Raw genomic sequence first — 144,179 nt, 5'->3', positions numbered from 1 at the left:
CAGAAACCCTACTGGCAAAACCAGCTGTGTCTCATATTTAAACACAAATTATAAAGTGTCAAAGGAAAGAAAAAGTGACTTAGCCAATGAAAACAGTACATGGAGGGGGGTGGGGCAGAATCTGTTTTCAAGATTTATGAGCTGAAAGCAAGTTACACTTAAATGAATATTAAATGAAACCCATCTTATTTGTGGAAGACGGACTGTATTTTCTTATGGATATGTATGTGGAAGGCCTCTTTTCTGAAACTTGAGTCATCTCCTCAAAATGATATGTCAGTACACTGTAATAAATCTTCTGAAAACTATAAAATATATGATGGTTTGTACTATGGAAATTATTTTTTTCCTCTAAAATACGTCAGATTTTTATCTACAGAGAAATGTTATGAGGGAAGAATAGGAAAAGAAAGCAGGTCTTATGTTTCAATTAACTGACCCTTGATTTGAGGCACTTGTAATGTTGAAAACGGGGCCAGATTTGGTACTGGACTCTGACGTGGGCCAAGTCAGTTCCCCGCATCCTCAGTACTTTCCCCTATGCTCCACACTCTGCTTCAGTCCTGGCTGCCTTGAGGAAATCGGCCCTCTCCCCTAAAACTGCCACCCTCTCATGTCACCAGAAGAAGAAGGCCTTTTAGGTGAATAGGACCTTTTAGAAGAGTGCTTTGGGGACTCCCCTAAAAAGCCTCTTGATGAAAGTGAAAGAGGAGAGTAAAGAAGCTGGCTTAAAGCTCAGCATTCAGAAAACTAAGATCATGGCATCTGGTCCCATCACTTCATGGGAAATAGATGGGGAAACAGTGGGAACAGTGTCAGACTTTATTTTGGGGGTCTCCAAAGTCACTGCAGATGGTGACTGCAGTCATGAAATTTAAAGATGCTTACTCCTTGGAAGGAAAGTTATGACCAACCTAGACAGCATATTAAAAAGCAGAGACATTACTTTGCCAACAAAGGTACATCTAGTCAAAGCTATGGTTTTTCCAGTGGTCATGTATGGATGTGAGAGTTGGACTATGAAGAAAGCTGAGTGCCGAAAAATTTATGCTTTTGAACTGTGGTGTTGGAGAAGACTCTTGAGAGTCCCTTGGACTGCAAGGAGATCCAACCAGTCCATCCTAAAGGAGATCAGTCCTGGGTGTTCATTGGAAGGACTGATGCTGAAGCTGAAACTCCAGTACTTTGGCCACCTGATGCGAAGAGCTGACTTATTTGAAAAGACCCTGATGCTGGGAAAGATTGAGGGCAGGAGGAGAAGGGGACGACAGAGCATGAGATGGCTGGATGGCATCACCGACTTGATGGACCTGAGTTTGAGTAAACTCCGGGAGTTGGTGATGGACAGGGAGGCCTGGCCTGCTGCGGTTCATGGGGTCGCAAAGAGTCGGACACGACTGAGTGACTGAACTGAACTGAAGTGGTGGTCCAGTGGCTGAGAACCCCCTTGCAGTGTAGAGGACCCTGGTTTGATCCCTGGTCTGGGAAAATCCCACGTGCTGAGCCCACACTCAAGAGCCCGAGAGCCGCAGCTCCTGAGCTCGTCTGTAGCTTGTGTTCTAAGGAAAGCCACCGCAGCGAGAAGCCTGAGCGGGCACCTAGGGAGGAGCCCCCGCCTGCCGTATCTAGAGAGAGCCCGTGTACAGACCCAGGGCAGCCAACACATGAATAAATGAAAACTAAAAGAGAAAGAATCTCTCTCTTAAAAAGAGAGTATTTGCCTTTAAAATATTCTTACTGGATGTGGAAGGAAAAGTGAAAGTGAAAGTCACTCAGTCCTGTCCAACTCTTTGCGACCCCAAGGACTGTACAGTCCATGGAATGCTCCAGGCCAGAACACTGGAGTGAGTAGCCTTTCCCTTCTCCAGGGATCTTCCCAACCCAGGCACTGAACCCAGGTCTCCTGCATTGCAGGCGGATTCTTTACCAAGTGAGCTATCAGGGAAGCCCATAAGGCCAGTGCAATTGGGGGCATTAGAGACATATAAGGAATTAATTTTGTTCTGTGGGCGTCTTTCATCCAAGGGCATCTGCTATGTCATATTCTCTGTACTCTGAGCAGTGGGCAGCACAGAGGCTCCAGAGAAAGAGATTGTGGTGTTAGTGTCTCAGTGTTTCTAAATCACGGTAAACACTAACTTGGAGCCTGCCTGTCTGGACTGGCTGTGTACGGAAGAGATAGAGAAGCAATCCCAGAAGTGCGGCTGAGCCGGCCTGACCAGGAAGTGGGCTGAAGCATTTGCTAGAGATGCCTTCCCTCGGGCAGGATGGAATCCAGTGCTGGAGACGGGGGTGAGGGCCCCTGGGTGAGGTCTGGAGTCCAGTTGAGCTAGACTGGAGCTGAGAAATCTCAGCTGTCTAGAGTGGAACTTCCACAGTACAGGCTGGATTTTCCAGAACTAGGTAGAAGTTCTTCCCTTTGCTTGTCCCGGGTGATGATTTGGTGTATCAGGCAGGTAAGTCAGCTTACCAGTCCCTTTCCAAGTTAGGATGTACAGAACCATATTTCATCAGGACAACAGTTTGGTCTCTAATTTGAGAGGCATCCATGTAATGGTTAAAAGGAAAAACAGGGTTTGGTGTCACAGTGAAGGCAGAAGTCGCCCTAGGGCAGGAATGGCACCCATCCTATTTGTCGATGTACAATATCTGTCTCTGTTCCTGGCACAGAGTGTATGCTCAGTAATTCTTCTTTGAATGTTGAGGGAACGAATAGATGGATGTATGAATGAATGCAGGGCTTCCCACGTGGCTAAGTGGTAAAGAATCCAATGGCCAATGCAGGAGACTCAGGAGACTAGGGTTTAATCCCTGGGTCAGGAAGATGCCCTGGAGGAGGAAGTGGCAACCCACTCCAGTAGTCTTGCCTCCATGGGGAGAGGAGCCTGGTGGCCCACAGTCCATGGAGTCGTAAAGAGTCGGCCATGCTGAGCCCCTGAGCACGCATGCACGTGTGAATGAATGAACCAAGCCGTTTGAAATCCCAGAGTTGCTCTGTTTTCGCTCTATGGCCCTGTGCAGGTGACCCCAGCTCTCTGCCATTCAGTGTTCCTTTTACAAAACTGGAAAAAAATAATTACTCTGTAGTTGGAAGAAATAAAACAATCTACTATATCTGTAGTGCTTAGTACAATGCTTTCATAAAGAGATCTTATCATTATAGTGGTAGCAGGGTTTTAACATTAATAGCTCCATGCTCACAGTGTAGGGTTGCTTTTCAGGGAGGAAGTAAATTATGGGGTACATATTCTTGCAGCAGCCATTGAGAGGGTCAACAGGAGAATCATCCTGGAGCGGGGAGTCCCCATGGAGGATGTTTCAAGAGGTTTAGAATAGAGACCTTATATGCTTTGGCCTTGGCAAAGAAGGTATAAATGGCTAAGCTGGGGTCTTAGAAGAGTTGAGCCAGTGTGAGCAGGAGTTTGGCATTTGGGAAGTCACAGATGCATCTGGCCTCAAAGCTCAGGCCGTTTTTGCCATCCTGTGTCACGAACGCCTACTTATATGAAGAAGAGGGGGTAGGTCCAAGGTGAAGACTTGGAGAGGCGTGTGTGTGTTAAAGGCCTGGAGGGCATTGCCTGCTGGCAGTAGAGACGAGGAAAGTCATGGGAGGAGGTAGTGGGGAGCAAAGGGAAGGGTGTGTGTTCATTAAACTCCTGCTCTTTTTTTCTTCTGTCTGGTTGCAGCCTCACCCACGGCGTTACCTATGGGAAGCATGGCTGATGCTGTTGACACATGGGTTTTTTCCCGTGTGATGTACACGGGAATGAGTACACACTCATTCTTCTGGTGAAAAACGATGATGTTTGTTGTAATGTGATCTGGCTCTATGTTTGGAGCCAGTCTTCACGGCCTTTACCAACAAAGCAGTTGCTCAAAGAGAATATATAAAATGCATGAAGAGAGAACCCCTAGGGAAACTGGGTACCACCAAAGTATCTCCTTAGCCATGGTAAACCAGGCATCGGGCTGTGTGTTTTGCATACTTTATGTCTAATTTTTCCAACACCTCTCTCCAATGTATAGATGGGAAAACTGTGGCTTAGAAGGGTTAAGTAGCTTGGTTAGTCCCTTGTGAAGTCAGGGTTAAACTTGGGTCTTCCTGGATTCCAAACCAGCTCTTTCCGGTCCTCTGCAATGCCTGTGAGGATTCAGAGCCCAACAGCCCCTGCTCTCTGCCTTTGTCTTCTTCCCTCTGCAGTGACTGGCCCGCTGGCTCCATGACGGGAAGGAGGGCAGTGAGGGAAAGCAATCACTTGCTGTTTCAGGGACGATGGCTGTATCTCAGCTCACTAAGAGCAGTGAACATGGAGTCCTTAATATGTGCCAGTCACTCTGCTAACAGCCTCACATCTAATGATCTCATTTAATCCTCACAACAAGCTCATGAGGACTTTCCTGGCGATGCAGCGGATAGGAGTTCACCTGCCAATGCAGGGGACATGGGTTCAATCCCTGATCTGGGAAGATGCTACATGCAGCAGGACAACTAAGCCTGTACGCCACAACGGCTAAGCCTGTGCCCCAGAGCTGGAAAGCTGCAACCACCGAGCCCGTATGCTGCAGCTACTGAAGCCTGTGCTCCCAAACGAGAGAAGCCACTGCAACGAGAGGCCCAAGGGCCACAAGGAAGAGCCGCCTCCTCTCGCCGCAACTAGGGAAAGCCCTCACACAGCAAGCAACGAAGACCCAGTGCCACCAAAAAAGTAAATTAATAGAATTATTAAACAAAGAGCAAGGCCGTGGCTGAGCGCATTGTGCAGGGCTGGGATCAGCACAGCACCTTCCCAGCGCGCTGCCTGGCCTCCCTGGGGCCGCTGCACTGGCCTCCAGGCCGGATGTAGCAAGAAAATTAGACTGGGACTCGGGATGCTTACTCAGTTTGCAGCATTCTCCGCCTGACCACAAACAGCTGGCGTTGGCCCTTTCCTCCCCCAGAAACCAGTGAGTTAGGAGAGCAGACACAGCTCATTGCCGGTCAGTGAGACCCGTCAGCTGGGTGGGACCTGCTTTCTGTGGGCGCTGTCCCTTACGACCTCTGCTCCTGCCACAGCGCTGAGACTCTTAGCTGATATTTGCTGAGCGGTTGCTAAGTGTGGGCACCATCCGAGTGACGGGCCCTGCGTTTGCTCGCTGAATCCTCACAGCTACTGTCTAAGGGTGGAACTCAGAAATGTCAGGGCCTTTGCCCAAGGTCTCACAGGAAGCAAATGTAAGGGCTCTGATTCAGACCTAAGGATGTTTGTTTTTAGAGGCCAGATGACCGAAAAGGAGGTCTACAGCTGACAGTCTCCACTAGGCTGTAACGTCTTTGCGCACTCTGTGTTTCCGTCCTCTTCGCAACACCCGTACATATGTGGTAGGGACTCTAATTCTTGGGGCTCAGTGGGACTGCGGAAATCCGCTGGCTTCGGGTGACTGGCAATGGCGTGGAGCATAATGTATGTTCTCAGGGCTGCATAACCCACTGGGGCTGAGACCGGGGTCACCTCCCGTCTGGGTCTGACCACCATGTGCCCCTTTGGCCAGCTGGCTTCAGTGGTTGGGGTGGCTTCCCAATCAGCTTTCCCAGCAGAGTTTATGGCCTTAGCACTCTGCTCACCTTTCACTTTTTGTTTGTTCCTATATTTATTTTTATTTATGTATTATTTATTTGTCTGGAGGAGGGCATGGCACCCCACTCCAGTATTCTTGGTTGGAGAATCCCATGGACAGAGGAGCCTGGCCGTCTCTAGTCCGTGGGGTCACAGAGAGATAGGACTGAGCAACTAAGCCCAGCACACTCTTTGGCTGCGTAGGATCTAAGCTGCGGCAGGACAGGATCTTCAATTTCCTCACAGCGTGCAGCATCTTCAGCTGTGGCATGTGGGATCTAGTTCCCTGACCAGGGATCAAACCTGGGCCCCCGGCATTGGGAGCGCAGAGTCTTAGCCACGGACCCACAGGGAAGTCCTTCACCTTGCACTTTTTTTAAAAATTGATTTTTGTTTATTTCTGGCTGTGCTGGGTCTTCACTGCTTCTCAGGCTTTCTCCCCCTAGTTGCAGTGAGAGGGGGCTTCTCTCTGGTTGTGGTGTGTGGGCTCCTCTAGCTGTGGCTTCTGGGCTCTAGAGCGCAGGCTCAGTACTTGTGTCTCAGAGACTTAGTTCCTCCACAGCACGTAGCATCTTCCGGGACCAGGGCTTGAACCCGCGTCTCCTGCACTGGCGGGCGGATTCTTTACCACTGAGCCACCAGGGAAGACCTTCACCTTTCACTTTTGATTAAACCTCCCAGCTCACTCCTCTCCCCTGTGTGAATCAGGTTGAATTTCCACAAACGGCATTTTCCAGGTAAAATTTCATACTCGCTGCTTTCTGAGCTGGGAGCAACTGACCTGGGCTGAGAAATTATTAGGTTTTCAGAGAAGGCCAGGGCTCAAGCTGTTCATTCATCTCAGGGCAACACCCGCAGCCGCTGCTTTTTCCCTTTGATTATCAGTTGGAGGCATTTCATTAGAGAGACTCTGGGCTGGTTCTCCGAGGCTTCCTGCCGGCCAGCTGCTGTTGGGGGGTTGGCAGGTACCAGGTGTGGCCTGCAAACAAACCTGCCCCAGAGGCCAGTGCCCTTTGAAGTACCGCAAGAATGTCATGCTTCAAAGCCAGCTCCCAGCAGCTGTCACCTGGCTATCTAGTGGAGGTCAGAGAGTTAATATGCAACCACAAAACCTGGTCCTCCCACCTCTGACCCACACCTGGGAAGCCGAAGCCCATTTTTCTCTGGTGCAGAGGATCTGAAAGCATTGTTCCTAATTTATCCCAGCATTGTTCCTGATTTATCTCAGCAAGAGCTCAGTGCCCTGGGTCTTTAGATAAAAATCCATTGTACACATCCATCCAGCAATAAAATAAGTAAATGAGCTGCATTTTTCTTTTCTGAATAGGAATTACTTTGTAATGAAGTAAGTATTTGCAATTACTATTAGCAGGAGTTTAATTATGGGACTAATTTGTGAAAAAAAATTAGGCTTTGTTTAAATGGGACACCTTTTATCTGAGGATCACAATGCATTGTATGCAAATTAACGAGCTCTCCTGCGCTGGGTAGGCCCTCATTTACTGGTTTAAAATTTCCTTGGGCATCCAGCACTCTGGGGCTGGGGTGGGAAGCCAAAGTTTATTTATAAAGTTCAGCAAGATAGATATAGATTAGATCTAAAAATGGACTTCCTGGTTGCAGGGGTGATTAAATGATGGGTTAAATTACTGTGTCAGTTTTTAAAAACTTGCAGGTTGAGGACTTTCCTGTCACTTTGATGGAACACTTTTCACCACCAAACCAAACCATCATCCTCCTGCAGTAGCACAAGCTAAATCTTGGACTTAAACACAAATAGTAAAGTATTAAAGGAGAAAACGAGAGTTGGAATGTATGACCTAAGAAAACCCAAATTCTGGGTGACTCTTCAGGGTGTTGATGCCTCAATAACACTTTTATAAAGAACAATTTTTTTTTCCACCTGATAGCTTTTTTCTTTTTTAATCCTCTCTGCTCTTGGTGTTTTTTTTTTTAATTAAAAAAATGTTTTAAACTTTTCTTTTTAAACTTTTAGTTCCCCCAGCAGGGAGGGAAGCCTTGCCCCCTGCAGTGGACGTGCAGAGTCCTAACCGCCGGACTGCCAGGGAAGTCCTGCGTGTAGCACTTGATGCTGTTTCTATTCACAAGTTCAGACTTCAGCTCCCTTTCCATCGACCCTCATCTGCATGTTCCAATAAAAGGTATAGGCTCCAAATCTTTAAAATTAGGAGAGGCAGCTATCTACACACACGTTTGGATTGGAGATTTCATCTAGGCCGACCCATCAGCCAGCCCCGATGTCCTAACGCTGCTTCTGCAGTTGGTTTCTGTGGGCTTCGTGTTTCATCCACCTACTCCTCCTTGGGCAAGGAGAAAAAAGACTGCGCAACACAACCGGTTCTTTGGAAACTACCCTTGATGACCTGGGTGATGGAACTTGCTTACCTTTTATTCTCTTTTTTCTGATCTTATTTCCTTTCCCAGTGTTTTATAGTTTAATAGAACAAACGAAAGTTTCTGCAGTTTTGGTGCAAAACTTTGCAGTTCGTTTTCTTCCACTCTTAAGAGTCAGCGTTCCTGGACTCAATCCAGCTGCAGCAGAGTGAGTGGAAGGCCAGAAGAGTGAAAATAAGGGTTTCTCAGATCGGTCTGCTTAGTTCAAAATCTGGATCTACTACGTACTAGCCATGGGGGTTTGTGTGGGTTTCTTAATCTCTTTGCCTGAGTTTTCTCTTCTGTCAAATGGAGATAGTAACAATCCCTACCTTATCAAAATGTGTGAGGGTTTACATGTAAAACACTTAATGAGCACATAGTAAGCACTAAAGAATGCCCTGGTAATGTTAATTGTTACTGTTAATTAATTGGACTCCAAAGCAATAAGGATGAGTCTTTGAAGGGAAGGGTTGGCCTTATTAGGTTCCAGAACATTTTCAATTATTTTAGTATTTCTCCAGTTGCAGGTTGGACCTTATTAATGGTTTATGAAATCAATTTAATTAGGTCTTACCGAGGCTAAGAAAAAAGGGAAAATGACAGTACATATGGCAGGTATTAAGATTGTTCTATAAAACTTTTGCTTCTATTATTGATGTATACGTACATGTTATATACTGTGTATATTTGCTTACACGCTTAGATGTGCCAATTAACATATATACTCAGAAATGTTACCCTGCATCACAATGTAAGATATCTTATTTCAACTGCACTCAAGAAACAAAGAAAATTATGAGACTAAAAATGCAAATTGGAAAGAGCTGTGTGTTGCAATTTTGTGACTTCTCTACAGCATGGATTATATATTGAGCTCTTTCAAAATCTCACATAATCTGGAAAATCATAAATGTAGCCAACAAGAAAGATATCATTTAAATGACTTACAGAGCAAAGAGGACAAAAATCAGGCATCTATAATATGTAAATTATAAAAGTTCATTCTTCACTAAGTAGATACATGAAAAAGGTTAATATTCTTACTGTACAAAGGACATTTACAAGGCATGTGAACAGTAAATTTGTAAAACAAGTGATTAACAAACATAGATATAAAAATATCTTTAGCTTCACTCGTAATAGAGGGACATAACGGAGCAGAGTGAAATTATATTTTCACATATCAAGTTAACAATTTTGTTTTATGGTAGTACAGAGTGTAGAGAAAGTTATAGGAAATTAAACACCTCCACACAAGACTAGTGAGAATAAAGATTGCTACAACTTCTCTGAGGGAGCAGTCTGGTAATTTGGTTGCAAAGTCATAAAAATAAATGTACCCTTTGAATTGACAATTCTACTTGAAAGAATTTCTCCTAAAGTTTGTAATAAAGTGAATGAACAATTAACAGCCAGATGTTCATTGCAGGAATGTTAAGGTAGAGAACTGGAAGATTAAAAAAAAATTGTTTTCAAAATAAGCCAGTTGATAAAATAAACTCTGATGTACTGAATTGGTGGAATAGGAGACGTCAGTGGTGCTGTGGGCGGTTCCTGGGATCATTCCCCTCTGTGCGGGTCTGGTGCCCACAAGCAAATCCTACCTCGAAAGGAAGCTTTCTTTCTTTGGCACCAGACTTTTTTTGTTTCTAAGAGCTATCTGTTTGTCTGTGAGGGGTCTTCGTTGCTGCCTGCGGGCCTGCTCCAGCCGGGCAGCGTGGGGCTGCTGATTGCAGCTTCTTCTCTTCCTCTGGAGTGTGACCACCAGGGTGTTGGCTCCGTAGTTGGGGCACACGGGCTTCCCTGTGGCCTGTGGGATCTTCCCAGACCGGGGACTGAACCCCTGTCCCCTGCACTGACAGGCGGATCCCTAACTACTAGACCACTGGGTAATGCAAGACTTCTCTTTGATTATTTAGTGATTTAGACCTTAAGTTTGCTACTTTGCCAACGTACAACAGATTAAATTTAGGCGTAAGTGCTAAACTGAACAGTAAGGACTGATTGGCTTTTAGTAACAGAGAACATGGAAGAAGGGCTTCCCAGGTGGTGTTAGCAATTAAAAAACTGCCTGCCAATGCAGGAGTCGCAAGAGACAAGGGGTCTCGATCTCTGGATTGGGAAGATCCCCTGGAGGAGGGCACGGCAACCCACTCCAGTATTCTGGCTTGGAGAATCCCCATGGACAGAGGAGCCTGGTGGGCTACACCTATAGGGTCACAAAGAGTCGGCCACGACTCAAGTGGCTTAGCGCGTGCACACACACACACACACACACACACACGCACGCACAACGTGGGAGGAATTGCCGGTTACCTACACACGGCCAAGTGGCCCACGCCTGCCCTGCTGTTCTGAGTCCTGACCGCACCCTGGTCAACTTGAGCCGCTCTGCCGGGTAAAACCTGATGCAAGGCCAAACCTTCCAGACTGTGGTGTTGTCACACCCGCTGATGGCACTGCCGTCCCTCCTGGCCGGGGCCGGGCGGATCCGGGGCTGCGACTGGGATCTGCAGGACTGGCCATTAGGAGGTGGCCCGCCCGCCGCCCTGCAGCAAGCTGGGCGGCAGAACGTGCTCTCTTGCCCGCGACCCCGGGGTGGGCAAGGCACAAGGCTCCCTTTACTCTTCCTTCTTCTCCTCCTCATGCCTGGGGAGTCTAGCTCACTGGTTGGAATCTCTTAAAAAATGCTTTTACTCTTGCTTTCGAAATGAGGAAATTAGCCTCTCCTCAAACTGTAGCGTAGGGAAATATGTAACACTAGGACAAATGAGGAGCCTGGCGGGCTACAGTCCATGGGTCACAAAGAGTGGGACACGACTGAGCATGCCCGGACAGGACAGGTGAGAAAGAGCAGCGATTATACAACATTATGGACATTTTAGTATCATTTTGGGAAAAATAGTATATACTTATGGGCTCATACACACTGGAAATAGATTGAATAGAATATATATCCCACAAAGTTAACAGTATTTTTTTTTTTTCTGATTAGGAGAATTCAAGTGGTTTCTCCTTTCAGTTTATCTCCATTTTATGATTTTTCTTTAATAAGACTATATCAGTAATAAGGGAGACAAAGAATCTGTTTGTCATTGCTGTTGTCCTGTTCACTGCTGCCCAGGTCCTAGAAGGATGTCTCCTGTATAGTAGCCTCTCAATGAATATCTGCTGAATGACTGAATGTTGCAGATTATTGCTTCCACTGGGAAGAGGGGGCAGTAAAGAAGGCTTTGAATTCACTGTCCCCATCAGATTCTTCTGACAGCTTTGGCTTGTCTGGCTCACAGGTTAGAGTTCTGTTAGCATGTGTTAAAAACACAGTTTGTGTCTTTTTCAAAGTCACCTATGACTTTGGACTTCACGGGGCGTTCTCGATTCTCTCCAGCACAGGCAGGTTCTGTCTGCTCACCCACGAGGGCTGACGACACCCCGGTCAAGCCAGCCAGCGTTCCCCTGGGGGCGAAGGGCCATGCTTGTGACCAAGAACTTGGTCCCTGCTGTTCAACACCAGTCTGGCCAAGACAGAGAGGAAAAAACAGTTCTCTCCTTGGACCATAGCTATCGCTGGATTCAGTGCCCTTAGATACTGGGGGTGGGAAAGGGGTGGGAAAGGCCATTCACCCTCCAAGAATGCTGAATAACCCTTCATACATTTAGTTCACTTGGGGGTGAATTTCTGTCCTTACTAACGAGCCTGTGATGGGGGTCAAGTGCGAAGGAAGAATTAAATCTGGTTTTATTCAAGTTACCTAATTAATTCTGGCACTGTTGTTTCCAAATTTTAAGCAAGGCCTGGGATTCTCAGTGAAATTAAAAGCGAGTGGAGGGGTTGCTGACGTTGCGGCCGCAGGGTCCTTATTCCCTGTCCTTCTTCATGGACTTGCTCTGAAGAATGAATTAGCTGAAGCCCCAGGTGCAGGGTCAGGACTGTGGTGAGTGATGAGCGAAGGGCAGCTCCCTGCCCACTGTCCTCTGTCCCTTCATAGCCTCCCACACTGGGCGCTTTCCTGTGGAGGCTGGGCAGCTAATTATTTCAAGCTGGGGTGGGAATTCGGCTCCAGGGACTGACTGGTGGATGAGAACGTATATTGCTGTGACCAGAAGCTGCACGGCTCCGCACCTCATTAAGCGTCTCTGTGGCGTTTTTGTCTCTCCCTCCTTCGAGCTACGCTTCTGTTCTACACCCCTCCTGGAGGCTGCCCCTGGTGATTCTAAAGTTTTGTTTTCACACTACCATGCATTCTGTGGGAACTGAATACATTTCTTCAAGATCTAATGTAAAAATAAGTCCTGGCCCCAAGCCCAAAAGAAGTCACTGGGAACCCAGTCAGAGCTGGGCAGCAAGCCCGGAGCCAGGCTAACGAGACTTTTACACTGGAGGCCTTTCCTTTCAGCTGGGTCTGCGTGGGACTCCCGTGTGAGGAAGCCCCAGAGCGTCCCAAGGCTCAGGCCAGCGCTTTTAGCCCGTGCCTGGGCTCCTGAGGCAGGCTCGGAGCAATACGGAAACACCTCGAAATCCAACGCACTCCACAAATGACAAAGCCCCTGGCCAAAGCAAGTGTTAACACTTGTGTACGTGTGTCTCTTTTAAAATGAATAATTACATGGCTTAAAAAGTATTTTATATGGGACTGTAGTTGCTTTATGATGCTGTGTTTCAGTTGTACAGAAAGTGATCCAGTGATATACATATATATATATCTACATATATCATTAATATATATATTTATATCTATACAGATATATCTATATGTCTATATATGCATATATATCTGTATATATAGGCATTTCTATATATCTACATATACAATTAATATATATATCTATACATATATATCTATATGTCTATATATGCATATATGTCTCTCTATATAGATATTTCTATCTACGTATATAATTAATATATATATCTATACAGATATATCTATATGTCTATATATGCATATATATCTCTCTATATATATTTATATATCTACATATATAATTAATGTATATTATATATTCATACATATATGTCTATATATGCATATATATATATACACACACACACACATATTCTTTTTCAAACTCTTTTCCCAGTTAGGTTATTACAGAATATTGAGTAGAAGTCCTTGTGCTATACAACAGGTCCTAGTTGGTTATCTATTTTAAATATGAAAAATGAAAGTGTTAGTCGCTCAGTCAGGCTCTTTGCAACCCCACGATGGTAGCACACCAGGCTCCTCTGTCCATAGCATTCTCCAGGCAAGAATCCTGGACTGGGTAGCTGTCCCTTGTCCAGGGGATCTCCCTGAGGCAGGGATCGAACCCACGTCTCCTGCATCTTCTGTATTGGCAGGCGGGCTCTCTACCAGCTGAGCCACCGGAGAAGCCCATTTGATAGTAGCGTGTGTATGTCGACCCCCAACTCCAGTTTATCCCCTGACTCCTGCACCCTCTGTGAGTCTGTTTCTCAATAAGTTCATTTGTATCATCTTTTTTAGATTCTGCATACAAGCGATATCATAACATGTTTTTCATTTAAATCCTCTTCTGAGTCTTTGCATCTTTTACCTGTATTCAATCTTCACTACTAAAGTCTATTCTTTTATTCTGAGAGGAGGTGGAAATAGGCAAAAGAAATGCAATCTCATTTCTTTCAATATAGGTTTCCCTGGTGGCTCAAACGGTAAAGAGTCTGCCTGCAGTGCAGGAGACCCAGGTTTGATCCCTGGCTCAGGAGGATCCCCTGGAGAAGAAAATGGCAAACCATTCCAGTACTCCTGCCTGGAAAATCCCGTGGACAGAGGAGCCTGGCAGGCTACAGCCCATGGGGTCGCAAAGAGTCAGACACGACTGAGCAACTTCACTTTCACTTTCATTTTTCTTTCAATACTTGTGGGTGTACTTGGTCCTTCATTCAATATCTTTTGGAGTCTTAGGAGAACATTTTAATTTATCAGATTCAGAAAAATTTACAAGGGACCCCTCCAAAGAATTTAGAGTTGGAAAATAAGATCTCAGAGGACATTAAAGTCACCAGGCTCATTCTGTTTGGAGACTAGTGTTGGCTTTCCAATGAAAGGAGGGTGATTGCTAAGAAAGGTAGTCATTAATGCATATAGAGGACAAGAAGAGTTCACTTTTATTAAAAGAAGTATTCTTCTGTTAGGTGAAAGTTGTTGATGTTAGTGTGGCAGAATGTAGTGCTTCTTCTGAAACAGGGAAGTGGTTTCTGTAATTCATGCCAATGTGCAGAGGGGAGAACCAGATGGCTTTGCCAGGAAACTTTCAGGTCTTGGCTAGAATATGGAGAGAAAAAACGAAGGCAAACACAGTGACTCATGAGATTTAGCATCATTGTTTGAAACCTGGAGGGAAGAAATGAAGTTAAATTTCACATTTAGAAATTTTGAGTTTCCAGATTTGGAAATTACTTTTCAATAATGACTCTTTATAATATAGTATTAGAATCTCATTTTTATTTGTTTTAAGTACAACTTCAGAGGTGGCAAGGAAAATAGGCACAAACTTGGAAATAAGGGGAAAATAGAACAGCATGTCCCATCAATGTTACACTGGGGAAATGTTTAAAAAGGCCTCCAAGGATTATATAATTAGCCAAGGATAAGTACCTTTTGTTTGATGCACAGTTTACAACAAGGCCTAGACTCCATGGGGTTATATGTTGATTTATAGATTTATGTCTGGTAGAAAGGTAACTCCAAAAATTATCTAGGAGGATATTAACCAGCTTTGTATTTAACCTGGAAATTTTGTTCAGGCCATCTCTTTTACAAATTTCTACAAATACACAGGTCCTCAAATGCACTGGGAACCGACTTGACCATTCCATTGGCTCCTCCATCAATTAGTTGAACACAAGTTAACGTATTCATTCTATATTTGTATGAATCATGTTTTAACTATTTAAAAGTTCCTCTTTGACAGTGGAATTTGATCTCTATTATTTACTAAGTAGGTTTCTCCTAATAACTTCTCTTTTGCTCTTTGATAATCCTGAATGGAGTCATGACTCTACTAACATTTATTTTGGTGGAGGCATCATATGTAATCCCGCCTATATTCTTCAAAAGCATTTGTAAACCACCAACAAAACGATTTCCTGATGTCAATCAGTGTGCAAAATCTGTCCTTGTTCTTTTTTGTTTTAATTTTTGGTTGTGTTGGGTCTTTGTTGATGTTGCAGGCTTTCTGTATTTGTGGCCAACAGGGGCTATGTTCTAGCTGTGGCTTCTCACTGTGGGGGCCTGTGTTGTTGCAGAGCACTGCCTCTAGGCACACAGGCTTCAGTAGTTAGGACTTGCAGGCTTACTTGCTCCAGGGCCTGTGGGATCCTCCTAGACCCGGGATCGAACCCGTGTCCCCTGCATTGGCAGGTGTCCACTGTGCCACCAGGGAAGTCCTGTCCTCGTTCTTAAAGGAAGTTAGATTGAATGAAACTTCACAGCAATCTGGGAATTTTATCTAAATGGGGAAAAAAAAAAAGCAACCAGTGTTAAATGTCTGATTGTCAATGAGCAGACCTTTTATATATATATATATATATATATGTATGTATGTATGTATGTATGCATCTATCTATCTATATAGACTTTGCTGGTTTTTGTGCTAAAAGTTTTATCTACCCATATAAACGGTTTTCAGAATAACAACTAAATTGGTTTGAGAGGAAAATCAGTTCTGTTACTGAGAAAATAACCTAAACCATAAACAGTTGAATTTAGTTAGAATTGTTTGTTCATTGCCTGAATAAATTTGACCCCTTATCCTTGAATAATGAACCACTTGAATTTAACTATTTTTTGGTGTGATACAGTTGCACATTTGAAATTCAGGGGATGCAGAATGATCTCAAATGCTTTTAACTGCATACACAGGAAAACAAGCATGAGAAACTGTGCCACTTTAAATGCAGCAGAGACACAGATCTAGGGCTGAAGCAATTCTATCTGTCTGCCATTCAGACAGGTAAGATCTCTTTATTGAAATAAGTATCTGATACCTAGAAAGGAAATACATTTGCACTTGTTATATGAACCTGTCCAGAAGGTAGAAATAAAACTCCTGACAAATGAGCTGCGAATGTTTATCTCAGTGTTTCAATATTTAAAATTAGAACAAAAATCTTTATAAACATAGAAATATTTATTCTGCTCATATAATGCTGCTCATTCTGTAGTTACGTCTTTCAGTTCTTACTTAGAGGTTTGCATAAATGGATGGCCAGGAAGTTTTTTCTGATTGAGGGCTGTGGGTAATGATAGATAAGAACAAGTGGCTTGTGTCTGTTTTAGGAAGTGGTATTCATCACTTTTGTTCTCCAGTCTATTCTGTATATATGGTGTGGCCTTTGTTTAACAAAGCTGGGGTAAGCAACATGCCCCTCATTGTGCTAGCTCCTTTAGCAACTGCTTCCAATGGAGTATCAGCCAATATTTGACAGAGAGGGAATGCACATATAAAAAAATCTAAGAGCCAGAGGAAAATTCTATATTTCTGTGAATGACAAATTAGAATTTGTTTAAGATGACAAAATTGTGATATAATTTTTTAAATATGATTTTACTAAACAATAGTGGCAATTTTGATCTTTTTAAGGCTAGCATTCCTGGTATTGTAAGCTTTCAGGCATCTAATTGGAAACAATTTAAAATGGACCAACAGATTTACAAAAGTGTTGTGAATGCTGTTGTCAAAAACTCCCTAAAAATAAAGGTAATGATATTTATTAGTTATTTCCTTTTTGACTAGTAAGGAATTATACATAAGTATAATGAAAAATCTTTTATCTTAATGAAATATCTTGAGGTTATCTTAAGATATATTTTAATATTAAAAAATTGGGGTTTGAAAATTGAAGCCAGTTTCTAGAATCATTCCTACCTCTGGGGCAATTGGTATTTTTGGGTCTTCAGAATTGTTATTTAATTGCCAAGTGGGTCTGACTCTTTTGTGACCCCCATGGCCGGTAGCCTGCCAGGCTTCTCTGTTCATAGGATTTCCCTGGGGCAAGAATACTGGAGGGTGTTTCCATTTCCTTCTCCAGGGGATTGTCCTGACTCAGGGATCCAAGCAGAGTCTCCTGTGAAGCCGGGTTTCCTTCATTGGCAGGCAAATTCTTTTCTGTTTCGCCACCAGGGAAGCCCCAGTCTTCAGAATAGGGGCTACATAAAACCCACTGATAATGATTTCTCTACTTGCCTTCAGGGCTGCTTATCTCTACAATAAAGTTTTACTAGTTCTGCAGGGCTTATTTAATGTTAGCTGAGAGGCTTGGTTGTCTTGAACAAGCAATGCTTACATAGTTATTTACAGAGGCTTCTCATCCAGCTTTGCTCTATTTGGGAAAAATAGAAATGATGATCTGAGAGCTATTGTCTCCTAGGGCTCAAGAAAGTTGTTCAGGTTTTGTTTTTGTTTTGGACAACTACTACTTGAAAAAAAAAGAACAGCAATGTATATGCCTAACTGAACATGCAGAAAATAATAAAGACCCATAAGGGCTCAAAGTTAATCCACAAGGCTAGATTCTACCATCAGCCAAAGATGCTGTTGTTTCTCTTTTGTTCAGAAATTTTCAGGAGGATGTTTACGTTGAAAGTGAAAGTTGTTCAGTCATGTCCAGCTCTTTGTGACCCCATGGACTATATAGTCCATGGAATTCTCCAGGCTAGAATACTGGAGTGGGTAGCCTTTCCCTTCTCCAGGGGATCTTCCTAACCCAGGGATCAAACCTAGGTTTCCCACACTGCAGGCAGATTCTTTACTAGCTGAGCCACAAACTTGCAGCCAAAACCAAACTAATAAGTATTTTGTTTCCCCTCATTTTTCTAATTAATAAAATGACACAAATTGTAAATAGAAAAATAATGGTAGACATAAATTATAGTTCTCTTCCCTTTAGACATTTCAGCATTTGCCTCATGTTATAACATGTGGCCCATAACTGGTATGTTTAAAAAAAAAAATCAACTTGTTCCATTTTCCTGTAGGTAGACAGATAAATCTTCAACTTAGAAAACTCTTTACTAGGGACTTCCCTGGTGGTCCAGTGGCTAAGACTCCATGCCCTCAATGAAGGAGGCCAGAGTTCAATCCCTGGTCAGGGAACTAGACTCCACATGCTGCAACCAAGAAGTTGCATGCCACAACTAAAGAAGCTGCATCCACAATGAAGACCTGTTGTAGTCAAATATATGAATAAATTTAAAAAAAATTTTTTTTTAACTTTTTACTAAAAGGAAAATACCTTTTTAAAAATATCATTTTCTTGAAGTCATTCTTTGGTTCGGTACACAAAGTATTTAAAGATGACTTTCTTACAGTAGAACTAACCAGCTTGATTCCTCAGATAAAGACTTAGGAATGGCTTAAGATTGTTTAGAGTTTTCCTCAGAAAAGGCACCTTTTCCTCAGAAAAAGCACTGAAATGCTCACTGTCAGAAACCTGATGAATGTAATCGTGGTCATCCTGAAGTAACAGTTCCAAATGACCAGAAAATTTTCTCTTCTATGAAAGAGTATGGACTTCCCAGGTGGTTCAGTGGTAAGGAACCCACGCCCCAGTGCAGGAGACAGGGGTTCAATCCTTGGGTGGGGAAGATCCCCTGGAGGAGGGAATGGCAACCCCCTACAGTATTCTTGCCTGGAAAATTCCATGGACGGAGGAGCCTGGTGGCTGTAGACCACGAAGTGGAAAAGAGCTGGACACGAGTGAGCTTGCACGCATGAAAGAATACAGGGAAAGACAGAATACAAGCAGCGTAGCTCAAAGCATTTTGGGGGAGGGGTCTGGACATGGGTTTAGAAAAAGAAGAGGAACTAGAGATCAAATTGCCAACATTCGCTGGATTAGAGAGAAAGCAAGGGAATTTCAGAAAAACATCTATCTCTGTTTCATCGACAGATGAAAGCCTTTGGCTGTTGTGGATCATGACAAACTGTGGAAAGCTCTTAGAGAGATGGGAATACCAGACCTTCTTACCTGTCTCCTGAGAAACCTGTATGGGGGTCAAGAAGCAACAGTTAGAAGCCTGTATGGAACAACTGATTGGCTCAAGATTGAGAAAGGAGTACGGCAGGGCTGCCTGCTGTCACCCTGTTTGTTTAACCTACACGCTGAGCACATCATGAGAAATACTGGGCTGGATGAGTTACAAGCTGGAATCAAGACAGGCGGGAGGAACATCAGCGATCTTAGATATGTGGATGATACCACTCTAACAGCAGAAAATGAAGAGGAAATAAAGAGCCTCTTGATGAGGGCTAGGGAGGAGAGTGAAAGAGCTGCCTTAAGACTAAATATTAAAAAAACTAAGATCATGGCATTGGGCCCCTTTCTTCATGGCAAATAGAAGTGGAAAAGGTGGAAGTAGTGACAGATTTCCTCTTCTTGGGCTCCAAAATCACTGCGGATGGTGACTGCAGCTATGAAATCAGAAGACGACTGCTTCTTGGCAGGAAAGCGATGACAAACCTAGACAGTGTGTTGAAAAACAGAGACATTACTCTGCTGACAAAAGTCCGTATAGTTAAGGCTGTGGTCTTCCCAGTGGTCACATCCAGTTGTGAGAGTTGGACTGTAAAGAAGGCAGAATGCCAAAGAATTGATGCCTTTGAACTGTGGTGCTGGAGAAGATTCCCAAGAGTCCCTTGGACAGCAAGGAGATCAAACCTGTCAATCTTAAGGGAGATAAACCCTGAATATTCACTGGAAGGACTGATGCTGAAGCCGAAGCTCCAGGATTTTGGTCATCTGATATGAACAGACAACTCATTGGAACAGTCCCGATGCTGGGAAAGATTGAGGGCAGAAGGAGAAGGCATCAGAGGATGAGATGGCTGGATGGGATCACTGATGCAATGAACATGAATTTGAGCAAACTCTGGGAGATGGTGAGGGACAGGGAGGCCTGGTGTGCTACTGTCCATGGGGTCACAAAGACTTGGACACGACTGGGTGACTGAACAACAACAGCAACCAGATATTTTGAAAATGTTCAGGATTTAACAGCTGGAATTAAATTTAACAGGATCGTTTGTGTTGCTTGGTGTACCTGGTAGAGAGGTCTGCAGATTAGCTCTGGCCCACACAGAACTGACCAGAAGCATTACAGAACTGTGAAGCAAACTTTATTTTCATCTTCGCCATGATTGGCTAGCATTGCAGGTCAAGTCATGGACCCTGGAGTCAGGCTGCCATAGTTCAAATACTGACCCTACACTCTCTAGCTGCACATCCTTGGGCAGGTTCCTTAAACTTTCTGTGCCTCGCTTAACTCATCTGCAAACTAGAGTTATCGGTAGAATTTACTATTGTATGAATTAATCAACTTAACATGCAGAGAAAACTTTGAGTGCCTGGTGCTCAGTATGCAAGTGGTAAATGTTAGCTGTTATTATTTTCATAATTATTCCTATGTATGTACTTTAAAATTTCTCTTGTGTGTGTAATAATCACCTATGTAGTCTTAACAGTTCAGTTCAGTCACTCAGTCATGTCCGACTGTTTGCAACCCCGTGGACTGCAGCATGCCAGGCCTCCCTGTCCATCACCAACTTCCAGAGTTTATCCAAACTCACATCCATTGAGTCGGTGATACCATCCAAGGTAGAGCTATTAGTCTTAACAGCACTTTCAAAAACATTCAGTAAGTCAGAAAGAATTTTAAAGATGGAGAAACCATCCTAATATTCAAATCTAATTGTGTGTGTATGTGCTCAGTAGTGTCTGACTCTTCACAATTCCATGGACTGTAGCTGGCTAGGCTCCTCTGTTCATGGGATTTTTCCAGGCAAGAATGCTGAAGCGGGTTACCATTCCCTTCTCCAGCAGATCTTCCTGACCCAGGGAATGAATCCAAGTCTCCTGCATTGGTAGGCAAATTCTTTACCTCTGCGCCACCTGGGAAGTCCTTGAAGGTGTTCTGCCTATTCATGAATGGGCTTCAACTGCCTGGCAGGTCCAGGACTTCTTTCCTTATTCAGTCTTCAAATTGAATCTTTAATCCTAAAAAAAAAGTCACTGTTGTTCAGTCGCTAAGTGGTGTCTAACTCTTTGTTAAGAGTTAGACAGGAACAAGCCAGGCTTCTCTGTCCTTCAGTGTCTCCCAGAGTTTGCTCAAATTCACGTCCACCGAGTCCGTGGTGCTACCATCTCATCCTCTGCCGCCCCTTTTCCTTTTACCGTCAATCTTTCCCAGCATTAAGGTCTTTTTCAAGTTGGCTCTTTGTATCAGGTGGCCAAAGCACTGGAGCTTCAGCTTCACCATCAGTCCTTCCAGTGAATATTCAGGGCTGGTTTCCTTTCAAACTGACTGGTTTGACCTCCTCGCAGTCCAAGGGACTCTCAAGAGTCTTCTCTAGCACCACAGTTCGAAAGCATCAATGAGTTCTTTGGTGCTCTGCCTTCTTTCTGGTCCAGTTCTCACATCTGTACATGACTACTTGGAAAACCGTAGTTTTGACTAGACAGATCTTTGTTGGCAAAGCTATGTCTCTGATTTTTAATATGCTGTCTAGGTGTGTCATAGCTTTCCTTCCAAGGATTTACCCCTGATAAATATATTGCAGGGATGGGACAAGACCTACAGTAGGCATTAAGATGAGAAAGAGGCCAGTCCCTTTCCTGTTTACAATTTGTGCCATCGCAGAATACAACTCTATTTGTTTTTCAGTTGAAAGGTCAAGGCAGAGCCCTCGTCTATGAATGAATGGGTGGCTGTTTCCTTTTTCTGGTATTAGGCTACTCTTAGACTTCCTCTAAAGGTTTATGACTATCCTCGCTCGAGTGAGTAACTAGTGGGGTTAAACTTCCTTCTGAAAGAGATAAATCTTCCCTGAGTCATTCAAAGGCTTCTAAATGTTAGTCAGATTCCTTTGTAAGTGTCAGGTTAACCGGCTGGACCTGTGGCCTCCCTCCTGTCACCTCATCTGCCTGTTTATCTTACTTGTTCATTTCTCTCTGCCAGTGAGAATAGGAACAGGTCAAGCTGTGTGTGCAGTGTATGCAAAATGATGTTGCTGTTTTTGTCCAAGGAGGAGTCCTGTACCTTCTGGCTTCTTGAATGAGAAGAAAAGGCCTATTAAGAAGGTTTGTGCTGGGTAATGATTATGTGCCTCTATCTCTTCTAATTCCTGCTTTACAAAGGAAGTGACTCATATAGTAGATAAACTGGACTTGAAAGAATGTCTGGCTTATGCAAAGCCCTTATTTACATACTAGTCTCTTTCATTCACAAGGAAATAGGGACTCAAGGACTTTGGGAGTTCCTCCCTTTTCTGTTTTTTGATAGGCAGTGGTCTAAGTAATCCCTGGAAGGTTTTCTTTTTGTTTTGTTTTTTTGTTTTTTTTGTCCTGCCATTAGTTAACATGCCCCCTACCCCACCTTTCCTTTCTCTGTTGGAAATAGGATTTGCATGAATATAAGAGCAGAGACTGGGCTTCCCAGGTAGCTCAGTGGCTGAAGAATCTGCCTGCAGTGCAGGAGATGCAATGCAGGAGATGCTGATCCCTGGGTCAGAAAGATCCCCTGACATAGCAACCCTCTCCAGTATTCTTGCCTGGAGAATCCCCATGGACAGAGGAGCTTGGCAGACTACCGTTCACAGGGTCGCAAAGAGTTGGACATGACTGAAGTGACTGAGCACACACACAAGAGACGAGACAAGAGAAAAACTATAAAAGTTTCTTTTATCTTACATTCCTGACTCGTCAGAGTTATCACTCAGAGAGTAATCCTTCAGCACTAGTAGCTCAAGTCAGTCTAGATGGGACTTCATTTTCTCCCTTCTTGGTTCTTGTCAGACTTCCCTGGTGTCTCTCTCAGACGGTAAAGCGTCTGCCTACAATGCGGGAGACCTGGGTTCGACTCCTGGGTTGGGAAGACCTCCTGGAGAAGGAAACGGCAACCTGCTCCAGCACTCTTGCCTGGAAAATCCCATGGACGGAGGAGCCTGGTGGGCTACAGTCCATGGGGTCGCAAAGACTCAGACACGACTGAGTGACTTCACTTTGGTTCTTGCCAGGCAGGGTTGAGTAGAGCAGTTTAGAGTATGGGTTAGAAGCAAGTATTTTAGTGTCAGCCAGACCTGGCCTGGTTTTGAAGCTGTGTAACTCAGATTGGGACTTGAACCCTTCATCATTTAACTGAGATCACACACCTGGTTTCTGGACTTGTTGAAGCTTAGGTTCTTGATGTCTCATTGCAGAAAGGATTCAGTGAGAAGCTAAGTAATAGGTAAGAAGTGGATTTATTTAGAAGAAACATACTCAGCTTGCCAAGTGGCACAGCGGTAAAGAATCCACCTGCCAATGCAGGAGACGCAAGAGACACAGTTTCGATCTCTAGGTCAGGAAGATCCCCTGGGGTAGGAAACGGCAACCTGCTCCAGTATTCTTGCCTGGAAAATCCCATGGACAGAAGAAGCCGGTGGGTTCAGTCCACAGGGTTACAAAGACATGACTGAGCAACTGAGCACCCACATACTTCACAGACAGAATGTGGGCCATCTCAGAAGGTGAGGGGGCACCGGCGTCTGGGGCTGTCAGTTTTTATAGGAGTGGGTCATTTCACAGGCTAATGAGTGGGAATATTATTTCAGCTATTTTGGAGAAGGGGCAGGGATTCCCAGAAGCTGGGCCACGGCCCACTTTTTGGCCTTTGATGGCTGGCCTCAGCGCTGGTGGGTGTGTCACTGAGATGCTAATATATTACGGTGAGCCTATAATGAGGCTCCCGAGCCACTGGAGGTTGAATCTTCTGTTGTCTTGGACGTAGCTGGTTCTAATCAGTTTTCATCATATCCATATCACTTCTCCCAAGCTATGTCACTTCTCCCATGTCCCCTTCCTTCCTGTTTCAGATCCATATTAGCTACCATCTTGGAAAAGTCATTCAATCTCTTAGCCCATCCCCTCACCTTTAAATGGGAATCCTAACAATACCTAGATCACAGGACAGCTATGATGGTGAAATGCGACTTTATGTAAAGCACATTGGCCTAGTATGTGGCCAGTGGTAAACTCACTCAGTATTTGAGATTATCATTAATAAGAATTTTATCTGTAAGCAGACTTAGTTTTTAAGATTTCTTTTTGCATTTTAAGTTTCTTTTTTAATGTCTTTTCTAAATCATTTCCTCAATTCAAACCACTATTTCATTTCTCAGTATTTACTGAGTAACTGAATGAATAATGACTGAGTGATACTAGTTTAGGTGCCCAGTTTTAAGAGCCAACTATATTCTCAAAAGTTCTAATTTATTCCTGAGATTCTTAGATGGGCAGATCAGTGACAGAGTGAGAAGTTTATTCTACTTAATTATAGAGTTAGAGGAGTTCCTGGAGGCCTGTTCCTTGCCCTGCCCACTGGCTTCCCAACCGGAGATGACCTCAGGCTGCTGTGATCCAGATCGACTCCCACTGAAGCCTGGTCCCCGCCAAACAGCAACACGGCAGAGCACTAAGAAAATCCTTTCTTGTTTTCTCCTCTTAAAAAAATCTGTCCAAACACTCACAGACAGTTATTAACTCAGTCACAGCTCATATGTTAGTTCAGGTCTAAGTGACAAAAAGGCGTGAACGCATTTGACGTTTTCTCCTAGGTTCCACATTTTATTCCTTTAATATTTCTTTTGGCCTATGAATCCTGCTGTGGTGCATATTCATTCATCTGCTTTCTACATCTCTTTTTCCCACTCCTGGCTCACCCGTGGTGAGTAGAAACTTGAAGGCTTTCAGTTAAAGAGTTAGTGATACCATCCTTCCTTTCATGTGCTCAAAGACTACTTGGAAGCATCTTCCCTGGGACAGGCACTGTCTTCAATGTTTGGAATATGCTGGTTTTTTTTAATAAAAGAGAGGCAGAGCCCTTGTCTTTACAGGACTTATAACTGAGCCTCATCTTTCAGTGTCCATCCCACCTCACCATTTCATAACCGTCTTCACTCTATTTGACTTCCACCTCCATCCCACTTCAGCCGCCCTTTCACGGAGGCACTTCACAGGCATTTACCATTACACTTGACCTTGTCATCACCCACAGTTGAAATCCTAGATTCCATAAACTGGCTTGCTAACCATAGGCTCCCAATTCTTCCAGCTTTCTCACCTCCATTTTCCAGCCATGCATTTTCTTCAAGACCTCCAGTTTCTTTCTGCCTCTATTCTGTCAGTCACTGCCGTGGTTTCATATCCTGCCTATCTAGCCTACACTGGATGATGGTTTAACGCCTCAGTTTTGCCATGGTCAATACCATTATACCCCTGTGTCTTCTTTTGCTGTCATATCTATTGCCCTGTACCAGTGCAGTGTCTTCACTTGCATATCAAGCCTTCTGAAGTCTGCTGGGAAAGCGTCACTCAACTGGGTTACAACAAATTGATTGTGTCAACTTTAGGCAGGCTTTGTTGTTGTTATTCAGTCTGTAAGCTGTGTCTGACTCTTTGTGACCCCCATAGACGGCAGCCACCAGGCTTCCCTGTCCTTCACTATCTTCCAGAGTTTGCTCAAATCGAATCATTGAGTCCGTGATGCCATCCAACCATCTTATCCTCTGTCACCCCTTTCTCCTGCTCCCAATCATTCCCCAGCATTAGGGTTTTTTCCAACAAGTCATCTCTTTGCATCAGGTGGCCAAGTATTAAAGCTTCAACTTCAGCATCAGTCCTTCCAATGAATATTCACTGTTGATTTCCTTTAGGATTGACTGGTTTGATCTTCTTGTGGTCCAAGGGACTCTCAGGGACTTCTCCAGCACCGCAATTCAAAAGCATCAATTCTTCGTCACTCAGCCTCCTTTCTGGTCCAACTCTCACATCTGTAACATGACTACTGGAAAAGCCATGGCTTTGATTATATGGACCTTTGTTGGCAAAGTGATATCTCAGTTTTTTAATACACTGTCTAGTTTTGTCATAGCATTTTTCCAAGGAGCAAGTGTCTTTTAATTAATGGCTGCAGTCACTGCCCACTACATAGTAATCTTTCTATATGTATTAGATTATCCCTTTCTTTCATTCTCTATGATTGTCTTTTTTTTTTTTTCCTGGCTTTGAAAAATATTTTTGGTTTAAAAACCTTTATCCTGTGGGAAATCTCAAACATTTATAAAAGCATAGAGAATATTGTCCTAAACTCCCCTATATCTATTACTTAGCTCATGACCAATCTTGTTGCATTGACGGCCTCTATCCTGCCCTCAGGTTATAGTAAGTCAAATCTCTGATGTCATATTATTTCATCTGTGAATATTGTATGTACCCTAAAAATAAGGACTCTTAAAAAAACTAAGCACAATAGCATTATCTCAGTAAAAAGCTAATAGTCATTCTCTAGTACCACTGAACATACAGGCAGTTTTCACATTTCCTTGTTGCCTTTTGATTTTTTAAAAAAAGGTTTATCCAAGTAAGGTCACTATTTTGTGATTGGTTGACATGTCTGGTAAGTTTCTTTTAAGGTAAAGTTTCTTCCTCCTTTTCTCTTTTTTCCTTGTAACATATAGAGTTTTCGTTTGAAGAAACCAGGTCCTGTGATTACTTTTGAAACCATTGCCATATTACTGTGACTGCCTTTCTTAATCCTGACAGCTGATCGGGATTTACAAAAAGCTTTTTAATCAGCTCCCTTAACTACCCGTCACCCTCCTGGTGTTTGCTCCCAGCCTCCCTCCTCTGCTGGTCGAGGCTGGCTGGCCCTTCTCCCTCCTATCTGAGGCTAACTCTTCCATCACACCCTGCCCCCTCTCCACCCGCCTCTTAGGGGATGGCCTCCAGTTTTCATCTGCCCTCTCCTGGATCTTTAACCTCTCCCTGACTCTTTTGCTCTCAGGATAGAAACATTGAAGGGCTCTCTGAACTATACAAAGAAACTAACCAGCCAAATAATACATACACACTGCACCCCCCCCCCCCCCCCCCCCCCCCACCCCCGCCTCCCAATTTTTTTCTCTCAGTCTTGGGTCTTATTTGGATTTTGGTCCCATCTCTCACATTTCTTTTAAAACCAAGCCTCTAAAAACTTCTCTGCATTCGTTTTCCCACACTTTCAACATCCATTTACTCCCTAAACTGGCGTCAGTTTCTCTCACTCCTCAGAAATAGTGCTTTCCTTTTCAAGGGCACCAAAACCTTCTGCCTAAATGCAACGACCGTGGTCTGTCTTTCCTTCATTTGATATCTCTGCAGCATTTTCCAGCGTTGGCCATGCCGTGATTCTTCAAACATCCTTCAGCTCCCATGGTTGGTTTCCCTCAGTTTTCCTCCTACCTCTCTGATTGCAACTTCCGAATCTCTCCAAAGATTTCCTTTCTTTATCTGCCGTCAAATTCAAGCCTTTCGTGAGTTCTATGTATTTTCCCTAGATGATCTCATTTATTCCCATGAATTCAACTATCACCTTTACAAGGACTCCCAAAGAGAGAGCTCTGGCTTTGAAATCTCTCTCTTGAGATCTGGCTCTGTGTGACCGATCCCTATTGGATTGACACTTCCAAGTCCTGTAGACAATTCAGACTCAGTTAATTCATCCATCACCTTCCCATTTACCTTCCTCTGCTCTCTTCAACATCTGTCTTTGTAAATGTAACTCACATGGTTACTCAGGCCAGACATTTGGCCATTATCCTTGATGCCTTCCTCTCCCTCTCTGCTCTCTTTCCTCCCATCTCTAAGAGACCATCAATGGATATTTTTAATTACCCACATTTCAGGTTCTCGTCTCTGAAGCGCCTCCCATTTTGCATAGATGACCGCAGTAGCCATGGAGGCAGTAGCCATGGATGGCTGCCTCCTGGCTGGGGCCCTCCAGTCCCCTTTGAATACGGCTACTGAACGATATCTGACATCCTTCCCTGGCCCTCCATCCCTCCAGCAGAAAGCAGCTCATCACACTGCTCCGTGTGTATGCTTAGGCACACATACTTGGTATATAAAGCCCTGGATGGCTGGATCTTCTCCGGGCCTGTGTCTGTGCTGCCTCCTCCCATCTGACCAACTCTCCTGCTCTTTGCTCAACGCAACCTTTGTGCCTCAGGTCAGGGGTCATCTCTTCTGGGAAGTCTTCCCTGACCTGTAGCCTAGGTTAGGGCTCTTCTTATCTGTCTGCCTTGAGAAATCCCTCCTGGCAGGCTCACACGCCCACCTGTCCTCCTTTACCTACTGATCTGGCTGCTGCTCACACACACGTAGCTCACGAAGTCACGGACCAGCCTGGCTAGAAGGCGTCTCCTCCTCATTCTGCCTCATGAAGATTTGCCTGTTTGCAGCTTTAAGAAGGGAAGGTTTTAGCAATTCAGAAACTGTTTGCCACGGACCTGCCCCGGGCAGGGCTGCATGTTAGACATCTTCAGGGTGTAAAGATCGAAAGCCTGCTCTCAGGTTCCTTAGCGAGGAGGCGAGGAGATAAAAGATCCACTTAAGTAAACTGGATACAGTCAATAAAGAAGAACAGCTACCATGCTGGGAGACTTCAGAAGAGGGTGTGATAAGGGGCCCCCTCGAGGTTCACCAAGGGGAGGTCAAGGAAAGCCTGGTATCTGGGACTGATGTCTGAGCTGAGCCTTGAAAATGGATGGGTCAGGAATAAGGAACAGTACTTAGGGCAGAGAGGCCTGTGAAGGGAAAGGCAGAGACTAATCTGAATTTTAAACTATGGGCAATTTGCTAAATTTCTGTTGGAGAGTGAGCAGGTCCTTTCACGCTTTCTTAAGAAAATTGCAGAAACCATATAGTACCCAATCATGGATCTCCTACAGTTTGAAAAATATTTATATAGCACAGACAGACACATTGTCCTGTATCGTCATGCTACTTTTTTTGTTTGTTTTAATATTTATTTGGCTTCACTGGGTCTTTGTGGCATGTGGGATCTTTAGATGTGGCATGCAAACTCTTAATTGCCGAGTGTGGGATCCAGTTCCCTGACTAGGGATTAGACCTGGGCCCCCTGAATTGGGAGTACAGAGTCTCAGCCACGGGACCATCAGGGAAGTCCCTCGTTATGCTGTTTTGGCTGTCGGCTTTTTCCTAAAGCCCAGAAAGACAAAAAATTGGTAACATTGATTTATTTATACAATAAACAGTTAATGATCTTTGCTAAAGGCTGGGGATAGTAGCACCTGCGAAGATAAGTAAGACAAAACCACTGCTTCTGAGAAACCACGGTGCTGTGTGTGTGGAAGAGACAGAGAGGTTATCAAGTGGCTCGAAAACAATAGGGTAGCAATTATTGTGACACAAGCATGGGCAAGTTGCTATAGGAACCAAACCCTTAACTCTGGCTTGGGGGAAGGAAAAATCATTAAAGGAGATATGAAATCCATGAGGCAGGCAGGGCTGGAAAAGTGTCCCAGAAAGAGCTACAATATGTGAGAAGGGGATGCGAGGTGAGAAAAGGGGACCAGGGTGGGTGACTGTTTGTACTTTTGTAGGTTTGTGAAGGGTTTCAGCAATATTTCTTTCCTCGTCTGTTTATAAAAGAAGAGGAGAAATAGATTAAGTAGGTGGAAAGATAGCCCAAGGCGGAGAGGGAGGAGAGGGCCTGGTTCCACAGCTCTGATTCCGTAGCTCCAGCGCTGGGCAAATGAGGAAAGTTATTTTGTACCTCTGAGCATCTGTCAGTGGGGGCACTGGCCTGGGGATCTTTTCCAGTTTGAATGATCTTGTTTTCCATAATTATCCTCGATGAAACTGGACATATGTATGTTGATGGGCAGGGTCTTTGACACACTATTTGCTGTGAAACAATGAAAACTGTTTTCAGATCTTTTTTTTCTTCCCATGACTGAACAGTGAAGAGTCTTTAATCCATCAGTAGTGGCTGTTTCTCAGCTGTTTTCCTTGGAGGGAGCATTGATTTTTTTTTTTTTAACATTCTGACACCTTTCCTTGACACAATATTAGTACTGCTCCTGAACTACATAATACAGTGATAAGAGCTGAAATTACTCTTGACATTATCATGGGGCTATTTTAGAAAACATTATCTCATGTTCATTTCCTAGAATATCATCAAGTCTCTACAATGTCCATTCCTTAAAAGAGCATGGTGTTTTTGTTACAACTGTGGTCTGTGAATTGTGTCAATACTGTAACTTCTGATGCTGTGGCCCAAAGTATAGCTTTGAACAAACTCTTTGCGCTAGCAGAATCTGATAGAGTTTGCTAAATTCGAAGTTAGCTATTTCTAATCATTTATCTTTACTCTTTATGTAGATTATCTACATTGTAGATTACTTAAGGCATATTTCAAATAATCAGACACTGCTCTTGTCTGACTTTGAATCCTTATTCATGAGACCAGGTGAAATGAGCATTCATTAGTATTTTTATGAAAGGATGTTTTTAAAAACTTCTAGTGAGCTCTGGTTTTCTTTGCCTTTTTGGGTTTATCGATCAATTCATACATTCACTTATCCAAAACATTTAATTCATTTGCTCATTCTTTAAACCACTTATATACAAAGCTAATTTTAGGCAGCCTCCCTAAATAAGGCTAAAGCAATATTAGTTAAGGGGGAAGAGAGTGAGCAGAGTTTTATGATAGCTAAAGGCAGAAGCACACACGGTAAGATAATTTGGAGCTTCAGGGAAGTCCAGGGGCTTGGTGGCTTAAATTTCATCCTCAGAACTTGATTCTGTAACAGTCCTGACGCGACTGCCTGAGTCATGAGCATTAGAATAGACCACACCATCAGCCAGGTGCCGTGAAAAAGAGTTCTTTAAGATGAAAAAGCAGGATGGCTGTATACATACATACATACAGACATACATACATACAGCCATACATACATTAGCATGACTCCCAGGACAGAATCTTTTAGGCCTGCTAATTACTTTTTGAGTGAATAATGCATGTGAGAAAATACAGGTAAGGATGTTGCTAGACCATTGTTACCCAATGAGTACAATTTCTTTCAAAGTAGATGGAGACTGAGACCAGCTAAATAATGAATTTACATAAAGGGTCACATGAGGCTGCTACACAGAAACTTTAGCAGTAAGCAATCCTGCCAACTCTTGACCTTTTCAGTTATAGCCTTTCTTCCTGTATTTCTGTGGAATGACACCTTGTATATAGTGATCAAGATTTTGCTTAATATAACACATTTTTTTTCCTTTTAAAAGTATCTTTGTATATAAAGCAGTGCTTTTAAAATTTATGCAAGGGTGGTGCCTTGGAAGCTACATTTCTCTGCTACTTTTCAGATCATCCTTTTCGACAGAGGAATAATATGATGAAGGTGTGTGCCTGTGTCCTGCCACTTCAGTCGTGTCCTGCTCTTTTCAGCTCCACGGACGGTAGCCCGCCAGGCTCCTCTGTCCATGGGATTTCCCAGGCAAGAATACTGGCGCGGGTTGCTGTTTCCTCCTCCAGGGGATCGGCCCAACCCAGGGGTCGAAACTGCATCTCTTGCATCTCCTGCATTGGCAGGTGGATTCTTGACTACCGTGCCACCTGGGAAGCCCTAATAAAATGACTGGTAAAATAAGCAAAAGGTAATGATTTTAATTTCAGAAGAACCTGACACCCTCCTGGGCTTTCGCCAGCCCCTCAGAACATCTACTTTTCCCTTGAACAGTGATGCCAGGGCTGGGAGATGAGTGGGCCGTTTACTTACGGGAGGGACCATGGTGGAAAGTCAACTGGAAGCTGGCAGTGCTGGTTACAGAAAAGACGACTTGGAAAAGGAGTGAAAATGAACAGGTAAGGACAGTTGACTCTGGAGACTCAGCTGGCTGGGAGATTGGTGGATGGCAAGCTAAAAAGTGTAGCCACTCTGAGACTGAAGTTCAGGATTAGCAAAGAACAGCGTGTATTCTTTGGCCAAGGACCAGGTTGTTTACACAGTGAGTGAAGCTGTTCCATTTACTGCGTGTGCATTCATGGAGTCACATTCGTGTGTGTGTGTGTGTGTGTGTGTGTGTGTGTGTGTGTGTCAGGGGCTGGAGACTGAAGCAGACCGGAGGAAGCAAAGTTTCCACCTAATCAAGTCAGCTGCTCATCCTTCGCGCCTGCCGACTGTTGCATGTCACCCTAATGTCAGTTTTCCCAAGAAATAGGAAATCTGATATCTCAGAATAATCAAAGGTAGCATTAAAACAATTGTGTGAATCAAACTGAGAATGTCTATGGGCTTACAGGACCCTCTGGTCACCAGTGGGTCACCTTTCTTCTAAGCTGATTTCAGAATTACATGCTGCCTGTGGAAACTTGTGCTAATGTGAACTGGGTAACCTGGATACCCGCACCTGAATAATGATTCCAAGAAGGTTTAGCCCATTGGGTTGTTTAATTCAGAGTTTATGGCCTCCTTTAGTGGGGGACATGTTACCTCATTGGTCCCTGCACCAATGATCTTCACTGTTAATAGTCCCTACTCACGCGAACATCTTGGGGTCATGTCCAAAATTAGGATTATCAGAGGTCTCAGACGAGCCTAAAGGTCTAAAAGGAGGGCTTCCTTGGTGGCTCAGTGGTAAAGAATCTGCCTGCCAAACAGGAGACTGCGGTTTGATCCCTGGGTCAGGAAGATCCCCTGGAGAAGGAAATGGCAGCCCACACCAGTATTTTTGCCTGGAGAATCCCATGGACAGAGGAGCCTATTGGGCTCCAGTCCACGAACATCTCACAGAGGCTTTATGATCTAGAGTGACTGAGAGAGAGAGAGAGTGTGTGTGTGTGTGTGTGTGTGTGTGTGTGTGGTGGGGCAGTTTAAAGGGGGGGGAGCTGGGGGGAAGACCCCCAGAAAGTGACCATGGACTCCTGGGGCCATTCTCACTGTTGATAGTGGCTCCAGGGGCTGACTAGAGTCTCCTCCTCTGATTGTGAACCTCGAGGGTTTCAGAAGGAGCTTGAGCCTTCTTTCCTTCCTGGTACCTTAAGGATTGAGTTAGAAACAAACATTTTAGTCAAACATCCTAAGGATTAAATACTGATTTTATATTTTGATTAGCAGTGTTATATGTGCATTTCATCTGTTGGAAAAAATAAGTGCAATGATGTGTCAATGTAGGTTCATCAGTTGTGACTACCATACCCCTTTGTGTAGGGATGCTAATAACGGGGGAGGCTATATGTCTGGGGAAGGGGGTACACAGGAAAAGCCGTGTACTCTATTGAAATTTACTGAGAACTTAAAACTGCTCTAAAAGACAAAGTCTATTAAAAAAAATAAGCAAACCTTCTTCTAGCTCCCTTTCAACTCCTGGTGTCCTATTTATGGTGAAAAAACTTTGAGACCCCTATTCTGGAAGGAGTATGCTGACTTATTCCTTTCCTCTTTTTTCCCTACTCTTCCCTTTCCCTCCCACCTGTTTATAGAGCTGCTGACTTTGAAACCTGTTACCCTCTCTCTGAGGTTCGCTTATGCTCAGAGGAGTTGCTGGTACGTAACCTATGGATAATACATTTCATTGACTGAGGAAAGGAAAGAATGACCCTGACTTGGAAGACATGAGCTTTGGTGTGACATTAGCCTCCGTTCCAAACTCAAGGGACATTTGTCATGTGTTAGAACTCTGTCAATTTGGAGACTTTTCACCCACACTTATTTGTTAGGAGTTACGATGATTCCTATTTTCAGAACAGGATGTTATAAATGGAAAATAACTTTAGACATCAGCTAATCAACCACTGGAATCTTTTAGAAGACATTGCATGTGGCCGTGCTCCTGTGTGCTTGAAGAAAGAGAGGTTAAGAGAAATTTACTGATGTGTTCAGTTACAAAGGGCTTCCTAGGTGGCTCAGTGGTAAAGAATCCGCCTGCCAATGCAGGAGACAAGGGTTCGATCTCTGGGTTGGGAAGATCCCCTGGAGAAGGAACCCACTCCAGTATTCTTGCCTGGAGAGTCTCATGAAGAGAGGAGCCTGGCAGCTTCAGCCCGTGGGGTCACAAAGGGTGGGACACGACTGAGCACACCTACATTACATTCCCTCAGTTACAAGGCTGGTCGAGGGCAAGGTGGATCATTCAAGGCCCAGTTCTTTGATTCTTAGTAGCACATGTGTGACATGGCTATTTTCAGAGGAGACCTAACCTAGGCAGATGCTCCGGGAGGTAACAGATGCCATATTGGGAACATGGAGGTAACTCGCAACTTTTCCTTATCATCAAGCTAACTTCTACTACAGAGAATTTTTTATTTCCAGGGAGGGCACCATGGCTTCGTTTTGATCTGGAGCTAAAGTTTTTTCCCCTATACTATTGTTTATTTATTTGTTTTTGGCTGTGCTGGGTCTTTGTTGCTGGGCACGCTTTTCTCTAGTCGTGGCGAGCAGGGGTTACTCTGATTGTAGTGCATGGGCTTCTCACTGCAGTGGCTTTTCCTGCTGCAGAGCTAGGGTGCATGGGCTCAGTAGCCATGGCTCCCCGGCTCTAGAGCACAGACTCAATAGTTGTGGCACATGGGCTTACTTGCTCTGCCACATGTGGGATTTCCCAGCTCAGGGCAAAAACCCATGTCTCCTGCATTGGCAGGCAGATTCTTTGCCACTGAGCCCCTCAGCAGGCCCAGAGCTAAAGTTTTTAATGAGCTTCTAACATGTATGTATACACATACGTTTGTTTATGTGTGTGTGTGTATAAATAAATAAATATATGGCTTCCTTGGTGGCTCAGCGCTAAAGAATCCAACTGCAATGCAGGAGACGCAGGAGATGTGGGTTTGATCCCTGGGTGGGGAAGATCCCCTGGAGGAGGGGTATTCTTGTCTGGGAAATCCCGTGGACAGAGGAGCCTGGTGGGCTATAGTCCATGGGGTCGCAAACAGTGGGAGACAACTGGAGTGACTGAACATGCACGCGTATGTATATTTTCCACTTAGCTTGCTGACGTCAAGGAATTATGAATATGATCTGTAAATTCAGATTCTTGCTGGTAGAGGAACCTATCGAACATTACGATTTGTCTGCAATCAGAAGGGGTGTGAGTGCAAACCCTCCTTTGAGACGCATCTCAAGTCGAGCACTTTTCTCACCATTGGCTTGGAAACCCCTCTGGCCTGGTGGTGAGAGTGTGCTGGCATGCAAGCTGACAACAGAAGCAAAGTGGGCAATCGGTTGAAGTGAGATCTTTAAGAGCATCAAGATATCATTAAGAGAAGACTGGAAGGCCTTTAATTCCAGAAGACTGGAATTAAATGGAGAGATTGAGTTCACTTTATGTTTATTTCTCTAGAAAATATTTGTAGTTTTTGCTTGCCGTCCTTGCTAAATTGTCGTTTTCCTGACTGCCTCCTGGCCCTCCCCACCCCTCCCCTGACGATTGTAGAGTGGTTTTGGGAAAGACTAATGTTAGCTGTTGGTGCTTTTGGACATTTGGATTGATTGAAGAACAGAGGCAGAAACCGAGCCAATGAGGTGGGTGATCCATAAAATGATTTAATAAATGGGAAATCCATAGGGTCTATTTTAGACAAAATACTAATAGCTGAGTAGGCCTCACACCTTTTACTGATTACTCTTTACCACTTCTGGAAAAGCACTGAGGATGCACTTTACACTTTAGTCTAAATTACATTGAAAGTGAAAGTGACAGTTGCTTAGTCATGTCCGACTCTGTGACTCCATGGATTATAAAGTCCGTGGAATTCTCCAGGCCAGAATACTGGAGTAGGTAGCCTTTCCCTTCTCCAGGGGATCTTCCCAAACCAGGGATCGAACCCAGGTCTCCCACATTGCAGGCAGATTCTTTACCAGCTAAGCCACAAGTTACATTAGGTTCATTTTATTTTTTGCCTTTTAAGAAAGAAGCCACACTCAAATAAAAATTTTAAAAAGCCTCTGATTTGACCAACCTTCCCCCCCGCCAAAAAAAAAAACCCAGAAAAAAAGAAAAAGAACTAGCTGAGAATCCAGATATATTTGTTTCCATGTGGCTGTGAAGGTTCCACTGAAAAGATATAAAGAAAAATTTTCTGGGTTTAACTGATTGAGATCTGATTAGATCTCAGCATTAGTATTTTCCCTCCCTCCCTCTCAGCCTTCATTTGTTTTTTTGTTCTTTCCTTCCCTCCTTCCTTTTCTTCTCCTTACCCTTCTTCTTGTTCCTTTCCTCCCTTCTTTGCTGACAAGAAAGGAAATGGAAAGAGAAAGATGACACTGGGAAACTGAGGCTTCATAAACCCTTTATTCCTGTCAGGATAAAAAATAAATTACAATTAATCAATTGTAAAATTTAGACTCATAAATGGAAAGAGTTTCCCTCCTCGGCCTTTTGTCAGATGAGTGACTAGGGGTTGGCCAGAGGAATCTTACGGTGCTTCAGACCAGACCTCCCTTCTGGGGCTCCTCCTCGCCCAGCGCCCTGGTGGAAGCAGAGGCGGCTGTAGCCTGGCTGCTCCTGTAGCCCCCAGCGGCATGCAGAGGGTCTGCCTGCGGCGGTGAACGCACAGGCGGCTTAGGGTCCTGTCACCTCCCTCTCCTGCCTCCCTGCCACAAGCCGCCCTGGGAGCACCTGGTCCACGGAAGGCACTCGGAATCTGAGGGTGGAATGAAGCATCATCATGCGATGCCTTCTGAGAGTGTGGAGCCATCTTCTCATATCCCTGAGTTGTCAGCAGGCACTTTCTGGTTTGTACTATTATTGTTCAAATTCTCCTCACCCCTTTCCACTTCTCTTATCCTGAAAACATAACAGTGCATTTCAGAAAATATGCGGACATGTATGCTTTTAGAGAGGAGGCATTAGGCGTTAGAGACATAGAAAGGAGACTTTAAATAGTTTTTCTCTGGATATAATTTAAATCAAGATTTAAAAAAAAATGTAGTCTCAATGCCTTAATGGATCAGCATAGGGAGCAGCTTTTTTTTTTTTAACTTCTTTTTTTTTTTTTCATTTATTTTTATTAGTGGGAGGCTAATTATTTTACAATAATATTTTGTAGTGGTTTTTGCCACACATTGACAAGAATCAGCCATGGATTTACATGTGTTCCCCATTTTGAACCCCCCTCCCACCTCCCTCCCCATCCCATCCCTCTGGGTCATCCCAGTGCACCAGCCCCGAGCACTTATCTCATGCATCCAACCTGGGCTGGCGATCTGTTTCACACTTGATAATATACATGTTTCGATGCTGTTCTCTCAGATCATGCCACCCTTGCCTTCTCCCAAAGAGTCCAAAAGTCTGTTCTATGCATCTGTGTCTCTTTTTCTGTCTTGCATATAGGGTTATCATTACCATCTTTCTAAATTCCATATATATGCGTTAGTATACTGTATTGGTCTTTATCTTTCTGGCTTACTTCACTCTGTATAATGGGCTCCAGTTTCATCCATCTTATTAGAACTGATTCAAATGAATTCTTTTTAACAGCTGAGTAATATTCCATGGTGTATATGTACCATAGCTTCCTTATCCATTTGTCTGCTGATGGGCATCTAGGTTGCTTCCATGTCCTGGCTATTATAAACAGTGCTGCGATGAACATTGGGGTGCACGTGTCTCTTTCAGTTCTGGTTTCCTCGGTGTATATGCCCAGGAGTGGGATTGCTGGGTCATAGGGCAGTTCTATTTCCAGTTTTTCAAGGAATCTCCACACTGTTCAGGGAGCAGCTTTTTTTGAAAAAGGAAAACCTGGATAGGCATGAGCCCAGTGAGCGCTATTTCATAAAACTTGTGCTTCAGTCACACACATGTGAGTGTGTTTCTTACAATGGGTCCCTAGAGTTTGAAGGCATTCATGCTAAGTCCCTCAGTTAACCACCGAGCTTGCATTTCCAGAGAAACACTTCACCTGACCAGAAGTAAAATCTTAACAAATAACACAGATAAGTAAGTAGTTTAAATATCTATTTGTTGTTGTTCAGTCGTTAAGTTGTGTCCGACTCTTTGTGACTCCATGGACTGCAGCATAGAGTCTATGGATCGCAGCACACCAGGTTTCCTGTCCTTCACTATCTCCTGGAATTTGCTCAGACTCATTCATATCCATTGGGCTTCCATGGCGGCTCAGAAAGTAAAGAATCTGTTTGAAACATGGCTCGATCCCTGGGTTGGGAAGATCCCCCAGAGAAGGAAATGACAACCCACTCCAGTATTCTTGCCTGGAGAATCCCACGGACATAGGAGCCTGGCGGGCTACAGTCCATGTGGTCCCAAAGACTCAGACACGACTGAGCGACCAACACTGACTGAAGTGTTAGTCCTGGAACAGACTCCGTTTTGTCTGGATCAGGACATTCAGTTGTGTTGGATACACGTGTCTGGAGGCAGAACAGAATTTAAAAGTGTAAGACTGAAGCTCCCGGTGACATCCTCTGTTCCTGTCACAGCCAATTGAACGACTCGTTTGCAGTCATGATGGGCGACCCCCTGACGTGCTTACCTGGTAAGCAGGTTACCTGAATGGGGTCTTTGCAGACCCCCTTGGATTCTGGAGTGGGGTTGTGTCATAGGACACACACGCCAGGCTGGTGGTCACCAAGGAGGGGAGGAGGCAGAAGCGTGCCTGGTTGAGCTGGGAAGCCTATCTCAGCTTGCTGCTTCGGACATGAAGCTGGTGCTGGAAAGGCTGTGAGTTACCCAGACATGGTCGCCCCATTTTGGATTTGTGGTTCCCAGACCCAAGCTGCTCTTCAGCCTGACGAGGATGGGGGTTCCCCCTGCTCCCTGTAGCCATTCTGCCCTCTCTTGTATGGGGAAGGCCAAAGAAGGCAATTGATTTATAGGCTCCTTTTAGGGAAAAAAGCAAACAAAACAAAACAAAACCCTAGCAAAACTTAAACTGTACTTTTCCATCTGAACCTGGTTTTGCGTTTCCTAGAAACTGCTTTGGAAATTCCTCCTGTGGTCGAAGGGCTCATCTTTAGACAGGTCAGTGGGTAAAGCTCATCGAAGCTGTTTGAATTTGCATTCTGTCTGACAACTAACACACTTTCCCCATCTCTGACAGTACAATGGTTCCCTAGACGCAGGAGTCGGCAGATGGCTCATGGTAATAGATCGATGTTCCATTTAGAAAATGATCTTTTAATTTTGTCCTTGTTCTCCCCACCCCCTACTATTATTTGAGAGGTCAGGGAGGGACCAAAGACACGCAGGAGGAAGGTTGTGACCTGCTAGTGATCTCCCCGAACCCCAATGAGCAAACAGGGCGTCCAGCATGCCAAGTCTGGATCCCTTGAATATGCTGTCTGCCAGTCAGTTCTAAAAAGAAAAAAAAGGTAAGCTGACATCTCATTGTGGGAGGCATTCACTTCAAGGGTGGACAGCAGAGACAAGGCTTTGACAGGACAATGCCTCCTGTCCTCTGTCCTCAGGGTCTCAGCCTTTATTCCAGGACCTTTTGAACTAATAGATAGTGAGAAAATGTGAAAGAGGAGGTGTGCTGAATGGTACTTTTCGCTCAGTGGAAGAGCCTGGAGGCTCGTGAGGGGGGAGGGCTGGCCCACCGATGTCTCATTGCTAACTTGCTGCACCATCTAGACCTTCTGTCCTCTTGTCACCCTGTGATATCTGCTCATTAACCCAGCTGCCCGGGGACTGTGCTGCAAGAATGAGAGGCTGAAACTTCGCGAAATGAGAGCAAAATGGGTGCAGGTGGGCAGAATGTACACACTTCTGGTCATGAGATAGATGAGTCCTGGCGGTGTGATATAGAGCATGGTGACTATTTTAAACGAAGAAACCAAACCCCATGGGTGAGCCTCTTCATGAGAGAGTAGACACATCTGACTCTGTTTAATGAGAGAGGTTAGCCCCTCTTTGTCCCTCACATGGGAAGGAGGGCATCCTTCCTGCTCTCCCCTTTCCAGCGACTGCATTCTAGTAATCTGATTTCACAGGGAGTTTGTCTACTCAAGCAGTTCCCCATCCCGGTTACTGGGAGTGATTGAAACTTGATTGTATGTCTGCTGATTACATTGCTTACTTCCTAGGCTCAAAGTAAGAGCACTTGCTCACATTCCACACTTGGGCCAGGAAGTAACATGCTAGGATTCAAATTGTGTGGGAGGCTTTCTCCCACGACCTTTCCCATTACCCAGGCACAGTGCCTGAGATTAGAGTTACTCATTTGGCCTAAAGCTCAGCTTTATTTTTCTCAACGAGAGGTAATACCATATCTATTTTTAAGAGTTTTTCACTTTTCTTCATTTTTGAAATTAGTATGCATATAGTGTTTTTTTTACCAACCAAATTTTATTAAGTTTATAATGCATTTTCAGTGGATAGGAGCTTAGAATGTTGTAAATGTGGCATATCAGCAGTTATTAGTCATATCTAAGCATTCCCTGGTAGCTCAGCAGGTAAAGAATCTGCCTGCAATGCAGGAGACCCAGAGACACAGTTTGATCCCTGGGTTGGGAGGATTCCCCTGGAGGAGGAAAATGACAACCCACTCCAGTATTCTTCACTGAAAAATCCCATGGACAAGGGAGCCTGGTGGGCCACAGTCCAAAGTGTTGCAAAGAGTTGTACACGACTGAGCGGCTAAGCACATCATGAATTATTTCAGAATTTTTGTTTCTGGAAAGTTAAGCTGAGAAAAGTGCTTTGTGGAATTAGGAATGGTGATATATTTCTTTTTAAAAAATGTATTTATTTTTTAATTGAAGGATAATTGCTTTACAGAATTTTGTTGTTTTCTGTCAAACCTCAACATGAATCAGCCATAGGTAAACATATGTCCCCTCCCTCTATACTTCTTAAATTAATATCTATTAAGCACCTTGCAATGTTCTAGGCTCTGCTTTTACTAACATGATCTCACTTAATCTTTCAAACAATCCTATAAGGCACAGTTTATCTTTTATTATTACTCATTATTATTATAGAATTTGGGCTCAAATAATTTGAATGAATTCCATTTATTTATGTAACAAATATTCATCAAGCATCTATTAGGTGCCAGGCATCCTTTTCAGTACTAAGAATTCAGAGATGAATAAGGCAGGTACTGTCTCCACTCTTGGGAAGCTGATGTGATAAACTAGCAAACCAGTAAATGAAATAATTTCAAATATTAACTGCTATGAGGAAGACAAAACACATTGCATCTGGGAATCAGTTAGTGTGAAGGTAGGCGGAAAGAGCAGCAGGTGTAGAACAATGAAGATTTGCTTATGGTTTTGTGACTTTTCAAGGTCATCCAACTAGTGAGAGGCTCTGGGTTTTAGTCCATTTCTGGGATAGCAAGCGGCAGTGGCTGTGCATGAAAAGTTTTGCTACTTTATGGTGAAGCCATGAGAGTTACTGGAGCGTGTTGAAACAATTTTTGCAAACTGGAATGGTGCCAGGACACCTGGTCTTGGCAGTCCACCCCCTCCCCCTGTTGGAACATTACAGACTTCAGAGGAAGTATTTGTTGTCATCATCTCTGGAAACGGGATTGTTCTTTGATGTTTTCTCATTCTGTTTGCCTGACAACCACACCAGAATGAGACTTTTTCAAGGCCTCCCTTGCCTAATGAACTGGAGGCCTTGGAAAAATCTGCCAAATAATAGAAATATTTCTCTTTCAGCTTAACTGCTGACCCAGACTAGTCAGAGAAATGGCCTTTCAAAGGATAAATCTATGAAATTCCATTTCTGGGGGCAAGTGCCTTGATTTGCATGGAGCATTGTTGTAAATGTCAACTGTCCAGCTCCCACTGTCAGCTTGAATGGCCATCAGTGTTTACCCCCCCAAGAAAACTGCACCGACTTACTCAGCACAGGATCGGAAGATGTGAGGCCGTACTGTTCCTTGTTAATGACAATCCTGCCCCTCTTATCTGTCCTCCTTCCTTTTGCTCCTGTGAGCTGCTTCTAAATGTCCCCAAGTTATGATGAAACGCTGACTTCACTTAGCTGGGCTCTTGGTTTTCCTGGGCCGCTCTGCAGAGCCGGCCTTCCCATGACCCATCCTGTGAAAGCCTGGGCGGGTAGCAAAACGCTAGCTGGTGAGTGCCTATGAGCCAGCTGAAGAGACTGAACAAAGGGACAAACTGCGACGGTTTCCTTCCCTTGCAACGGGAAGCAGATGGAAAGAGCCCAGGGCACAAAATCATTCCGAGTGAATAATACTTGAATGCAATGTGCGGTCCTGCTTACCATTGTAGCCCCAAGACCTAGAACATAGCAGGTGCCGAGTAAACACTTGGTGGGTGCCGATCGTGGCAAGCTGTCTCTACGGGCCTAAACCATCCTCCCCACGGCCTCCCGGTGCCCTTCTCACTGACTGCCGCGGGGCTTTGGCCGGTTGTCTGCTCTTGAGGGAGGAGCTGAGACTTAGAAACGGGGGAAGGCCAGTCCCGTGGCCGGCCTTCATTGACTGCCACGATCCTGACTGTCTTTCCAGGTGCAGAGCACTTGTGTGTGATGAATGATATAGAAACATACCCCTGGCAGCCAGCTGGCCCCTCACCAGATCTCTGTAAACACCAGCCAGAGGCGGCTCTGGTCCTGCGCCAGGCTGGAGACAGCCCGAGCCAACCTCGCGGCTTCCGACCCCCCGCGTGGGGCTCATCACACCTCCCCAGCTGTGTCTCAGCTCCAGACACGGGCGGATGAATTCTCTGTGATTTTCCATCAGAGGATCTCGGAAGGAAATGTCATTCTCTCTCTTCCCTCTGTCTGTCTCTGTTTGCCTTGGCAGAGAATCGTCTTGTGATCCTCTCTTCTCCGCTCTCATCTCTTTGATCTGGAATGCCTTTTCCTGCTGCTTACCTCTTGTCCTCCGAGACCTAAACTGCAAGCATGGCTTTGATAGGAATGACAAGAGGATGTGTTAGGTCGTTTGAGGGGAGTCTAGATGAGCAATTCTGGGTCTTAAAACTTATTTCCCCCATCCTTCCAAGCTGGGTTACAGTGAAGCAGTCTAGGGAAGAGAATTTGTATCAGCGAAATGTTTAGTCCAACGACTGGGGCTCTGTTGCTAAGTTTTGCAGCTTTTGAGACACAGACATTTTCACCCTTTAGCACCTGAGAATTTGGGAGGTATTTTCCTCATCACACATGTCACACCTTAATTGGCAATGGTCTTCTGATTGTTTGGTGGTGGATAAAATAATGGTATCACTCACAATAGGTGAAATCTTAGATTTGATAAATCAGGGAAGTTAATTCTGGCAAGACATGTCTCAGTATGTTTTATAAGACTTTATTTTTTTTAAAGCAGTTTAGGATTACAGCAAATTTGAAAGGGAGGTATAGAGATTTCCTATATACTCTTTTCCTCCCCATATACATAACCTCTCTTATTATCAGCATCACCCACTGAAATGGTACACTTTTTACCAAGGATGAATGTACGCTGACATATCATAATCACTCCAAGTCCACAGTTGACCTGAGGGGTCACTCTTGGTGTTGTATATGCTATGGGTTTGAACAAATATATAATAACATGTATTCATCAACATAATATCATATAGGGTATTGTTACTACCTTATTCATCATCCCCTCCCCCACCCCAGGTTAACCACTGATCTTTTTATCATCTCCATAGTTTTGCCTTTTCCAAAATGTTCTATAGTTGGGATCATACTGTATGTAGCCTTTTTCAGATTGGTTTATTTCACTTATATGCATTTGTTTCCTTCATTTCTTTTCATAGCTTGGTAGATCATTTCCTTTTAGCACTGAACAAATTTTATTGTTGGGATATACCACAGTTTACTTATCCATTCATCTACCGAAGGACATCTGGTTGCCTGCAGATCTGCTTTAGTAATTATGAAGAAAGCTGCTATAAACATCCATGTGCAGGCTTTTCTGTGGACATACATCTTCAGCCCCTTTGAGTAAATACCTGGGAGCGTGCTTGCTGTGTCATCCGATAAGAGCATGTTCAGTGCTGTAAGAAGCCACCACTGTCTTCCCAGGAGGCCGCACCCTTCTGCATGCCCCCAGCGGTGAGTGAGTGTCGCTGTGGTTCCATTCCTCACCAACATTTGGTGATGCCAGTGTTCTGGGTGTGGGCCATTCTAAAGCTGGTTCTTCCCTGGTGGCTCAGTCGTAAAGAATCCACCTGTAATGCAGGAGATGCAGGTTCGACCCCTGGGTCAGGAAGATGCCCTGGAGAAAGAAACGGCAACCCACTCCAGTATTCTTGCCTGGGAAATCCCATGGACAGAGGAGTCTACAGTCCATGGGGTTGCAAAGAGTTGGACATAACTGAGTGATTAAACCATCACCACCAAAGCTGGGTAGTGGTACCTGATCACTGTTTTAATTTGCTTTTCTCTGATGACAAGTGATGTGGAGCATCTTTCCATATGTTTCTTTGCCATCTGTATAATTTGTTGATGTTTATGAGGTCTTTGGCCCATGTTCTAAGCGTGTTGTTTGTTTTCTTACTGATTTTTAGAAGGTCTTTGGACATTTTGAATCATGCTTCTTTATCAGGTATCTCTTTTGCAAATTTTTTCCCCCAGTCTGTGGTTTGTCTTCTAATTCTCTTGATAATGTCTTTCACAGAGCAGGGGTTTTTAGTTTTAATGATGTTCAGCTTATCAATGATTTCTTTCACGGTTTGGGTCTTTGGGCATCACCATGCTCAAGGTCATTTAGGTTTTCTCTTATGCTATCCTCTAAGAATTTTATATCTTTACATTTTACATTTATGAATATGATCCATTTAGAATTAATTTTTGTGATGTGTGTAAGATCTGTGTCTATATTAATTTTTTTCCTACATTTTTTGGTATCCAGTTGTTCTAACCCCATTTGTTGTAGAGACTACCTTGCTTCACTGTATTACCCTCCCTCTTTTGTCCAGGGTCAATTGACTATATTTATAGGTAACTTGTTCGTCCAGGTGGACTAATCCATGAGCCAAAAATTCTATAATCAACCTATTTAAAAATGTGTCCATAATCGTAATTATTATTTTAAATCTATGTAGATAGGTTTATATAAAGGAGGCAAGGAGCCAGGAGTGATAAAGGCTGGGTTCTGGTACAGCTTTTTTTTTAACTTATTGTAAACCTCTGCTCAAGTCATTGCGTTTTAGCCTCTCCTTTCTTGTCTGCAAAATAACGGGTTTGCAACAATGGCAAAGACTGACTTCAGAGCTGCCTCTCTGCCCCATAGGTCGTCACTCAGAGCTGAGGGAATGGGAGCTACTGCAAGTGCAGTTAATGTCTCCTTAGAGTGAAGGTATGTCACAGTGACTCGTGAGAACCTATCACACTAGACATAACATAGTTTACTCGGTAAGATAATGATCCCATAACATGAGTATCTAAGTAGGGTAAATAGTTATTGAGTGCCAACAGAGTGCTGGATGCTCTGCCACCGGCTTTTAAAAAAACATTATTTAGCTTATTTTATTATTTGGGCTGCACGGGTGCTTCGTTGCTGCATGTGGGCTTGCTCTATCTGTGGTGAGCAGGGGCTACTCTCGAGTTGCAGAGCAGGGGCTTCTCTTGTTGCAGAGGATGGGCTCTAGGGTGGGCGGGTTTCAGGAGCTGTCGCTGGTGGTCTCTAGGGCGCGGGCTCAGTAGTTCACGGTGCATGAGCTCATTTGCCCTTTGGCACGAGGGATCTTCCTGGGCCAGGGACAGAACCCCTGTCCCCTGCATTGGCAGGCAGAATTTCAACCACTGGATCACCGGAGGAATCCTGCTCTCCGCTTATTATGGGTTGAATTGTGCCTTCCCCTGAAATGTCAAAGTCCTAATTCAGGGTGCTGATCAATATAATCTTATGTGGAAATAAGAACTTTGCAGATGATTGATTTAAGATGAGGTCATTGGTGTGAGCCCTACTCTGGTGGAAATTTGGATACAGAGACCAACACATACACACAGGGAGAAGGCCACTGAGGGTGAAGGGAGAGACTTGGGTGATGCATCTACATGCCAAGGATGCCCAGGGACGGCAGAAAACCACCAGGAGCTGGGAGAGGGGCCTGCCATAGATTCTCCCTCGAGGTCCCTGGTCCCACCACCGTTTGGACTTCTAGGCTCATGAACCGTGAGACAGTCCATTTCTGTTGTTTAAGCGCCTCGGTTTGTGGTACTGTGTTACGGTCACCTAGGAAACTAACACGTCCTTATAGACCCCTTGAATCATTCAGTCATCACAGTGACCCTGTTCTCCATTCTCAAGGTGCAGTGCTGAGAACAGAGTGCAAATGTCCTGTGCTTGTGAAGGTTACATCCTAGTGAGAGAAGCCAGATGAAAACAGAGATATCACGTATCAGATATGAGACAGGTAACAGAAAGAAGCTGGGCACGAAAGAGACAGGGGGTGTGGAGGAGGGCCTCGGGGGTTTACTGATTTGTACAAGGGAGTCTGAAAATGTTGTGTCGAAGGAGTCCTGAAACCACCTGCAACCAACAGGAAGCCACACTCCCGGTGTCCAGCCCAGGGCCCTTATTAGTCCAAGTTGTGGTGAAGCTTAGACAGGGAAGTGTGTGCCCAGGGCCATGCAGACAGCAAGCGGGGGGGTCGACATGTGAGGCCAGGAACTCTCACTGCCAGAGCTCACCCTCTCAGTTACCGCAGCGGTGTTTTGGTTACTCTTATCTCTGTTGATTTTATGTTCTCTTCAGCCAGGTTCTATTTCCAGAGTTACTACAATTAGGCAGGCAGAGTATTTAGTTGACAGTCCTCCCAGAAGCAGTTTCTAGTGATCTGGCATCAATGTAAGGGTGTATGTCAAGTGACCTCACTCCCCTTAGAGTCATTGATATCTTTCTTTTTGAATGTCCATAAGATATTGTTTTCTTTTGTTAAAAATTTATTTTATTGAAGTATAGTTGATTTACAATGTTGTGTGAATTTCTGCTAGATGGTAATATGATTCTGTTATACATATACATACATTTATTCTTTTTTAGAGTCCTTTCCATTATGGTTTATCTCAGGATATTGAATATAGTTCTCTGTGCTACATAGTAGGAATTTGTTGTTTATCCATCTTATATATATATATAATAATTTGCATCTACTAATCCCAAATTCCTGATCATTGATGTCTTGATAAAAGTCATTAAGGATGTGTTTGTTTAGGAATTATTGAAGGTGAATGAAAAGATTTAATTATAAATGTTTTTTGCAGTATAATTTATAATAGAAAGGTCAGTTAATATGGTAGAATATTATACAACCATCAAAATCTTGTTGTTAAATGAGAACTTTAACTGTTTCTTTAGGTCTTACATCCTTTTGGGAATATGATAAAAGCAGCCAATTCCCTTCTTGGGAAGAAAGCACATTTTTACCTACATAAAAATTTGTAAGTAATTTCACAGAATTCATTGACTGTATGAAGCCTATGCATAGACTTAGGTTGAAGAGTAAGGAGCAATTATCAGTGGCAGGGGAAAACAGTCAGAAAAACATATATGTGCATTGGCATATGAGACTGGAAAGATATATATCAAATTGGCTCTGAGAAAGATCTGAGATGTCAGATCCTAAATTTCTTTGGACATTTCAGAGTTTCTCTAGTTTTCCGCTAGGAAAATATATCATTTCAATATGATTTAAAAAATTATTTTAACATGAGTTAAAATAGGAGTCTTAGAGAAGTCCCCAAGAAATGCAGCAAAAATGGAAAATTATAAAAAGTACAAAGGAATAATAATATGCCTATGGTAATAGGCCCTCCTAGAGCCAGACATCCTGGAATGCAAAGTCAAGTGGGCCTTAGGAAGCATCACTACGAACAAAGCTAGTGGAGGTGATGGAATTCCAGTTGATCTATTTCAAATCCTAAAAGACAATGCTGTGAAAGTGCTGCACTCAGTATGCCAGAAAATTTGGAAAACTCAGCAGTGGCCACAGGACTGGAAAAGGTCAGTTTTCATTCCAATAGCAAAGAAAGGTAATGCCAAAGAATGCTCAAACTACCGCACAATTGCACTCATCTCATATGCTAGAGAAGTGATGCTAAAAATTCTTCAAGCCAGTCTTCATCAGTACATGAACCGTGAACTTCCAGATGTTCAAGCTGGTTTTAGAAAAGGCGGAGGAACCAGAGATCAAATTCTCAACATCCGTGGATCATCAAAAAAGCAAGAGAGTTCCAGAAAAACATTTATTTCTGCTTTCTTGACTATGCCAAAACCTTTGACTGTGTGGATCACCAGAAACTGTGGAAAATTCTACAAGAGATGGGAATACCAGGCCACCTGACCTGCCTCCTGAGAAATCTGTATGCAGGTCATGAAGGAACAGTTAGAACTGGACATGTAACAACAGACTGGTTTCAAATAGGAAAAGGAGTACGTCAAGGCTGTATATTGTTACCCTCCTTATTTAACTTATATGCAGAGTACATCATGAGAAACGCTGGGCTGAATGAAGCACAAGCTGGAATCAAGATTGCTGGGAGAAATATCAATAACCTCAGGTATGCAGATGACACCACCCTTATGTCAGAAAGCAAAGAAGAACTAAAGAACCTCTTGATGAAAGTGAAAGAGGAGAGTGAAAAGCTGGCTTAAAGCTCAACATTCAGAAAACTAAGATCATGGCATCCAGTCCCATCGCTTCATGGCAAATAGATGGGGAAACAGTGGAAACAGTGGCTGACTTTATTTTCTTGGGTTCCAAAATCACTGCAGATGGTGACTGCAGTCATGAAATTGAAAGACACTTACTCCTTGGAAGGAAAGTTATGACCAACCTAGACAGCATATTAAAAAGTAGAGACATTACTTTGCCAACAAAGGTCCTTCTAGTCAAAGCTATTGTTTTTCCAGTGGTCATGTATGGATGTGAGAGTTGGACTGTAAAGAAAGCTGAGCACCGAAGAATTGATGCTTTTGAACTGTGGTGTTGGAGAAGAGTCTTGAGAGTCCCTTGGACTGCCAGGAGATCCAACCAGTCTATCCTAAAGGAAATCAGTCCTGGGTGTTCATTGGAAGGACTGATGTTGAAGCTGAAACTCCAATACTTTGGCCATGTTATGCGAAGAGCTGACTCATTTGAAAAGACCTTGATGCTGGGAAAGATTGAAGGTGGGAGGAGAAGGAGACGACAGAGGATGAGAGAGATGGATGGCATCACCGACTCACCGGACATGAGTCTGAGTAAACTCCGGAGTTTGTGATGGACAGGGAGGCCTGGCATGCTGCAGTCCATGGGGGTCACAAAGATTTGGACACGACTGAGCAACTGAACTGAACTGAACTGAACTGATGAGGAGGGCACAAAACAGTTCTCTGTCCTCATGGGACTATCAAGGGGAGTGGACTTAATTTAAACTAAAGGTTCTACTTGAGTGTAAAATAGAATTTCTTTTCTGTCATGTGTAAAACACTTACATGGGGCACCCAAGGACAAGGAGGAAATGCAAAAGGTGTAGCAAAAAAGTACCAGTCTTATTGGCTTAAACAGCCATCTCCCTAAAGGCATGAAATGCAATCAGGTGATTTATCTAGAGCCCTTCGTTCAATGTTCATGTTTTTGAAGCAGGTTCGCTGGTACACGGAGGAAGAAGCAGCTGGGCACCATCCCCGTGCCCCAGACTGATGCCCCTTTGCTCACACCTGCCAGGAGGTAGGGGTGGGCGCTGCTTCTCTAACAAGGTGATTCAAGTCTCCTACTCATAAATATTGGCTACCAGGGAAATTGATGCTCTAATTTAAGCAAAGCTGCAATTCATTTTTATGCCTTGGTCTGATGCACACCACTAAGTGAAGTATACAGCAGGGAAGGTCTGGTCAAGTAAAATTATTCTCCACGCTCATGATTGTTAATATTCATGACTCCTTTAGAGGCAAGCATTCTTTGTATCAGGCATATTGAATCCTCTAGAGACCTGCTGTATCTCTAGGGGAATTTTTCTAATACATTCTGTAGGCTTGACAATCCTTTGACCTTATTATTTCTTATTTCTTATCAGGCTTACCATTCTTTTTATGACCTTGAAGTACTGCTGTCAAAAGAATATTTCTTAGGACAATTCAGTTTCTATGACAGAATGCCGACAACTGAATATCAGTATAGCACGGACACACACGTGGATGCACAAACATGTACACACACGGGTACTACGTGCATGGATGTAGAACTATGCTGTATGATGTCATGGCGAAGAGCATGTAGCTCTGTGGACAGATGTTCTGAGTTGGGCTCCTGCTACCGCCACAGCTTTGTAAACTTGGGCAACTTATCTAACCTTGATAAAATTTAGTTTATCAAAATGGGGATAATAACAGTTACCTTCCTGATAGGATAGTGGGGAAGATTAGCTGCATCAATGCAAGCTCAATGATTATAGTGTTACCTGCACTACAGTGCATGTTTGCTGGTAGTATCAGTGGTTTCTGAGTGTCAGGAGGTTTGAGAGAGACTGACTGATCGTCCCTAAGGCCATAAGAACCAGAACCTCCTGTGGGCCATTAAGCCCTTTCTAGCAGCACTAGCTTCTCTAGGGCAGATAGGCCTCGTTGCCCCTGTAGGTGCTGGGTCGTTATGTGAACAGGATCACCCGAAGGAGCTTCATGAAATGGATAGAGCTCTCCCAGCCTTGGGTACCCATGGAACTGGAGTCCTGCTGTTTACCCCTAAGCTGACCTAGCCAAAGCTGCCTGTGGAAGAGGATCCAGTCTTAGTCCTTATATTTTCACTGGTCTTCAAGTTTGAGTACTGTAGGCTATCTTGGGAGTACTGAGTGTCTTTTCTGGCTCATAACTTCATAGTCTAGTTGAGTATCTCTTAACAAATTCTCTACCTTTCAATAGGAAACCCGAATAACTCAGGATTATGGACGGGTATGTCTCCCTTCATGCAGAAATAGAATTTCTAAAGTTGTTCAGCTCAGTCGCTCAGTCATGTCTGGCTTTTTGTGAACCCGTGGACTGCAGCACACCAGGCCTCCCTGTCCATCACCAACTCCCAGAGCTTACTCAAACTCATGTCCAGTGAGTCGGTGATGCCATCCAACAATCTCTTCCTCTTTTGTCCCCTTCTCCTCCTGCCCTCAATCTTTCATACCATCAGGGTCTTTTCTAATGAGTTGGCTCTTCGCATCAGGTGGCCAAAGTATCGGAGCTTCAGCTTCAGCATCAGTCCTTCCAAAGAATATTCAGGACTGATTTCCTGATTGACTGGTTGGATCTCCTTGCAGGCCAAGGAACTCTGTATGTAAATAAAATTTTTATAACCCAAATACACTAACCCTGTTGTTCTTCTACACTGATGGTTTGTTCTTTTTTTTTTTTTGGTAAAAATTCTGCCATGATCTCATATAATGCATGAAATAAACACAGGTAATAGTATTCTCTATTGTACAGGTGCCATGTGAAATATTAGGATAAAGTTATTGAAGAAATAGAAGTTACATTTTTCTCCACAGAGTCTGTGGTTTAATGGAGAGCCACAGAAAATCAAATTAGGTTTTTTTTTCCCCCTCTATATATGATCCTGTTTTGATTGTTCTGTGGCTGTGGGGAAGAGAAATAGTCCTCACCGAAATCCGCAGTTAGAACTTCACAGAGGCAAATCTGAAATATCTCTACCATTTCCTAAACATTGCATATCCTGGATTTACTGGGACAGCATCTACCTCTTATCATTTCATTCTATTAAAATGATTTATTAAATCCACAAGCAGTATAACTAAATCATTTAGCCTTTTACAACCTGTAATGCAAATCAAGCAATGACAACAACAGATCCTAGATGGTCTTCAAGTTCTAATATTTGATTCTGAATATATGGTCTTTTGGGCTCAAAAGACCTTTGGTTTCATGGGCTTCTCAAGAGTGTTACTTAGGAAAGGAGGCCAGCATAGCAGGGGAGGCTGACGGTCTCCAGTGAGGCGAGAGCAGTGCTTTGCCATTCCCGCAGGGCACCTTACCTCTGGCGCAGCTCCTCCGGGGGGCACTGGGCCCCCTGTGCCGTGACTGCTGCCCTGGGAGCTCTTCCATCTGTTGTGGAGGCCCAGGAACAAAGCTTGGGTGATGCTGCCATTGTGTATCCTTGGCCCCTGCTTCCTCTCTTCGCTTCCACGGCATCATCCTCTGCCATTTAGCTTCCTCACCTGGGACTCTTGGAGAACTGGAGTCCAGGGATGGAGTGAGGCGTTACTGAGTGTCTAGACAGCCTCTGCTCTTTGTTCTTTTAAAGGAGATTAGAAAGGACATTTGCAGAAGGCAATGGCACCCCACTCCAGTACTCTTGCCTGGAGAACCCCAGGGACGGGGGAGCCTGGTGGGCTGCCGTCTGTGGGGTCGCACAGAGTCGGACACGACTGAAGCGACTTAGCAGCAGCAGCAGGAAGGACACTGCTGGGCCTTGTAAGTCTGGCTGGTGCTGCTCCAGCTGTCTAACCCGAGAAGCAGAGAATTCATCTTTCATCTTCTTTGTGTCTCTGGGCTGACAGTTCTTTAGCTGGTTTTGTCCTTGAGCTAGAAAAGTAAATGTTACCCATGAAGCTAAAAGGAATTTTCCTGCTCAGGATTAAATAGTGCAAATAATAATTTTATTACCATACAGAAAGGACTCTTCAATGGCTGACAGAAAACCTTTAGGGCCAACCTGATTCCTGAAGTTAAAGAAGAGAGGAGATGGGGCAGGTCAAGTGTTTTTAATCTCTCTAGATCCGAGTTCTAGTTTTGCAAACTCTCTTATGGTTTATAAACTTCTCTGAACATTTTAGAAAACTTAGCACAGAACATTCTCTAATAGGCTTAAGAGTCATCTCGAAATAATTTCCTTTAATTAGATGTAATGGATTGTCTGAGGGACTGTACAACTCTGCTTGGCCTGGCGGAGGTAATTAGCCTTGAACAGTTGCACTTGGCCATTTATTATGCCAGTGAGTGTGAGTATTATGCTTGCATTTTTTACAGCTGTCATTTGAAGAAACTAAAGACTTCATTCAGGTGAATACCGAACTGTTTCTTGTTTTTCTTTCAAAACACCTATTTAAAATCAGAACACCTTCATTTGAAGTCTGCTACACAGCTCCCCTTCCCCTCCCACCTCCACCCCCAGCGCTTACTGGCTGTAAGATCCTAACAGATCTCTCATACTGTATGTTTTCTGAGCTATAAACATGGCTTAAGGATACTCACAGGGTTAATTGAAATAACGTCACTGTTGCTTTTAACAAATCATGATTTATCATGTTTACATAGCAACACAAGGGACTTCCCTGGCAGTCCAGTGATTAAGACTCCGTGCTTGGGTTCCATCGCTGATCAAGGAACTAAGATTCCACATGCCACATGGCACCGCCACAAACAAAAACAAATAAGCAAATGAGACTTGCCAGACCCTTGAGTAAGCGGTGTTTTGAAACGAAGAGTGGCTTGCAACCCATTACTGGGTCCTGAAATCAGTTTCTTGGATTGAGATGAATAGTTATAAAAAAAAGTTAAATAGAATGGAATAGAAAACATGAGTATGCTCATGGGTATTAAGGTAATAAGTATTGTTTCACTGAAGGTTGTGAAGTATGTGTAAAGGTAAGGTGTTTACTGCATTTTTTTTTTTTTTTTACTGTGAGTCAAGGACACTGATGTTTGATATCCTCTGGAGAAGGTATGCCTTATACAATGGAAGTGGCTTCAATTTTTGAGCAATTTTATCCACTAGAAAAATTTCTTATAATTTTTCTAGCTGCCTTCCTTGAGTTTTTGTTGAAGACAGAATAGGTTTTTGAAGTCTTAAACCTACAGAATCTTAATCAGATACATTAAATAACAGTTTTGAAAGCACAATACTTTCTCTCTTTGGCAGACTCTGCTGTCCACCAAGCGGCCAAGCCCCGCTGTCCCCTTCCTCCTTGCTGCCGCTTCTGGAGCTCCCATGAAACTTAGGGATGACTGGCCCTATCTTGATTTCCAGGGATAAAACCTGCCAGGTCTAAGCCCACCATAATGGTTCTCTCTCCCTTGATGGTGATTGGCTGAGGAGTGGACATATGATATAATTCTGGCCCACAAGAATTGAAGTCTGCTTCTGAGAATGATTTTCTTGCTGATAAGAATAAGCTACAAGAAAAGATTTCCCTTTTCCCTTCTTCCACTAGATGTGTTGTCTAATAATGCCTGGGTCTGTGAGAGACATTTTTTCACTCTAGAGGAACCAGCTCTAGAGGGCATCTCAGTGGATGTTAAAGCTGAAAGAAGGAGGTAAATTGAGTCTTTGACAATAATGTTGAGTCTTAAACTTTACCCATTCTGAAGCTATTCTACTTCTACACATGGCTTCTATATCTAGCTGAGTTAATGCATATTCTTTGTGGTTTAAAACATCTTATGCTAGGGTTTTCTGTTGTTTGTAACTGAAAATGTAATATGTAATATGAAAGCATGCTCAGTTACGTGGTCCTGTCTGACTCTGCAACCCCGTGGACAGTAACCCACCAGGCTCCTCTGTCCTTGGAATTCTCCAGGCAAGAATACTAGAGTGGGTTGCCATTTCCTTCTTCAGGGGATCTTCCCAACTCAGGGGTGGAACCCGGGTCTCCTGCCTCTCCTGCATTGGGAGGCAGATTCTCACTGAGCCACCTAGGAAGATCCAGCATGTGATATACCCAAAGAATAATGTCCTGATTATGTTCTTAAGAAACGTAAGAAATGTCACTGCATATCCTTGGGATACATTTGAGCTTTACCACATGACTGTTCCCAGCCTGAGATCCAGAGGTGAGTCAGAAGGTTCTATATCATCTCTTCTAAATCATCATATCTCATGGAAGTCATCCCTTTTGAGGTCAGAGGTCATCTCCTTATAGAAGTTGTTGGTGTAGGTGTGTGGAAGAAAGAGACTATTAATAACTTGTGCAGATATCATGCTTTGTGCTTTTTGAAATAATTTTACATATATTTTTATTGAGCATTCATTAATTATTTAATACAAAATTATTGAACACCTACAAATGCCAGAGACTTAGGTATTGGAGATACAGTGATGAGTATAACCAACAGAATTCATCTCCATCGTGAGCCTAAAACTGTTATTCTTGGTAACTTTGTAAAGTATGGCAGCTATTATAGAATCTATTAATTTTCACTAACTTACTATGTTTTGATGAGATTCTGATATGTGCATGGCACTGTGCCAGGGAATGCAGTGGTAAGTAAAACAGACATATCTGGGAGCTTCAAAACTGAGCTCTTCACAATCATCTTTTAAGGTAGTTCAGTTTAGTTCAGTTCAGTCGCTTGGTCGTGTCCGACTCTTTGCGACCCCATGAACTGCAGCATGCCAGGCCTCCCTGTCCATTACCAACTTCTGGAGTTTACCCAAACTCATGTCCATTGAGTTGGTGATGCCATCAAACCATCTCATCCTCTGTCATCGCTTTTTCCTCCTGCCTTCAATCTTCCCCAACATCAGGGTCTTTTCAAATGAGTCAGCTCTTTGCATCAGGTGGCCAAAATATTGGAGCTTCAGCTTAAACATAAGTCCTTTCAAAGAACATCCAGGATTGATTTCCTTTAGGATAGACTGGTTGGGTCTCCTTGCAGTCCAAGGGACTCTCAAGACTCTTCTCCAACACCACAGTTCAAAAGCATCACTTCTTCGGTGCTCAGCTTTCTTTACAGTCCAACTCTCACATCCATACATGACCAGTGGAAAAACCATAGCCTTGACTAGACAGACCTTTGTTGACAAAGTAATGTCTCTGCTTTTTAATATACTGCCTAGGTTGGTCATGACTTTCCTTCCAAGGAGTAAGCGTTTTTTAATTTCATGGCTGCAATTACCATCTGCAGTGATTTTGGAGCCCAGAAAAATAAAGTCAGTCACTGTTTCCACTGTCTCCCCATCTATTTTCCATGAAGTGATGGGACTGGATGCCATGATCTTAGTTTTCTGAATGTTGAGCTTTAAGCCAATTTTTTCACTCTCCTGTCTCACTTTCATCAAGAGGTTCTTTAGTTCTTCTTCGCTTTCTGCCGTAAGTGTGGTGTCATCTGCATACCTGAGGTTATTGATATTTCTCCCGGCAATCTTGATTCCAGCTTGTGCTTCATCCAGCCCAGCGTTTCTCATGGTGTACTCTGCATATAAGCTAAATAAGTTAAATATACAGCCTTGACACACTCCTTTTCCTATTTGGAACCAGTCTGTTGTTCAATGTCCAGTTCTAACTGTTGCTTCCTGACCTGCATACAGATTTCTCAAGAGGCAGGTCAGGTGGTCTGGTATTCCCATCTCTTTCAGAATTTTCCACATTTAAGGTAATAAATAGCATTAATTCATTCTTTTAACAAATATTTATAAAGCTCCTTCTGTATGCTAAGTACAAATGAGAAAACTGAAGCCAGAGAGGTGAAATGACTTAACATGATACTTGTTAGTGGGAAAGTGTGATCTAGAACAGAGGAGTCTTCTATGAATCAAGTGACCTTCTCAACTTGAACACATTGTCTTTTAAACAAAACAAAGGACAATGAGAATTACTTCCTAAGCACACCTTGTCAAGTTTGTTAAAGAATCAGTATCATTGTCTTCTCAAATGAAGCATAGAAAGTGAAGCTGGAAAAATTCTCTCAACTACATGTAACATTTACACGTGTACCCGTGGGTGCAAAAGGAATCCAGATATTTTTAGCTCAAAAGACTGGGGCTCCATAAAAAGTAAGGTTTGCAGAGGAATTAATAGGATGATTAGAGTGCTTAGAGAAAAGCAAAAATTCTAAAATTTCTGGACGAAAGAACACCGATCAGCCCCTTTGTAGCTGTTCACTTCAAGTACACCTGTGTCTGGATGCCGTCTCCCCGAGAGTCCATGTAGCATATGTGTGCTGCCAGTGTGCCTATGATTGTCTTGTTGTTTGTGCTTTTTTCCCCTCTTCAAACCACTCTTTAGATTCCTTACTTCTTCCAAAGTCATTCTTGACCTGGCTCTGTTCAACCTCCTTGACTCAGATTCTGACCCAGAGGGACAGAAAGGATGTTTTAAGGCCATCAAATGTAGAACTTTTAATGCTTAAGGAACTTGCAGTTTTCAAGCACAGTTGTTGTTGTTCAACCTCTCAGTCGTGTCTGACTCTTTGTGACCCCAAGGACTGCAGCACATCAGGCCTCCCTGTCCTTCACCATCTCCCAGAGCTTGCTCACACTCATGTCCATCGAGTCGGTGATGCCATCCAACCATCTCATCCTCTGTCGCCCCTTCTCCTCCTGCCCCCAATCTTTCCCAGTGTCAGGATTTTTTCCGATGAGTCAGCTCCTAGCATCAGGTGGTCAAAATATTGGAGCTTCAGCTTCAACATCAGACCTTCCAATGAATATTCAGGACTGATTTCCTTTAGGATTGACTGGTTTGATTTCCTTGCAGTCCAAGGGACTCTCAAGAGTCTTCTTAGTCCTCCCTTATCTGTGGTTTTGCTTTCTGCTGTTTTGGTTATTGTGCTCAATCATGGTCTGAAGAGGTTAAATGGAAAATTCCAGAAATAAGTAATTCATAAGTTTTAAATTGCAGCTCGGTTCTGAGTAATGTGATGAAATTTCACACCATGTTGCTTTTTCTGCCCAAGTAGCCCAGCCGTTGACATCATCTGCTCCTGACCTGCAACCATGAATGATCCAAGATCACCCAAAGCAGATAAATCTCCTTCTGAGTTTCACCCAAAGTCAATAGTAGCCTCAAGGTATATCAGAGTGCATTTGTCACTCATTTCATTTCATCTTCTCACACAGGCATTTATCAACTCACATCATCGCGAGAAGAAAGACTAAAGTAAAATAAAGTAGTTTGAGAGAGAGTCCATATTCACATAATTTTTTATTACAGTATGTTGTTATAATTGTTTTATTTTATTAGTTATTATTGTTAATCTCTTATGGTGCCTAATTGATAAATCAAACTTTATCACAGGTATGTATTTATAGGAAAAAGCATAATACAAATAGGGTTTGTACCATCCATGGTTTAAGACATCCCCTGGGCATCATGGAACATACTCCCCATTGATAAGGGGAAATTAGAATATCATAAATTCTCATAATTTGGAAACAGAGTTGAAAATACCACTTTGTCGTAGCAAGCGTTAAGATAATATGACATTAGTCACCTTGTGGAAGTGTTCCTAGGAAATAACATACCTTAAGAGAAGGAGAATGATGAAAGAAGATAGCAAAAAAAAAAAAAAAAAAAAGTTGAATAAATCAAAGAAAGAGAGAAGCTGGGGGAAAGAGTTGGAGGATCAGTAAGAATATGGAATAAGAGGTCACCATTGTATCTTGGGAGAAGTTGTTCCCAGGAAATCAAGGAGGCCCCATGAGGTCTTGCCTTGCTGATTTGCATGTGGATTCTAGGTGGCTCTGGGAGTGAGCGAGCCCTCGGGAAAGAATCCACAAGGAGGCTTCCTGTCTAATGACTTGTTCTCTTGGAGTCATCTCTCCCTGCTCAGAACATGTATAGAGTTTTGTCCCCCTGTTCTCCCTGGCAATGTAGTTATAAATTGAGTGAATGGACCACCTAGAATCTTTCAGACTGTTCTTAAAAGGGTTTAGATTATTCTAGTTCTATTCACATATTTATAGCTCTAAACACAATTCCTGGACATGGCAGAGAGTCAGTGAATGTTCTTAAATGTTCAGTGAAATGGAACATAGGTGTGAGTGTGAATGTAACTCAAGTACAGAGGCAAAAATTTGAAATGCATCCTTCTATTTTTACAGAGGGAGAAGGCAATGGCAACCCACTCCAGTGCTCTTGCCTGGAAAATCCCATGGACGGAGGAGCCTGGTGGGCTGCAGTCCATGGGTCGCTAAGAGTCGGACACGACTAAGCGACTTCACTTTCAATTTTCACTTTCATGCATTGGAGAAGGAAATGGCAACCCACTCCAGTGTTCTTGCCTGGAGAATCCCAGGGATGGGGGAGCCTGGTGGGCTGCCATCTATGGGATCTCATAGAGTCGGACATGACTGAAGCGACTTAGCAGCAGCAGCATTTTTATAGAATTTAACTTCCTTAGTAGTTTTTGCTTCTGTTGTTGTAGTTGTTACTACCTTTTAATTTAGCAAACCATCAAACAGTGCAAGTATTGGAAAATTGTTAATAGTTTCCTAACGGAGCAGAAAAAGGTAAAAGCGACAAGATAGTGACAAAATAATCAACAAAGGAAATGCTGTGAATGGAAACTCACTCTGGTCCATGTGACCTCCTTGGGCAGGAGTATATAGGCAGACCAGGCAGCATGTAGGATTTTTATTATTATTATCATTTCAATTTATTGTTTTTTCATAAAGCAGTTACCATAGATTTCTTGGTTGTGTCCCTGGTCAAATATAAGCCAGAGTATGCATATACATTTTGCTCTGTACCCAGATAGAAATATGCTTGTTTGCATAGAATATGAAATCAATGTCAAGTTCACATACAATTTTCTGATCAAAAACAGTGGCACCAGTGTATTATTGCATAGCTGAATTCTCAACTACTTTTGTGGAAACAAAGAGCTTAGGCTCTGGCACCAGAATGCCTGAGCTTTAATCTCAACTCTGCCTCTTATTAGCTCCATGATAAATTACTTAACCTTTCTGTGCCTTAGTTTCCTAATATGTAAACTGGAAATGATATTAGCTCTGCCTCATAGGTTCATTGTGAGAATTTAATGAGTTAATACATGTTAAGTTGTTAGAGGGCTTCCCAGGTGGCGCTAGTGGTAAAGAACCCACCTGCCAATGCAGAAGACATCGGAGACACAGGTTTAATCCCTGGGTTGGGAAGATCCGTTGGGGTAGGAACTGACAACCCACTCCACTATTCTCCTGGAGAATCCCGTGGACAGAGAAGCCTGGCAGGCTACAGTCCATGGGGTCAGACACAGCTGAGCACACTTCTTGAATCTTGAGCCTGAAGTTGTTAGAAAGGTGTCTGACACATAATAAGTGTTGGAATATTATTGTTAATAATCAAACATTACTAATAATATCAATGCCAAGATTTGATAAAATGCTATTATATTAAAAATTTAGAATCACTACATATTAATAAATGATTGAGAAAGTGTACAATGATAAATGCTTTCATAAATTGTCATGCTTTCAAACAAACTTACATTTCATTATCAATAGCATTTATATCTACACTTGAAATAGCAATGCTGGATATTATGAATATACGTGGAGATATCTGTGTACACATACACATATGTAAGTACGTATGTACATACACATATATGTTCATTCAGTCTTCACATGAAGCATGTATGTGCTTCCAAAGTATGTGCAGCCAGTTTGGGAACCACTGACTTTTTAAACTTAAATGCTTATTCTATACGTAAATCATACAAATTAGTGCAGATCCTTTTCTGAAAGAAACTTCATTGAATCTGATAGAAATCAGGCTGCAGTTGGTTAAGAATCAAATACAGTTAAATATAGTTTAAAACAATCAACATAACTTGTGTAGCATCTTCCTTAGGCTAGTGGGTTTCCCTCCAAGTTACAGGGAGCTCACGGATCTGACAGAAGTGAAGGGAGAACCAGGGACAATTTTGTGAATGGAGGTAGTGTAGATAGAGTAGTTAGAAGCCCACGGCAACCAGACCAGAGGCCAGAGCACCGTACTTTTTAGACTATAATTCTTCTAGCATTGACTGTCATTTTAATATAGCCTCAGGGTTGTACAAGCTCTTTTGGTTATATTTTTGTCTTGCTTGATCCCCAGAACACACCAAATCAACTTAATGCAGATGGAGACAACAGAAGAATAAATAAAGCTATTCATCACAGCGGAGAGTCGGACATGACTCAGCAACTGAACAACACTAACAAACATTTCATCATGGCAGCCAGCAGCAAGGAAGCGTCTTGTATCGTCCGTGAGGTTCCCTGCAAGCCAGAGATGAAAATCTAGGTTATTTGAAGGTGTATTCCCGATGTATCTGTGGAGAGAGATGTACTTCACGTCCACCAACTCCTCTGCCGTCTTTGAATTTCTCTAGTATCTGCAAAGTTGTGATCTTCTGGCTGAAGGGGGATGGAGTCGAGGCCAGCGGCAGGACTGCTTCGCCCAGTGCCAGCTCACCTGGCAAATTCCGAAGGTATCTCCTTAGTCTCCGCAGAGTTTCTGAGCATCCCAAGGAAAACGCACGAAGCTGGAGCCCATGCAGCTGGTACCGAATGGTCACTCTGGCGTGGTGATTCCCAGCTTGTCACTCCCAGAGGCTGGGTTGGTCACGACCCTGGGACTGGAGAGTCCATCTGTAAAATAGAGGGCGGGGTACATGCGGAATTCTAGCTAGCGATTTCTTGGCTTGAGACTCTTGGTTCTACTGGATTCCTTTCTATTTCCTGAAAGCCCTGGGGTGAGCCAGTGATCTCCAGTCACGTCTAAGCAGGTGCCGCTCCGGCTTTGCCAAATCTCGGCTATTTGAATCAGTTCCTTGGGCATCCCTGGTCAGTAAAGAGTAGGCTTGTTTCAGTGCTAACGGGCGGGGCATGAAGCAGGCAGAGACCTAAGTCTCCACTGCAAAGATGATAGTGATGGAGTGATGAGGCTGTAAGAAAGAGGCCATTCTGAGTGATAGGTTATCTTTCAAAGGAAAGAAAAGTACTGGTTAAGGAAGCATCCTATCTAGATCAAGGAATGTATGTCTAAAGGGCTGCAGAGAAGGGGAAGAGAAGCAGGCTCTCTGAGCACGGGAAAAGCAAGGAGATTGAGGCTGAGAGCCCGTATCTATTAGCCCCTAGGGAGGCTGGTGATATAGGGGAGTGTGCGGAGGAAGGGTGGCCCTTAATAATGTGTCTGTTCTTTAAAAAAGTCCTTTTAAAACTGAAGCGTAGTTGATGTATAATGCTGTTTTAGTTTCAGGTGCTCAGCAAAGTGATCCATTTACACGTGCATATATATATATATTTTTTCAGATTCTTTTTTCTTATAGGTTATTACAAAATATTGAGTATAGTTCAATAGGGGTCTGTTCTTTGACTGCTCTGTGCTCTAGGAAGGCATTTGCATGTCTGCTCTTGTCTTAGGCCAGTACTCTCTAAGATATTAGGCCAGTACCTCTGATAATTAGCATGTGGCCTGTGGTTTCCCCTCTCTTCAACTATTCCCCCCTCTCCCCAGCCTGTTTCAGGGTTTTCTTCCTCTGAGGATTCCAGAGGACACTCTCCTATTGCCTTATTCTATCAAATGTTATTCCTGTGAGTGAGGTTTGTTCAGTACCTTCTTCCCTTTCTCTCAAGTACCTGGATGGAACTCCTGATGATTCTGTAAAGAAGCAACAATAAATGAAGATGAACAATTATTTATTGAACATTTACTCAATATGTGTAAGGCCCTGGGAAAGCCATGGTCAATGAAACAGTCTTTCCCTTAAGAAGGGGACATCCTCTTAGGGAGGCACCTTTTAAGAGGGGAAAACACAATTACAAGCAAATGTACATAATATAATGTGTGTGTGTGCTAAGTCCCTTCGGTCGTGTCTGACTCTCTGTGACCCTGTGGGCCATAGCCCGCCAGGCTCCTCTGTCCATGGGATTCTCCAGGCAAGGATACTGGAGGGTTTCTGTACCCTTCTCCAGGGGATCTACCTGACCGAGGGATCGAACCTGCGTCTCTTACGTCTACCTGCGTTGGCAGGCGCGCTCGTTACACTAGTGCCACCTAAGAAGCCCGTAATAGAGTGTAAGAAGGTATTATTAGGAATATTGCAGCGCTGACTATGAACGAGTTTTTCTCAAGCGTTCCTCTGTGCCAGTGGAGCCCGTTCTGTCCCAGGAGATTATACCACCCTCAGAGGTCACGTGAGTCATTACCTGGCAGCAGGGCAGGGTCAGAACATAGGACTGTAGACCGAGGGAACAAATCAGGGGCTGTGAACTGATGCCACCTCTTCAAACAGAGGACAGTGTTGGCCCAGTGATGGCCTCTGAGTCTCCCTCACCAGCCACTAGGCTTTAGGAAGTGCTAAAGGAGCAAAAGTTACAACATGTAAGATAAGCATGCTTTCCCCTCGTAAAGAGAGCATTTCTTTTTTTTTTTAAGAGAGCATTTTGATGCTATCTCCTCTTCTTCCTTGTCTTATTTAGATTAAAACAGGGTGGGTTGGTCCATAAAAAGTTTTTGAAGACGACTTAAGAAGAAACTGGAAGGAAACTTGTCTGGAAGCTGATTAGGAGATTATTTTGAAGAGATGATGTTTCCTAGAGCAGGGGTCCTGAATGCTCAGGTAAAACTCTGAGAATAATGAACAGTGGGGACAGAAAAGACACTCATCCCAGGGCACATGGTTGTATCATAGAGGAAGTATTGCTCTGAGCTCCAGGACCCCCCCACCCCAGGAAGAGTGGAGGAAAAGATGACTTTGCAGACAGGAGGAACCAAACCTTGGCATCAACCTTTGGAGAAAATACAGGCTAACTGATGTCAGTAGATACAAATGAGAAGGCTTCAGAAGAGGAACCTGCTGAATAAAGGGAAGAATCAACCCACCTTTGGGAAGCCATCTGTCTAAACATGAATTAAAGCATCTCTGTGTACTTGCAAAGTTGTTTTGTTGCTCAGTCATGTCTGAGTCTCTGTGACCCCGTGGACTGTAGCCTATCAGGCGCCTCCGTTCATGGGATTTTCCAGGCAAGAATACTGGAGTGGGTTGCCATTTCCTTCTCCATTTGCAAAGTTAAAGGAGTGATATTAAAATATTGTGTAAGTAGCCTCCTATTTAGAGAAGGACGCCAATATGAAAAATTACCAAAACATCGACAGAAAAGAAGTAGTTATTAAGAACACATAGGATCTTCTTTTCCTTTAGCTATTTTTCTTCTTCTTCTTCTTCTTTTTTTTCCCCCGGGAGAGATAATTTCAAATAGAAATGGATTTCATGAAAAGGAAACTTGTAGCAGTCTGTGAACTCCCCAAAGAGGAAAGCTGACTCAAGGTCCAGAAATAGCAGAAATGGGAAAGAGGATTCAGAAAACCCTGGCCCACTTGTGTATGGAGGGAGAGTTGCTTCTGGGCTGTCTTAGTAAGAGAAAACCTATAAAATATAAATCAACAAAGATACAACCAGCTAGGCACTATTCCTTTGCTCGTTAGCCCAAAAGGAACTAGAAGAGACCACGATTTAAATGTTTTGGTTGGTGGAGTTCCTCAAGTTGTGAATAGTGACATTTTAAGTCAATAGATGGGTTTTGAATATCTGTGCCCATCACCAGTGTGATGGAGGGACCCCAAAAACTCTAAGACAGGACTCTTGTATTCTTTAGCCACAGCTGGGATGTGATTCGTGCATGGGATGATAATGTGTTAGAATTTTTGAATAAACTAAAAAGTCCCCTGTAAGATAGCATGATCCTAATATTATTCACAGATAATTGGTATCTGATCTGATGTTTTGAGAGTCCAGATTGTGCATGGTGACAAACATATACAAAAACCCCAAACCTGATCTCTGAGATGTTATATGTTTTTGTCCCTGCTGTTTCTCAAATAGTGAGTGACTGGATTTTGGGGGTGGGGTAGAGAAGCGGGTGAGCTGGAAGCCATGTATCACATTAGGGAGAGAAGTCATTTCCTAACGGAAATCTTTGTTTACTGCATATCTGGCTTTTAAACGAGGGAGCATTTAATCCAAAGTGAAATCGGTAGATTTCACAGATGTATTTATGCCTCTATAATTAAAAGATCAGTCTTGTAGAGTTTTTTTCTTTAAAGATTATTCTACAGTGTGAATAAACCCTTCTCAGAAATGACAGCTTCTCTCTTCTGAACCTTTTCATCTCTTCCACAGCTGATTAAAAGGGCTGCTCATGGTCTTTCTCAGCTGCTTATAAGGAATAAAAAGCAAACCAGTGCAGCAGAAAGAGATGAAGAAAGATTCCTTTGTTCCTGATCACGTGCCTGCAGAGAGAACACCACTGCCCTTGAGGCGCTCTCTTGAGTGGGTTCAGGACCGTCCCCCTTCCCGCAGCGGGCCGCCCCGTCCTCTCACAGCCCTGCCTGAAAAGGCAGCAGTGTTCCCGGCGGCGCTCCTGCCATCAGGGCGGCCACCACCGCCTCCAGGCCCCTTCTCCCAGACAGCAGAGAGGAGCTGCTAACCGCTCAGCGTGGTCATCTGGTCCCTCTGTAGTGGACACTGTTTCAGAGAAAATAACAGGGATTACGTGGCCTTAGAAGCTTCAAACAAAGGAAACACATTTAAAAACACAATTTGGCTGCACTATAAGAATGGAAATGGTGTCTGTCTGAGGGGGATTGCAAAGGAATGGTTCAGCATATTTGTCAGAGAGGGAAGGAGGCGGAGGAAAAGAAATCCCTTTATCTTCTCTCTCTGTGAGGTGTCACATGACTTTAGTTTGCCCATCACATCTGAGTTCTCTGCCCAATCAATGTGGTATGTTTGCTTGGATTTCCTGGAATAGTAGAGCATCTGTCTTTGGAATCTTAAAATTCTGCTTTCTGTGATTTTTCACTCTTCTCTTAGAAATCTTTATAATCTAGCTTCCTGGGGTACGCTGTATGGCTTTTTGACATATTGATGATTTATTAGCATCTGTAGCCCTGGCCCCTATGCAGAGCCTTACATATAGTAGTTGTTCAATAAATGTTCCCAGAAGAAGTGAATGAATAGAAAAATGAAGAGGTCAAAATATTAAATGATTTCATGAAATTCTGATGAGGAATCCTCTCTTCTTAGGATTATTCTGGTCCTGATACTAGGCTCAGATAGTAGGCTTCTCTGTTCAGTAGAGTGACCACTGGGGGTAAGATGAGAAGAAAGATGGTCAGAGTTAGTTTGGCCCCATTTTTCCTCAGGAAAATCTTTTACTCTTTAGCTGCCTACCTAGGATTTACTAGGCTGTTAGTGTTTCTTTGAGTTCAAAGAAAATAAAGATAAACCTTGGAGATGTAGTTTAAGCTACTGAAGAAGGTTCTTCTCTTCTTGTGAAGACCTGAGTCTGCCCTGCACCAGTGGATTGGACGTGATGGAGAAGACGGTGAATACCGTGTCAGCTGCTGGTTTTGTTTGGGTGTGCGCAGTTACCAGGTACCAGGGTCACTCTCTCTTCCAAGGTCATAACCAGGAGAGGGGCCTGCACTGGTTTTCTAGGGCTGCTATAACAAAGTATTCAATGGCTTTCAAAGTACTGAAAGCTTGAATGGCTTAAACAAACAAACAAACAAATATTTGCTTTCTCGCAGTCCTAGGAGCTAGAGGTCTGAGTTCAAGGTGCTGGCAGGGTTGGTTTCTTCTGAGACCTCGCTCCTTGGCAGGTAGAGGGCTATTTTCTGCCTGTGTGTCCCTCTGTGTGTGCCTGTGTCCACGTTTCCTCTTCTCATAAGGACACCAGTTGTATTGAGTAGGACGCTCCCTAATGCCCTCATTTAACCTTAATTGTCCCTTTAAAAGCTCTCTCTATATAGTTGCATTCTGTAGTACTGGAGGGGCTAAGGCTTCAACATATGAATTTTGGGGGGAAATAATTCAGTTCATAACAGGGAAATAACAGCCAGATCCTTGTTCTACCATTTGGATATAAGTTATTTTACCTCTGGAGGAAACTGAAGCTATGAAAATAGAGAACAAAAACTACTGATGATAAGTGAAAGTAACCAGAAGTGTTGATGTTGAAGTAAAGCTAAGAAGCAATAATATAGCTGAGTGCGTTTAATTAAAACAAAGCAAAACAAAACAACCACATTTGCTTACATCAGATGAAAAAGAGATTCCTAATATGCAGGACAAACAAGGGACTTTTCCACTTAGCGTAAATCAGGCTTCTGCCTTACCATGCTACTTGAGGCTTTTAAGAAATGAGCAATTTAAAAGGTGAAGGAAATGACAAAGGTGTAGGAAAGCAAACTATGGAGAAAAGACAGAAAGAGTCAGAATTGTTTGGCTTAATGAAAGCTGAGAGGTCAAAGAAGAAGGCGCCATGATTTGAAGAATAGTCGGTGTCTTAGCTGGCTTGTTGTATTAGTCACTCAGTCGTGTCCAACTCTTTGTGACCCCATGGACTGTAGGTCATCAGGCTCCTCTGTCCATGGAATTTTCTAGGCAAGAATAGCGGCATGGGTAGCCATTCTCTTCTTCAGGACTTGGGCTGCTGTTACAAATCACCATAGACTGGATGGCGTGAACAACAGACACTTCTCGATGTTTGGGGGCTGAGAAGACTATGATCTGGTGGGCAGAGTTAGTGTCTGGTGAGGACCCACTTCCTGGTTTGCAGATGCAGAGATAAGAGACATAGAGAGAGGGAGGGGGAGAGAGAGAGAGAAAGAGAAGGAGAGAGAGAAAGAGAAAGGGCAAGCTCTTACGTCTTCTTTTTTAAGGGCATTAAGCCCATTTATGAGGGTTCCACCATCATGACCTACTTACCTCTTAAAGGTCCCACCTCCTAATACCACCACATTAATGGTATGGTCTTTGGGGGCAGAGACACAAACATTCGATCCATAATTGGCTGAATGTTATAGAGCTATAGTATGGTTATTGAGAGAGAGTGTCCATTTTCACTGATGTCAAAAGGTTCCTCTAAGAAATTGTAAAAGAAATAAGCATTCAAATGACTGGGGATTTCTGTTGATATAAAACTTAAGGGGCTTGTCTTTAAGGTACATTGAGAGCAAACTAATGATACTGAATTTTGAGAGTCTTAAACTGAAACACAGTAGAGATATAAAAAGTTAAAGCCTAAAATCAAGAATAGGGAATCACTGACTTTAAGGGCTGGAAGAGATCTGTGATCTTCTGGGCCAACCTTCTCCTTTGACAGGGACCTTACAGAGGTTTAGGCTGCAAGGTCACGCAGCTAGTACGCAGAGCTGATGTTGCAGTTCTCATTTTTGCTCTTTTACGACTAAAATGACCTTAGGCAAGTTAGTTAAACACATCAGATTACCTACAGAAAGGGTAGAGTGTGAACTGCAGGAGGTGTAATGAGAACTTAATGATTTAAAATGCTGAGTCCTACGTGATTGAAAATGTACTTGAGTCCCACGTGGCTGAAAAATTCTAGCATTTTAAAGAGGTAATTAAATTGAAAATGTGAACATGTGGAACTTTATTTAATGTCCTTTCTGTAGAGCCAAAACTCAAGGGAAAAAATCTGTGATTTGACTGCTCAGAGCACCCTGTGTAAATTATGCTTTTATGCAGCTATCTGATTTTCTAGCACAGAAGCAGAAACCATAGGGTTATTATTGCAAAAGAACTTCCTATTGTTTCTTACTTCTTTTTTTCCTAGATAGCTTTATTTTTTCATTTTGAGAACGTTTTATGATTAGGAAAAAAATTCACATGTTTTCATGCATAGGGCTAGAATTTAAGTTCTAGAAGAGAAACTTATATGACACAGAATATTGCCTGTTTTAATAATTCACCCCATCTTTTTTTTTTAATTGGAGGATCATTGTTTTATGATGTTATGTTGGTTTTCTGCCATACAACAATGCAAATCAACTATAAATATATATATATATTTACATACACATATCCCCTCCCTGTTGAGCCGACTTCCCATCCACCTGCCGTCCCATCCCTCTAGGTCGTCACAGGGCGGAGTTGAGCCCCCTATGGTGTACAGCAGCTTCCCACCAGCTGTCTATTTTACACATGATAGTGTATATATGTCAGTGTCTGATAGTGTATATATGTCTCAGTTCCTCCCACTCTCTCCTTCCCCCTCTGTGACCACAAGTACATTTTTTTTGCCTGTGTCTTTATTTCTGCCCTGCAAATAAGTTCATCAGTACCATTTTCCAGATTCCATATAGATGTGTTAATACACAATATTTGTTTTTCTTTTTCGGACCCACTTCACTCTGTCTAACAGGCTTTAGGCTCATCCACCTCAGTTCAACTAACTCACATTCATTCCTTTCCAGGTCTGAGTAATACTCCACTGCGTATATGTACCACAACTTCTTTATCCGTTCATTTGTTGATGGACATCTAGGTTGCATCCATGTCCTTGCTGCTGTAAATAGTGCTGCAGTGAACATTGGGGTACATGTGTCTCTTTGAATTATGGTCTCAGGGTATACGCTCAGTAGTGAGATTGTTGGGTCATACGGTAGTTTTAGTTCTAGTTTTTAAAAGAATCTCTAAACTGTCCTCTATAGTGGCTATGTCAGTTTACATTCCTACCAACTGTGCAAGAGTGTCCCCTTTCCTTCACATCCTCTCCAGCATTTAATGTTTGTTGATTTTTTGATGATGGTCATTCTATCCTATCTTTATCCTCTTCTTCCTCAAATCTTGTTGAATGTCAAGATTGTGCTCTGTGATTTACTAGTTCTATCTTTAAAATGTATCAGACTATTTTATTAGTACAGAATTAGAAAAAATATGGAACATGTTTATCCAATTAAGCTTTTGAATCATAATTGTAAACAGTAAACTTTTAACTTAGATGTAAGAGGATTTTTGAAAGGCATATACTGAATTTATTCAGCATTTGCTGAAGTTTGATAATGGTTGAAACTTTCCCTTAAGTGATAGAATAAATCAAGTTAAGTCTTTAAGAATGGTATCCTGATTTTGGCAAAGCATAGTCTACTTAACACACACATTCCTGCATTAAAAAAAATTCCTTTTAGCATCTGGGAGAGTTTCCTTTTCAATCACACTTTTTAAAAAAGTGGTTGGATTCTGAAGATTTTACTCCTTTTTATTTCTTCCAAGCACTTAGTCACACCTTCCTGGCATCTTCACTTACTTAATGAAGAAGATGGTGCTTCATTTTTCTAGAGAAGAAACCGAATATCTGAACTTCTGAACTCAGTGCTCACTGAGGTGTTGCTTCCTGAATTTGGTGATAGGTTAGTGTGAGAGGTTGACTTTACTTTTTAAAAAATTCTGTCTTCTCATTTGTGTAATGAGGTTTGCAGGAGATCTGGGCTCATTAGGAATCTTAACACATGAAAACCTGATGGTTGGCCTGGGAGGGAAAAAGAAGAGAATGATGACTGAAATTTGAGTACCAGAATGTTGAGGTTAAGACTCAAAGAATGAGCTCTCTCAACTTCTTGGGAAGCTTCCTTTAGAGGCAAGGACATCAACTGGAGGGAAGAGGTCTGAGGAACCCAGACTACATCCTAGGATGCTGGCTTACAGTCTTTGCGAGTAACTTTCTAAGCTGTGGCAATCTGGGAGACATTGTCCCATTTGTTTTTTTGCAGGAGACGGGGAAAACTGAGACAGCAAAGTCACCTTGTGAAAGTCTTATGAGACTCACACTCTTGATGGGGAGAGGAGCCTCTTCTGCCCTAGGGATGTTCATTTGTTCATTCATTCATTCACACATGAAGTGACATGGCAGTACTGGGATGCTAGAAAGCTTAGCAGAACAAAACTTCAGTTCTCATAAAGGGTTACAGTTCTAATATGGAGGTAGAAAGTCAGTGTGCATCATTTAAAAGAAGGATTATAGACAAAAATAGAGCAGGATAAGGGGCTAGGGAGCACGGTAGTGGGCAGTGGGCAGGGATTATATTACCTTGGAACTCAGGGAAGATCTCTTTGTAAGGAGACCTGAAAGAAGTGTGGGAGTGAGCAAGACACATGGGAAGGGCATCTAAGGGAGAACAGGTGTGAACTTGGTGTAGGCAAGGAGTCATAAGGAAGCTGGGTTTGCTGAATCATAATGACTGGGGGAGGGGTGGTGGTGGAGGAGATGGTAAAAGAGGAAGTTGTGGGGCAGATTATGAAGGATCTTGTAGATTCTTGAAAAGCATTCGGCTTTGACTGTGAGGTGTGAAGCTATTTGAGGGTTTTGATCAGAAGAGTGACATAATATGACTTTTAAAAGGGTCATTCTGGGGCTTCTCTAGTGGTCCAGTGGTTGAAAGTCCGTCTTGCCATGCAGGGGATGCCAGTGTGATCTCTGGTCCAGAAAATCCCATGTACAGTGGAGCAGCTAAGCCTGTTTGGCACAACTATTGAGCCTGTACACCTATAACCCATGCCCCACAACAAGATGAGCCTCTGTGATGAGATGCCCGCGCACCGCAGTGCAGAGTATCCCCCGCCCTCTGCAACTAAAGGAAGCCAGCACACAGCAGTGAAGACCCAGCACAGCTAATAACAATAATAATAAGTAAGTAAATAAATAAAATTTTTTAAAAATAAAAGGACAATTCCAATGACAGAGTGAGAGGATAATTTTAGAGGGGTGGATACAGGAAACCCAGTTGGGAGGCAACTGGAATAATCCAAAAGAGGTGATGGCAGCTTGGACCAGGGTGGAAATGATGTGTGAGAAGTGGGGGGAATTTGGATCCCTTTGACGGTAGAGTTAAAAGATTAGCTGATGGGTGGGATGTCTGATGGAGAGAAAGAGCGGAGGAAAGGATGACTGTAAAGTTTGGGACTTCCCGTTATTAAGACAGGGAAATGGTTTGAAGAACAGGATTGTGTTGGTTTTAGGAAATGTAGTATGACATGACTATTAGATTCCTAAGTGGCAATGCTGACAAGGCAGTTAGATACATCAGCATGGGATTCTGGGGGAGAAGTTAGTGCTGAAAATCTCAATTTGGAAGGTGCTAGTATATAGGTGATATTTAAAGGCAAAGGGGCAGGGGTGAGAGGAACAACAGAACCTTTGGCAATAGCAAGGAAGTGGCAGCTTGGCACAGGACCCAAAACTGCTATGGATTAAGGCTTTTGGCAGCAGGTGGTGGCGGGGGAACACAGTCAGTAGCTGGGGAAGAAAAATGTTATGACTATCCAGGAAACCAGGTCACCTTGCAAAGGGGAGGCAAGCTGGTTGATTTCATGGAGTAGGAGGCCAAGGACACAGCTTGGTGAAGGCTCAGACCCAAAGATCCTTTTTGTTGCAATTGTTTCGTCAGACAGGTGTGGCTTGGTAGAATAACAGGTACACCTTTACAGCCTTTGATTTACAAACCTGCTTGCGTTTTGGATAATTAGCTTCAAGCCTTCTATTTCCTAAATGTAAGTTCCTTATGAGAAAAATATACCGCATTTTCATTCTAATATGCATAGACGTAAGCTTAGAACAGAGGTCTTTGTATATGGTACCGTGTTCAGCAAATATTTGTTCAATGAATTAATTAGTAAATTACCAAATGTTTCGGAAATTTAAAGTTGCCGAGAGCACTCACCATGAGGATTAGCTGTGCTGGGCTCTCCTGAACACATGGCCTGCTCTGTTGGGAAATGCCCTGCTCTTGTGCATCTGGAGCTGTGAAACTCACCAAATCAATTACCATGGGGGTGGCTTCCTGGGTTATGACCTTTCTAAGACTAAAATGATTGATTGTTTGGCTGCTGTTTAAAAGTATTTGTCCCAAGTAAAAGTTTTAGTGTTACAGGCAGAATTACTCACTGAAATATATGCTTAAGTTGAAAATTCTAAGTAGGCTCTTGTAAAAACAGGCAATTACTTGCTCAAGGCAGTTAATTGCATGCGCAGATGGGTGCTTGTGTTACCAATTACTCATTTGCACTTGTGATTACTATTTGCATTAATTCATGAAATCTGGGGGAATTCTTAGGTAATAAGAAAGGTTTTAGGCATTTAAAAAACATATTAGTAACAGAAGAGGAGACCCAGAGGGAAGCAGAAGCTAAATATAAAACCCTATTCCAATGGCTGTATTTAAAGAACAGTTTTTGAAGCTCATGGTTGCTCGAGGTAAGAGGTTTACTTGATTGTCTTAAGTTATTTCCGTTTACACTGTCAGCTTAAAAAAAGGAAAAGAAATGAAAACAGTATTTCAGCATTTCTCATTTTGTTTTTCTTGCAGCTTTCTGTTAATGTTCTCTGTGAAACTTTCTACTTTGATGGCTTCTAGTTTGCTGGATGGAGAAGGAAATGGCAACCCACTCCAGTGTTCTTGCCTGGAGAATCCCAGGGGTGGGGGAGCCTGGTGGGCTGCCGTCTATGGGGTCGCACAGAGTCGGACACAACTGAAGTGACTTAGCAGCAGCAGCAGTTTGCTGTAAGAGGTTTTTTTTTTTTTTTTTTTTCTTCTAAAATACACATTCAAAGTTCTTTGAATAACTTGAAATCCTAGATTGGTGGGGGGGGAGTGTGTAAAAATCTCACATCCTCCAAGGTTATGGTGAATTGTCAAGGAGACTTGCTTTTGAGGTGCTTATCATGACAACCCGGGGCTATGATAAATGGACAGGGACTAGAAACAGAAAATGAAGGGAATTCCCCTCCTTATCAAAATATGAGCATCAGCTTTAAGAAATTTTTTTTTTCAAAACAATTCTTGAATAGTCTACTGTAAACAGCCTGAAATAAATGCTTTGTGAGGACAAATATCCTATGCTAAGATGTTCTCATGTGAGGTCAGCCTTGAGTCCTGGAAAGGGAAGTAAGCTGTCAGACTCTCTACTCTGTGAATGCTACAAAGAACTTTTACTGCAGAGTGTCTCTAGGCACTTGGCAGGATTTGTTTCTTATTCTGGTAGTTGAATCTATTGTCCAGAGTGTTTTGGGGAAAGGAGACAGGGAGTAAACGCATCCCAACAAGGCAGTTTAATTAATAGGACAATGGGTTTAAGGCCTAGAGACGCCTGAATGTCTCTTTGCATTAGAGGACTCACAGATGTAGGGAACAACCTAGTGGTGCCCTTGGAAAGAGGGAGGAGCAGAATAGGAATAAGGCATTAAGAGGTACAAACTATGAGATAAAATAAACGACACAGATACATTGCACAATGTGGGGAATATAGCGAATATTTTATAATAGCTATAAATGGAGCACTGTTACTGAACACAAGTTTGTGAGCCAGACACACAGTGAGGCCAAACAAACAGAAATGTCGGAGTTTGGAGCAGAGAAAGGTTTATAGCAGGACCATGCAAGGAGAAATGGGTGAATCAAAATGACAACCCACTCCAGTGTTCTTGCCTGGAGAATCCCATGGACAGAGGAGCCTGGTGGGCTACAGTCCATGGGGTCGCAGAGTTGGACATGACTGAATAACTAACACTACACACACTATCCCCCACCCCTAAACCCCAAACTCCCCACAGGGTCGAAGCAGAGTATTTTTAAAGGCCACGTGAGGGAGTCGCCTCCCTCGGTGTGTGATAAGCTAGTGAGTGCGCAGTTCTCTGGTTGATGGTGAGGTAACAGGCAGTTAACACTACCCATCCTTAGGCATCAGAAAGTTCTGGAGGCTGTGTACTCATGATCATCAAGTAGTTAATTTCTTCCATTTGATGGTAGGTTTTAGCACCTGAAAGGGCTTCCCTGGTGGCTCAGCTGGTAAAGAATCTGCTTGCAATGCAGGAGACCCCGGTTCAATTCCTGGGTCGGGAAAATACGCTGGAGAAGGGACAGGCTACCCACTCCAATATTCTTGGGCTTCCCCGGTGGCTCAGCTGGTAAAGAATCCGCCTGCAATGTGGGAGACCTGGGTTTGATCCCTGGGTGGGGACGATCCCCTGGAGAAGGGAACGGCTACTCACTCCAGTATTCTGGCCTGGAGAATTCCATGGACTGTGTAGTCCCTGGGGTTGCAAAGAGTCGGACGTGACTGAGTGACTTCCACTTCACTTTAGCACCTGAAAAACTCAGGAGATGTGCATAGATACTGTTCTCTGGTACTTCAGAGAGGAGCTGCAGCAGAGGATTGGGCGAGGTGTCTGTCCTGGGAAGGCCCCACAGGGTCCTGCTCGGTTACCGTACAATCTTTGAAAAGTGTGAATCACTGTATTGTACACTTGTAACTTACATACTATTATGCATCAACTATACTTCAACTAAGAAAGAAAAAAGCCACAGGAAAAGAAGAGCTTTATATAGGGATGTGGGATTGAAGAGTGATCCCCCAAACCCTCTGTGAGATCTGATATAATCCTTGGAGGGTTTCTAGCGATGACTGTGTCAGTTCCCGGAGTCTCTTGCAGTCCTTTCCCAGGCAGGCTCCTGCCGAACCAAGGCGCTCCAACTCTGTGGATCATTGTTAGGACAGTCAAAGTGATGCTGCAGTAACAAGCGATCCCCAGATCTCAGCATCCTGAAACAACCATGGTTTGCTCCTCTCCCGTGCTGTGTTCATCGTTGCCACATCTGCAATGGGGCTTCTTCATCAGTCACTCTGGGGCCTGCATAGTTGAAGCCGTCTCCATCACTAATGTTTCTGGCCACTGTGTCAGAGGGACAAGAGAAGTTTTAAAGGTCTTATACTATCAGTTAAATGCTCCTTTTTGGAAGTGACTTCTTTTCCTCTATTTACAAGTTACTCACCATAACTAGTCATGTGGCTCCATACACCATCAGGGAACCAGAAAAGGCAATCTTATCTTGTGTCTGGGTAAAAGGGTGAACCAGAAATTGTTGGCCAGCAGTACTAACGACTATTCCGAGTGACTTTAGATACAAACGGACCCCATGGGATGTTTCTGTGTGGTTCCAGGAGCCACAGAACGGTCACCTGTAGCCAGACGGTAGCCCGTGTCCTCCCTTCTTTCCAGGTGCCTTTCTTTTGCCACATACGCTCCTGGTAGGACGACCGCACTACGGTAGTTAGGGTTACTTGGTGCACATCTTTTTTTTTTTTTCATTCTCATGAGGATGATAAGTTTTAAATAACTCTAGGATCACTTCTTAGGAATTTCTTAGACTTTTGAGAAGAAATTGAATTGTGTTATTTGAGGTTGAATGTGATTAGCAGAGTTCTAAATCATTGCATCAAAGTGTTCAAAATTATCTAAACTTGAGTACTTGAGCTGTTTCTTTTTGGCAGGAAGCATCTTTTCACATTCTATCTTAGTTTTGAGGCATTTTGGGCTTTTTGTTTTGGGATATGTGAACAGATCAAGAATTTTGCTGAATCTGAAAACTCAGAGGAGAATTGAATTCTGAATTTGTTAGCCATACCAGCTCACAAAATAGATAAATTAAGGGGGAAATAGATGAGAGGAAAAGGAAGGATAGATTCACATCCTTTGTAGCTTCTTAAAAACTGCATTCTGGCCTTGGTAACAATGTTTGATAAACAAGGTAGATGAACAATGGCATAAAAAAAGATTTGTGCTGATTCCAATCTTGATCTCTGGCTCCTTCTCAAAGAAGACCTGGTGATAATACCAACTGGTATGTCTAAGGTAACATGGTCCTTTTTACTTCTTTGTGGTCTGGTCTAAGAGAGATTGTTCTTGCTTTGTGATTTTTGCTGCCAAGTCATTGCTGGATATTTCTCAGAGTGCATTTGAACACGGGGTTTCCATCAGTTAACTTCCTTTGCTCTCTTCCCATGTGAATTGAAAATTCTACCAGGGATATGCAGTGCTGTTTTTCCACTCTGAGCTCTATTTCCCTGTTTACCCCAGTTGCTGCTTGCCCTTTGGAATTCCTATTCTAAATGTTCTCAGGGATAAGTGTTCTTTCCCAAGCCTGTGGTAATGGGTGGTAGGTATTCTTCCTGTGAAGAGGCACTTCCCCCTTGGAATGGATGCTAAAGTCTGGTTACTTATTTTCATAAAGTGATGATAATTTCCTGTTTGGTTTTACAGGGAAGGCTTAAATAGCCTCTGAAGACCGTGGTTTCAGATATTGTTTAATTGCTTATTGGTTTGTATTATAATAGTGTTATCAAATTCATTGTCCATTTTCATTTGTGCCTCTGATGCTTCATAGCTATAACACATTGAAAGAATTAATTATAAAGATTTCTCCTTTTCAAAATCTGCAAAATCACTGTCTCTCAAATTGAAAATGGAACTTTTCAATTTGAAAATGCCAACTTTGTGCTAATAAGTAATGCATGTGGCATTGTGCATGATGATGCTTAGTAAATTCAGGTTTTTGATAGTGGAGGTGATTACCCTGATGAAAGCATCTTGCATGAACCAGGTTCCCATTCTGCACCGTGGTCCACTCTCATGAACACGTGTATTGTGGGAGCTTGTGGCTGTGTATCATCAGAGAGAAAAGTCACAGAATTACGGAAGGAGAGAATAGGCAAAGACAGATTTTCCTTTTTTCAAACTTATAAAGCTATAAAACCCTTTCTCTAAGGAAAATCTGATGTGGAAATCCAGTATATAAGCTTAAGAACTGATTTGAAGCTAAAATGTGGTGGTAGGCATGGGGGTCCTAGGGACTAATGTATTTTCCAATCTCTACACCCCGAACTTTCAGGGTGCACAGTTTGATAACCACCGATGCTCAGTTCCCTTTCTGTAGACAGAAAACCTGAGCCCAGCCAGAGAAGGTGTGTGCCTTTCCCCGGACTGTGACACAGCCAGGACCACAGTGAGCTCTTCTCATTTGCCTACTTTTGTCCTTTTCCATTAAAATGTGGTCTCTTAGCAGTCAGAGGGTGTTTTTGTATAAACAAGAAGGAAGCAAACACTTGGTGTTATTACTATTGCTACTGAAAGAAAAACGTGTGAAAAAAACATCTTTTGTGATCATTAAGTAAAGATTTTGTACCCAGAAGTTATCTCCAAAGAAATAAAAGCCGGGTTCAGCCCAGTCTGTGTGAAAGCAGAGAGAGAGGTTTCTGTGCAGCAGTCTGAACCTTCTTGCTCTCCCTGCGGTCACGGGGACGTCTTTCTTCTGATTGTGTGTGACCCAGTGTGAAATTGAATGAGAATTTGTCGGAATAAGTCAGTGGAGCTTTCCAGCTCAGAAAGGGCTTATCGCAGTTCTTGGAGGGAAAAGGAAAAAGGAAAATTAAAAAGCACAAAGGAAAGCAAACTCCACCCCCAGCCTTGCCATAGTTGAAACATGAATCCCTAGTCTCTTAAGTGCATTTTAACAGTTCCTAGACCAGAGAAAATTAGGTGTATTCCAATTTAAAGAGAAATCAATAGTTGCCTGCTGTGATTGAACTATACACTAGAGAACTGTACTGTAATTATATTCATGGCTACATCAAGGACAGATCCCCTGGGTTTTGAGTTGGTGTGAGACAGGAAAAAATTACCAGCCCAGTCACAGAAGGTTAAAAAAGAAAAATTACCCAGAAAGCCTTTCTTTCAGAATGGTGGTTTTAATTACATATTCTTTATCTAACAAATAACAGTCCTCTGATCCTGGCTAAAATCATTGCATTAAAAAAATGTGTCTGGGGGAAACAATGCTGTAAACCAGTTTTTCCACATTTCTGTGGGTTTTCAGCTGTTCTTCCTGCTCCTAGTTGGGACTGGATTTTTTTTTTTTTTTGGCTTCTTAAAATTGATAAAATATGAGCCCTAGTTTTAAAATTGTCATTGTTTCCCCTTCCATTATGATTTAAAGAAGAACAATAAAATCTATGCTTCTGACATTGCAAGTCAGGTTGCTGCCTCAAAGTGTTAAATTTCATCTCACAGTTTCCTGGGGCTGTTTTGCGGCCTCTAATTTATGATTGGACTCAGAACCTTTCCCTTTCTCTGTCATATGAGTTAAAAAAATGATTTCTCTGCCTTTGTCCAACACCCAGTAGAGGTCCTACTACGTGCCAGGCATATGGTAGGTCAATTCTAAGAATACAAAGATGGATCAGATGTAGTCCCAGCTATTTTTTTTTTTTTTTTTTGAGGGACTCAGTCTCCTGAGTGATTTTGGTAATAATTAACCTCTCACTTCTTAGCTCAGACTGTGGTCCTTACACACAAACAGCCCACTCCATTCCCTCCTACTCTGGCAGCTACAGAATTCTCTTTTCCTGCCTTGTTCTTGGTGAGAATTTTGCTACCACTCTTGGTATTCTTCACTCCCCGCTGCAGATGCTGGGGACCCTGCCAAAGGATGGTGAACCTCACCTGGGTGGGGGGCGGCGGCTGGATTCCCCACTTGCTCTGCCCAGCAAGTCAAAAGATAGAAGAAACAATTTCATATAGGTGTTTGAGTTTGAAGATGAGTGTGTTAAGTCGTTAGGGCTGAGTGTTCTGACCTGTGCATGAAGACTGCAAAGACAGTTTCCTGTGGGAAAGGAATTTAATAGAAGATTAACAAAAGCAGAAGCTTGAATTTTCTAGTTTTCTCTTTTCAGAGTTGGGTTTAGTTTTCACCAGCCTTTAAGGCAGCGGTTGACATCCAGTTGAGTGTGGTTAGATGCTGTTTTGTTTGGCTCCCAGTATATGGTGGTGGTGGTTTTTAATTTGAGTTTAGGGACCAGCTTTTTACATTTGAGGGATTCCTCATGAAATCTGAAGTCTGACTTTTCTTGAAAATCAGAAGATCTGGTAATCCAGCATGTTTAAAGTCAGATGGTAGCCGCTGCCTGATGGAAGGACAGTTCGTTTTCATTTTACCACCAGGGCCCTGAGATGAGCATTCCCTTCAAGATAATCGGAAGGCTTTTGGATTCACCCTTTGTGAGTTGGAGGTGGGTTTCCTTCTAGTCAATAATCAATACAGAATCTTAGTTGGTCCTGGAACCATCTCTTCTGGGAAGTTTTCACTGGCATGTATGGCCTGCTTGGGTGTTCTTATTTCTCCATAAAGCTGCTGTGGTTTGTTCTAGCTTAACAGAGACTCGGAGCCATCAGGAGGGACCGTGTAAGCCAGGGTGCCATCTGTATTCCCACACAACTGCCCTTCTGTTTTCAGGTCTGAAATGTCCACTAGAAAAAGAATACTATGCTTGACAAGACAGGAGTGAAGAGCAGAGGAATCATTCCTGCTGTTATAGCAAAGAGAGCTAAAAGTTTCCTTGTATATTTTTAAGACAACTGGTATTTATTGGGCCCCCACTCTGTGTCAGGCACTGAAGATAGTGAATAAAAAGGGATAAAGACATCTGCCCCTCGAGCCTGCTGTGTTTTACATCCTAGAGAGGTAGTTAGATGCTGGATAACATTACGCTAGATTACAAATTATAGCAAGAGGTTGTGTATGGGGTTGAAGAGGGTAAGAGAGGGACTTCCCTGGTGGTTCAGTGGTTAAGGCTCCTGGCTAACAATGCAGGAAGCATGGTTTTAATCCCTGGTCCAGGAAACTACTAGGGATCAGGCGACCCGGGTTTGATCCCTCGGTCAGGAAGATCCCCTGGAGAAGGAAATGGCAACCCACTTCAGTATCCTTGCCCGGAAAATTTCATAGATGGAGGAGCCTGGTGGGCTGTAGTCCATGGGGTCGCGAAGAGTCGGGCATGACTGAGCTTCTAACACTCCTGGGAACTAAGATCCCACATGCCATGTGGTGTAGCCAAAAGAAAAAAATAAAAAAGAGGGTAGGAGAGTAAGGCAGGAAGTGGGAAAGCATGGATAGGAGGTGGGGAGTTGCAATTTTAGATAAAGTTATCAGAAAAGGCCACACTCAGAAAGTAATGTTTGGGTTAAGTCCGGAAGATGGTGAGGGAGGTGCCAGGCGGATATCTGGGGGAGGAGGATGCAGACAGAATTCAGAGGACAAATTCCTGAAGAAGGAGCAGAGCAGGTCTGGTAATTGGAGGACCAGAAAGTTCAGGAAGGTTCTTGTGCTCATTGACTGGTTTGGGCTTCTGCTCTGCGTAGTCGGGCAGGGTGATGGGAAAGGGTGGTGGAGGAAAACCTCTTCTAACTTGGTCAGTGCGGTCACTCTGGCTTGTGCTGGACGGAGACCCAAGGCGCAAAGGTGTGGGAGGAGAAACCAGTTAGGAGGCTGCTGCAGTGATTCCGGGGAAGGATGAGAGCAAGTGGGAGCAGGCTAGGGGCGGATTTGGGGTATATTTTGAGAGTGGTACTGACAAGATTTGATTGGATGTGAAGTGTGAGAAGAAGAAAGAAGCCAAGGATGACCCCAGGGTTTTGATCTATGCAATTAAAAAAACAGAGCCGCCAGTAACTGAATTGAGGAAGACTGCAGGAAGAGCAGCGGTGTGGAGTGACTTAGTCACGCCGGGGGATATGTGAAATGTGAGTTGTATATTAGACATGCAGTGGGTGTTGAGAAGGCAGTAAATCACGACGACTTCCATATGCAACAACATTGTATTTGCCTGTACAAATGTGCTCTAGGAAGCCTAAACAATAATTAATGTAAAGTTCTCATGTAATTAAGGAAAGCTATGATAAAAGGAAAAAAAAAAAGATCTTTTCAACATTCAGTTACCTTGAAAGGAGACCAATTCTAATAACCTTCAGTTTACCATTAGATTCTTCCATTATTAATGTGAATTTAAAACAGCATCATAAAAACTAAATAGTCATTAGAAATCACCTTGGGCTTAGAGCTGGGAGAATAAGTTTTTATTTCAATAGACCTACAATAAATATTTAATGCTGATAATAGAGATACATAGGAAGTCAGGGGAAAATATGAATGACTCACAAGGAGACATCAAAGGTTTTTTAATCAAATTGAAACCTTTTATAATAAAAGTTCTTTGAATTTTCATCTGACTTTTTTGAAGTCAGAGCATTTCCTAGAAATAACCTCATTAAGCTCTAGTGAGACCAACCAGGACACACAATATTATTTCTAATTTATAGATCTAGTTATGGAGGAAAAGAGGCTACATAATCAGGTCACTGTGTTCTGGGTGATTCAGTGGCTGAACAAGGATTGTAGCCTGCATTTTTTTCATTTCGCATAAGTTATTTTCCAACTTTAAGAAATTGCTTTTTCTTTTCTATATAAACAAACAAACAAACAAACCCTTGTTTTACTTTCCTCAATGGCTTCTACCGTTTTAACTCTAAGGTTTCTTGTTCAAAAAGGTTTTTCATTTTAAAGGAAAGATTTGAGCTGTGGCCACGTATAGCCTAGCTTTCTGTCTCTAGGTTTCAAGGTATGGACAGATTCTCCCCTCAAGATGTATGTGAGGACTTCCTTGGTGGTCCAGTGGTTAAGACTCCACTTTCCAATGCAGGGGGAGGGGGTTTGATCCCTGGGCAGAGAACTAACGTCCTACATGTCGTGGGTGCAGCCAAAAATTAAAAAAAAAAAAAAAAGATGTGTGTGAAGGATCATTCTTCCTCCAAAAGTTCAAATAAACAAAGTGAACCCATCTCTGCTGTCAAAGCAAGATGCGTCATAAAACCAAGTAGGGCCAGAGATGGGGTTTGTCTGTAGTCAATTTCCGTATTCCCTTAAGAGGTGAGCCACACCCAAAGTGAGAGTCTTTTAACAAACATTTGTTGACCATCTGCGAAATAGGTAACTCCCATCAGTGAGACAGTAGGCTTAGGTGGAGGGAAGCACAGTGTATTCTAAGAATATATTAGAATTTCTTAGTAAGAATTTCATGGAGAATGTGATCATAAATAACCCTCGTGTCATAGCCTTCTAATTCCATGACCCCAGACACGAGAAACCTTCCCTTCTAGCCTCATTTAGAACAATCCAAGGCAAAGATCCCTACTGGTTAAGCCTGTGCTATATCTGTACTCCTTAGACCAACCACTGTCACTAGGGCTGTGGGTTCTCATAATATTCTGGATCTAGGTCGTGTGGCTAGAGGGCAGCGAGCCGTGATTGCAGACACTGTAGACTCACACAGAATGGGTGGGAGGAGAGGAGTCATTCCCAAAAGAAAGGGGGTGAATTGAAGATACTACTAAGGGAAGGGTGGCTAAAAGGCCACAGCAATAGATGTTTGCTAACAGGTGACCAGAGACAGGACACCCGGGAGGGGGTCAGGTGTCGGGGATGGCTTCCTGCAGAAGGTATTGCTGGACCTGAGTCATTTAAAAAATGTGAGCCAAGCATTGAAGAAAGAGTAGGCATTCTGCAGGTTCTGATGTGAATATTTGTTTGCAGACATAGGAGAGGTTCTGGAGGTCCAGGGACAGGGGTACATAAAGGTGGAGAAAAGAAAGCGACCTGGCAGTAAGTAATGAGGGGACAGGTGGAGATTAAGGAGGCAGGGGATGAGATTGTCCAGGAAAAGTATATAGAGAGAGACTGGAAGGCGGCCTTGCAAGGCAGGTGAGAGAAGAGTTCAGATCAGAGAATGAGAATGAGTGGCTAGGCACAGAGGAGGGCAAACCAAAGACGGGCTTCTTTCGGTGAAACCAACATTTGCAGGGGTGTCAGTAGGTGTGGTTTTCTGGTTTTCTTCAACAATGTTGAGCAGCCTGGCTCTCAGTGTGGGAAAGGTAGGCAAGGCAGGGGTGGAGCCAATGCGTGGGTTTTGCCAGGTGAATGTGGCTGGCTAGAGCAAGGAAGCGGAAGCTAGTGCAAGAGAGGCTGCAGGATGGACCTGGAGGCTCAGCAGTTAGGGCCGGAAGAGAGCTGGTCAAGGATGAGGTCTTGCTGAGTCAGAGAGAGGGAGTGGTGGGTGTAAAGAGCTTGGGGAGCTGAAAGGATAGGAAGCTGTGGTCAGAATGGGGTGCTGAATTTCAGGTCAAGGTATAAGGTCTAGAGGAATGGTCATGGGTGTGAGAGGCAGAGCTGCAAAGGAAGCATGCTAGTTAGGGTTCTTCTGACCGACAGAACCAGTAGAACACATGCATCTTAGGGTGCTGGGTATTGCATTTCTTCCACACTCCATGTCTCTATGTCTGTGTCTGTCTGTCTGTCTATGCATCTATGTAAAGAGGTTTATTCTAAGGAACTGGCTCATGTGATTATGGAAGTGAGGAAGTCCCAAGGTCTGCAAAATGAGTCAGCAGACTGGAGACTCAGAAACATTGATGGCTTAGTTCCATCCCAGTCCACAGGCCTGAGAACTGGGACAGCCCATGGAATCGTTCCAGTCCTAAGGCTGGCAAGCTTGAGACCCAGGAAGAGCTAATACTTCTGTTCAAGTCTTCAGGCGGAGGATTCTCTTATGTGAATTCCCCCTCTTAAGTGGGGGAGGGTCAGTATTTTTGCTCTATTTCGTCCTTCAATTGTTGGATGAGGCCCATCCACATTAGGGAAGGCAATCTGCTTTATTCAGTCTTCTGATTTAAGTGTTACTCTCACCCCCAAACACTCAGAATCATGCTTGACTAGCTATCTGGGCACTCTGTGGTTCAGCTGACACATGAAATTAACCATCATAGAATTGTTTAGTTGCTAAGTCGAGTTTGACTCTTTCACGACCCCATGGACTGTAGCCCACCAGGCTCCTCTAGAAACTGACCCATTTACTCCAGAGTCTCTGTGCTGGCTCAGGTCGTTCTCCTGGCCTTGACCTTCTGGCTCCAAGTTCCCACTTTAGTCCCCCTTTGTCGGCGCTTCCCTGGTGGTTCAGATGGTAAAGAATCTGCCTACGATGCAGGAGACCTGGGTTCAATTCCTGGGTTGGGAAGATCCCCTGAGGAAGGGAATGGCTACCCACCCTAGCATTCTTGCCTAGAGAATTCCATGGAAAAAGGAGCCTGGGGGCTACAGTCCATGTGATTGCAAAGAGTTGGATATGACGGAGTGCCTAACTCTCTCACTTAGGCCATGGACACACCGTGACCCACCCCCGCCCAGAGCAAAGCTGAGTCTGCTAGTTAGAACTGTGATGGGAGGCTTTGTGCAGACTGGAGTTGACGCCTGGGAGCTGAGACTGGGTTCTGACTTGGCTGTGCATGAAGATTGTGTGCTGGGAGTGACCTACTATGAAGAAAGCTGTCCAAGATGTATCTAATCTGTGCCCAGTGCCCAATTCCCAGAGGGAAAGTCAAGGCTAATTGGGTCCTCAGAGCATTTGAGGAGCAAAGAAAAGGTTGCGGGTATGTTATTGTGTGACGCTGCTTAGGTGAGTTCATGGAACAGTGACAGATGCTGCCTTCATCCAGCTACACACAGAATTGCCTTTAGTACAGGGTGAGGGCTGTTGGAACACAATTTTACCTGCCGGGGACAGCCAGAGAAGAGATCATGATTAGGTGCCTTGTTTCCTGAGCAGGGCAGTGTTAATGGAAATCAAGGCTGTCATAATAAGTTGGTGGCTCTGGGCAGTAGATACATAAAGAAAAAACCTGCCTTTGCTGAGTGATTTTTGTTACCCACCAAAGGTAACAAGATTAGTAAACAAGTCATCTCTTTTAAGATGCTCCTGTGTGCTGCGTATGTGCTAAGTCACTTCAGCCATGTCCGACTCTTTTTGACCCTACGGACTGTAGCACGCCAGGCTTTTTTGTCCATGGAATTCTCTAGCAAGAATACTGGTGTAGGTTGCCACGTCCTCCTCCAGGGGATCTTCCTGACTGAGGGACTGAACCCATGTTTCTTATATCTCCTGCATTGGCAAGTGAGTTCTTTACCACTAGCACCACCTGGGAAGTAAGTGCTCATAGGATATTAAATATCTACTCTTCTGAACCTCCAAGGACCAGTGTTTTAAAGTAACCCTTGACCAAAAGTCTGAAAAATTGGGCAATTTCTCTGGAATAGGCCTTGGGAGAGACAGATAATATCATTAATCTGTACTCTCATTTCTTTCCTCTTTGGGATTGGTTGTATTCCCATCCATCCCTCTTCACATGGATAGTTTCCTGTTCTGTTTGAACTTCATGGAACTGAAAGTCTTACATGATTTCCATACTCAATTAATTCCAAAAGAACCTAACTCAAAAATAACTTTCAAAGGTGTTCACTTTTTCTTTCCTTTCATTGTTGCTTCCTTCCTTCCGTGCTTCCTTTCTTAAGAAGTATTTCTCCAGCAGGGAGAGCTTATACTTTTTTTATTTTTAAATTATGTGGCTGTGCTGAGTCTTAGTTGCAGCATGTAGGATCTTTGATCATGGTTGTGGCAGGCAGGGTCGTTAGTTGTGGCATGTGGGATCTAGTTCCCTGACCAGGGATCGAGTGCATTGTTTTAGCCACAGGACCACCAGGGAAGTCCTTTATTTCTCTGTTTCTTAGCTCAACTGTTAAATGATTGGCTTGGATTTTTACCTTTTCCTGTATTTGTAATTGCATCTAGGCCCCATCTTTCATATAACGTGCAATCTCGGGAAAGTTATTTAACTTCTATGGGTGTCAGTTTCCTTATCTATAAAATCGTGATAATAATAGAACCTACTTCCTGGATTCCCTTGTGGCTCAGATGGTAAAGAATCTGCCTGCAATGCAGGAGACCTGGATTTGATCCCTGGGTCAGGAAGATCCCCTGGAGAAGGGAATGGCTACCCATTCTAGTATTCTTGTCTGGAGAGCCCCATGGACAGAGGAGCCTGATGGGCTACAGTCCATGGGGTCACAAAGAGTCGGACACAACTGAGTGACTAATACTATCACTTTCACTTTCACTTCCTGGGTTATCATGGAGAGTCAATAAGATATTCTATATACGGTTGACCCTTGAACAGTGTTGGAGTTAGGGGAACTGACTACCACAGTTGAAATCTGCCTCTGCCTCAAAAACAAAAAAATTGATAAATGATTTACCCAAGGGCAGGAACCTGAAACAGTTTGGATAGAATAAGGGTAATTTCTAACTAAACACAAACTTTTCGCCACACTTTGTTCAAGGGTTAATTGTAGTTGCCACAGTGTTTCGCAAACAGCAAATGCTCAATAGACAGTAGCTCCAATTTTTATTTGTTATTCTGCACTTCAGATTCCTTCCAGTAGTCTTTATAGGTATATAGTTGATCTGTGTTTATTGATTCACTAACAATAGGATGTTTACCTAACTGTGACTCAGTCTTTATTTACTGTAGGTGGCTATTTTATATTTGAAAGTGGAAACAAGAAAATCTTGCTTTTCATAGTCTGTCCAAATAACCAGATTTTGCTTGGTTGGGTGTACTTGAGGGAAGTGAGGTGAAGGAAGGAATATTTGGGAGGTAAATCTCGATTCTTAGTTTCCCAGGTGGCACAGTGGTAAAGAATCCACCTGACAATGCAGGAGAGAAAGAGACTGGGGTTCAATCCCGGGGTCGAGAAGATCATCTGGAGTGGGTTGCCATTTCCCACTCCAGTATTCTTGCCTGGAAAATTCCACGGACAGAGGAGACTGGCGGGCCACAGTCCACAGGGTTGCAAAGAGTCGGACACGACTGAGAGACTGAACATACACACTAAGTCTCATTTCTAGCTTTCAGCTGTGCAGGAAGCCAGCAATTACATTTCTGACCCTGATGACCTTTTGCTCCTGACTTATCTCAGATGATGCCGTAAGGAAACCGTGGTTTCGGTAAATGAACATATAATTTGTTTCTCAGATTTAATAGTGTATGGATTGGGATTCTCTGAGCACTAATCTCCCTAATAAGGACAATTCCTGATTGCAAATTATTTAGTCTGTATATAATTTAGAAACTTGGGAATGTTTAGATAGTCAGTATTTCACAAACCAGACTATTCATGTGCAGAGAATGCCTACCAAATCCTCTGATTTGATTCAGATAACGTACAAGCTTATGCAACTCTTTTAAAGGTATCGAACAACAAAATGGTGACTCACACAGCTTGGTCACTTCTGCCTTAGGCTATTCAGTCATCCTTCAAACGTGTGCACTTCAGACACACAGTGAGTGGGACACCATCTCTGTTCTCTGGGGGATCAGTGGCAGAGAGTACTTTTGTCAGAAAAACATGGTGGCTACAAGCAGGAAACAACCATTTACTCTGCAATTTAGTAAGTTTTATTGAAGCATTTACAGAGGCCAGGCACTAAGCGAGATACAGATGATTCAACAATGGTAATGCAGATGCTTTCTGCCCTCCTGGACTTGTTAAAATTCATAGTAGAGCTAAAAAATTAAACACATTTATAGTACATTGTGATAAAGGCACAATAAAGGAACAATTTATAGTCCCTTGTGACATGAAATCGAATTAAGGAAAGGAGCTAGAGTAATGAAATTGAAATAAGAAAAGTTAAGATACTCAGTTCAGAGCTGGTATTTCTTCTATTTTCCCTCTTTTTTGTTTGTTCTTTCTTTTCCTTTCTTTTGAGACTGGAAAGATCAGAAATCATGAACACAATACAGTTCCATTCAAAAGAAGTTATATGGGAGAATTGTACCTTTAGAAGTTTCTTTGGTAGATAAGCAATTAAGAGTACAGATACAGCGGTAGTAATATAGTTGATGTCTTAAGTAGAAGGTGGCATGTATATTAGGCAGTGAACTTTGGGTAATTGCAGACAGAAAAAGCTGAGAGTTCTTTCTGATGAGCATATTAGCACTGACAGCAAGGAACAACCGGAAAGGACCTACCTGGATGTAAAGACCACAACAGAAGAAGATGCAGATCTGGACTTGGGTGAGAACAGGATTTTTCTTCCAAGTGGCCCTGGCTAAACGCTTCACCAGTGTTCTAGGGAGGAGGGCATTTATACTTGCAATTATTTATATTTTACTGTACATATTTCTACTTAAGATAACTATAAGTAAATTATATATATTTAGTTCCTTCCCTCATAGGGGGTTGTATTTTCTTAAACATTGTTTCATTTTGCTCATCAGGTTCTGAGTTATAAAAAGATTTTTTTTTTCTTGTTGGAAAGTACCCAAATCCAGCGGAAATGACCAACACTGATGGTCTAGCACCCCAAGCATGTAGCTGAGTAAGAAGTCTTCACTTGTTTTTGGTACAAGGCCCTAAATGCTAAGAGGGTCTGCAAACTCAGAAGTTCACAAGTCTCCTTGGGGGTCAGAAATACCTGAGGAGCTTTGAAAAATGGAGAGACTCTGTCTCATCGCAGCAGATTCTGAGTTAATAGGTTTGGGGGTGACAATTGGGGATATATTTTTAAAAAGGTTTCTCAGGTGATCCTAATGTACCTAGTCTGCCAGTGGGTTGCTGTTTCTAAACCATTGTACCAAGTTAAATGTAGACTTCTCATTTATTTCCAATTTCAGATGGATCACTCATATTAAACCTTAAACACAGGTATACATTAATGGCAATTTAAAATTCTTCTCCCCTCCCTTTGTCCCATCTGCTTTTCTTTCATCTCGTCCACATTTTTCATTGAATCCTAAAATTTGTAGACATAGTGTGATCCCCTTGTTTAAGCCCTGCTTTGAGATATGAAAAGATAAATAAACTATTAGGGAAACCTTTTGCTTACTTAGCCCAATACATTTTCCTGGCAGAGTCTGAGAGTCGGGTAGCAACTCACAAGTGGAGCTACTTTACAATAAACACAACGTGGTTGAAAAAGATGTGAGACAGAGCAGTGGAGAATCTGCTGAAATCGACTTTTTCAGACCTGCCTTCTTGCCTCTGGCAAGCTCTTTCTGTGGGTTCCGCTACGTCTCATGACTCAGGACTCAGCTCCAATGACCTGGCAGGCTTCTCACTGTGGCCCCTGGGGTGGGAGCTGGGTGATGGCTTTCCTTCAGGGTTGGCGCTCCTGCCAACCTAGATTCAGTCTGTCAGTCCCTTTGGCCTTCTCCTGGCTCCTGTGTATCTAGGCTCCTTCCCTAGGCAAGTGGCCTGTTGCAGACTCAGTCGCCCCAAAACTTTTCCAATGCTTGCTCAGTTTCATAACCAAATGATTTTTCCCTTATGTTCAACTGAGGTCTCTTTTGTCATAATGAAATCCTTATCTCCTTATCTGGTCTTCTGAGGACCAATATCCTCATAGAATCCCATTTCCATTCCTTTAATATTCTCTTATTCATCTCAAAGCTCTCACACTTTTTTCTTACATGAGTTGATAAGTATAAGGCCCTTTGAACAGTGCCTCACATAAACATATGTAGGTGTTATTTCTATTGTTATTTTCTCTACATCCTTCTAATAGTATTGTGAACGGATGTAGACTTATTTCTCTAGTTAGTGATTTTTCAAAAAAGGAGCAGAGTAAGGAGGACAGGGGTACGACTATCGTCACGTTCCTTTTACCTCTTCATGCACTGACTTCTGCTCTCCTCCTTCGTGTCTGCCAACCCTCAACCTCATACACTTCTGCTAAATCGCTAACTTTGAATTTGTTTTCAAGGAAAATGACCTCCAAGTTTTATTTTTCTCTTTTATTTGTCACTGCTGAGTACTTTCTCTTCTTGTTAAATTATGTATGTTTTGGCAGTAATTTGTGGTAAGAGGCATACAGATGAGGTTCCCATTTTCATTTTCCATAAAAATTGCTTATTGTGCCATAATTTGTTTACGATAGGAAGTTATGGTCGTATAAACTCTCATATACATTTACATTGCCCGGGAGCATTGTTTGTAGAGCAGCAGACGTTTTTAGTTTCATTACCCCTAGGTCTTTTTCCAGCTTGAGGTAAATCTTCCTCCCTGAGAGTCATCATGTAAATAAAATATGATCAATGAGTTTTCCTTGAAATAATTAAAAAAGTTGGTTTTATTTATTTGTGTGACTGTGCGCAGTCTTAGTTGCAGCATCAGGGATCTTTGATCCGTGTTATGGCATGTGCGATCTTGGCTGCATCTGTGGGATCCCCGTCCAGGGCTCGAACCTGGGCCTCCTGCATTGGGAGTGCCGAGTCTTAGCCACTGGACCGCCAGGGAAGTTCCTTCCCTTCAAATACTTCCTGAGGTGTGATATGCAACACCTTACCTTGATAAAAGAGCTCTTACTGTGAAGACTTGGTCTACATAAGAAGACAGAGAACCTGCTGTGATTTTGGCAAGAATCAAGGTAGGGACCAGAGATTGTTTGGTCAGTTGAAAAAGTTGCTCCAGCTGAGGATTAAAGATAGATAAATATATAGATATAGGTATCTAAGTGTCTTAAGCATTTTAGTTTAAATTTTAAAGGTTCAGATTATGTTTTACTGTAAGGTCCAGCTTTTCCTTGCTATGAGTTCATTGTTTGGAGTTCCATGTTCTCATTCTTATGTAAACCACTTTGGTCATGCATCATTAACCACATCCAGTTTCAATTTCTTTAAAGTGGGGCAAGATCTTAAAAACACTTGTAAAATAAACTGACTGTTGTCTCTGTCTAGACGTGAGTTTTCATGTATTTTTCTTCCTACATTTTACAGTTGCCTTACCCATACCTAAATAGGCAGCAGGTTTTAAAGCAACTCATTTTTGAGTTTTTTGAGACGTTCAACTAAATTTTTACAGAAACCTTTTCTTTTTACATTTCTATTTTATTGGTTTACATAGTATTTAATTACATAATTCTGATAACAAATGCAGTGGGCATAGACGTGTCTGCGATTGCTGACAGGTGATTCTTAGGAGCTCAGCTGATGGGCCCCCAAGTGCAGGGGCTGCTGGGAAGCAGTGTGTGGTTGCCTACTAGTCGGTGGGTTAAAGAACAGAGCTGGCTCGGTGTAAACATGTCTCCCAGTTTGTGTGTTTGTCCCGGCTTAACTGTTGATGTTTAGTTGCCAAGTCGTGTCCAGTTCTTCTCAACCCCGTGTACTAACAGCCCAGCAGGCCTCACTGTCCATGGGATCTCCTAGGCAAGATGATTGGAGTGGGTTTCCAGTGTTCAGGGGTTCTTCCTGATCCAGGGATCAAACCCACATTTTCTGCATTGGTAGGTGGATTCTTTACCACTGAGCCACCAGGAAATCATGCTTTATTGACTACACCAAAGCCTTTGGATCACAACAAACTGTGGAAAATTCTTTAAGAGATGGGAATACCAGACCACATTACCAGCCTCCTGAGAAATTTGTATGCAGGTCAAGAAGCAACAGAACCGGACATGGAACTGCAGACTGGTTCCAAACTGGGAAAGGAGTACATCAAGGCTATATATTGTCACCGTGCTTATTTAACTTATATGCAGAGTACATCATGAGAAACGCTGGGCTGGATGAAGCACAAGCTGGAATCAAGATTTCCGGGAGAAATATCAATAACCTCAGAAATGCAGATGACACCACCCTTGTGGCAGAAAGCAAAGAACTGAAGAGCCTCTTGGTGAAAGTGAAAGAGGAGAGTGAAAAAGCTGACTTAAAGCTCAACATTCAGAAAACTAAGATCATGGCATCCAGTCCCATCACTTCATGGCAATTAGATGGGGAAACAATGGAAACAGTGAGAGACTTTTATTTTTTTAGGCTCCAAAATCACTGCAGATGGTGATTGCAGCCATGAAATTAAAAGACACTTGCTCCTTGGAAGAAAAGCTATGACCAACCTAGACAGCATATAAAAAGCAGAGACATTACTTTGCCAACAAAGGTCTGTCTAGTCAAGGCTATGGTTTTTCCAGTAGTCATGTATGGACATGAGAGTTGGACTATAAAGAAAGTTGAGCACCGAAGAATTGATGCTTTTGAACTGTGGTGCTGGAGAAGACTCTTGAGAGTCCCTTGGACTGCAAGGAGATCAAACCAGTCCATCCTAAAGGAATTCAGTCCTGAATGTTCATTGGAAGGACTGATGCTGAAGCTGAAGCTCCAATACTTTGCCCACCTGATGTGAAGAACTGACTCCTCGGAAAAGACCCTGATGCTGGGAAAGATTGAAGACGGGAGGAAAAGGAGATGACAGAGGATGAGATGGTTGGATGGCAATCACAGTCTTGAGGGACAGGAGTTTGAGCAAGCTCTGGGAGTTGGTGATGGACAGGGAGTCCTGGTGTGCTGCAGTCCATGGGGTTGCAAATAGTTGGATACCACTGAGCAACTGAAAACTGAACTGTTAAAAGCACTGTTTCACTCTTCTAGAGTCCTGGGTAATGAACTACATGGTCTCTGGGGATGTTGGTTAAATCCAGTTAGTCTGGTTAAATGCAGGAAAAAATTGATTAAGAGAGCTTCTACTGACTTTGGTTAAAGTTTCATTGTAGCTGACATGACAATGCCTATAAATCCTTGCCAGCTGGTTGGTAGAATTTTTGAGGAGGTAGAGCTCTTTTTTTTAAATTGAAGTGTAGTTGATTTACAATGTTGTGTTAGTTCCAGGCATACAGCAAAATGATTGAGTTATATATATAAAGATTCTCTTTCCTGATAAGTTATAACATATTGAGCATAGTTTCCTGTGTTAATCAGTGATCCTTACTGGTTATCTATTTTATGTATAGCAGTATGTTTATGTTATGCAAGTAGTGTGGCAGAGTAGTCTAAGGTGCTGGATTTAGGCTCCAGTCTCTTTGGAGGTGTGGGTTTGAATCCCACAGCTGCGGGCTTCCCTCATAGCTTAGTTGGTAAAGAATCTGCCTGCATTGCAGGAGACCCAGGTTCAATTCCCGGATCGGGAAGATCCCCTGGAGAAGGAAGTGGCAACCCACTCTAATATTCTTGCCTGGAGAATCCCATGGACAGAGGCGCCTGGCAGGCTACAGTCCATGGGGTCGCAAGAGTCAGGTTCAACTTAACGACTAGACCGCCACGAAGTTTATGTTAAGCCTAAACTCCTAATGTATTCCACACCTCCCTTCCCTCTTTGTAACCATAAATTTATTTTCTTTGTTTGTGGATCTGTTTTTGTTTTAAATGTAAGTTCATTTGTATAATTTTTTTTTTAGATCCTGCAGTATCATTTTTTTATATAAGCAATATCATAAGATATTTCATTTTCTCTATCTGACTTCACTCAGTATGACAATCTCTTGGTACATCCATATTGCTGCAAATGGCATTATTTCATTGTTTTTTATGGCTGAGTAATATTCCATCATGTATATGTATACCACATAGTTTTTTAAATTTTAATTGAAGGATAATTGCTTTACAGAATTTTGTTGTTTTCTGCCAAATATCAACATGTATTAGCCAAAGCATATATTATTCAATATGCTATATATATTATAGTATGTATTTATTCATTCCTCTGTCAGTGGACAGAGGTTGCTTCCATGTCTCGGCTGCTGGAAATAGTGCTGCAATGAACACTGGGTGCACGTGTCTTTTGGAATTACGGTTTTCTCTGAGTGGGATTGCAGGATCGTATGGTAGAGACGACAGAGGCTGGGAACGGGGTCGGAAGCGCGGAGTAGCTCAGATGGCTGCTGAGAAGCGGTGTCGAGGGCTCGCCAGGTGAATGCCGCCGCGGTGGGTCTCCCTGGCTGCTGTTGGTGGAGCCCCTCATTCAGATAGGTAGGGATCAGAAACGAGCGATGCTCGTGAGCACCAAAGATGACTTTCATTGACGTGGGAATCGAAAGTGTACCAACTTTCTGTGTGTGTGTGTGTGGTAAGCCTTGGTAAATCTGATTAACTGGAAATACTATTAAATGAAATCTTTTTACTTTCTGGCCGTGTTTCTAGCACTGGGTCTCGCCAACCATATCCTTTTTCTCCACTTCCGCGGTCCCCTTCTGGCGATCTTCCTTCCTCCGTCCCTTCTTCTTTGGGTTTGCTCCCAGCACCTCCTCCTCCTCAGGCTCAGGATCCTGGAGAGGGTGCTTGTCACCAGTATGTTCTGTCCTATACGGAGCCAGCCCGCTGCACCCAGCACTCCGATTCAGGGAAATCCAGCCCACCACCCCCGCCTCTGCTTTCTTCCCTCCTTTCACACGCTCTTACCTTTTTGCCTCCTGGTCCTCTACGCTGGTGTCTGTGCCTAGAGGACAGCTCATTCCTTAGAATGGATTAAGCCTAGAGTTGGCTGCAGACTCTGGCATCTGGAAGATCTGACCTTCAGCTACATACTCTTCTGTGTGGTCCAGTAACTGAGCCCTGAGCTTGGGTGGAGGGAGGGAGGTCATTGTTGAAACATCCCTGAGGTCTAAACTGTGTTATTGCATTAATGCTTTATAGCACTTTGCTTCAGTTTCAGATTAGCCAGTAATTGAATGTTTGCTGCATACTGCTTCAGTGCTACTTTTAAAAATACCACAATATTTAATCCTTACAACAGTCCTGTGAGCTAATATTATACACACACATATACACACATCATTTTTAAACAGATAAAGACATAAAGATCAGAAGGTATAAAGAAATGTCCTCCTGGTTACAGAGACAAGTGCGGACCATGGATTTGAACCTGATGCCTTTAACTCGGCATCCCCTTGCCATCAGACCTCAGTGTTCCTCTTCTGTAAAGGACTGTTGGTATCCACACACTGTAAGTAAAAAGATCAATACATCAATGCTATGATCTTTAGGCTTTCAAATAAAATCATAAAGTCTATTAGTTAAGTGAAGTCTTACGGAGGAGCTCAATGGCTAAAGTACGAAGCTGGTCTAAGCAGGTGGAGGGGTCATCTCCGTCATTCCCCTGCCTTCCACCCCTGCAGCCCCACAAAGCCAGCTGAGGAGCACAGCCCAGCAATGCTGGATGGGTGTAGTCATATATCTGCATCCATTTAACTCAGATGACTCTGAAAGGGCAGGCAGTGGGGGACAGCTGTTCTTTCCCCATCAGCCAGCGCCTTCTCTGGAAGCGATGAGACTACGCTTCCCTGTTCACCTCTGGTCCTTCCTTGTCTGTGTATTAGCAAATGCATATCTGTTCTTTTTTGCTCTTCTTGGTGAACAGATTGAAACAATTTGCCTTTCTGATCTTACTCACTTTCCTGGTCATCCTTGGAATTCCATGTTGTTAAGGTGCTATGACAGGTGGTGCTGGGCAGTACGATGCCCAGCAATCCGGTTTGTCTGGGACGGGGCGGTTCCTGGGACCCTAGACTTTCAGTGCTAAAACTGCAGTGGTCCAGGGAAACTGGGACAGTCGGTCACACAGGTGTGAAGTCACAGGAGCTGGTCCTGGGGACCACTCTGCAGGGTACCCCAGACCACGGCTCCCACGACTGGCCAGCTGGTCCCTGGTCCCCGGGATCAGGTGCACTTCAGGGAGTTTAGGGAATCTAGTTAACACCTCTCCTTTATTCCTGACCCTGAACCTGACCTGAAAATCAATGACAAAGGTGGCTATTTCAAGGAGATTGAAAAGCAATATTGTTTGCTTTTAAAGTATGGTTAGAATGGGCACTATCTTTTTCTTCTATTCTGAAGCTATTTTTTAAAAACTTTCCTTATTTGTATATTTTAGTTTTGGCTGCCCTGGGTCTTTGCTGTTGCGCTCGGGTTTTCTCTGGTTGCGGCGAGCGGGGTTGGCTCTTCCTCGCCGGGCACAGGTCTTTCTTGTTGAGGAGCAGGGCTCTGGGGCACAGGCTCAGTGGTGAGGCCCACGGGCTCAGGTGCACTGTGGCATGTGGAATCTCCCCAGAGCAGAGATCAAACCTGTGTCCCCGGCATCGGCAGGCAGATTCTTAACCACTGGGCTACCAGGGAATCCCTGAAACTATTTTTAAGGCTACCTAATAGAGAAGTGTTTTTAACGTTTTTCTTTTCTTTGGATTTCAGTTATCCTTTACACGTTTCATTATTGGGCATGAAAGTTGGCAAAAACAAGCCAACCGACAAACCACACCCCGGCTACTTTTTAATAGTTGCAAAGTGTAGTAGAGCTGTATTATCTGGCAGTGTGATTAGATGGAAAAAGGCTTCCGAGTTGCTTATGGACGTAAGATATTGGAAAGGTCCTTAAAGCTCTGAGTCCAAGCGGCGGCTCTGCCTCAGCGGAGGTAATTATACCTGCTTGACAGGATTAGCGTGATATGTCAAAGTACCTGGCAAACTGCATTTGCTTGATAAATATTCATTTCTTTTCCCCTTGCCACATTCAGGTTTCACTTAATCAAATATTCTCATTACTAATTGATAACTTTCTACTGAAGAATAAAGTATGTTTTCCATTAGAAATGTATCAAACAAAAAGAAAGAAAAATAAAATAAAATTTAAAAACAAAAAAAAAAAAAGAAAAAAAAATACAATACCTACTCAAAAAAAAAAAAAAAAAGAAATGTATCAAACAGCATACAGGCAGAGGAAACATTTTGGGATGGAAATATTCTATATTTTGGTCTGGATAATGTTTGTTAGTTGCTCAGTCGTGTCTGATTCTTTGAGACCCTGTGGACTATAGCCTGCCAGGCTCCTCTGTCCTTGGAATTCTCCAGGCAAGAATGCTGGAGTGGGTTGCCATTTCCTTCTCCAGAGGAACTTCCCGACCCAGGGATTGAACCTGCATCTCCTGCGTTGCAGGCGGCTACTTTACCATCTGAGCCACCAGGAAGTCAAACCCACGACCCTGACCTGATTCGAACATGTGACCTTCTGGAGTCAGACATGTTACCCTATGCCATGAGGGCCTGATGGCAACATAGGGGATCTCCAAGCTGTATACTTAAGACACGTATTTTACTGCATGTAAGTTAATCTTCAACTTTACAGAGTATTCCAAACATAAAAGTTATTTGTATTGATTTATATGATTCTTTTAAAGCAGGAGAGGAGTCATAATCATAGAATCTATTGCTACTTTACTCTTAGGGAAGAAATACCTTTTAAAAAATTATATATTTATTTGGCTGGACTGGGTCTTAGCTGTGGCATGTGGAATCTTTAGCTGTGGCATGCAGTGTTTCGTTTCCTGACCAAGGATGAAACCTGGGCCCCTTGCTACGGGAAAGTTGAGTCTTAGCCACTGGACCACCAGGGAAGTCCCAAGCAATACCATTTATTGGAGTGTTTAGTAATTAAAATACTCAGCCTATTACAATTCATACTAATACTATATGTGTGTCTGTATCCATATATAGACACACACTGACTCAGTGGACATGAGTTTGAGCAAACTCCCGGAGATGGTGAAGGACAGGGAAGCCGGATGTGCAGTGTCCATGAGGTCACATAGAGTCAGACATGACTTAGTAACTGAACAACAACAACAAATATATATTTAATATTTACTGAGTAGTGGACTCTGCTGTATTCTATGTGCAGTGGGGAAAAATGTATATTCAAGGTGTACATCAGTTACACTTTGTATTTTCTGTGGAATGTGTGGTAAAATATTGGTTTTTTGCATCTTGTTTTTTGGCTTCCATGGGAGCCTCAGAAAACCAAAGTTTTGTGGTAGTTTAGTTATTATCTAATATTTGGATTTGAGGAAGGTGGCTAAATTCTGTAGTCTATGGAGCATTGCCTGATAAATGATTTTGGAAAAAGCCTTTAGACACTGGCCCTTGCAGAGTTCAGTCATAGACCCCCCAATGACAACATTTAGCACAAAACAATTGGCTTAAAAATGAGACAAACACTGGTGTTTTGCAACTCATTTTTACATTGCACCATTTATTAGAATCTCTTTGCTCTCTTTGTGGCATCCTGTGTTTAGGGAAATAATGTTATCATCTATTTCCAGAAATGGCTTGGATAACTTCTTCTTGGAAACCCTTCCCACGCATTTGTATTTTGGTATCTCTCCATTATTTCCCACTCCGGCAGACTGACCGCTGGGAGACTCTCTGGCTCTGGAATGCGCCAGCCTCCCACTTTCACATGCCGGGGACACACATGGGATCATCTGGAAGGGGGAGGAGGGAGTCATGATATGGAGGGGAAGCTAAATACAGCGTTTGGCTCAATGGAGGGAAACTGTAACCATCACCGCCAGCGCTTCCATCCCTACCACCACCTGGTGTCATGGGGAGAGGGGGAGAGGCAATAAGATACAGGGTCCAGGTCACCCTGGCTGGCGGTGACAGGCAGTCTCAGCACGGTGGCGGGCAGCAAGCCCAGGGAGGAGGCATTCTGTATTGGAGCAGAAGAGTGGAAACCCTAGGCCAGGATGTCTCTGAGAAAATATAAAAAGGAGAGATGTGTTCAGTCTATGAAAAGGAGAGGATTTTCTTTTCTTTTGGTAGAGAGTTTGTGGATGAATTAGAGATTACTTAAAAGTAAGCAAGGGGATAAAATGATGACTAATTCTACAAAAAGCAAAAAGTTTACAAGAAAAAAAATACAGAGAATTACATGATGCTGCTGTGAATAAATATTACATCATCATGATAATATAATACTGAATACTGATCTAACCCAAAAAATTATAGTGGGAAGATGAGGGGAAAAGCATGCCTGTGTGTGTTTGTGTGTGTGTGTGCGTGCACATGAGTGTATGCATGTACCTGAGTGTTGAATTATATGAATGCTAATTTCTCATTTTCAATAATAGGGTATCAATAGATAATATCTAAATTGAAAAATCAAGAACTAGCAGTATAAACATTTAGAGATATGGAGTGAGAAAGAGCTGCAAGAATCGAAAGTAATTGCTCTCAGGAAATAGGGATGAGAGTATAAGTTTGATCATTTAAATAAAGTTAAAAATTACCCCAAATTTGTCTTTAGTCATTTCATCTAATTCGGCGTTTAAAACTAAAGCCTTTCCTGAAGAAATCAAGGTAAGCAGAGAAAGAGGGCAGCTACCAAGTAAGAATTTTCCTTGAGGGTAGAGAACAGAGTCCAGAGTTATTCATTAAAGCCGTTAAAGCACAGTCACCTAAAAATGGATTCTGGTGGAATAAGGACTGGGAAGTGACTTCTGCAGCATGTTATTTCCTCTGGAGGCTGTTCAAGCTTTAAATCTGCAAAAAAACATCTCTCCAGATCCCAGGAGCTGGAGAATATAGTCAGAGGACAAAATAGTGGTCAAATATTTACTCTGTGGATTTCATCCCACCATTAAACTGTGGCCACTTATACCCTTGCCACCTGCACCACGGAGTTATCTGTAGTGGGTTATAACTACTCCACGTGTTTTCCCGAATTCCAGATTATTGCAGGGCCCCCCCATGACTGTGCCAGAGTTTCCTCTGGGCAGTGCAGAATCATTCCTGCCCCCTCTTACGACGACTGCCTTCTATCACGGGGCTAGGAACCTGGGAACGACATCTCCAGAATCCCTTGCCATGGGTCCCAGTTAGATTCTGTCACTGGGCGGCACTTGTGAGAGATCTGGAGGTAGAAATGACACGCTTTGTTCCTCCAGCTGTGGGGGCTTTCCTGGATATGAGATTTTGCAGCAGCCTCCAGGTGACACCCTGGGCATCATTGTTGTGATGTTGCTGGTAGCTGTCATCACTGGTTATAGGTACCTCGGGATTCAGGCAACTTCTTCTTTCTCTGAAAGCAAAGGCAAACCCGAGAACTAGTGATGTTTCCCCTTAAACCTTAGATTCACCAAGACCTAGATGCGAATCCTGACTCTTCATTTTTAAAAACTATGGAACCTTGGGTTAGGATTTTTTTTTTATTCTTGACTTAATGTTTTTCAACTGTAGAATAAGGGTAACACTATTTATTTTATAAATGATGAGGAATAAATATAATAGGTGTAAAAATGCTCAGCAGAAGACCTGTCACCAGAGTAGGTATTCAATAGATGGTATCTGTTGCTCTTGTTATCTTTATCCTCTATGTGCCACCTGCCACGTTGTAACCTCCTCCATAGCTGCTGTGCAGTCCCCAGGCGAGAAGCCCATGTGCAGGGTGCTGGGTTGGGCAGCTGGGGTAGTTCTCCCACTTCTCCTTCCATAAACTTCTTTTATACAAAGCTGGAATGGTCACATTTCCTCTTCTCTTTGCTTCAGAGCATAAACCTCAAAGCCTACCAGATCCCCAGACGTGTCTGTGTGCAGGAAACCAGGACTGATCAAGTCGGCTGTGACCTTGGCACATGTTTTGCTTTTTTTTTTGTCTTTCTTAGTTTGCATCTTTCTATAACCCAGAGAGTTCAGCGGCCCCACCCTTTTTCTTCATGTGAAGAGCTGACATTTGATTGACATCCTTGGCTCTGCTGCTCTTGGGGGATCAGTCACTTCCTCCTGCTATCCTGAGGTCTCCATGCTTGACTTAGACTCATTCTTACACATTCGGGGCTTTCACAACAAATCTTGTTGCCGGGTGGAACCCTTTCTAGGTGAAGTTGTAGAATTCCTGATTTGTAGAATTGCTTTCCTATCCTCCCTTTAATATGTGAAACACCAGATGTTCCACTGATGAGCCCTAGAAGTAATTTTTCTCCCCTCAGCGATTTAAAAAATCGTACCCTTTCACTACATGGCACATGAAGCACTTTAAGATATATAATTAATTAAAGTGTTTACTGAAACTGACAAGCAGACAAAATAAATGCAAACCAAGTAGGAAATCTGTAGAAATAGCCTGAGAACAGCCATCTCTGCATGAGCTGACTTAAGCCGGAAGTCTAAGAAACAGGAGTCCTGAGGATAGGGGAGGTAGCCGGTGAAGACATGGAGGTCACCTCATTAAACATACAGTTTCTACTTCCCTCTTGCTTACAACTACAGATTCCTAGAAGAAGTTTCTAGCCTCTCTCTGTCTTCTGGAAATATGGACAAACAGGGAGAGAGGGGAAAAAATGAATTTATAGAGTTAAAATTGTCATACCATGATGTAGCCCATTTCTGATTGCTTTTCTTTCTGTTCTACATTTCCAAAAGGCTCACAATGAAAGAGGTCCTAGGGGAAGGCAAGATGCCATGGGGGAAAGGGCCTGGCACATGTCTCTTCCCTGTCCTTCATCAGAGACCCTAGCTCTAGGGTGATGGCCTGTGATGCTGTGATAAATAGGGTCTGCTTTCTTGCCTAGCAACCTATGACTAAAAATGAATATAAACAAAGCATCTTCACTAAGAATTGTGTTTTTTTTTTTAATGAAAAATATAAAATGACTGTGATTTTAAAAATCCTTTAAAAAAAAAAAGGATTTTAAAATCCTTTTAAAAGACAGGATTTATGCAGGAAGCTTAAATTAAAACCCCAAATAATCAAACACATGCTTCTTTTCCCTATTTTGATAAGAAGGGACAGAAGAAAGCAGGAAGGTTTTCTGTAGGGTTTTCTATTTGTGGTCACTGTGTTGGTCAAATTTGTCTCTTTGACAGCTTTCTTTAGTTGTTAATTTTGGGTGTGGTCTGCAGCTCATAATTTGCCACTGTTCACAGATTTTCAATGACTTTTAAAAGCCTTCATGATGCTCAGGTGGGGCGTCAGAACAGAGACTGGGATGAGGGAGGGCATGATTGTTTTGTCGGGGACAGGAGTTGGGAGGGGGGCAAACTACAGTCTGTGGGCCAAATCCAGCCTGCCACCTGTTATGGATAAAGTTTTATGGGAACCCAGCCATGTCCATTTGCTTCCATATTGTCTATGGCTTTTTTTGCATTGTTAACAATGGCAAAACTGTGTAGTTGTGACAGAGATCATCTGACCCAAAAAGCCAAAAGCATTTACTATCTGACCCTTCATAGAAAAAGTTTTCCCAGGTCTGGTCCAGGATGAAGTGTGGGTGTAGCTGGAGCCCCATTAGCTGGTGGACAAGTGTGCCAGACTGGGTGAAATTAAGCCAAGAGCTGAATTTGATTCTTGAAGTGTTCTGTGAATTTTGTATTACTAAAAACTGTGAATTGCTTGTAAACTGTCATATTGTTTGTTTCCCATAGATACAGTTATTCAGCTATTCAGTCACTCATGGTTCAAGCAAATGTTTACATTCACATCACCCTACGTGAGTTTGATGAAGAGTTTCAGTATTTGTTGAAGTGATTGAATTGCCTTTGCTAGCACCTAGATGTCAAGCAAATGATTCTGAAAATGAAACTCCTTTTTCCTTCTGATGAGATGGAAGTATTTTAAGAAGATTTGATGGATGAAGAGCCTCTATGATTTTGTGAGAAACAGGGACATTAGAATATAAGATTACTTATAATTAGGCAAATTGACATTATGAAATAAAAATATTGGGTTGGCCAAAAAATTCCCTTGGGTTTTCCATAAAGCCTTATGGGAAAACCCAAATGAACTTTTTGGCCAACCTAATACTATGTTTATAAAAAGCATCTTCATGCCCATGTCCTCCCAGTTACTCCCCTAAAGACAGATATTATAAAGTAGTGAATAAGATATGTGAAAGATTAGGTGCCAGATACACTTGGGCTTGAATTCTGGTTCTGCCATTATTACCTGTGTGGTCCTGGACAAGTTACTTAACCTCTGTGTGTGTGTTCCTCATTTTTAAGGTGAGAATGGTACCTCATGGGGTTGCTATGAGGGTTAATTGAGATGAGGCAGGCAAAGACTTAGTACTGTGATGGGGCTAAGTTAGCTGTTATATTTCTAGTCCCCTCTCAGAAAATTCAACCAGCTCTATCAGAATCTTAATTTCCTCAACTTGCTTCTCAAAATCTCCCCCTTCATTTGCCTGAGATGTCAAAGACAGGGCTGTTTGGCTGTGGCATGTGAAGGCCCTCCTTGGATTAGGGGCAGATGTGATCTCTACAGAAACAAGAGCCCGGTGGCAGACAGCACCCTGCAATTATCTGAGCTAGCTGCTCATATCCTGGCTGTCAGTCTTCCCGGGAGAGAATTGTGTGAGTCACAGAGAGGACAGGACCATCTCTGTGTGACTGAACCATCACCAATGGCTTGCCCATCCCAGGAATGGGTCTCTGTCTTTGTTCAATACAAGTTTTTACCTGTCTCATTGTTCTTCTGACTCGGGCCTGTCTTTAGTTCTTGCATCTGGAAAAAAATCTCTGACCAGAGGAGTTATTAAGCTGCTCCCTTGGCTGGTGGGAGGTCCATTCTGCCAGACTTGGACTGCTTTGGTCTAATTGTTCACGTGCGAAGCTGTGCCTATGGTGCTTTTGGGTCTGTGCGTCTGTCATCTTCAGGTCTTTCTTGTCTTATCTTTTTAGCACCTCCTTTTCCTAAAAGCACAGATGGTAGGATTCAAAAGAGCTTATCCGGGCGTTGGAGAAGCTGAATCATTCCTTTTGGTGGAGAAAACTCCCCTGGTAGGTAGTGAATTCCCCATCCGTCCTTCAGTCCATCCATCTGCTGTGATGCTGTGAAATGTTAAATCTGACTTCTGTTTTTACCTAAAATTCTCCTCTTAGCTATCCTCACCTCCTCCTTCACCCTCCTTTTTTCTTATGTGTTAAATGGGAATAATAACCATTCGTCGGATCATCTTTGTCTGGACCCATTTCTTACTACCACCGCCCTCTCCCGTCTCCTGCACACCACACAGACATTTTTGGATAAATGGAAACGCTGTGATCAGGTTTGCGGTGACGCTTATGTCAGGTTGCATACGTGGAAACCATGTCTAGCAGAGCGCAGGTGATCCTCGGTTCCTCGTGTCTGTATTCTGGCCTCACTGTGCGTCATAGACTAGAATCGTGTCTCAGAAACCTTGTGGTGGGGTCTGAGCTCTGTCCCTTAGTAGCTGTGACACCTCAAGCCGGTTATGTCATTGACTTCCCCAAACTGCAGTTTTCCATCAATCACGTGAGGAAAACTATGCTACATCGTTAGGGAGATCGAATTAAAATATATGAAAAACGCACTGTAAACTGTAAAGAGTGATACAAGTGTATAATACTGCATAGATGGTGGTGACGATTTGACAGTTGCAGCCGCTTCCAGTTGAAAATGATAATACAAATTGTTGAATGATTTTTGTTTTTGCTTTAATTCAGCTTTGCTCGGGACACTCCCCTAGATGTTAATAAAACAGGAGAGCTCTTGACCTTGCTTTATAATCTGAGCAAACGCACACTGCATTCTATCACATCCAGCAAATGCACTGCATGCTTTCAGACTTCCGCTGGGGTGAGGTGGGTGTGGCAGGCACAGCCGGTGATCGTAGGAGCCAGTTCCCTCCATTAGTGCCCTGGGGCCATGTGCTGAGGGTGAAAAGCCCAAGGGGACACAGGGCACCAGTGTAACCAGAGGAGAGAAGCTGGTTAAGTGCTCGCCCGGCCAGTGTCTCCCTGTGGCCTCAGTCTAAAAGGGACCAATCGCTCAAATTACCCAGCTGTTTGCCCTTGGTCTCCGATCGGCTTTGCAGTGGGAGGAGGGGTGAGCAGGTGGGAGGTCTGCTGCTGCTCCCCTTCCTCTTCATCCTCCTCCAGTTCAGGAAAACTGCAGGGAGAGAGTGGAGGGTGGCGTGAGTCACCAGTCAGAGACACTTGCTCTCCCCGAGGCTTTCTTTCCCTGGGCATAGAGGAGACACTTCCAATGTCCTGAACTCTGGAGAAAACCACTGGATCAACGTCATCCTCATCTCGCGCATCATGTTTATTTGACCTCATTTTCCAGCTGATGGTTTGGAGGCTGAAGGTCAGCATAGGACTCGACAGAGGAGAAAAGACAGAGAATGTGTATGGGAGAATGTAGTATGCTAAGAAGGGTACCTGTCCGGGCAGGCTAAGTGTCTTAGAAGTAGGAAAACTCTCTGGAAGGTAGGTACCTGGTGTTTTTGGCAAAGCCAAGCCTTGTTTGGGGCCAGGTGAAACGGTTGAGTGTCATGGATTCATACTAGAAGTTGGGTAAAAATAAAAAGTCACTCTGGATATCAAGGATGCAGAGGATACAGGGAAAAGCATCTAGAACATTTTAAGACACCATTGAGGGTACTTTACAAATGCAATTTTATTTAATCTGCATAGAAATATTATGAGAAAACTTGCAGATGAATAAACATAGGTTTGATTCTGAAGTCTGTGTTTCTTCTTTAGCTTCATGTATAGAAAATCAAGCAAAGGTATGTCCTTTAAATTCACCACCTCTGCTGCTTCGGTTGTGAGAATTTGTTATCCTTACCCAAAGGCACTGTGGCAGCATGACCCTGCTCATTGATATTCTGTTTCTCTGGCCACGTAAGTTTGTATTGCCCCCCTCCTTGAAGAGAGCCATGGCCAGGTGACTGACTTTGAGCAGCATAGCGTGAGTGAGTGGCTGGTGTCACTTTTAGGTAGACGTATAGAAGAGCCCAAGAGAGACTCACCATGGTTTCTTCTAATGGCCACTGTGAGCCCTGCAGCTGGTAAAGTGTCCGAAACTAGGAAGGAAATGTAGAGTGGAACCTCGATTCATTTAGTGTAAGAAGTAATACAATTTAATTATTAAAGCCCCCTAGAGTTTAGATTGTTACTGCAGCAGAGCCTCACCTGTCCTGACTGATACAAGCAGGAAATAATTGTCCTATCATTCATGATTTCAAAAGGCGTGTTCTTAGGGAAGAGAAAGACTGGAGAAAGGACTGACTGGGGTAAGAAGGAATGTAGGAACTAGACAACTCACCTGTTTTGTTTGTATTTTTAACCGGTGAACATGTTTTCACTTGTGTGCACATTTTAGGTGGTGGATAATTTCTGAAGACTTGAAGATAATAGCTTAGTCTGCTTGGGCTGCTATCGCAGAGTACCATACAGGGTAGCTTAACCAACAGAGACTTGTTTTCTTTGAGTCCTGGAGGCTAGAAGTCCAAGACCAAGCTGTTGGTTGGGCTGGTTTCTTCTGAGGCCTCTCTCCTTGGTTTATAGATGACTATCTTCACATTGTCTTCTGTCTGTACGTGTCTGTGTTCTAATGTCCTTTTTATTTTTTCATAAGGATACCAGTTATATCAGATTTGGGTCCATCCTAATGATCTCATTTAATCTTAAGTACTTCTTTGAAGACCCATCTCCAGGTACATTCTGAGGTACTAGGGGTTAGGACTTCAATGTGTGAATTTTCAGGGGCACAATTCAGCCCATAACAACTATGGAATAATACCTGCTGCATAATATATACTCAGAAAGCAGTTCAAACAATAACCTGACTGTTTTGCCTCAGCCAAACATTTCCTATATATTTCACTCTGGCCAGGCGCCCTCAGCAGCCTCTACCTCAGAGCAACTACAGTGCTTCGTCAGTCTTTTCACCCCACTCCAGAATGATCCTGGGTGGCACAGAACTTTAAAGGAATTGTGAGGAGGGTGCTCCTAGTCCCATTAAACAAATCATTTATCTGCTGGACCAGGTCTTAGTTGTTATATGTGGTATCTTTGATCTTTGTTTCAGCATGTGGGATTTAGACCCCTAACCGGGGCTAGAACCTGGGCCCCCTGCATTGGGAGGGGGCCATTGGGCCACAGGGGAGGTCCCTACTGGCTCAGTTTTCTCTTTGCGGTTGCACGGGGTCTTTGCTGCTGCTTGTGGGCTTTCTCGTTGCAGGGCGCAGGCTGTAGGCCCATGGGCTCAGGAGTTGCAGGGCACAGGCTTAGTTGCCCAGCAGCATGTGGAATCTTCCAGTATCAGGGATGGCACCCATGTCCCTTGCATTGGCAGGCAGGTTCCTATCCACTGTACCACCAGAGAAGTCCTCTCCTAGTTCCAGTTTAGTAGCTAAGGACTGGAACTTAGAGATGTTAAGTGACTTATCCTAGGTTATATCGCCGATTTTCGTCTATGAATTCTGAGAACCTGGAATTTTCTTTCCATTGCTGCTGCTGCTGCTGCTAAGTCACTTCAGTCATGTCCGACTCTGCGACCCCAAGGATGGCAGCCCACCAGGCTCCTCCGTCCATGGGATTCTCCAGGCAAGAACACTGGAATGGGGTGCCATTGCCTTCTCCGTGTCTTTCCATTAGGTCGGAGCTAATCTGCACTAATAGAATTTGGGCTTTAAATGGAAGAGAGGGTATGAAACGTTCTCAGAGATTAGCGGAATGGGTGAGAAGAGTGAAGAGATCATTCCAAGTACGTGGAGCGGCATGAGCGAAGATACTCAGGAAGGGTGAAGGGGCTCCTTACTGTTACCCACGGTTCGCCCACTCTCTAATCTGTAGGACGCTGCATATGATGGTCCATGTGAGGGTTCACCACGAGTCCTCATGCTGAGGCTGGGCTGAAGGTGCCTTTCTAGATAATCCAGGAAAAAAATAAGGTGCCTTGGATGTGTCATCAATTTATTTACTGGCTCACTGGGAAAGCCATAATGGTTATTCACCAGCTGGTTTATATTTGCAAAATGGTTTGCCCTAATTTTGATTTGATTTGTCTCTAGCAAACTAGTTCAGGGCGGTCACCGCAAGTTACTCAGCTTACCAAGGAACCATTTAAAGCTATAAAAATATTAAATAAACGTGCCCAGGGTGGCTAAGAGCTAGGATTAAGAATTGGAAACTTCAGAGGCCTCCTCTGTTTTTGCCTCTGGGGCTGGCTTTTTCCACAATCAGGCTTCTGGGAAACTGAATGATGAGGGGATTCCATGAAGAGGATGGCATTTTCTATAAGCCTTTATTAAAAATGCAAGTCATCAAGTTAGAAGAAAGGCATGCCAGGGAAGCGGGGAGGCCCACACTGCGGACCCAGAGCAAGGGTCCTAGGCTGGGCTCCCTGTAACACATTCTTATTGACGGCCATGAAAAGGTTCAGCGTCTTGAATGAGACAGCTGCTTGTACAGAGGCGTTTTTTATGAGCTGACAAGTTAGCCAAGAACAAAGCACATTTGTAGGAAGCAAATCGTTGCCAGTTTTAATCTGAGCTTTTCATTCAGCTGTGGCCGGAGACAATTGAGTTTTTAATGTTCCGCGTGAAGTTCCTCATTTCGGATTTTGGTCAGAACAAGGCCTGGGATTTGGTTTGGCTTAGGTGATCCATTTTCAAAATGTCACTGAAATCAGTGTGAACAAAAGCGATGCCGGTTGTTTTCATTTCCTGCCGATCATAACTTCTCCAGGGGACAGGGTCTGGGCAAACAGAGCTGCCTCCATGATGGATGTTTATGCTTCTCACTCCAAGACTGAGCTGGAAGAGGGGAGATCACGATTGACATGTTACGATGTGAAAATGATTTAAAGTCCACACAGAGATGAGAGTTAAGTGGAGGCCCTGGGTGGGAATCCACTGGGTCTTGAGGAGTTGGAGGAAATAGCTCTGAGTCACACTGATGAGTATGAAGAACTGCCTCTGATCTAGCTTCTTTGGGAGAGATGTTTTTCCCAGGAAAATTTTCCAGATAAGGAATTTCCACAGAAATGCTTTTAAGATTGCTTTAAAAGAAATTCAGTTGACAATGTGTTGTACACTTCTTGCCTTATCAACAAAGAGTGTAGACCGTAACAGGCCATCCTCTTGGTGACTGAGAGTGCTCACTGCCTCCTCTGGCTTTACTGTAATGACCTCTCAGGGCTCCTGAGTTGCCCGTCACTAAACAAGTTCACTGAGGGGAAGCTGCAGGTTGGCTGTGTGATGGTTGGGTGTACCTGGAGATTCATAGTTTTATTCTAGACCATGAGTGGAATTTTCATTAGAATCTTAAAGGCAGTATCTGAGAATACCCAAATCCTGCTATGGGGGAATGATAACCATTTACCAAGTCAACTAAGTTAGCATTTCAACAGGCCAATGAGATTGGTTTGACCAGTATTACCTTCTCATTGGCTTCCTAGGTGGCACTAGTGGTAAAGAACCTTCCTGCCAATGCAGGAGATGTAAGAGACGTGAGTTTGATCCTTGGGTCGGGAAGATCCCCTGGAGAAGAAAATGGCAGTCCACTTCACTATCCTTGCCTGGAGAACCCCACGGGCAGAGGAGTCTGGAGGGCTGTGGTCCATGGGGTCACAAGAGTCAGACAGGCCTGAAGAGCCAGCGCGCATGCAGCGTCTCACTAGAGAGTTGATTCAGGACCTCAGAGATTCCTGTCACCTGGCACTTTTCACTATTTGTCTCTTCATATACATGCAGCAAGGGCCTTAAACACCACTGCTGTGTTTGCATAATGTCTAGTTATTACAATACAAGTCAGTCCAGGACAACACAGACCCTAAAAACTGTAACAGAAATTTGCTGCTTTTCACCATACTCACTGAAGAATCATTTGTCTCTTTAAAACTGTCTTCAAATTATTGCCGTCTCCTTCAGGGTTCTGCCTTATGAAGGATGAACCTTCCACCTCCCTAGCTTCCCAAACACGCAATCAGTAACCCCAGGAGTTGAATTACTCCTGGGGTCCAGTCCACCCTGAAAACATTCAGCCTGTGGTCCACCTGACCTTACTTGTCTTAACACTTTAATAATAAACAGAATGGATATTTATTTCTATCTGCAGTTTAGGGTGGGAAAAGATTGGTTTTGTGGCTGAATGCCACTACAAAAACTCTTCCCCAGGAAAAAAAAAATTAACCTGAATTTGTCATCTTTCTAGCAATTCTACTTTGAAATAATCTGCTTTTGATCCTATGGGATATAATCAATACTTTTGACTTATTTCAAACTATTGCTTTTTCAGTAGTTAATACTTCTGACAATTTTTATTGTACAGTATTTTTTCTATTGGTAGGCTGTGATATCTATTTTTCATTGTTTTCTGATTCTTGTCTATTTGTTGAAAGCCCTAGATGAGAGAGAGAATATTCTTCATGATTTTAATTGATTTTGTTTGTTACAACTTTATTAAATCAAAGGACCTTAATCTAAGAGTGTGGTAGGCTGAATAATGGCCCCAAAATATATTGAGCCCCAAACCTTGGAACCTATAATTGTTACCTTATGTGGAAAAAGGGCCTTATTAGATGTGAATAAGTTAAGGGTCTTGAAATGGGGAGGTTACCTTGGATTATCTGGGTGGACTTTAAATGCAATGATGTGTATCTTTACAAGAGAGAGGCAGAGGGAGATTTGACACAGAAGAGGAGAAGGTAAGGTGACCATAGCAACTGAGATTGGATGATGTGGCCATAAGTCAAGGATTGTTAGCAGCCCCCAGAAGCTGGAAGAGGCAAGGAACACATCCTGCCTTGGAGTCTCCAGAGGGAGCTTGGCCCTGTTGACCGACCCCTTGCATTTATCTCAGTGATATTGATTTCAGACTTCTGGCCTTCACAACTGAGAAGGAAGACATTCCAGTTAATCACCAAATTTGTGGTAATTTGTTACTGAGGCCAGAGGAAACTACTATGAAGGGTAAGTGAGCTGCTCTTCAATTTGGTTTGGAAAGATGCGGTCATCTGCAACACATTCTCAAAATGTACTGAGTTTTGTGTTCGACCACATGGAAGGCAGAGGAGGAATAGAAAAAAATGTAGTTCTTCCCTTCAAGAGCTTTGTGTCGTAGCTGGGGAGACAAGATGGCATTCATGAGAGAAGAGCAGGGGTGCAGGGTATGAGTGAGTGCTGGGTGCTAAGTTGTTCAGCTGTGTCTGACTCTTTGCATCCCCACTGACTGTAGCCCACCAGGCTCCTCTGTCCATGGGATTCTCTAGGCAAGAGCACTGGAGTGGGTTGCCATGCTCACCTCCAAGGGATCTTCCCAACTCAGAGACCGAACCCGAGTGTCTTATGTCTCCTGCACTGGCAGATGGGTTCTTTACCACTAGTGTCCCCTGGGAATCATTAAATGCTGTGTTACTTTTATAGGCTCAAAAGAACTGATGCAGTTCAAAGGAGAGGTTGATGAACCAATCAGTAATATAGAGAAGTTTTTCAGAAAGCGGGGTGATGGGGAGAGTTTGCAGGCAGGGAGCAGGAAGGCAGGCATTCCTGTAGAGGAGAGGATGAGTGAGGTAGAAGTGGAGCTGCATCTGGGGCCATGACCAGGGGCCAGGCTCACGCCGGTCACCACAGATCCCCACCGCCTGTTACCGTGCCTGCACATAAAAGGGACTCTCTAAATGTTTGCTAAATAAACAGGTGATGTTTTGCGGGATGTCACCATTCTGGGGCAGCTGGCCTGTAAGGACATACTTTGGGAAATGGGGAATTAGTTTGAGTTTGTAGGGTGGGGTCATTCCCGAAGGGGATCAGAAGCCAGGGAGAACAAAGTATCAGAGTTACCGTCATGCTAAAGGTATTAAATTATTCTTTTCAAAGGTTTGAAGAGGTGTTTAAGAAGCACTTGTTCCTAGCAGTTTTCTTTCATCTTTTTTTTTTTTTTTTCTGAAAAATAAACAGAAAAGTCTCCCCAGATCTCCAGTCTTCCTGTGACACTGACATGAAAAATACATAAAATTATTAATAATTTGACAATCTCATTGCTCTGTTTGAATTGCATTAGTTTCATCTGGAAAGGGGAGATATTGATGGACTTTTCAGAACCCGGTACCAGCCCTCTGCTCGAGGATCCTGTCCCACGTTGTGGTTTCTCAAATCTACCGGCTGTCTGTGGCTCTGCTGCTTCCCACTCCTTCCCTGAGCTGGACAACAAACGCTGGCACTCTGACCAGGAGAGCTGGCCAAACGCTGGCTTTTTTTTTTTTTTTTTGGTAATGCACTGAAGGCATTAACCAGCTTCCAAATGATAAGAAACTTAGGAACTTTGAATGCCAAGCCCAGGTTCCTCTTCCCAGAAGGGGGTTTCCATTCTTTGCAAGGCAGAGTGCTAGCCATTCAGTGACACCTGTTTCCATGGTGACAGGCCCCATTGCCGTATCACAGCCTCGGGAACTCTTGTTTGCATGATGAAATTATCCTGGCTGCTAGTGGGGCCTCTTCTACCTGTAGGGCTGTCCATCTCTTATAGACACTCTCTCTTTACAAAAGAAGATGATAGCAACGTGTATCATACAGTTGTCACTTCTGGTTAATCAATTAATTCTAAATTGTACTTAAAGATCTTTCTTTCCCTGATGATGATTTATCAAAATAAAGTATATTAAAATCCAACAAAATAAAATTCTTGTTTTAGCTTGTACTCCCTTACATGCAGCTTCATATCTCTTGCTGTTGATTGCTAGGCTATCTTCCTGTCAGCCAGTAAAAATGCTTAGTTCTTCAGAATCCTGAAACAAACAAGCAAATAAGCAAACTCTTCCCTTAGTGCTGCTGACCTGTCATATTACCATTGTACTTTTCTCATTCTTTCATTGTCAGGGTTAATAAAGCCTAGTGGATTCAGGCGGTCTTAGACTATTAGTGAGCTGGCTTCTGCCTGCAAACCTTTTTGTTGGCCCATACCACGTTCCTCCCTGCCCAAATATTTAAAAATTGGGAGATTTGCATAAAAATGTGTACTTCTCTTTCTCTTAACACTGGGGAACTGGCAACACTGGGCCCACATTTGCACATGACGGCAGTCTCTTAGAATTGAATTTCTTTTTCCGTCTTTGGACAGGGTGTGGGCTCTCTGCAGACCCAGTAATTCCCTCCCACCACTCCCTCTTCATCTCTTAGATGAAGTGTCAGTTACCGTTTATCACTGCCTTGTGATCTTGGTTTCCTTATGTACAGAAATCTCTCTCTGTACCAGTGCTTCTGTCTAGTATGGGAAGTAGAATATAGATCCAGAGGGCTGCAGATCTCATACTCAGCTGTTCTACCTTTGTGTGTTATCTGCTTGGCTTCTTTGCCATCTGGGTTTGCAACCCCTGAATTGTATCACACTTTGTCAGCCTCTATTATGCTTCTACTCTTTGTTAAATCGTTCCTTTTCATCCACTGTCACTCGTCCGACGGTCACTTCTCACTTGATAGATCAGATAGCCTTTTGCTGGTTGTCTTTCTCAAAGCCTGTCTACCTGCCCTTCCCCTCACTTTTGCTCCATCCTAAGCTGCCTTTCTCAATGACTTAATTAACATCACCTGGAATCCCCTGAGTCCTCTTCTTACCTCCAACACTCTCTTTTTCTCTCCATTTATTTATTTAACTGAAGCATAGTTGATTTACATGGTTGTGTTAGTTTCAGGTGTATAGCAAAGTGATTCGGGCATGCAGTCATATATCTTTTCTCTTTCAGACTCTCTTCTTATAGGTTACCATAAAACATTGAGCACAGTTCTCGGCGCTGCACAGCAGGCCCTTGTTGGTTACCTATTTCATATATGCTAATGTGTATATGCTCATTGCAAACTCCTAATTTATCCCCACCCGCCTTTTTCCCCTTTGGTAACCATCAGCTTTTCCCTGTGTTTATGGGTCTATTTCTGTTCTGTATATAAGTTCATTTGTATCATTTACTTTTTAGATTCTACATATAAATTGCATCACATGGTATTTGTCTGTCTTTGTCTGGCTTACTTCACTTAGTATGATAATCTCTAGGCCCATCCATGTTGTGGCAAATGGCACTATTTCATTCTTTGGTTATGGCTGAGTGTGTGTGTGTATGTATATATATATATATATATATATATATATATATATATAAAAATATGTATTCACTTCTTTATCCATGCATCTGTTGATGAGCATTTAGGCTGCTTCCATGTCTTGGCTATTGTAAATAGTGCTGCAGTGAACACTGGTGAGTATGTTCACTCTTCAAATTACAGTTTTCTCTGGATATGTGCCTGAGAGTGGGATTGCAAGATCGTATGGTAGCTCTGTTTTTAGTTTCTTAAGGAATCCCCATATTGTTCTCCATAGTGGTTGCACCAATTTACATTCCCACCAACAGGGTAGGAGGGTTCCCTTTTCTCCACACCCTCTCCAGCATTTATTATTTGTAGACTTTTTGATGATGACCATTCTGACTGGTGTGAGATGATACCTCATTATAGCTTTGAGTTACCTTTCTCTAATAATTAGCGGTGTTGAGCATTTTTTCATGTGCCTTCTGACCATTTAACACTGTGTTTTATAATGTTACATCTAAGATCCTTTCACTTTCATATACTTGGTCTGAGCAGTTTTCTTTGTGTCTAGGTTCTGATGATTATTTCTACGTGGATGACTTCCAATTCCATCCTTTTCTCTGACTTCCCTTCTGAGTCTTCATCCTGCAGACAGCTCCCCTGGGGTGTGGGTCCCTACCAGCCCCTGAATCTCCTGCCCACACACCTACCGTATTACTTCACTGGTTCTTTCTCTGAATGACATGATTGTCCTTCCAGTTTCTTAGGTACCAGGCGTTATTCCGTGTCTGATCGTCTGCCTGTTTGTTCTTCCTTTTCTCTCCCATGATCTGTCTATTCAAGTCTCTGATACCTCTTTTTAAAATTTATTTGTTTCATTATTTTAGTCTCTCTCTCCTTCAATCTATTATATATACTTCTGCTTGACTAATTTAACCTAAAAAATTCATTCATTGTTTCATTTATTAATTCATACAATACATAAATCTTGTAAAATGTATCCCTTTTTCCCTCTTAAAATGTCATCTGTTTCTCTGCACTGCTAACAGAATCAAGATCATGTTACTTATTGTGGTTTGGGAGCCCTTTTCTCTCTGCCCCCAGCCTCTCTTTCTAGTCATTCCCCGCTACTCCCAGGTATAAATCTTTACTCCTTGAGTTAGTGTCTGGGAGTTTATAAGCATAAAACCCTTGAGCCTGCCCTGATTGAATTTCAGTTCTGCTACTTGCTGACTGTGTGACCTTAATTAAGTCACTTAATTTTTAAACCTCAGTTTCTTTATTTGCTTAACCCATGGATTTATTTGAAGATTAAAAAAAAAAATAAGCCTTGTAATACAATACCTAGTGTGCAGTGAGAGCATAAGAAGTGTTTGATGCTATTATTCAGCCAAATCATGGTTTGTGGTACATTCTCATGTTATTTTTTCATCCTGGATTGCTTGCCTCTGTCTAACTCTCTCCCTGTGTCTAAATCCTGATCATCCTTAAGCCCAGGTCAGAGCTGGTAGAGCCTCCCACAAAACTGTTTCTGATCCTACAGGTAGAAATATCCTCTTCCTTAGAGGAGACAGTAACACTTTTCACTTTGCAGCATTGTGTTTATATACCAGGGCTTCCCAGGTAGCCAGTGGTAAAGAACCTGCCTGCCGGTGCAGGAGACCTAAGAGATGCGAGTTCAATCCCTGCGTCGGGAAGATCCCCTGGAGAAGGGATGCCAACCCACTCCAGTATTCTTGCCTGGAGAATCCCATGGACAGAGGAGCCTGGTGGGCTACAGTCCGTGGGGTCACAAAGAGCTGGACACGACTGAAGCACCTCAGGGCTGGCATGCGTTTATACACCAGCCTCATCTAACCTGCAACACAGGAAGCTTGCTGGTTTTGGGGATCTGAATCATGTCTTTGTTGCCCACGTCACCCAAGGTGTCTTGTATAAAATAGATGCTCAATAACTATTTGCTGAATGAATAAACATTCATCTGAGTGGATATTTCCTTATAGTTCTCTATTTTCATACATTCAAGAAAATAGGAAGAAGTGTCAGTCATTAGATTTGAGAAGTGTGGCGTATTTTTCAGTGATTTGTTTGCCCCTTACTCCTATGCTATGGGTGTAACACAGGTGTCTTTTGAGAAACTCAAGTATCTATTGATTTCTTAAAAATGTATATCCCACCTTCTTTTTAAAGCATTTGAAACAGCATGCATATTAAACCTAATGTAAAATAGGACAATTATGTCTAAAAAGAGAACAGAGCCCATCTCAAAGAGTTAGGAAGCAGATGTTACCAGACACCTGGGGTGAGTTAATTGCTATACTTGGTAACTGGGTTTGGCTTTGAGTTTCTTGGCAGCTAAAACTGAAAGGAAACACATTGAGTTATTCATTCAGCAAACATTTGTTGAATATTTTTGATAAATGGGGCACTGTGCTAACAGTGGAGATTCTAAAGGGAACAAGCCTGAGTCCCTGGCTTTAGCACATCTCTTAGACATGAGTTAAGTGATTGGAGGTGGATGCAGGGAGCAACAGGGACTTGGAAAAGGGCCCCGAGGATGTCTGTGATGAGGAGGGTTAGGGCCAGCTCCTGGAAGAGGAGAGACTTTCACCAGACTGGTCCGCATGGGAAGATCCTTCTTGATAGAAGGCACAGCGCACAGAGAAACAGGCCTCCGAGGACATGTTTGCAGAGTGAAGCTGCGGGGGCAAGATTCATGGGATTTCCAGGCAAGAATATTGGAGTGAGTTGCTTTTCCTTCTCCAGATTTTATCGACCCAGGATCAAAACTGGATCTCCTGCATTGCAGGTGGATTCTTTACTGACTGAGCCACCAGGGAAGCCCAGACCTTACTTTGCAATCAAAGAAATGTCAAAGGATCTGCTGTCATATTTTAAAAGCGCTATCCATGTATCTGAGCTTTTTTGTTTTTAGTGCTTACTAACTGTCCTTGTAAATAAGAAGGGTATGACTCTTTCTTGACTGTGTTTTCTGTTGTTCCAGGCTCATCCACTGCAAGGGTAAAGGTCTAGTTTACCCTTGTTTTTATACTTTTCTCATGTGTATTTACTACAAACCCAATCTTTATGCTGTGTTAGACATAATTTACAAACCTTCACTCCTTCTGGGATTCCTTATGAAGAGCATGTGAAACATGTCTTAAAAAGAACAGACTCACCAAAGGGAACGTAAATGAATGGAATCCTTTCTGGGACTGACCAGGGATCATGGCAGGAAGACTCCTGATTTATTTGCCCTCAGTTTCTCCAAATGCTGGAGAGAGTTACAGACATTGAGGTGAAGTGGGAAGATCATTGTGCCTGCTTAGAGCTCATCACAGAAAAGTGATACATAGTTAATGACCTTTTGTGACAACCTTATTCTTACAATTTAATGGGGCCATATGTGCCCTGCAGTGACAGATGGTCCCAATCTGCTATTGCCAGATAATGGCTTGTTTAGAGGCTCAGGGTGACTGTGTGACAAGTCTGAGCTGGACCAGCTGTTTTGCCTGCAACTAAAGTGTGATCTGGCTGAATGAATGCAGACAACAGACTAAAAGACATTTCTACTGCATGGAAGTATTCATAATTTTTCTGGCAGGAGAACCTATTAATATATTTCTTCAAACAAAAGTACACCGTCCTTCTTCCCACCTCTCCCCTCCCCCAAAAAGCACTGGTCTAGGGGTCAGAGCACTTGGATTTTAATTTCCTCCCATGGCTAACTAGCTATGTAACCATGGATACATCACAAAAATTCTCTAAGCTCCTATTTCCTAAAATGGATCTGAGTTAGATCATCTTTGAGATCTTCTAAAATTTTGCTTTTTTGAATCTTAGAATCCAAAGTGTGGGCCATAATGATTCATATTCATCAGCTTACCAAATGTTAGGCTCTCTGCTAAGCCCAAACTAGTATTACCTTTTTTTGAACAACCACAGTGGCCCTAGGTGGCCATTATCATTATTCATCATCATTTTAAAGATGGAGAACCCAAGTAACAGACAGACAAATGAACTGCCTACAGTCCAGTGGCTGGGCCAAGGAGAAGCCAGAGTTTGACCTGGTCCATGTTCTTTATCTCCACGCTACTGCTCACTGGTGTGAGCTGAGCAAGAAGGCCAGGCAAGAAAGAACCAAGGTGGAAACAAGCCAGCAGATTGTTTTTGTGGGGTCTGTGTTTCTTCCCCTTGCGTGTTATCATCTGTTCTGCTGTGTCTGTGATGACTTGGTGTATATGCCCTAATCCATTTCAGGACCCTGCTGTGTGGTCCTGAGCCAGTCCTGAAGAACCAGGCTGCTGGGTTCCCATGCTGTGTGTTTGGAAGTGCCCCATTTCTGTGCAGTGTTGGGGGCAGTGTGGTATGGGGTAGCACTTAAGTATGAGAAAATGCCTTTTCCTGCAAGAAAAGCAAAGAATCCACAGTACTGTCAATATATCTGTGTGCTTAAGTCACGTGTATGGATTTGTCATCTCTTAAGCCCATTTTATTTTAGTTCACGTTTCTGAAACCTCTCATTTAGCCTTATGCTTCCTGGTCATATGAATTTTGAGACAGTGATCCCTTTCTGTGAAGAATGACTTCATTCTCCTCATAGAAAAATTACTTTGGCATTTAAGCAAATAAGAATTAAATGGAAACCCAAGACGTTTCTCTGATTGTGGTAAGCTCCTCCACCCAGCAGCTCTGCAGTGTTTTGTTATGGAGGTTGAGTTATATTTTTCCTCTAGGCTCAGGTCTATTTTAAGAATATAATATAAATATTGTTTAAATAAGTCCTTCCCCACCAAGTAGAGGATAAAAGCCTTGGTCATACTGTAGAAGGAAGGCTAGATATTCAGGTGACCTTAAGATTAGAGAATTGACTCTACTAAATTTAGGTCAGTTTGATTTTTGACTGGGATTTGAATCTCAAGAGGCATTAAAAAAAGGTTTGTGGATGTTGCCAAATACAGTCACTGATAAGTTCTGAAAAGAAGGTCGTCTCACGCTAGGCCTTCTGTGTGTGAGGCTGATCACTTGTTCTCTCACCTGGCACTGTTAGGTTTAGTCCCTCTGTCGGGCATGGGGAGGACAGAAGACTCCTTAGAGGCCTGCAGAGAGGGGTGGAGGTGGTGGTGTTTCACTGGTGTTTCAGCGTTCCAGAAAAAACCCAGCCCCAGGGCATGCAGGTAATAACAGAAAATCATCTGAATTAGAGAAGCACAAACTGAGCCCGAAGCAGGGCTGGTCGCTCCATTTCCTGAGGTTTGAGGCAAGCTAGGCTAGAATGAGATAAATTAAATTGACATTTTAAATTTAGAAAATGATTCTCTGTAGACATCAGCTAACACAGGTAGCTGTGTAAATTAGTGAAGTATATCATTATTGGTGTCTCAGACCACCGTTCATAGCAGACCAGTGATCACATTATAGATCAGTTATACTGATGTGTCTGGCCAGGTCAATAAAGTTACTGTGCCATGCGCACTGTCTATGGAGTATTCCACTCAGATTAGTGCTCTCTGCCCTTCCAGCGTGATGTCAGCCTCAACAGTCCTGACATTTGCGGTCAGTCAATTCTCTGTTGTTGAGACTGCCCTATGCATTATAGAATGTTTAACAATATCCTCGGGCTCCACTTACTAGATGCCAGTTGCATCCTCCAATATGACAACCAAAGATGTCTCCAGTTGTTGCCAAATGTCCCCTGGGGGACAGAATGGCCCTCTTCTCTCACTGAGAACCACTACATCTGATTCACACTGACCCATATAGAGTTACAGGTGTGCACACAGGCACACACACACATACCCTGCTTCCTTTTCCCAAGGCATGATACTAAAATCCCTGACACACAGCAAACTTTGCATAAATGGAATGTTAACAATAACTCTTACTTAATAAAGTGATGCTCCCTCCCCTCCATTTAAAAAGCTGATTCATCTCCAAGAGTGATGCGAAACCAGGAATGATCTGGCAGATTATAATTGGAGCTGAAGATAAGTTGTCAGACCAGACCTGCAAGGCCTTCTGTGGAGTGAAGTAACTCATGGAGTGCAATCTGAGGAAGCAACACAAACGCTTGGTTCCACCAAGGCATTCCTACGGCACCTAGGAGAGTTGTTGCTGAATTTTTGGAAAACCTAGGCATAAGTTTCATGGATTGTACTATGTCATTTTACTTAACTTTCTTTCAGGTAAAATTGCTGTTTGTTTTGAATTAGTTGGGAAAATGAGGACAACTAAAAGAGCCGCCAAAGAAAGCTTCAGGGAGAAATGAAGGAAGAGATGTTTATAGGTTGGGGCAGGTCATCAAAATCACAGAACCTGAAGATGGGAAAAGACTTTAGAAGCCCAATGGCCTGTGTCCCCAAACTCTACTGCAACAGTTCCCATCAGGGTTAGCAGATCTGTGTACCCAGTTATCTGCCCTCTTCAGTACTGAAGCGCTTGACACCGTTGACTGCATTGTCCTTGGAACACAATCCTGTCTAGGGCTCCTTATCACCAAACTCTAAGAGGTCTTTCCATTTGTTTGTCTCACAGGCTCTTCTTCACAAGTCTGTAAATATTGCAGTTTCCCAGAGCTGTATCTTTGCGTTCTTCTCTCTTGAACTGGTTTGTACCAGATCCCAGGGACTCTCACAGATCCACTTCCAGCCCAGACTTTTTCCTGAAGTCTGACTCATATGTTCATTTTTCTCCTGACATCTCTTCTTAGGTGTTTGATGGTTACCTCAAATTTCATGTGGCCCCAAACTGAGTGATTTCCCCCCCATGCCCCCCAGCCCACATCTCTTAAGTCTTCTCCATGGTGGTCGATAACCCCTTTGTTTGTTACTGTTTACTGTTAATCCCCCACACTGAGGATTCATCCGTCCTTTCCCTCTTTTTCTCACACTCACATTAAATCAGTGTCAGAACCTCCCATCAGTGCCACCTCTTGAATATTAATGTATCCTGGGTTGCATAACTTTTCATCGACTCTAAGCTGCAAGCTCTGGCTCAGCCTGCCAGTGTCTCTCATCTGACCTTGTCTGCCCCGCCCGCCTGCATTTGGTGATTTCACAGCATCGAGTGATCATGTGTACATCAGACCCAGCTATTTCCTGGTCAAACCCTTCAGTAGCTTCCCCGTTAGACCAAGAATAAAACTGAAACTCTTTCACACTGTCTACAGGTCTACACAATCCAGTTCGTGGCTCCCTCTCTGGCCTTGTCATCCTGTATTCTCTCTCATTCCTGCCTGTTTGGCAATTTTGGTCTTTTTTCCCCCCCACCCCTTGAAAAGACATTAAGCTCACACCCGTTTCAAGGCCTGCTATTTCTTCCTGACTGCTCTTCCCCAGATCCTCTTACTGCTGCCAACTCCTCATTGTGCATGTCACAAGTAAGGCTCCTCTCTATCATATATCCTATTTTTCTTCCTCACAGTGCTTATTGGTATCATAAAATATCTTGTTTGTTTACTCGCTTGTAGTCCATCTCTCCCTCACAAGAATGGGGGCTCCTGGATAGCCTCTGTCTGTTTTCTACTGCTTGGCAAATTGTAGGTGTTTACATATGCATTGCCTAGCCAACATTCTACAACATGATGAGATACAGCCACACTCTGACTACAGACTTGACTGGCTAAAGGGAAGTAGCACAAGGGATGTTCAGAAAAAGCTTATTCATTTGTGGGTATAGACACACACACATTTGTGTGTGTCTGAAATGATTTGTCTGAACCTTAGTTATCCTTCAAGAAAATTTGCCTTTGATGTTTGAGGGCGGGAGTCAGCTCCTAGGATTAGGACTGTCATATTGAATAGAATCTTGAAGCTTCAGTGTATTATGCCCTAAGAGCTGTCTTTTCATTATTTCCAACTGGTGTAATTAAAAGAGTAAATTAGTCCTTATTGGCCTAAATTTCCAAAAGAGACCCCCTCCGATTTTCAAAATAGAAAACCCCCAAATCCAAAAGTGATTCCATTCCCCACTCATTGTATTTCCATTGAGAGGAGATTCACTCTAGGTTCTAGGGAGGCAGATCGTGGGTGGGATTCCTCCAGGTTCTCTCTCTTCACTCTCCCGCATCACAGCAGCACTTGGCTGATTTGAGAGGAGGAACTGACAGAGCTCAGCTAAGCTCCTGTGTCTCTTATTTCGTCTGTCTGTCTGTCCACTAAAGATGCGGTGTCCCCTGCTCTCTGCCACAAGACGAGCTGTCTGCTCTGCCATGGCTTGTGAATGTTGAATGATGGCAGTGGCTGGGGAGGAGAAGGAGGGTCAGATAAGGAGCCAGACACATCCTTCGGCCCCATGGTGTCAGTAAGTGTATCCTGACCTCTGTCCGTCTCAGGCCTGTGTCTGTCGCTCTGTTCATTCAAGCTGGTGCAGGGCAGAGTGCTGTCATTTATCACCCCTCTTAAACTCTAGATAAAAGGACTGCTTCAGTCTTAAAGACTCCAGTTTGAAAGGTGCCAGTAGGTTTTAACAAATATTCAAAGTTTTTCTGCATCCTGACAAATAGAACTTTTAACTATAAGTTCAAATTTCCAGGTAATTTTGTATAATGACAACTGATACTCCATGAAGGCAGCAGAATGTTGATGAAAAGATGTACTTCAAAATCAATGAGATATGACACCAGCTCTCAGCTTGGCCCTGTACAAATAGCTTTGGATAATTCACTCAGCTGCCCAACACTCATTTTTTTCTCATTTGTGAAGTTGACATGATGGCGTCTACACTCCCCAGGGCTGGTGGGGGCTTAAGTGAGACTATGTCCTATGTAAACTGCTTTCACAGTGCCTAGCTTGAGTGGTTGCTCTTTAGAAACTAGTTCCCATCTGTCATCCCACCCTGTGTGACTAGAAGTTAGCTGGATCAAAATGTCTGTCTATTATTGTCATTAACTTTTGTGCTATTCTTTACACCTACTGAATTAATTCACATATATAGTATGATCTCTCTGAACCACTACATGGACTGTGAGATAGGTGCATGGGTGGGGGGGATCCTATCTCACAGATGAAAAAAAGGCAACTTAGATGGTTGGTTGATTTGACTAAGCTCAGTAGAGTCAGGTGTCAAACGCAAGCTGGTTTCTAAATCTGGCACCATGCCTTTCAGCCGGTACCATTCTGTTTGAGAAGCATGTTACTTACTGACTATTCCAACAGATAGGAGAATGAGGAGAGGCAATATGAGAATATCAACTCTAAAGTGCTAGAATAACTCTTGGATGTGTTTCCTCACATTATTGATGCTGAAATCTCTGTGCATTGGTGCTGAATCAAATCTTGGAGACAGAGTTTTGGGTGAAGTAAAAAAGAATATCCCTTTGCCAGTCTAAGGGGGACACAGTGGGCTCGTGCCCTGAAAACTATGTGTCCCATCCCGGGAGGATTTTGTGTGGAGTTTTATAGCAGTGGTTCAAGGATATGCTTGCTGATAAGGAGTAGATTGTGTGCAGGCCCAGTTAGTCAGTTCAGTCACTCAGTCATGTCCAGCTCTTTGTGACCCCATGGACTGTAGCACGCCAGGCCTCCCTGTCCATCAGCAGCTCCTAGAGTTTACTCAAACTCCTGTCCATTGAGTCAGTGATACCATCCAACAATCTCATCCTCTGTCGTCCCCTTTTCCTCCTGCCTTCAATCTTTTCCAGCATCAGGGTCTTTTCCAAGGAGTCAGTTATTCACATCAGGTGGCCAAAGTATTGGAGTTTCAGCTTCAGCATCAGTCCTTCCAGTGAATATTCAGGACTGATTTCCTTTATGATTGACTGGTTGGATTTCCTTGCAGTCCAAGGGACTCTCAAGAATCTTATCCAACACCACAGTTCGAAAGGATCAATTCTTCAGCCCTCAGTTTTCTTTACAGTCCAACTCTCACATCCATACATGACTACTGGAAAAACCATAGCTTTGACTGGACGGACCTTTGTCAGCAAAGTAATGTCTCTGCTTTTTACTATGCTGTCTAGGTTGGTCATAGATTTTCTTCCAAGGAGTAAGCGTCTTTCCATTTCATGGCTGCAATCACCATCTGCAGTGATTTTGGAGCCCCCCAAAATAAAGTCTGACACTGTTTCTACTGTTTCCCCATCTATTTGCCATGAAGTGATGGGACTGGATGCCATGATCTTAGTTTTCTGAATGTTGAGTTTTAAGCCAACTTTTTCACTCTCCTCTTTCACTTTCATCAAGAGGCTCTTTAGTTCTTCTTCACTTTCTGCATTACGGTGGTGTCATCTGCGTATCTGAGGTTATTGATATTTTTCCCGGCAATCTTGATTCCAGCTTGGGCTTCATCCAGTCTGGCATTTTGCATGATGTACTCTGCATATAAGTTAAATAAGCAGGGTGACAATATACAGCCTTGATGTACTCCTTTCCAAATTTGGAACCAGCCTGTTGTTCCATGTCCAGTTCTAACTGTTGCTTCTTGACCTTCATACAGATTTCTCAGGAGGCAGGTCATGTGGTCTGGTATTCCCATCTCTAGAAGAATTTCCCACAGTTTATTGTGATCTACATAGTCAAAGGCTTTGGCATAATCAGTAAAGCAGAAGTAGATGTTTTTCTGGTATTCTCTTGCTTTTTCAAACATCCAACATATGTTGGCAATTTGATCTCTGGTTCCTCTGCCTTTTCTAAATCCAGCTTGAACATCTGTAAGTTCACAGTTCACATACTGTTGAAGCCTGGCTTGGAGAATTTTGAGCATTACTTTACTGGTGTGTGAAATGAGTGCAGCCGTGTGGTAGTTTGAACATTCTTTGGGATTGGAATGAAAATTGACCTTTTCCAGTCCTGGGGCCACTGCTGAGTTTTCCAAATTTGCTGGCAAGTTGAGTGCAGCACTTTCACAACAACGTTTTTTAGGATTTGAAATAGTTCAACTGGAATTCCATCACCTCCACTAGCCTTGTTCGTAGTAATGCTTCCTAAGGCCCACTTGTCTTCACATTCCAGGATATCTAGCTCTAGGTGAGTGATCACACCATCGTGATTATCTGGGTCATGAAGATCTTTTTTGTATAGTTTTGCTACATCTTCTTAATATCTTCTGCTTCTGTTAGGCCTATAGCATTTCTGTCCTTTATTGTGCCCATCTTTGCATGAAATATTCCATTGGCATCTCTAATTTTCTTGAAGAGATCTCTAGTCTTTCCCATTCTGTTGTTTTCCTCTATTTCTTTGCACTGATCACTGAGGAAGGCTTTCTTATCACTCCTTGCTATTCTTTGGAACTCTGCATTCAAACGGGTGTATCTTTCTTTTTCTCCTTTGCCTTTCCCTTCTCTTCTTTTCTCAGCTATTTGTAAGGCCTCCTCAGACAAACATTTGGCCTTTTTACATCTCTTTTTCTTGAGGATGGTCTTGATCACTGCCTCCTATAGAATGTCATGAACCTCTGTCCATAGTTCTTCAGGCACTCTATCAGATATAATCCCTTGAATCTATTTGTCACTTCCACTGTATAATCATAAGGGATTTGATTTAGGTCATACCTGAATGGTCTAGTGGTTTTCCCTCCTTTCTTCAATTTAAGTCTGAATTTGGCAATAAGGAGTTCATGATCTGAGCCACAGTCAGCTCCCGGTCTTGTTTTTGCTGACTGTATAGAGCTTCTCCATTTTTGGCTGCAAAGAATATAATCAGTCTGATTTCAATCTGATGATGTCCATGTGTAGAGTCTTCTCTTGTGTTGTTGGAAGAGGTGCAGGCCGTCCACTCCTTTAATCTGACCTCAGGTACTCTGATGAGCTTCTGTGCTTCCTGTAATCTGCCCTCAGATGGTTTTCTCTGGAGTGAAGAATGCTAGTATCTTCCATTTGTTGGAGGGTTTAGTTGTATAAAGATCTCACAGACATTGCTATGTGTATCCCTTGAGGTGGGACCAGGCCCTGGCCCAAGGCTGCACTATTGTCCCTTGGCTGACCCTCCCTTGACTCTATATCCCCTCCCTTCCCTGGTTAGCAACTGTTCGAAAGGTTTCCATGCCCAGGAGCCCCATAGGGTCCTGCTCTGTTTCATTATTCCGGTATTCCTTCATTAGTTAGGTCCTTTTCCAATGATGTTTAATTTTTAAAATGACTTGCTCAATCTATTCATTTAATCATTCATTCATAAGCATTTTTTGGGTCCCTGTGAGTACTATTGCCTGGAAAATCCCATGGACGGAGGAGCCTGGTAGGCTATAGTCCATGGGGTTGCAAAGAGTTGGACACGACTGAGCGACTTCACTTTCACTTCACTTTCATGATGTATGTCAAACAGCATAACAGATACTGTGAATACAAAAGCCCAAGACAGTGTTGCCACCCTCTAGGGGCACAGTCTTGCTGGGGATACAGAGGTATAGACAGATAATCATAGTACAGTGTGTGATGGGGACTGTGGAGGGTGAGTGTGGCAGGTGTGGTGCAGCTTCAGGGACGGAAGGGAGCCTGGAGGGGGCGAGGCCATGGACAGAAGGTTCCTAAGAGAAGATCCTTGAATCAGCCACTGTTAGTGAGGACAAGTCGGCTACTCCCTCTGAGCCCCAAACTCTCATCTGTGAACTGGCGGTAACACAGTAACTACCGCATCTGGTTGTTAATGTATATAAAGTGCTTCGATCTGTGCCTAGCAAGTGGTAAACACTCAAAAAATGGTGACTGTTATTACTTACCATTTCATTCAGGAAAAAGCCTTTTCATTTTATGTTGACTTCACATAGGACAGGAAACTAAAATGAATACACTCATATTCTTTAGATGTTGGTTCCAGAGATGTGCCTAAAAGGGCACACATTTGAACCCAGGTTCTAGATAATGCTAGGGAGAATATTTTGTTTATATTTTGTTTATAAAATTTTGTTTATAAAAGCTTGAAAGAAACATGTTACTGACCTCTTCCTACCACCGCCCTTCCTCTTCCTTCTGTTCCTCATGGCAGGCAACACTGAAATGTAAGTTTTCTAATTTCCTGTCCAGAAACTGCTATCCTGCCCAGAGAGGTTTCTGATGTATCTGTGAGGGTTAATCTCAATGTAATTTTGCCCCCTAACTTTTGGCATCTGGTTAACCCTTTCTAAATTCTGTTCATCCACCATGGACAATGATATGTTTAATTGCAACATGAAAAGACTTAGGACTCATGGAGAATCCTAACTCAGGTTTAGGTTTCTTCAAAGATGGCTACATCCTTGGGAGTGATGTTGGTCCACAGGCTGAATGCTTTCTCCAGGCAGTTCTCTTCTGAAGGTCCCGAAGCTATCCTAAGTGAAAGTGAAGTTGCTCAGTCATGTCCAACTCTTGGCAACCCCATGGACTGTAGCCTACCAGGCTCCTCCATCCATGGAATTTTCCAGGCAAGAATACTGGAGTGGGTTGTCATTTCCTTCTCCAAGGGATCTTCCTGACCCAAGGATCGAACACAGGTCTCCTGCATCATAGGCAGATTCTTTACCGTCTGAGCCACCTACCCTAGACCTTTACAAAATGAAGCTTCTTGTCAATCATACTGACATATTTATCATCTCATTTCTTTCCTTTTTTCTCAAATTGCCTCAGTAAAGCAGATGTCTGGGCACTGAAGATGTCTGTATATGCTGTAGAAGAAATTGCAGGGAATTTTACCAATTTCTTGTTGCTTAGTAGCCAAGGAGGGATAAAATGACAAACTCAAGTAAGAATCCTGAGAAAAATGAAGAGTGGGACTGCCTTGTGCTGGCTGTTCTGGAAATAGGGGTTCAGATAAGTCAGTGGCCTAAAGTGAACTTAGCTCAGTGTTTTATCTTACTTCCTACTTGATAACAGTTCACATCTCCAAAGCCCAGTCTAGAGAGCATGGCTCAGTTGGAATTTAGAAAATCCACAGGGTAAGTTGGCATGCCAACTATATCACAGTTCTCTTCCTGAGAGAGTAAATGCTGGGCTGCCAATAGCAGTGGTGTTTAGCATTAATGGGGCCAAAGGAGAGAGCACTTGAGGAAAAACCACAAACTCTGTGACTGAACTGTACATTGATAGAGGTCTGTTTAACCCTCTTTCAGGCCCCTAATTGAATTGCTCTTCTTGTTTATTTCCTAGACTTATCTGATGATGCTTTTCACCTGCAATATGAAAAATTGGATATGCATACATGAATATGGTTAAGAAATATACTTGTCCTGTAAAGCAACTACATTTTTAATCAATACATATTTTACTGATGATATTACCCTGGTATTTTCAATTTTAATATTGTTGTTGTTATTTAGTTGCTAAGTGATGTCCGACTCTTTTGCAACCTCATGGACTGTAGCCCGCCAGTCTCCTCGGTCCATGGGATTTTTCAAGGCAAAAATACTGGAGTGGGTTGCCATTTCCTTCTCCAAATATCATTTATTGTTACTTTTAATTACATAATTTTCAATATTGTTAACCAAACTAACTCTGCAGCAGAGGCAATAAAGGTTGATTTGCAAAGGAATTAGGTATTTTGGCAATTAGTGTGCAATTTGTCAGCTTCTAGAAGAGCAGAAAAATGCCCGTCTTATTTTATTGTATGCCATATCACATTGTTTGTTTACACATTGCCGTATCACGAGTTAACAGTGAACTTATAAAATGTATGATACTTCTAGGTGTGAAGCTTAATGACATTTTATTTTGACTTTTGATTACTGTCATGATATGAAATTCTTTCAATTTCCAATGAATAATCATTGTTTTTGCTTATTCAAAGATGTTTATGTGCTCCAGTTATGCTGAAATTAAGTTATGCAAGTGACTAAAGGGAATGGAAATAGAGATAATTGAAAATTGTTTACAAATTGGGAAAGAGATATATCTTTTATTGAGTTAAAATACTTGAACTTTATGATTTGAGATTTTAGAATTTAGCTCATTTTTTGCACGTTGGAAAAGTATCTTAAGTTCATTGCCTTGCGGTAGCAGAAAGACTATTTTAAACCCCTCCATTTAGCAGGAGCAAGATGGTATGGGTATAAAAACTCACGTGTGTGTATTTGAGGAGGCAAAATATGCGCTGTTATTAAAAACTCGAATTTCAGCTCTGAAATTGCATAGACTTCAGTTCAGGTTCAGCACTACCACTTTCTAACTGTGAAATTGGAAAGTTATTTGATTCCTTTAAACTTCAGTTTCTTACTCTATAAAAATGAAAATAAAAACTTCTCATATGGTTGTTATAGGAATAACTAAGATGCTTAAATTACTTAATGATCATTGAAATTAATGACAACTTTTACTGATAGCACAATCTCATGAATCAATTCAAAGATTACTTAAATGTTCTAAAGAAAGGTCATGCCTTTTTTTTAATAAAGGAGCATTTTTTAAAACTTTACTTTGTATTGGGGTATAGACGATTAACAAACAATGTTGTAATAGCTTCAGGTGAGCAGTGAAGGGACTCAGCCACGTTTGTGTATGTGTCCATTCTCTTCCAAACTCTCCTCCCATCCAGAGCGCCACGTAACATTGAGCGGAGTTCCCTGTGCTATACAGTCGGTACTTGTTGGTTATCTATTTTAAATATAGCAGTGTGTACATGCCCATCCCAGACTCCCTAACTATCAATAAAGCAACATTTTGCTCTGCATATACTATCTATGGCATTTGCTAAAGCCAGGAGCATAATCAAAAGAATCTACACACAATCCATATTTATCATTTCATAACACAGGATAAACTTTTATAGACTTTTTTGTATTTTCATTTACGAGAATAAGAATTAAGGTGTGAGGATTTAGGGAAGTTAATTCTATTTCTCTGGTTTCCCCTTTTCTTTTAAGTTTGGTGCTTAGCAAAAATCATATAGAGCCAGGTTGAGTTGGGTAACTTGCAAAATTGTCACAACCACAGAAATCATAAAATGTTGTATCTGTTTGCAGAAAATGTGTGGTATAAGTCCAGTTGGTCTGAGAGAGTAAAACTGGCAGCAGTAAATTAAACATGTGGTAGCTAAAGCAAAAAAGTATTTTTTGCTTTTGAAACAAAAACTTTCTAACTGTGTTCATGAAAAATATTGCTCTGTAGTTTTCATTTCTTGTAACATCTTTGGTATTATGGTAATTCTGGCTTCCTAGAGCAAATTGGGAAGTAGTATTCTCTTTTCAATTTTCTGGAATAGTTTGTATGAATTGATATTATTTCTTTCTAACATGTTTGGAAGATTTCACCAGTGAAGCCATCTGGGCTTGGAGCTTTCTTTGCGAGAAGATTTTGAAAAACCAGTTGAATTTCTTTAGTAGATATATGGCTATTCAGGTTATCTATTTCTTTAAATGAGCTTTGGTAGGTATTATCTTCAATAAATTTTTTCATTTCATTTAAGTTGTCAAAATTATTTTTATAAAGTTCTTGATAACATTAACTCCTCTAAAAAATCAGAATCTGTAATGATATTATATCTCTTATTCCTGAGATTGGTAATTGATATCGTCTCCCTCTTTTGTTGTTGATCTTGTTGGTATTGTTAGTGTTGTTCTTCTCCTTCTTCAGTCTATGTAGAGGTTTATCAATTTCATCGTTCTCAAGAGTCAATTTTTTATTTCATTGATTTTCTTTGTTTCCTATTTCGTTGATTTCATTTCTGATCTTTATTATTTCCTTTCTTCTGCTTACTTTGGGCATATTTTTCACTTAACATATCTAGTTTCTTAAGGTTAAAGTTAGGTCATCGATTTGAGATCTTCTTTTATGATGCACAAGATTAATGCTGTACATTTCCCCCAACTAATACTTTAGTAGAACTCCACAAATGTTGATATGGTCTGTTTAATTTTCCTTTAGTTCAAAATATTTTATAGTTCCTTTTTCAGTTTCTTCTCTAATGCATGGATTGTAGAAAAGTAGTTAAAGGATAAGAGGATGTGATCTAGAGGATTGGTTTGAGATAAGACTTTGAGATACTGTCTCTGGAATGGGCAAAAAGGAGGAGGTAAGGGAAGATGCTGATAAGATGGTTGTGTGAGTGGAGAGAGGAGAGGAATTGGAAGGTGAGGTAATTCCTACCTGATCACTTTGTCTTTGGTGAAGACAGAGGTAAGGGCGTCTCCTGGGAGTAACAGCATAGGTAACCGAGTGTGGTAAAGAGCTGAAGCAGGCTTTGTGGGAAATGACAATGAGAGAGAACTACATAGAAAAATATTGAGGCATGGCTGAGGAAGAAGACATGGAGTCCTAGAAGTACACTGCACGGTGCTTTTCTCTTCTTTGCCTGGATGCCCGAGTACAGGTTCAAGCTCAGGATTTTAGAGGAAGCACAATGGAATGAGAAAATCAAAGTTACTGATAAGAGAATATGTGAAGAGCTTAATTAGGCTAGAAACAGAAGGGAAATGAGGGCAGAAGGGAACTGACTTTTCAGGGAAAATGGGCTCCTGGGGAAATGGGTTGAAAGACTGGTGTTCTTTTTTTATGAAGTTGAAAAACAAGTTTAAAAGAATTGACGGAACAGGAAGTCTAAGTAGGTTGTGTGGTCAGGTTGTGGGATATTGGTGATTAAGTTTTCATCAGTGAAGCAATTCTGTGGGACAAGTTTCTGGGTGTGGTTATATATGCAGGTGACAGAATTAGGGTAGAATCGAAGGTTATGAGATTGAGAAAGCCTAGGAACCAGGGGGTAAGGCATTTTATGGGGCTTGCACATAGATTATGAAATCACGCCAGTGACTGTAAGGCTAGGGTGGAGAGGAGAGTGTGAATCAGCTGCTGCTCATGTTTGGGGACGAATGTGAGGGGGTTGGTCGATGATCATGAAGAAAAAGGCATTTAGGATTGTATAACTAGAAGACACAAGCCTGTAGAGGGTGCTGGCCCACCTCCAAGCCTCATGTCAAGTGAGGCTTGCGAGACTAAAAGCCACCCCTAGTGAGGGCTGCAGACGGGAAGAGTACCCAGGGGTGGGCCAGGCTTGAGTTCAGCAAAGACGTGGTGAAAGAGTCTCTTTTGGAGGATGAAAAATGCCCTGGACTTTGATGATCAGGAAATGAGGTTCTAGAGAGACAGCAGGAAGATTTGGGAGTGAATAGGAGCTGTGGGCATTTGGTTCTCCCTGATCCAAAAATTAGTCTAGTGTTAAGGGTTAAAGGCAAAAAAAAAAAAAAAGGGTTAAAGGCAGGATAGTTGACTGGAGGGACGCATCTTTGAAACAGTGATTGAAAGGGTCGGGGGAGTAAGGCATGGTATTGACCTCAAATTTCTAAAGGGAAGTGTGATGTGAGGTTCCTTTAGTGTTGAAACTAATGTTCCAGATGGTTCTGAAGCCAGTCTGTGAGCCTGCCTGCTTCACACCTCTTTCAACTCAGGGGAGTGTAACAGCATTCCATTTCAAATATCAGTATGTTATTAAGTATTCTTCCTTCCTGATGATTAAGCTGTCTTTAGAGATTGTCTTGTGTGTTGTACTTTCCAAAAAAGCAAGGACAGTCCACTTGGTCTGTGATAAGCCCTGTGTAGAAAGCATTGGTTCAGGGATACGTGGGCAGCCACAGAACTCCAGCGGAACTGCTGTTCAGCTGATTTCAGCTGAATTCCCTGTGGAATCCCCGTGTCATATGATTGTGCATCTTTCCATCCCTTGAACCAGCTCCCTATCAAGCTATCTGCCAAAGTAACCCTTGGACCCGTCCAAGGTCACAATACTGAGTGTGTGAGGAGCAGTTTTACACCTTCCTTCCCTCAAGTATATCACTAGAAACATTTTCTTCATTGATGAGATTTCTCTGAATTGAGTCCTCTGTTTTCCAGAGGAGTGAAGATTTCAGATTGCACATTTGCAAAAATAGATATTTATTTATTTGGTTGCATCGAGTTTTAGTTGCATCATGTGGGATTTTTCCTTGCAGCTCTTAGCCTGGCTCGTGGGCGCAGTCGCTGTAGGCCGCAGACTCAGTTGCCCAGCAGCACTGGGATCTTTAGTTCAACGACCAGGGACCGAACCCGCATCCCCCACTTTGCAGGGTGGATTCTTAACCACTGGACCACCAGGGAAGCCCCTCAAATTATGCGTTTTTGATTCCTGTCTATTTTGATGCCTATGGAAAGAAAAAGATGCATGGTCATCCCGGGTTGTTGCTCACCTGGCAAGAGGACCTTGGGTCGATTGCGTTTGCCTACCCGCACCTTCAGTGGGACAAAATTAATAACACAGGCCTCACCTGGGCTGTTGTGACCTCTATAGTTGATTTGCATGAAGGTCTTGGTCCAGAGCCAGGCATATAGCAGGAATTTAATAAATGGTGGCTGTTACGTTAATTCAGAACAACATACCAGAATCATTCAGGGGTTTAACACAAGTAAGCTGACTGCATCTTCACAACAGTTCTGTGAAATGACTATTAATGATGACGCTTGACAGATGAGGAAATGAAATGCAGTGTCATGGCCAAGGTCAAAACCTAATAAATTGTGGAGTTCAAACGTGGTTTCAGATCTCTTTGATTCGAAACCCAATGTTCTTCCCAATACACTTAGATCATCCTGGGAAATTATTTGGAAATTAAAGAAGAAAGTTAAAAAAAAATCCTAATTGTTGCCATGACTAATTGTAATCCCTACTATCAGGTATTTTTTCTTGGATCAGTCTCAAACCCCTTATGTAAGAACTGTAAGTAGTGCGATGTGTTAACTGCTCAGTCATGTCTGACTCTTTGTGACCCCATGGTCTGTCCATGGAATTCTCTTGGCAAGAATATTGGAGTGGGTAGCCATTCCCTTCTCCAGGGTATCTTCCTGACCCAGGGATCAGGCCCAGGTCTTCTGCATTGCAGGCAGATTCTTTACTTGTAAGCTTACTTACAAACTGAGTAAGCATCTTACTCAGTTTTCAGAGGCACAAAGAGAGAGATGCATATGAAAGCTGATTTCCTAGGCAAGGAGAATTGTACCCAGAGCAGTTGTTTGGTTTCTTACAGAGAACTCAGCAATTAGTGTCAAATTAGATCATCAAAGCTGAGCTGAGGGAAGCTGTAGTTGATTTGAAATATCAAGGGAGGAGGAAGAACACTAAAAGTCAGAAATATCATACAGTCACATTTTTCCTGATTGAAGCACATCAGAATTCATTTAGTTAGCAGTGAACAGAGGCTACCCACTGGGTTCCTTAATTATAGCACCAGGGCACTCTATAAGAACGTGAGAAATGCCATTTCTGGCAATTCATAAATCAGGTGATTTCACTTTGCCTCTGGGGTGGACATTTTATTGCAGACCAGGTAGGGATTTGCTGGGCACACAAACTCCCTCCATTCACTGAATCATCATGTGACAAACTCCATAATGCCTGTGGGTGATTATTATTAATCTGCAGCTCTTCAGAGGTTAACGGTCTTCCCATCCCAAGCCTGAGGTATTGCTGTGTTTCTCATATCACCTAGAACCATGGCCCTGAATTGAAGTTTTAGAGAAGATCTTGGAGATCATATAAATGAATAAGCTAGAGGGTCAGGTTTAATGACTTTTCTGACCATACATGGCCAAATAATAGAAGGATTAAAACTGGAGGCCTTATCTTGCTGAGGCAAACCAATGTTATGCAATGGGGCAGATTTTGGAGATACAGAAATATTTTTGTTTCTTTTTTTTGATGTGGAGGAAGAAATTTCTTAACTTTTTTTCTTTTAAATTCTTTTTTTTTTTTTTAAATTGAAGCATACTTGCTTTACAGAATTGTGTTGGTTTCTGCCAAACATCAACATGAATCATTGCTTTGTCTATAAGGCTTCCCAGGTGGCACAAGTGGTAAAGAATTTTCCTGCAATTCAGGAGACTCGAGGTGGATCCCCCTGGGTCAGGAAGACCCTGTGGAAAAGGGAATGGCAACCCACTTCAGTATTCTTGCCTGGGAAATCCCATGGAGAGGAGCCTGGTGGGCTACAGTCCGTGGGGTTGCAAAGAGTCAGACACAGTTGAACACACACACACCTTGTTTGCAAAGTGTCTTAATAGCTGCCTGGTGGGATGGTTGGATAATTGAATAAAGTCCTGTGCTTTGCAATATGTCTGGTATGTGGAGTGTGCTAAATAAATAATGGATTTTACAAATCTGCCTTTGAATTCTACAGTATCATATTTAAAATGAGACACTTTTAAAATTAATTAATTTATTTTAATTGGAGGATAATTACCATATTGTGGTGGGTTTTTGCCATACATTGATATGAATCAGCCATGGGTGCACGTGTGTCCCCCCATCCTGAACCCCCCTCCCACCTCCCTCCCCACCCTATCCCTCTGGGTTGTCCCAGAGCACTGACTTTGAGTGCCCTGCTCATGCATCAAACTTGAACTGGTCATCTATTTTACATATGGTAACATGTAAATTCTCTCAAATCATCCCACCCTTGCCTTCTCCCACAGAGTCCAAAAGTCTGTTCTTTACATTTGTGTCTCTTTTGCTGCCCTCTATATAGGATCATGGTTGCCGTCTTTCTAAATTCCATATTTATAGTGTTAATATACTGTATTGGTGTTTCTCTTTTTGACTTAACTTCACTCTACATAATAGGCTCCAGTTTCATCCACCTCATTAGAACTGACTCAGATGTGTTCTTTTTTTAATGACTGAGTAATATTCCATTGTGTATATGTACCACAACTTCCTTATCCATTCATCTGCTGATGCAATCTAGGTTGCTTCCACGTCGTGACTATTGTAAACAGTGCTTCGATGAACATTGGGGTACACCTGTCTCTTTCAGTTCTGATTTCCTCGGTGTGGATGCCCAGCAGTGGGATTGCTGGGTCGTGTGGCAGTTTTTTAAGGCATCTCCACACTGTTCTCCATAATGGCTGTGCTAGTTTGCATTCCCACCAACAGTGTAAGAGGGTTCCCTTTTCTCTACACCCTCTCCTGCATTTATTGTTTGTAGACTTTTTGATGGCGGCCTTTCTGACCAGTGTGAGGTGACACCTCTTTGTGGTTTTGATTTGCAATAATCAATAAATGATTATTGATAATTAGTGATGCTGAGCATCTTTTCATGTGTTTATTAGCCACCTGTATGTCTTCTTTGGAGAAACGTCTGTTTAGTTCTTTGGCCCACTTTTTGTTTGTCCCTGAGTAGGCTAGTGCTCAGGGCAGGGGTAGGTGCCTACTTGGAAGTGAAGTGAAGTGAAGTTGCTCAGTGGTGTCCGACTCTTTGCGACCCCACGGACTGTAGCCCACCAGGCTCCTCTGTCCATGGGATTTTCCAGGCATGAATACTGGAGTGGGTTGCCATTTCCTTCTCCAGGGGATCTTCCTGACCCAGGGATTGAACCCAGGTCTCCCTCATTGCAGGCAGACGCTTTATTTACCGTCTGAGCCACCAGGGAAGCCTACTTGGGGAGGAGAGGAAAACAGGATCTACTAACTGGTTTTAGCAAAACAATTAAAAAATTTTTTTTTTGCTTTATGTAGGAAAGAGATATGAATCTCATTTTATGCTATATTTTATATCTTACTTGTGTTTGAAAACATTTTGATTTTTGGAGATACATCAAAGTAAATTTTTATTGGAGTATAGTTGCTTTCCAATGTGTGTTAGTTTTTGCTGTAGGGCAAAGTGAATCAGTTATACATATACACATGCCCATTCTTTTTTAGATGTCCTTCCCAGTTAGGCCACTTCGGATCATTGAGTAGGGCTGACATTTCCTCCTTCGGGTAATCAGACCCCAGTCCAGGGATGGACCCCATGTCTCCTGTGCCTCTTGCATTAGCAGGCAGATTCTTTACTGCTGGGCTACCTGGGAAGCCTTATCTGTTTTATACACAATATCAGTTGTGTATATATGTCAATCCCAATCTCCCAGTTCATCCCACTTCTGTCTCCCATCCCCTCCTTGTTTTCACAACAAATGCTATTTTGAGGTATCTCCAAAAATCAAAATATTTTCAAACACAACTTAGATATAAAATACAGCATAAAATGAGATTCTTGCCTATTTCCTACATAGAGCAAAAATTTTTTTTGAAATTGTTTTGCTAAAACCGATGAGCATATTTTACTAATCTGTTTTTCTTTCCTCCCCAAGTAGGCTTCTACCCCTGCCCTGAGCACTTAGGGCTAGGGGAGGTGGAACTGGTGACCACCACACCACTTGGCTACCAAGGATCAATCTCACGTTTTACAAATGAGAAAGGTGTTCTCCATATCTGTGATTCTATTTCTGCTCTGTGGATAAGTTCATCTGTACCATTTGTCTAGATTCCACATGTAGAGATAGTATACAATATCTGTTTTTCTCTGTCTGACTTATTTCACTCTGTATGACAGTCTCTAGGTCCATTCATATCTGTGCAAATGGCACTATTTCATTCCTTTTTATGGCTGAGTAATATTACATTGTGTGTGTGTGTATACACCACATCTTCTTCATCCATTCCTCTGTAGACAGATACCTAGGCTGCTTTCATGTCCTAGCTATTGTAAATAGTGATGCCATGAACACGGGTGCATGCATCCTTCTGAATTATGGTTTTCTCTGGATGTGTGCCCGGGAGGGAATTGCTGGGTCATATCATAGCTCTATTTTTAGTTTTTTTTAAGGAACCGCTGCAGGATTTTCCACAGTGGCTGTACCGTGCTACATTCCCACCAACACTGTAGGAGGGTTCCCTTTCCTCCACACCCTCTCCAGAATTCACTGTTGTAAATTTTTTGATGCTGGCCATTCTTACCGGTGTGAGGTGACCCCTCATGGTGGTTTTGATTTGCATTTCTCTCTGATGAGTGATGTTGAGCACCCTTTCATATTGGCTGTCAGTGGGTCTTCTTCAGGGAAATGTCCATTTAGATATTTCCCCTATGAAATACAAGGGACATTTGCTCCTCTTTCTTGGTATTTCCAGCTGAGCTCATTGCCCTTACTCACAAACCAGTTTTGGAGTCAGCCTAGATTATGGTCAGAGCACTGCAGCTCTCTGTGGGCTAGGTGTAGGAAGCCCTGAGACAGGCTTGCTCTCATCTGCCCATCTGCCTCACCCTGCTTCCTTCTTTCAGTCTGAGCCTCATTCCTGCCTGCCATCCTGTTGGTCTGCTGTGCTTGAGAGACTGGTACATCCAGCTCTGCGCCTCCTTCCTCTCTGAGCATTCCTGTTTCCCCTGGTTTTCCTGTTCATCTCTCACCTCAGCATCTTTGGCTCAACCATAACCTGGTTGTATTGTAATCAGTGTTTCTCTGCAGCCTCAGCAAGGTCTAGGTAATTAGCTGTAGCCAATCCTCATAGTCGCAAATGTACCCTTAGGTGCTTACAAGTTTTTCTGCAGCTCTTCCAGGCCCAGGTAGAACTAGGTATCTAGAAATGTCGAGTGCTAGAGGGCTGTGGAATTTCACGATCACATTTGGGCCGTGGACTGCCACAAGGAGTTACCCTGTCCTGTGCAAGAATAGGGGGAGACCAGGCACCTTTCTTCCTGGGTCATCTGGGCTTCTGACTTTTCTCTCTTATGACTCAGGGGTTGATGTCCAGTGGGAATCTATTTAAGCAACCTCAGAAAATCTAGGGTCTGTTGCCATTCCTGTCTTCCTCAGTCCTAGATGGGGAGCAGGGGTTGGCATGGGTCCTTGTCCCTTTTAACAGAGAATTCATACCACCCCTTTTTGATCAACATTCACTGTACCTTTATGGGACAGTTATGGGGCTGCACCTTGCTTAATTTCTCAAATGAGATCACCTCTTAAAAATTTTTTCTGGCTATGCCACAGGGCATGTAGGATCTTATTAATAGTTCCCTGACCAGGGCTGGAACTAGCGCCCCCTTCAACTGAAGCAGAGTCTTAAACACTGGATTGCTAGGGAAGTCCTGAGATCTCCTCTTAATCTCACATACGGTCTAAACGTAGAGGAGTCAACTGATTCTCCCTTGCTATTTACTCTTTTGAACTTGATCTTAGGCAGTCAGCTGTTGAGATTGAAGAAAAGTTATTTTCATACTGTCAGCCTGGAGATTTGACAAACTTTCTGCAAGATACCAAACATCCAATACATAAAGCTTTCACAATTTTGGCTCAATACATATACAAGGTTGTAAATGCTATGAACCATTACAAAAGTACCCTACTTTGTTTATATTAAAAAAATAAAAATCCTTCTAGGTTAACTTTTTTCCTTCATTCAAAATGGTAATAGTTCTAATGAGTCCCATAGTCAGGGGTGGGGGTTAGTTATTGGCAATTGAAAATATCTAGTTTGTTGAATAAAAGAAAGTTAATAAGAAATGTGTGTTGCTTTTCAACCACTAATGTTAATCTCCATGCATATCAGAGTAGTAGTAACATAGTACTGCTTATTCTTAGCTTTCACTGATTCTAACTCTCAGGTCGGATCACTTGAATCCTAGAGATTAGGGTTGTTTATCATTTTTGGAGACTCCTGTCTTTCCTTACTCTACTCTCTCTTGCCAGGATCATGGGGAACACAGACACTGCTTTGCTGAAATTCCAATGAGGCAATATCTTATAAAAATGATCATGCCAGGTATAAGACTGATTAGTAAAAGGGCAGGGTTACAGGCTTTTAAAAACCACTACAATTCATAGTTCTCCCTTATTGCTGGTCTCTCCCCTTCTTTTATTATTATTATTATTTTCCAGCTGGAGGGAGTGTTGAGACTGGGACCTCAAAATCATCATTGGCCTGGGGTAGCCAGTAAGGCAGTAAGATGCAACTGTTCTACAGGGTGGCCAAAACGTGAGGGTAAAAGACAGCCATGTCTTTTTCTGGGTTTGATTGGTTTGCAGTCACTCCAGATTCATAAGCACATTGTCTAAGCTTGCTTTTTCAAAGTCTCATTAATCTTTGCTGTTTGTTCATCTCCTGCTTCCAAACATGCCCTCACCGCACGCTCTGCCCCATGCTTAGCAACTCTAAAGCATACTCTTTTCTCAGTTCAAGAGAATTGGAATGGAAGATTCCCGGGTTGGTGCTTGTTCAAGAGATTTTCAAAATGAATCATTAGAGTGTGGGGATTTGCTGTGGATGACGGGTCAGGTAATTATCTGAAGTTATCTAGTGTCAGAACTCAGGTCTTTACACAGAATTCAAGCCCAGGCCCTGACACAAAAGCCTGTCATCTGGGAGTGATCAAAGTGATGTCGCCTTATTCTCTCTTCTTAATCCTTTGGAATGTCTGTCTCCCCAGCTAACCTTCCCTGTTATTCCAAAGGTGACTTGGGGGGTAAGATTGAAATCCATGAGCTGAGGACTGAATACAGAGCTCCATTTCCACCCAGGGTCTGAACACCCATCTTTAATCTCTTTTCTCTCAAATGGTGACATCGACCTGGTTAGCCCTGAGGTTAAATGATTTGTCCAAGTGGCCGCATGAGTCACTTCCAGACCATGCACTGTAAGTTGTCTTCAGCACAAGTCTCTGAAGAATTGAGCATCTATTTTTTTCTGGGAAATAGGGATTTAGTTTTAGGATGGTTTCTTTCTTTTCATTTTTAGCAGATGCTATGGTTGAGTCCTTGGTGAGTCCAAGCTGTCACCCCCCGTTTGGCTGGCAGGAGCGCCTTGTGTGCAATAACTTTCATGTCTGAATGGCCCCAAATAGAAACATCAGCCTGGGAACTGTTTCCTAGTTTGAAAAGTTTAGCTTGTCAGATTAGATTTACACTGGCTGAATTAAAGTTGATGGGAAGTAATCCAAGACAACCAAATGAGGGCATTTCTCCCAAACATTATGATGATTAGAGGAGAGAAATAAATGAATTTATCTGGAAGTGAATTGAGCTGAGGGAGAGAAAGGAAGCGTCAGGAAGAAAAGGGCCTGAGGAACCAGCAAGAGCTGGTTTCCCCTGTGATTTGTGTATTTGTGCTTTATTTGTGTGTGGTGGTCCTTTTTCAGATAAGCCACCTGCAAGGTGAGAACGAAAGGACCAAGAAAACATCTTCCTGTTTTCATCTCCCAGACATGCAAAGGGTCCCGGATACCCTCCTTTGAAGAATTCCTAATACTTCTCCCACTCTTCTCAGGTAATTGTGCTAGATACTTACATGTCTCATTTAATCCTATCTGCATCCCTTTGAGGACAGGGGCTCAGTATCCCCATTTGGAAGACATGGGGCTAAGGCTTATGGAAGTTAAATCGCACAAGGTCCCACATCCAAGGAAAAGCGAGGCTTTGAACTCATTCCTGCCTGATTCCAGCCTCAATGCTCATAAGCGTGTCTACGTTGTTGGCAAGGGATGTCAGTCCTGTGTTCCTTTCATGACCAGTCCAGTGACCATAAAGAGACAAGTTAGCTCTGGGTCAGCAGGGCGACAGAGACATCCTCCTATAATACATTATTCACCAGGCCAGTCCTTTCACTACAGTGTAGTAAACTTACATTTTCCTTCAAATATTCTTTGTACGCGGTTAAAGAAAAGTGATCAACATAAATAGGATTATAGAAGAGAACATTTTAGTAGTTTAGTATCAGTCTGTGAATCAGCAAGTATCTCTCTATGTCATGTTCTGTTCTAAAATTGTAAAAGGTGCACAGGATTGATATGGTGTTTTGATGCCACATCTGGGTCCTTGACCAAGAACGTATAAGCTCCAGACGACATCAGACTATTAAAGGTCCAGAAGCATAAGTTTCAGTGCTAAGTGCTTTGATTCCGAGTGTTAAGCATGCCTGGGGAAGGGGATGGTTTGTGTGGATCTTTAATGTGCTGTTTTGAAGAACATAGAACTGCGGTGTCTTAGAGAATTGGAAGAATTTGCTAATAGAAAGTAGAAGGAAATGAGGCACTGAAGAGAAAGGCTGTAATTATTATTTATAACATGCTGGTTACAACTGCAGTGGTAAACAAGGTATAAAAGGAGGGGACTGCTGGAAATATCGGGGCGGGCTTTTATTGCACATAACAATGTGTGCAAAATCAGCTCATTATCTGTGGTGTCAATATCAGGCAGATGGATGGAGTATGTCAAATTCAGTTTTGTGTGTTGTTTGCAAAATGTTTGTGTTTAAATTCTTAGATAGCAATGTCTACTGTGTTAACCCATTGGATTATTGTGAGCTGATTTTACTACCAGTCACTTCTCTTGCAAAATATGAGTTTTCTTCCCTCACATCAACCAGTTTCCCACTCTCAGGATACTAACTGGGTCCCTTACAAATCAATTCATTTCTGACACCAGCCACCCAGGGTTAGCACAGACCCCGCAGGTTAAGAGCTCAGTCCTACAAGACTAGGATTAGAGTAGGTCCTGCAGCTTCTTTCAGGCGTCAGGCTCAAGTCTCAGGCCTCCTGTACTTCTCTACTTCTGACAGGTGGCTATGAATTGGAGGTTCCCGTGATGCGCTTCTCAGGTTTACTAATTTGCTGTAATATCTCACAGAATTCAGGGAAACACTTTACTAACAGGATCCTCTGTCCATGGGGATTCTCCAGGCAAGAATACTGGAGTGGGTTGCCATGCCTTCCTCCCCACCCAGGAATTGAAGAGATCCCCAGGAGATCCCCACAGCGGATCTCCCCGATCCGGAAACTGAACCTGCATCTTCCGCACTGGCAGGCAGATTCTTTACCACTTGGACCACCTGGGAAGCCCCTTACTTACTGCTACCGGTTTATTATAAAGGAGACAAATGAACAACTGTAGAATGAGGGATAAAGGCTAAGGTCTAGAAGAATCTGGAGCACAGGAATTCTGTCCCTGTGAAGTTGGGGTGCACCACCCATTTGGCACATGAGAGTGTTTGCCAACTCAGAAGCACCCTAAACCCTGTCACTTAGGAGGTTTTATGGCAGTTCCACTGTGTAGACATGATGATTAAATCCTTGAACACTGGTGACTGAACTCAATCTTCAGCTCCTCTTCCATCCCCAGAGGTCCGGGATGGGACTGAAAGTTCAAGCTTCCAATAAGGACTTGGTCTTTCTGCTAAGCAGTCCCCATCCTGAAGCTGTCTAGGACCCCCTCAGCCAAGAGTTGTCTCATACCAAAAATACTCTTATCATTCAGGGAATTCCAAGTGTTTCGGGAACGCTGTGTCAGGAACAGGGGGAAAAGACCAAATATAGGTTTCTTCTTATATCACAATATCACAATTCTCTAGACATGAAACTAAGTTTTCTTGAACAAAACACAATTATAGATTATAATCATATTGGGGCAATATCAGGCAGCTGTCTGCTTGCTCAGTAGGGTAAGTCTGTGGTAGCTCCCCCATTGGTTGGGGTGGCAAATAAGGGGTCTCAGGAATCTCTTAGTGAAGCTCCATTCAGACAGATTAATTCTTTTCTCATAAGTGTGCTCCTTGGAGAAGGAAATGGCAACCCACTCTTGTATTCTTGCCTGGATAATACCATGGACAGAGGAGCCTTGTGGGCTACAGTCCATGGGGTCGAAAGAGTTGGGCATGACAGAATGATTGAGCATGCATGCACATGCTCCTACTGTGTGTTTGGCATAGCTGCTTTATATCCTCTAAGGGAGCAGTCAGAGAGGTAAGGTAAAAGTTTTGATACCTTTTATGCCCTAGCCTTAGAAGTCACACAGCATCTTTTCCATGGTATTCTTTTGGTCGAGGCAGCTGAAGGTCTGCATAGGCTCAAGAAAAAGGAAATGCACCTCTTGATGGAGAATGTTAACATCACGTTTTAAGAAGAGCATATAGAAAAAAAAAAAAGAAGAGCATATAGGATATATGGTCATATTTCGGAAAGGCAATCTTCCTCAATATGGAAAGCATGGAACCACATAAAGTGTTCACAAACATTAACTATTATTAGTATTGCTAAATAAATGTTTCCATAAGAGTGAATCAATATACCTTCCTTTGGCTAGAGCTTCTTACTGTAGTTAAATCATTATTTACTTGTGAATTTTCAGTTTGAGCTTATCTTATTTTTATCTACCTGCTACTTGCATGGATTCCTTGAAATTGAAAATTTTTAGATTTTATGTTTATTTTGAAATCATTTCAAACTTAGCAGAAATTTTAATACTAGTACAAAGAACTAACTCTCTAAGCCCACATGGATTAACCTGCTTTAATATTTTTGCTTCATTTACCTTTACTGTCTCTCTTTTTGTCTACCTTTATTTCTCTACTGACTATTTTAGAGTTAGTTTCAGACATCATACCCCTTTATCCCTTATAGAATGATAGTACCATCATCACTTTCTAGACATTTAACATAGACTATATTCAAATTTTGACATTTGTCCTAATAATGCTTTTATATCAGTTTATTTTCTCTCTGAACCAGGATCCAATCCAGGACCTCAGACTATATTTTAATCTCCTACATTTGAAACAATTCCTCAGTTTGGTCTTTTATGACATTGCTTTTTTTTTTTCTTTGAGGTGTACAAACCAGATGCTTGGGTAGAAACTGCCTTCTATGCTATTTAGTTGAATTAATGGATTCTTATTTTTTGTTAAATATGTTATAATTCAGTACCACCCCTATGGCAGAAAGCAAAGAAGAACTAAAGAGCCTCTTGATGAAAGTGAAAGAGGAGAGTGAAAAAGTTGGCTGAAAGCTCAACATTCAGAAAACTAAGATCATGGCATCTGGTCCCACCACTTCATGGCAAATAGATGGGGAAACAATGGAAACAGTGAGAGACTATTTTTTTGGGCTCCAGAATCATTGCAGATGGTGACTATAGCATTTCATTTTCCATGAAATGAAAAGACACTTGCTCCTTGGAAGAAAAGCTATGACCAACATAGACAGCATAGTAAAAAGCAGAGACATTTCTCTGCCAACAAAGATCTGTCTTGTCAAAGCTATTGTTTTTCTAGTAGTCATGTATGGACGTGAGAGTTGAACTAAAAAGAAAGTTGAGCACCGAAGAATTGATGCTTTTGAACTGAAGTGTTGGAGAAGACTCTTGAGAGTCCCCTGGACTGCAAGGAGATCCAACCAAACTATCCTAAAGGAAATCAGCCCTGAATATTCATTGGAAGGACTAATGCTGAAGCTGAAACTCCAATACTTTGGCCACCTGATGCGAATAACTGACTCCTTGGAAAAGACTCTGATGTTGGGAAAGATTGAAGGCAGGAGGAAAAGG

This window comes from Cervus elaphus, chromosome 3 (assembly GCF_910594005.1).
Source record: "Cervus elaphus chromosome 3, mCerEla1.1, whole genome shotgun sequence".
Taxonomy (NCBI): domain Eukaryota; kingdom Metazoa; phylum Chordata; class Mammalia; order Artiodactyla; family Cervidae; genus Cervus; species Cervus elaphus.
This window is presented reverse-complemented; position numbering follows the sequence as displayed.